Source organism: Leptopilina boulardi, unplaced genomic scaffold, assembly GCF_019393585.1.
Source record: "Leptopilina boulardi isolate dan_hultmark-lab unplaced genomic scaffold, ZJU_Lbou_2.1 LbouV2_392, whole genome shotgun sequence".
Lineage (NCBI taxonomy): Eukaryota > Metazoa > Arthropoda > Insecta > Hymenoptera > Figitidae > Leptopilina > Leptopilina boulardi.
In genome coordinates, this window is record NW_026137965.1 from 197,669 (window position 1) to 341,847 (window position 144,179).

Genomic DNA, 144,179 nt, shown 5'->3' on the forward strand with positions numbered 1-144,179 from the left:
GTTCAGAAAGGAAAATGTTAGAAATTTTTTTTTCTCTGCCTTCCTCCTTTTCGTAAATATATGTGGATGAAAAACTTTAACAGAATTATATAACATTTCAAAAGTATAATTTATGTAATAAAAAAAAAATAAATAAATAAATAATTGAACTCTGTCATCATCAGAATGTAATATATCCGTATGCACTATGTATTGAAAACTTATATCTTATTCTAAATTAACCAATGTGTAAAGAGCAAATAATAATAATACATCCTTAAAATCTTCTATAATACATGGTATGAGTGTCTTTATAAATATAATTAAAATTCCTTTTTATATACTACTTCTACTAATTCTGTGAGCTTTTACGAAAGTATTTCAAATTTGTATATGTTTCTATACATAAGATTCCAATCTCTATGATTAAGTCATTTTTAAATCATGTATGATTATTAAATCAAAAATGATAGTATGCGATATGTGTGAAAAGCTTTGAAATCATTAACAATAATATTCGTATGTATTTTTCAATATATATAAACTTGTATCTTAACTTGGTGTGAATAAGGTGTGAAACTATATTATGTGTATGACGTATTTTCTCTTAGGTCTTTTAAACATTGATGTCTAAAAAACTTTACATAATATAATCAAAATTGTGACATTTCCCTCAAATAACTTAACTCTTCTCAAAAACTGAATTCGTAAATTATTCAATTTCATTTCTAATTTCCGAATTTTAAAGGGGGGAGGTGTCACGTCACCGTAACTTTTACATTCAAAATTATAAGAATTCTTTTTTTTTAATCAATACTAAGTTGAATGTCTCTGCGACTAACACCCGTGTTTTTGTTACGCATCTAAAATACCTTTCACTTAATTGTACACTCCCGCCCCTTTGTCGCGTGGCCAAACATCTTTTCTTTTATGTATAAAGACCCTTGCGTTTTGTATCGTTCTACGTTCACATATTGTATTTCTAAAAATATACAATTAGAAGCAAGAAATTCAGTATTTCCTTAAAAGGGCATAAATGAGTGTCCCTTTCCAACAGCTACGATTCGACACGTAGACTTTCTCTTTCTAAATTCTATAATATAATCAGACCTTTTCTTTCTAATATGCTCATGTACTACCCCTGTATTGTTTCTCGCTTACACCTGCGATTTCGTGACAAAGGTGTGCTCTTACTAAATTCTATAATATAATCAGATGTACTACCACTGTAGTGTTTCTCGCTTACACCTGCGATTTCGTGACAGAGGTTTGCTCTTTCTAAATTCTATAATATAATCAGACAAACCCTCGTTGTGGATAATAAAAAAGAAAGAGATAGTATTAGCAACACAAGACAATGGAATCATATAGACTCCCTTATGAAAAACTTGATATAAAAGGGCTACTTTTTTACGGAGAGTTCAGTTCAAAACTTTTCATCATACACTTTACTTCTACTTCATATTTGGTACCAGTTCACATACGAAATCTAGTACAAGCATTGTTATTCTGCTCGATTTCATACTCAAGTTCGACTTAGAAGAATCTCTGTGTCAAGTGTTAAAATTTTCTACGTCAAGAAGAGCTGATTCAATCAACTGAACTCCGGATCTGTGGTCATCACCAAGGCCCGTCAACCTTCCTGTGAGCTCTTAAACTATATCTGGTACCAGAAGTTCCTATCATAATTAGAACACAGCAGTGGTCCTTTTTCATACATCTTACATCAAAATTTTCAAGGTAAGTTGTAATACTTTTTATCTAAATCCTTTCTAATTCCTTATAAAAATTTGTAGTAACCTTTACATTCCTTGTTACAGTGGAATGCTGACTTCCCCTTATTTCAAGAATGGTTGCTTCAGGATACTCTCTCTCAAAGATCAATTTTATAACTCTAAATGTTTGTCTAAATAATTTTGTAACTTTGTCATTAAAAATCACTATTCTCTTTCTTTCCTGTACCCTTAGCTCAGAGCCTTCCGCTCTGTAAATGAAACAGGAATTCACTGAATCACCGAGCGGCCACAAATAAAATAAAATATTATTTCGTTAGTTATTTCTCTATTTGAGACGTAACACTTTATTTCAGCTTTAAAATAAAGTTTAATACCTTTATTACCAGGTTAAATTTTCGTAGTGAAAAAATTAATTAACTAATTTTTAAGCTCATTATTTAATTAATTTTTTTTACAGAGAAATTTTGACAAAAAAAATTATTTTTTCATCTTGATATTTTATTTGGGCCACAAATAATTTTTTTACTGAGAAAATTTAAAAATAAGTAAATTTCTCATCGTAATATTTTTTTGTGCTACGTATAATTTTTTTGTTAAATTTTTTTACAGAGAAATTTTTACAACAAAATTATTTTTCATCGTAATTTTTTTTAAAAACACGAATTTTTTTTTCAAAGAAAATTTGAAAAAAAATTATTATTTTCTTATTGTGATATTCTTTTGTGCTACGAATAAATTTTTGGTAAATTTTCGTAGTAAAAATAATCAACGATTTATTACGGTATTTAGTGAATTAATTGTTTTGGAGAGAAAATATGACAAAAAAGTTATTTCCTTATTGTGATAATTTTTTTAGGCCACAAAATATTTTTTTGTTACATTTTCGTAGTAAAAAAATGAAGTATAACTAATAATTACCGTAAAACAGGGTTATTTCGCTCAGTGCGGGTAAAGTCGCTCACCCATTTTTTTGCTTTAAATTTGATTTAAACTAAAATTTAGTATTTCTATTAACAAATTTAACATTTTAACCTGGTAATAAAGGTATTAAACTTTATTTTAAAGCTGAAATAAAGCATAAAAGTGGGTGAGCGAATTTACCCGCAATGAGCGAAATAACCCCGTTTTACGGTACGTTATTTAGTTAATTAATTTATTTACAGAGAAAATTTGACAAAAAATTATTTTCTCATCGTGATATTTTTTTTGAACTACCAATAAATTTTTTACAAATAAAATTTAAAAAAAATTATTTTCTCATGGTGAAATTTTTTCTGTGCTACGAGTAATTTTTTTTGTTAATTATATTCTCATCGTGATATTTTTTTAGGTCACAAATAATTGTCTTGAAAAAATTTTTTTACTACAAAAATTTAACAAAAAAATTATTTTTTAATGGTAATATTTTTTTTGGCCAACAATTTTTTTTTGTCAAATTTTCGTTAAAAATAATTAATTAACGAATTATTAAGTATGACATTATGTTATTAATAATTATTTATAACATCAGTTATTTATTAAGTTAATTATTTGTCATATTTAAAATAAAATATCTAATAAAATCAAACGCCATTAACATTTTGACCTTGAATTTCAAGGTCAAATGTTATTTAAAAAAAAATGTTATTAACAGCGTGTAGCTCGTCAAAAAAGCTTTAAAAATCATTATATATATGTTAACTTTTATGCATTCTACTTATAAATATTGTACATTGAAAAAAAATTTTTTTTTCAAAAGTCAAAAATTAAAAACGTTGTAATTCAAAAACTATTTTATTAAATTCAATAATAATTGATTTTTAGACTTTCACCAACAATAACAACATTTTAGAAAAGTATGGATTAAATTCGAGAACTTTTAATTTTTTGTTCGGACATTTCAGGAATTTTGCCTCATATACATCCGGACATTTGTTTAAAACTTCAAATATATGCATGCTAGATAAAAATAAGCCCATATAACCAATTTTTATAAAATCGAAAATCGTCACGAATACAAAGCTTTCTCGTGAGGAGAGGAAGCAAAATATAATAATTTGTGAAACCCATGAAATTACATATTTGACAAAACTATCGCTTGTATCCAAAATTGTATTTAAAGTTTTGTAGAATCTGCAAGAATATTTTTTTCCGTGTGCTTTCTTAAAAAAAACATTATGTTGTTACTCTTTTATTTTACTACTTGTTTGTTCTGTCTTAATTTTTTTTTTCAAATTTTCAGTGAAAATTTCTGAGGAATATTTTGCTACTCAATAAGAAATTTTTCTTGTATTTAATGTATTATTTTATAAATTATCGTTTTAACTTGTATATGTATTTACATTTTATGATAAAAATGATATATTTATCGACTTTCAGAGATAAACTCAAATCCTTTTCCATATGTACATATAAATGTATTGCCATCTCTGAAACAGGAATTTTTTACTTCTTATTTTGACAAAAAAATTCAAATTTTATAAAAATTAAATGTTTACACAATTGATACTAACTCATTACACTCCGATAGAGTAATGCCTTGAACGTCAGAGACGCAAGTAATTATTTCATTTTCTTTTAATAACAATAACGCATCATTTTCCATAGAATATCGATGAATAATTACTTTCTGATCTGTACCAACACTACATAATTTGTTTTCTTGAAAAAATTTGATACCTATGAAAAAATGATATTCAAACATTCAATTTAAAAAAAAAATTACAATTGAAAATTAAAAGTTAAAGAAATAGTAAACTGATAAATAAAGTTAAGAAAATAAAAAAAATGTTAACGATTATATAACAATAAGTGTAACATAACTTTATGATAAAGATAATGAATCACCTGTTATTTGTGTATAATGACAATCGAATGAATTATTATTCATTAAAATTTTTGCTGATAGATCGCCATTTTCAAGAAGATTTATTTGAAATAAAATGAGACTGATAAGATTGTCGTCTCCTCCAGTGGAAAATAAATATTCATGACTATTGATTTGTTTAATATCAAAACTATTAATGCCTGATTGATGAATTTTCCATTGTGTAAAAGGCGTATTCATCTCTTTCCGATTACTGTTAGGAAGCAGATAACTAAACTCCCAAAAATTCACAATTCCATCGGTAGCCATTGTTAAAACAATTAAATTATTTTTATTCATAAACGAATGAACTTTCAAAATGCAACGATTATATTTAAGAGTGTTTTCAACTTTAAATTTTGAATCGGCGCTCCATGAAAGTACCCTGACAAATAAAATGAAGAATTACGTTTTTATTGCTCATGAATTGAAAATTAATTAACCAATTAATATAAATTAAATTACCTGAGGTATCCGTCGGAACAGGCTACAAAAAGTAAAATCGAATTTGAAACGTCAAGAAGTGAGTGGACATTAATATCCATAAATCTAGTTTCAGGATCGACATCGTAATTGTTTTTCAAAGTTTTGCTCAATTTTTTTCTTTCCTTGTCAGTGCCGCGTAACATGAACGAATTGACAAATTTACAACTTAAATTTTCTTTTAAAAATTCTCCATTCTCCAATTTAATACTCAGTTGCCATACTTTGAGTTGGGCTCTTCCACCTCCTGAGAATATTAAATTCTTGCAACACGATTCAGTATTTTCGACATTCAAAATAGCCAAACATTTTACACTAGAAATGTGTCCATTAATAATATTAAGAGTTTGAAAGTCTTCAATTCCCTTGTTTGGCATTAGTTGAATACCTCGACTGACACGAAGAGTACAGTCTTCACCACCAGAAATGAAAATAAATGAATTTCTTAATGTTTTTATCTTTTCGAGACAAAGAATTTCCTTGGAATGATATCCTTCCTGAAATGTAAATAATCAGAAAATTTCTAATTAATTTATATGTAATTTTATATAGCATTTAAATTGCTTTCTTTAACGCCTGCTCTGCAAGTAAAACTTTTCAAGTTAGCAAAGTGTTGTGAAAGGTAAATATTTATTAACTCCTCTGCTAAGAGTAGTGGAACTAAATCAACACATTTAACTCTTCTCCTTATTAATTAAAATTATAAAAAAATGTGCAACACTAGTAACACTAGTATATGTAATATTTATTTACTTTTAAAAAAAATTGATTCAATTTGCCTGAAATTCGTTACTCGGGGGTTTTTGGGGTTGCTGATTACGAATACGATGTCAAATTTTCAAATTTTCAAAATGACGGATCCAAAATGACGGACAACTTACGACCTCAGCGCTCGGGACGCCGGTGAGTTCAATCAAGACGCTGTAGAAACGAAAATATTCTTCGGATCAAACAATCGTTTTACATATTCTACACATATATAGTTTTCAAAAAATGCAATAAAAAAATCGATTTTTTTTACTTCCGCAATGGGAACCTCACTCTAAGTTGAAAGTGCAAATGTGTTTATACTAATTTCAATAGCTTACCACAACAGGACATAGAGCCAGTTTTTGAAATGGAGAAACTCGCAAATGAATTTGTTTGTCTTTAATGAAGAGAAATTTGAGAATATTTTCATCGATAACACAATCCCAAGATCTATGACCACCACCACAAGGAATTCTCACTAATATTCTGCGTAAGGAAATACTATAGACAATAAAATCAATCTGTAACACAAAAATTGTTTATATATAAAATTATTATATGACTCTTTTGGTTTTTGTAACAATTTTTATCATTATTTTCGCAAAAAAATTTTCTACAAATAATCACAAATTGAAAAAAGTGAAAACTTACCTCACTAAAACCAAACACAAATTGATCGTCTTGCAATTCAAAAATTCTACTAATCCAATCCATTGGCATATTTTTTGAACATTCCAATTCCAAAAAATATTCATCATTTTCGTTTCGTATTTCGTAAAATCTTAAATGACCATCACGTCCGGCTGTTATCAACTTATTTGCTCTAATTGAACAGCTTTGAATTCCCAATTTGCCGTGAATTTTATAAAAAGTTTGCAATGGTTTTTGAAAATCTTTATCATTGGGAGATTTTTTGAAGACAAAAACACTTCCTATACGGTCTCCACAGATTATTAGATTTTCATATAAAATTGCAGCAGTCGTCCAACGTTCTCGACTTTCAGGTAAAATATATTCATATAGTATTTTCACTTTCCCTATATTCATAGATTCTTGATTTTACAAATTTCGAATACATATTTTAATTTCAAATTTATTAAAAAAAAAAAAAAAATATTTTATTGATTTAATTGTGGAGCCATTCACGTATTACTTGATATCTGTAGGAGTGGGAGAGGGCAGGTAGACAAAGTATTTGAGCAATTCCATGGGATGTAATCACAAGAATTTTTGATGATTGGAGCAATTTTATTGAAACCTTGTGAATATGTTCCTTTATTTGTACAGAATGAAAGCCCACAAACGATTTTTCAAAATTTCCAAAATTTTTTGAGATATCTCTAATTAAAAATTTATGTCATTTTTTAAAAAAAACCATGTAACTTTTTTTCCTGTTATCCAAATGAGATCAATTTTTTTTCAAATTTCTTACAAAAAGATGCTATTTTAAGAAAAAAATAGTTCATGAAAAAAAAAATTTTTTTGGCCCGGAAAAAATGCAAAAAAATGTTTAATTCATTTTTTGAAAAAACTACCTCTTTGATTTCAAAAAATTTTTTTTTCTACTTATTACCTATGATGTTAAGAATAACTTCTCTAATTTTCATAATGGGACAGCAAGAACTTTGCGAGAAAAAAAATTAAAACGTCCCGTGCGGCGCGACGGGTCGCGCGCATCTTAGTTTTCACGTCCATTATATAGTATGGAAACTTGCAAACATCTCGAAAAGTACGAATTTTCGTAAAAAATGGTCAAGACAAAAGTTGTTCCAAACAAAACGATCTACATCTTTGAAACCAAAAAATTGGGCCCGAGGCCCAATGAAAAAAGTGGTTTTCTTAATTGAGACCACTAATTTTCAGTATCAAATTCGTAATCCCTATGAAATTCTGCGTTCAGACATGTTGTATAAGTGCCCAAAATATTAGTCCCAATGTCTCACATTGGGCCCAACATTTTTTGACAAACAAATAGATTTAAAAAAATCTCATCTTTGGGGGCCCAATGTGAGACATTGGGACTAATATTTAGTTACATGGTTTTTTTTTAAAAAAATGACATAAATTTTTAATTAGAGATATCTCAAAAAATTTTGGATATTTTGAAAAATCGTTTGTGGGCTTTCATTCTGTACAAATAAAGGAACATATTCACAAGGATTCAATAAAATTGCTCCAATCATCAAAAATTCTTGTGATCACATCCCATGGAATTGCTCATTTGTGTCTTAATTACCAGAAATTACATTTACCTAATGTGTGAATGATTCTTGTCGTTGTTAAATTCAATTAATAATACGCTTTAAGTTTGGAAATTTTAAACAAAAGAAATATAATAAATTTGTAATGAATATTAATTGCATACTTTAAAAAATATAAAATTCTCACCATCGGACTTAACATCGACAATAATCAAACGTCCAAGAGAACCGCATAATAACAATGACTCATTACTCAGCCACTGCATGGAAAATATTTTACTGTCCATAATTTTCTCGTTAATTTGATGTGTCAATTCTTGTTCATTATTTATTTCGTAAATCGAAATGAAACCATCTTTTGATGCAAAACAGATTCGCTTTCGATCCGGCGATAACTGAATGACTAAATATGATGATAAATTGGAAACACTGAATGATTTAGTTAAACAGTGTGTAATTGAATTAAAGAAATTTATCTCTCCGTCGTCACGAACAACTAAAATAGTTCCATCTGAAAGGAAGCACGTGAATTTTGGAGTTTTGTTGATTTCAGAGCCCAATGTACAATTTTTTTTCTCTTCATTTATGAATGGAAACGGCCAAACATACACAGAACCATCAGCTGCTCCCGTTATCATTCTCCTGTCGTCAGTTGATATATCCAAGCACCAAATGGGTGAACCGTTATGTGCTTGGATTTTATTTAAAAATTTACCATTTATAGACCAGAGACAAATTTGCGAATCCTGGAAATATATTTTTTTCATGAACAAAATTTTTTCTCGTTTGTAGCGAATTATATGAAATAATGTAGACTTACTTCTCCAATGCTCACAACTGTACTTTGTTTTATAATTGCTCTCCAAACTCGAGCAGTGTGACCGTACATTGTGGCTAAAAGATTTACTTGAACATTGCTCCATTCCACGTTACTGGAATTTATATTTCCCATTTCGTCGTAAATACTCCATAATCTTACTGTTCTATCGTCCGAAGTAGAACACATAATATTTGTGAGTGGATCGTAGAAAACAGAAAATACAACACCCTAATAAAAAAGTAAAATATAAATATATTTTTAAAAAATTTTACAATAATTAATTATCATTAATTTAAAAATACTTACATTGTGTCCCTTTAATCGGTGTAAAATTCTAATATCATTACAATCATTTATATTTACTTGCCATATTAGTATTTCTTGAAATACGGTCCCACTGAAGACAACGGCGTTTTCACAATTTTTAGGAAAAATGCTTCCTCCATATCTATCTTAAATTAAATAGGAAAATATTTAAATTGCTTCTGTCCCAAATGTAATACATTTTTTCTAATAATTTTATTCCGAACATAGAATAAATAATAATTATTGATATAATTGTTATTATTACAATTCTTTTAGGAGCGAGGAGGAAACAACTTCATTATATATAATGATAATTCACGATACTTCAGATAAAGGCTACCCACTTTAAGAAAAAAAACAATCAATTTTTTTATTACATTTTTTAAAAGTATACATATCCAAAAGTGTCATACTAAAATATGATAAAGATTGGAACGCCAATCCACTCTTGTCATACTTTAAACGCATATTCTTTAAGACCACTGCTCTAGCTCATATCAAGGGATTTTCAAAATTTTGATTTCAAATATTTCCCTGGGTCCCAAAACGGTCAAAAGACAACGTTATTTTTACATTTTTTTCGAAAAATGTCCGCCATTTTGTCAATTTTGCATAAAAAAATGGTATGATATGCGCTATAGCTATCAACATGCTGAATCTAATACCGTTTGAATTTTTTGTTTTAGACCATCCATGCCAAAAATTTCATCAATAGCGCACACTCCCTTTTTTAAAAAAATATTTTGCTCAACAATTATTTTTAAATTAAGAAACTTATTGAAAAAATCAAAAATATTTTTTTTCACTTTGATATTTATAAAATAAACCTGAGAAGAAAATTATGAAAATAGCCTTTTTTTAGCCGGTCTAAAGTGGGTAGGCCCCTTATGATAATTCATATAGTAATTCAAGATAGTGCAAAGTAATTCAAGGTAATTCATTATAATTCACAATACTTGAAATAATTCAGGATAATTCAACACAAGTGTACAGCTTAATTTACAAGTTATTTCCTCCTCGCTTGGGAGAAAAAAACATATTCAAAAATATTTACACAATACATTAAATATATATAATTCAGTTTAAAAAATTGAAAATTTAACTTCCAACGAAGGATACAAAATGCATTTTTCCTCACACCATATAATGCGGTGTTGTTCATTAAGTAAATCACAAATATATAAATAATTGTGAGCAAAGAGAATAATCAATTTTATTTCATCTTCAGTTCTAAAAAATTCGACTGCAATTATCCAGTCTGTAAAACAATAAATATCCGAAACATTCTCAATTCTGAAAATCAGTTAAATGCAAATAAATATTAATCATATAACTAATATTATATTATATAAAAACTAATAGGGTAAAGAAACCAATTACGGAGACGGTTTCAATTGTTGAGATATGCCTAATAATATGACTTGAAATATTTTCTATAAACAGCTGATTTACTGAGAAGAATTAGAAAAATAATTAGAAATTAATTAATAATTAATAATAATTAATAATAATTATTATTAAAAATCTAATTAATAATGATTAGAATTATTTATTTAGTTAAAAATATCTTAAAGTCAGAAATAACCTTTAAAATGCGATAAATCTTCTTTGTCAACTGGCTCCTTTACCCGATATAATTAAATTAAATTCTTTAATTAATTATTAATTTCATAAAACGCACTTTATTTGATTGCCGGTAATGATTAATTTGCAAATTCTTAAACTTTTTCCTCCAAAAATAATTAATTTATTGCCTGGTGCTATTTTGATACCGTGTATTTTATGAGGATAAAGGACATTTAATTTTGTTTCCACTTTATAATTAGACTTGTTAATTATGTACAAAATTGTACCCAATCCTAAAAAAATACAAGAAAAATTAATTATGTACAAGAATCGAAAATTCTTACTATTATAGAAAGAAGTTGTTGTCAATAGCAGAATTATAACAATTGTTGTTTTTGTTTATTAACATAAATTTTTTTTAACATTTTCTCATAAAAGTAAAAAGATAATTTATGTAAACTAACCCAGGCAAATAAAATCATCAACGTAGCGAATTGCTAGGACATCTGTTTTCGAGTAAGTTGAATGCATATTAATTTTTTAAAAACTTCACTTTATAATTAAAATAACAAGAAAATATTAAATTTCCTATTGAAATTTATTTTTCATTACTTTTAGACTTTTAAATAATAAAATAAAATATATGCATAGTTTTCAACTAAATTCATGCATGTTTGTCATTTGTTTATGAAAAACTGGAAAACGTGTCAAACATTTAAACATAACCCCAAAATATTTCTTAAGCAGAATGACTCCGGTTAAACAATGCGCGCGCAACAGTTTTCAGTTTCCGAAAATAAATAAATTACTACTTTAATCGAATTCATTCTGCGTTGGCCTTTATTTAATGAACCTCAAAAAATAAAGTTTTGATTTGTCTGTTCGCATCATTCTCTGAACAATCCTTTATTTTAATTCATTTTAATGTCTTCTTGTTATTAAGTAAATAATTATTCATTAATAGATAATTTATTATTAATTAAAATTAATTAATATCACATAATAAATACATAAAGTACAAGCACTTGGAGATTTAAGAGAGGATATTTTTGGCTTATATTTGACAATTGTTGACAAAATCAATTGAAGGAAAGAATTTTTTAATTATAGTGGAAAAAAAATAATTTAAAAGTAAATTTCAAATTTATAAATATATAGTAATTTAATTTAAAAAAAAAATAATAAAAATAGTCAAACATTTTATTCTTATTAGTTAATCAACACATCATTGTATTAAAATTGTATAAACATATTTTATTAACATGAAAATTTAGTGATCAAAGTCAATTAATTTTGTTGTCCTTTTTTTCGGCTTTTCTTCTTTAGGTTTAATATCCTCCTGTGTGGAACTCTCAGTATCATTCAAATTTTCCGAAAGTCTTCCTTTTTTCTTCAATAATTTTTTTTCACGTTTTTTTACATCCTTAACTTCGAAATCTGAAGTGTCTGTCGTAACGATTTCATTCTTTTTGTTTGGTTGGAATTCTCGCAAAATATTTTTTATCTTTTTACCAACTTCCTTCGATTTTTTAAATTTTTTAGAAATTTCTGTCACATCATTTTTTTCATCTTTTACATCGGACATACTCTCAACATTCCAAGTGATTGATTTTTTTCTTTTCACCTGAACATCTTCTTCTTTATTTTTCTTTTTAATTTTTATATCTACTTGTTTATTTTTCTCTTTCACACCTTCGGAAATATTACTTTTTTCCCTTTTCATGGGAGATTTAAAAGTTTTCTCATCTTTCACTTTTTTCGGGGAAATTTTAGTTTTCTTTTTCGTAATAATAAGTGGACTTTTCCTTTGAATCTCGAGTTTTTCCTTTTTCGTTTTTATCTCATCATCGGTAATTTCTACATCCGAGGAAATTATGTTACACTTTGGACTATGAATATTCAAATGCTTCGATGGCAAAGCAGGTGGTTTTTCATCGAGGAGAAAATCATTTATGCTCCACAATTTCTTTTTCTTAATATTTATTTTTGAATCATTTTTATTATCATCATTTTCAGATGAAAAAGAACTAAGTCTTCTTTTCTTAATTTCAGGCGTTTCAGTTTCCACACTTGAGATTTTTGAAGAATGCTTCCTTTTTATTTTTTTAATAATTTCCTCATCTTTCCTGGATTCTGAACTCACTTTTGTAGAATTATCCTCATCAATTGAATTATTTACAGAATTTTTAGATCGGACGTAAATTGAATAAATTGGTTGAAAATGAACTGTAACAGAAAGTATTTTTATTACGATTAATTTTTTATGAAAAAATTAAATAATTATTTCAACTAACGGTACATAATGTATACAAATAAATTAATATAAAATAACAACTATACTTAATTTACCTGCTTTATAGGGTCTCTTGGATTTTTCAGAACTTAAAACACAAGTCATAGATTTTATTTTTTTGCTAGTCGCTTGATAATTATTATTACCTATTTTTAATTCGGTTCCATTAAAAGAAAATTTTTTGCCTATCCAATCATTCGACACTTCCTGCAAAAAATAAATTAATTATGAAATTAATTTAATTATTAAATATGTAAATTATTGTTCGTAAAAATATTTAAATATTTAAAAACCCACATATGAGGCAAAATTCCTGAAATGTCCGAACAAAAAATTAAAAGTTCTCGAATTTAATCCATACTTTTCTAAAATGTTGTTATTGTTGGTGAAAGTCTAAAAATCAATTATTATTGAATTTGATAAAATAGTTTTTAAATTACAACGTTTTTAATTCTTGACTTTTGAAAAAAAAATTTTTTCAATGTACGATATTTATAAGTACAATGCATAAAAGTTAACACATATATAATAATGTTTAAAGCTTTTTTGACAGGTTACACGATGGTGATAAAATTTGCCCTTGAAATTCAAGGTCAAAATGTTAATTTACGTATATCTCAAAATCGGAGTTTTAAAACATTTTTATAACTATCACAATGGAAAGCTTGACTAATTTCCTACAAAACATGTAATTTTAAGATTGGGAAATTTTAAAGTTTTTGAGATATGAATTAATTAATGTTTATAACAAATAAAATATTTTACAAACAAATAAAGTTACCGTAATTCTGAAGTTAGTAATTGAAAGTTAACGTAATTCCGCATCCAACGAGCCCTATATGAAGTTTTTTGGATAAGTAGATTGTTAATAGACAATTAGTTAACATTGCAATTGTTTATTAACAATCTACTTATCCTAAATACTTCATATAGGGCTCGTTGGATGCGGAATTACCTAAACTTTTAATTGGTTAGTTCAGATTTACGATAACTTTATTTGTTTGTAAGATATTTCATTTTTTATTGTTATTTAACTAAAATTGAACCAAAATACTTCATGTAGGGTTTTTGGATGATTGTTGATAGTACAAAATAAAATATTTTACAAACAAATACAGTTATGGTAATTCTGAACTTACCAATTGAAAGTTAAGGTAATTCCGCATCCAACGAGCCCTATATGAAGTATTTTGGATAAGTAGATTGTTAATAAACAATTTCAATGTTAACTAATTGTTTATTAACAATCTACCTACCCAAAATACTTCATATAGGGTTCGTTTGCTCATATTGCTAACTTCAGAATTAGGGTAACTTTATTTGTTTGTAAAATATTTCACTTGTTATAAACACTAATTAATTAATTTATTAATATCTCAAAAACTTTAAAATATACCACTCTGAAAATTACATGTTTTGTAGGAATTTAGTCAAGCTTTCCATTCAGATAGTTGAAAAAATTTTTAAAAATTCGATTTTGAGATATACGTAAATTAACATTTTGACCTTGAATTTCAATGTCAAATTTTATTTAAAAAAGAAAAATGTTATCACCTACGTGTAGCCCGTCAAAAAAGCTTTAAAAATCATTATAAATATGTCAATTTTGATGCATTCTACTTATAAATATTGTGCATTGAAAAATTTTTTTTTTCAAAAGTCAAAAATTAAAAACGTAGTAATTTAAAAACTATTTTATCAAATTCAATAATAATTGATTTTTAGACTTTCATCAACAATGACAACATTTTAGAAAAGTATCGGATTAAATTCGAGAACTTTTAATTTTTTGTTCGGACATTTCAGGAATTTTGCCTCATATGTCAAATTCCCGCTTATATCGCGGATATTGTATGTAACGTTTTCTCGGATATACATATATCAAATATTTTTCTTAGTCCTTTGAAATCTGATATATGTGAGTTTTACTCTGCCTCAGTAATTATCAAAATATACACACCTTCTTTGGAATTTCGAAAACCCAAACTTCTTCATTTTCTGAAATATCGTTTACAGTAAAATGCGAAGGTAAATTACATTCAATTAAATTTTCCTTTTGAATTAAGTCATCCAACTGAAAAAAAATATAAATTTTACGTTTTTTTAAGAAAGTTAAAACTTACATTTAAGGGCATAAGTATTAACTTTTATGTCACTCTGAATAATGTTAACTATGTTTTATTTAATAACTATGTATATGTTGATAAATGCGCTAAAATTAATTTAGAAATTAGGGAAACTCTTTATACTTTTATTAGGTACGTTGCTGTTTACAAGTCTCTAATTGTTGGCAATCGTCAGTCAGTCGACAGAGTCGCTTCAAACTATTAAAAATGTACAATTAATCATCAAATATATATATATATATATATATATATATATATATATTATATTTGCTAATGTTAATGGATTGTACGCAAGCCATCAAAATAAATTTGTTTGAATTTTAAAAATTATTTTTCTATTAGAAAAATTATTACAAATTTTTCGAATTTTTTTCGTACAACTTTGACAGTTTGCATTTTTTCCAAAATCACTTTTAAAACAAGACCAAGAATTAAAATTTTACTAAAACTTTAAAAATAATAATAATAAATAAGGAAAGGTTTTATATGGCTTACCTCATTTATTACTTTAGAGTCAAGAGACCCAATTTCAACATCTGTCTTGGACTTGCTCGATTTTGTGCTATTATCAATCATCGAGATTTGAATGCTTGGTTCAGAAATAATTTGAGAAGGATCAACGATATTTTGAGACTGCGTTTCGTCGATAATTTGACTCGTGCTTAAAGTTTTCTTATTGACAACTTTTTTCAACTCTTGTTGCATTTCATTCTTTTCTTTTTTCGACTTTTTTTGCTTCTTAGACTTGCATGTTTCCTCTTTCTGTTTAAAATAAGAAATCCCGTCTTTTACATAAGATTGAAAATCAGTGTCGTCCTCGCAAGATGAATTTTTCTTCTCCATGTTTTTAATGTTTGTTTGCGACAGATTTGAGGATTCTTGAGATTCTTCAGAAATTTTACCTGAATTTTCTAAATGTGAATTGTTCTTCTTTGGTGTGTTTTCACGAAGATTTTTCTCTTTATTTATTTTTTTTCTTTTTTTGTTGTCCTCTTCCTCCGAATCACTTGAGCTTTGAACAAATTTCTCTTTAAAAATTTTCTTTGTTTTATCAGATTTATGATATTTTTCTTCAATGACTTCATTATCTGCAGAAGCTCTCGATTTCTTCTTCTTTTTTTTGGATTTTTTATTGTCTTCATGACTATCACATTCAGACTTGACTGAATCTTCTGATTTCGATCTTTCTTTTTTGAGTGATTTTTCAATTTTCTTTATCTTCTTTTTCTTATGTGCTATTTTTTTCGAATCTACCTCACTATCTGAATCAGAAGATGTCAGTTTAATGATATGTTTTTTATTTTTAATAATTGTTTTCTTGCTAACTTCTTCGTCAGATGAACTTGTTCCGATCGCAGTAATTAAATTCAATCGTTTTCTTTGATTAACACATTTTAATGATTGAGCAGACATCATTTCTGTATCTTCAGAATGTTCCTCGGGAATTTCAATTTTGTGTTCTTCAATCGTTATTTTATTATCATCTAAATTATGGAAATTGTCTTCATTTTGTTCATTTTCCAGAGTTAGTCGCATTTCTTCATCGTCGGAAATTGAATTTGTACGTTCTCTAAATTGCGTCAATATTTTCCCCTGATCTTCGTCACTTGTATATTGATAAATCATCATATCTTGAGATTGATTATTGTGCAGAAAGTTGTTCTCTTCCTTGTTTTCCTCGTCACTGCTACTTCTTCCCGTTTTATTTTTGTCATTAAATTGAGAATTATCTGTTAAATTAGAATTTTGACTACTTAAATTTGCTGGTGTCTTTTCTAATAATTCGGTATCTTCCATGTCATCCTCGTCGCTTGTTTTATTCTCCTCTTTTTCACTACTTGACATTTCTGATCTTTTTTCAATGGAATTTCGTTTTTCATCCGTTCTACTATGTTTCACGTATTTTTGTGTGAGTTCTTGTTCTTGATGTTCTGTTTCTTTTTCATCTTCGGAAGAATTAGGTTCGAAAAATTCTGCACTTTCATCTTGTACTTCCTGGTCGTTTTGTTCCACTAAACATTGAGATTTTGAAAAATCTTCTGTATCGATTTCAGTTATTTGTCGATTATTGTTGCCACTGTCTTCATCTTTATTTTGTTTTTGAGCCGAACCTTGAAACTCGTCTGACTTTTCTTTACTTGGGGTCTTTTTGATATCATTTTTTGCATTCACTGATTTTCTGATAATAAATTTTTTAATTTTCCCTATATCCTCTCCACTTTCACTTTCTTCTTCTGCGGCAAAATGTTTTTCTTTTTCGTCGTCTATCACTTTTATTTGACTCTCATCATTTTCATTTTTTAGTGCTTCATCATCTTTCGATTCCATTTCTTCCTTATCATCTTTTGTTTCTATTTCCCTTTTATTTTCTATTGATTTCTCTTTCTCATTATTGCTTTGACTTTTAAACTCTTCTAATGCAATTTTATTTTCTTTAGACACGTCACTCTCTGTACTTTTCAACTCTTTTTTATGAAAATTATAAGAAATTTGTTTGTTATCGACAATTTTAACTATATTGTTAAATATTTGAGTATCTGTTATTTTTAAAGATTTCTTTTTTCTTTGGTTAGAATTTTGTTCAATATCAGTGTACCTCAATGTTTCATTTTCACTTGAATACGGATCTGTAATTTTTTCACCGAATGTTTCATCACCACTGGAACCATTACAAACACTATTTGCATTAGAAACGCCTGAATCTTTTGATTGACTATAATAATCTTTGCTCTGACTTTCATCAGAAGAATCGTCTGGATATTGTGTACTTTGTGCCACTGCTAACGCATTTGATAGGCTCAATTCCGAATCGTAATGACTTTCGTTAAGATTGTTCTCTTCAGTCACATCTTTTGTATCCACATTACTTATGATTAATGATAAATTTTTCTTAACATCTTCTCGAGTTTTTAAGGTTTTGGTTTCATGGTTATTTTGCTCTCCTCTACTTTTACAATTACTAGTCGGTGGAGAAATTTGAGTAGAATTCTTTCGAGACTTTCGACTGGAATTGATTGTCACAGTTTCATTTTCATTTGAAATAATTGCTTTCTCTCTCAGTGAACTTTTTTTATCGTGCAAAATACTTTCATCTTTTTTAAGAAATGACGTGAGTTTGCTCTGAGTGGCTGATTTGCGACGTGTAGAAACTCGAGACAATTTGAAAGAATCCTTGACATTTGAAGATGAAGGAGAATCTGATGTTTCTGAAAAATATTACAATTTTATTATTATATATTATTTATATTAATATAAGTATTTATATAAAACAAAATAAAACTGCGACGAAAGTTTCGGATTAAAGATGAGCCTCGGCAAAAAATTACCCTTTTTAGTACCTCGAATTTTGAAATTTTCTTTATGCCAAATGGTAACACATGATGATCCAATAATCCCTGCAAAATTTCAAGATGAGCATACGCCCCCTTTCAGAAATACAGGGGGTCAAAAGGGGTCATGTCAAAAAAAGAACATGCAATATTATCGAATAATAATATTCAAAAAAATCAGGCGAAATGGTTCCTTCAAGATTTTTGTCTGCTGATTACGAATTTGAAGTCCGTTTTCAAAAATTCAAAATGGCGGATCCAATATGGCGGGCATGAAAATAAAAAATCGACTGAATTTGTTTAAAACTCGTTATTCGGGGGTTTTTGGGGTCGCTGATTACGAATCTAAGGTCCGTTCTTAAAAATTCAATATGACGTCCATTTTTTAAAATCCATCCAATTTACTTGAAAACTGTTACTCAGGGGTTTTTGGGATCGCTGATTAAAAATCTAAGGTCCGGTTTTAAACATTCAAAATGGCGTATCCAATATATCCAATAAAGACTAGATGTAATCTCGAATCCAGCTTGCGACAGCAAGATGTAATAATCCATCAACAAAGGTAAGGTGGAATAATCCAACCAACGAAGACAAGATGTAATCTACAACCCGATCAACAAAGATAAGGGATAATAATTCAACGAACAAAAGCAAGATGTAATCGATAATAATAATAATAATAATAATAATAATAATTTTAGGCTTTTAAAACTTCTATTAAGTTTACTTAATCACATTTGCAAACATTCAATGCAAATATCTTGTAGAATGGAATAGAAATAAATGAAATGATGATCTACATTCGTCTTTTGTTTTTAGGTTTTGGAATGTAAGCTGAAATCATATAATAATTTCAGACTTGCAAAACTAAAATTAGTTTTCTTACACTGAAAAAAATGTTGCTGAGAAATTCAACTACCATTGGGTAGTTGACTAGAAAATAGTTAAAATAACTACTTTTTTAGTTAATCTAATCAACTACTATTCACCAGTTATATGAAATGTAGTAAAAGGAATTATTTTCTTTAATTAATATAACTGCTTTTTGAGTAGTAAATTTTTTATTAATTTCTATGATTTTATAGGCTTCAATAAAATTCTTGTTGTAGAATTAACAAGTCGTCTGTAATTAAAACTACTACATTAAGTAGTACATTTTTACTATTTTAATTAATTCGCGATAAACTTAAAGAAGATTTTTTATGTAGAATTTACAAATCGTTTCCAATTAAAACTACTACTTTAAGTAGTAGATTTTACTACTTAAAGTGGTTCAATAGGCTTTAAGAACATTTATGTCGTAGAATTAAAAAATCCTTTGAAATTAAAACTATCACTTTAAGTAGTAGATTTTACTGCACTATGCAATTAAACAACTTATAATATAATTAAAAGATGAAAAATTTACAAGTCAAAACTTAAAAAGGATAGTTATAGCAACTAATAAAAGTATTAAAAAATGACTACTTTAAATAGTTAAATTACCAATTGGACAAGCAGAAAGTAGTCTTCGAGTAGTTTTCAGACTGTCGTAGTGAGCGTGCGTGGTTAGTCGGTTAAGGTATCGGATAGCGAGCGTTAGGGTCGAGGGTTCAATTCCCGTCGGTTAGAAATTTTCTCTGTTAGGTACATAATCGTTAGGGCATAAAATAAGCGTCAGTATAGGAGAGAGGATGAAAAAGTCAATTCTACTGATAATAAACAATAATAAATAAAAAATAATTTTATTTTCCTATTTTAAGTAGTAAAATTTACTACTTAAAGTAGTAGTTTCAATTGCAAAATATTTATTAAATGTACTAAAAAAATGTTCTTAAAGCCGATTGAACCACTTTAAGTAGTAAAATCTTGAGTTGTTTTAACACTTTTAAATTGAGTTAATACAATCACAAAATGTCATTCTACCAATTACATTTTTAATTGGTTTAACTATTTTTATGTAGTTAATACAGCCGTTTAAATTCAGTTGAGGACCTATTGTACTTCTCAGAGTAGTTAAAAAGTAGTAAAACCTACTAGTTTTTTTTTCAGTGTATATTACATTCTTAAGCTCACATTCAAATAATATGTTTTGAAATGATGTTTTAAAGCTATTAATGTTTCTAGATTGCTTTTTGTTTTCTATGTTGAATCAAAAAGAATACTAACAAAAAATGTTTAGTGCTTTTCAATGTCAGTTCACCTTCAGATTTGTGTTCACCGAGCTCGAAAACCCCTAATTAACAATTTTGAAGCCAATTAAAATCGATTTAAAAGATAGTCGTCCGCCATTTTGAATTTTTTAAAACTGATACCAGATTTGTATTCAGCTACCCTAAAATCCCCTGAGTAACGATTTTCAAGTAAACTGGATGGATTTTTAAAATTTTCGTTTGCCATATTGGATCCGCCATTTTGAATTTTTAAAAACGGACTTCAAATTCGTAATCAGCAGACGAAAATCTTAAAGGAACTATTTCGTCTGATTTTTTTTTAACATTATTTTTCGATAATACTTATTGCATGTTCTTTTTTTTACATGGCCCCCTTTGAACCGCTGTATTTCCGAAAGGGGGCAAATGCTCATCTTGAAATTTTGCAGGGATTATTGCGTCATCATATGTTACATATTGGCATAAAGAAAGTTTCAAAATTCGAGATACGAAAAAGGTTTAATTATGAGATATTTTATTTATAAAAATACTTGTTTTTTAACCTTCAAATTCGTATTTTGCGGTGAATTTTTTAAAGTGAATAAAAATAAAAAATAGCTCGTTCTCCATCACCAAATTTTGATAAGATGAATAAAGAAGATTTAACTTAAATTTTAAAACCAAAATGGGATTTTTTCATTAATCGCCTGCGAAGATATAAGTGTTCAAAATCAGATAAAATCCTGTAAAGTTCAACATTCAAGGTAAAATTTCACAAATTTCTATATTATAAAAATAAAAAGCCAACATATCATGTGAAAGTACTTGGAAAGTACTTATTGTTAGGTAGTAATGAATTTTATAATATTTATAAACTTTCTTCGAAAATATAAATAAAATGTGACAAATTTTGACATTTTACAGGTAAGTTTGAATATTAATTTTCACGTAGTATTTTGACCTTTTTTACACAATTATCAATTAACATTGGTAAATTAGACTATTTTCAACAAATATCAATGAAAAAATATTTACTAATTTAATTATTTCTGTTCTTTTATTTAAAATTTCCAAAGCTGTCAAACTAACCTATTTTCCGTTCAACTCAACTTAAAAACTAAATTTTAACGTAAATAAAAAAAATTTCATAAAATAATTGTCAAAAATGAATTGTACGGATATTCAAAGTCATTAATATAAAATACCAAATTTTTCTAAAAAATAGGCCGCAACAACTATAGATGAAATAAAATGGAATGACCCTTAAATTTTTAATAATAAAGATTGAATTTTGACTAACAAAAGTAATTTGATTTTAATCAGTAGGAGAAATAATTATTTAAAAATTGTCTCAAACAAGCAATTGTTTGCTAAAGGGGTCGTTTTGAAATAGAATGTCTCTTTTTTTTGTTAATTATTTAATATGGTCTGTTGCAGTGCAGGTAATTCCTTAATAAAAATAATTGCATAGGAATTTTACCTGAAATTAAGTAATTTAATTTTTGAAGAACAATAATTTAAAATGTATTTTTCTTAAATATATTCTTCCCAAATCATTCCGTTGATTTGGGAATGAAATTAAATTTTTAATTTAATTAATTAAATTTTTAAGTTAATTTTTTCTAAATCTGAATTTGAATTCTTTGCATGATTCAAAAGGATTAAAATTGAGTTTTGAAATAAAAATGGATTAATTTGCAATGATCTGTAAAGAATTTTTTATTGAGTTGAGTTGAAATTTTTGATTCGGATAAAAACTGATTTTCTCGGAATAATACTTAACAAAAGTTGATTGAACATCAATCCGAAAATTTTGCCAGGGAAAAGACTGAAAGATAAAATATTGTCAAACCTAGTCGTTTTTTCCTCGTGATATCAATTGAATTATTTTTCTTAGTCACATCTTTAAGTGTTATCGAAGAATGTCTGTCAGTGATTGAATTTCCACTTTGATTATATTCTTCGTCGTCGGAGCAGGAAGAATCAGAATGAGAATTGCAAGGCAAGTTATGATTATTTTTTGTAGAGTTTAAATTCGAATCACTATCTTTATCTATTGGTAGTTTCTTCAAAATAGCACTTTTAACTTTCACATAATGAGCATAACTTTTGAAACGTGAATATTTACTTAATTCCTTGTTTAGAAATTTAGTACGTTTTAGTAGTTTATTATCGTGAAATGTGTGAGTTACAGAATTATTTATTATACGTTCTGAGATTGTGCTTTTAACAATCGTCCATGAAAAATTGACATTATTTAATGGATCTTCTGTCATTTTTCACATTCATTTAATTGCAAAATATAGATTTCTTAAACATGTGCAAAATGTAAACAACGCATGCAAATTGCAACTAGTAGCCACAGTAGCGGTGAGAAAAGTGAGGTTATTTATAAGGTGTTTCTACAACAACTTGTAATCTATGGAAATAAGGGCTAACGCAGAATAGCTTCGCGGAAGTCGATCGCAAACGAAATACATGCATTAGAAGAGGACAGAGATATATGTGTCCTTTTCTATCTCTTGAACAACGTTCGCGTAGCTATTCTGCTTAGGCCTTTAACTGTATTATTAGTAATAATTGTTTCCAGCACAATGGATAAAAAGGCATACAAAAAAGGACACAGTGGCCGATAACCAAAACCATAACCTACTTTTCAAAAGCTAAAAGTTCAAAGTAATATTTATAAAATCACCTATATAGATATAGAAGAATATTTTCGTTTTATTTATAACCGGTATTTAAATATATATCCTGTGAATTAAAATTTTGAAAATAAAGCAGAAACGGATATTGTTATAAACATTTTCAACGTTAATAAAGGTAAATATTAGAAAAAATAACTGATTATAAAATAATAAAAGAACTTAAATTCGGACAGTAATTAAACAATAATTCAGGTAAGCTTAATAATTATTTAAAAATAGGAAATTTACTAGAACTTGTATTTTGAAGAAAGGTTATGTTTTTTAAATTAAAAATTCCTTGTTTCATATGTTAAAAAAAATTTTTAAACAAGGTTCTACTAAAGGGAAATTTTCTTACTATATGTATAAAACGAATTTTTTAATTAGATTTTTTAATTATATTATATGGTTTTCACTGGAAATACTTAACCTTAATTTTAAACAAAGTTAAACTCATTTCTAAATTTCTTTAAAAATATACTATCTTCACGTTTGATTTTATGTCAGACTCGTTTTTGATGTACATTGGTGCACTGAACACGATTCTGAGGTCGAAAATTGCCTATCACGTCAGAATTTTAAGAAAAGACGGGGTAAAGATACCAAAATACGTGGACTGTAAAAAAATTATTTCGTTCAAATAATCAGTTGCATATTTAGTTAAACCAACTAAACATTATTTGAATCAAATGAAATTTATTCGAACCAATAATTTTTGTATTGCAAACAAATACAATTTAACTGACTCAAATAATAACTATTTAATACAAATAAATCACTTTTCTCAAAATCTTGAGGTGCTAGGTCATTTTCGACCCCAGAATCGTGTTCAGTGCACAAAAATACATTAAAAACGAGTGACATAAAAATAAGTAAATAAAACACATAAATTTTGCAGGTCTGTGTTATTGAAAGACGTTGTGATATTATAAGCAAATGATGTACAGTAATTTACATAATTATAAACTTGAAAACAATGATTTTCATAAAATATAGTTAATTTTTGTAGACATTTGTAGATTTATTCAGACTTAGAATGAAATGAATTAAAATTTGACAAGAGAAAATAAGTCGAGAAAAACTAGGAATAACCCAATAATTTTGATTAAAAGAATATCGCAACTTCATTACATGCATAATAGTAAAATTTTAATTTAACTACTGCAGGTTAGTTTTATATAAATTCGATTAGCAGAAAATTGTATCACTGTTCAGGAATGAAATATAAATATTAAGCACTATGGAAAGGACGTTTTTTCCTCAACCACCACAGCCTACATCATCTGTAAAAGAAAAACCACGATTGTCAGAATGGGATCAGATTATGATAAATCTTATTGGAAATCAGCAAAGATTTCGTGAAAATATCGTCATTCCAAGGATACTTGGACAAGTTCACATAAAATCAGTTGACGAAAAACGAGTTGAAATGGTAATGGAAAGCTGTGTTTTCAAAAGCTTCATGAGCTGTGTTATAGGTAAATTTTTTATATATAAAGGGACAGGGTGGGCGCAAAATTTTATTTTCAAAATTCCCTGACTTTTCCCTGACTAAAAAACTTTTGAATTATTTAATATTCTGCATTGCTGATTGGAATTTTTATAATGCTTTTTAAGTAACAATTTTATTCATAAAGGAAAAAATAAAATAATTAAAAATTGTTTAATAACAAAATTTTATTATATTTAAAAATTTATTATAAAAAAAGTAAATACTTTGAAAAATTAAAATTCTGACGGCACCATTATAATGAGCTATATTACAAAAACATCTAAATAAAAAAAAACTGAATTGACATTTATGTATCAAAGTTTTTTAATTTGTGGTTTCTTTTAATCAAAATTCCCTGATTTTAAAGAATTTTTAAAAATTCCCTGACTTTTCCCTGATTTACAGTTTTTCCCTGACTTGCGGGCACCCTGAGGGAACATGAATTTGTTTGAAACTTGGCACACATCAAGAATACACAATTTGCTGTTAGTGCAAAACTGCATAAATAAAGTTCCATTTATAACGTAATTTTATTACCTTTCAAACCAATTATTTAACAAATTTTTAACTAAAATTCTTCTCTAAATTAATTATTTTCAATAATTTTAATGAAATTATTCACAAATTAAATTATCTTAAACTATTTTTCAATTAAATATTTTATGAAATTCAATAATTGTTTAAAATAAAAAAATCAGTAAATAAAATTACCAAAAATTTTAATTTAAAACTTCGTAAAATTTAATTATTAATTAATTAATTATTTTTTATTTAAACTTTTGAAATACAATTGTTTGTAGTTTCTGATAAATTCTTCAGCAATAGAAATCACCAAAAATTATAATTAATATACACTTTTAGTTAAATTATTTTCAAAAATCACAATCTTTAAAAATTCAATTACTTTTAATACACGTTATCTAAAATTATTTGATAAATTATTTTCAATTCTGTACACTTCGATTATTGTCTGAAATTTAACATCCTTTTAAAATTCTATTGTTCTTAATATTTTAATTTTTTTTTTAAATCCAATTTTTTAAAAAAGTTTCAAATAAAAACTAAAAAAATATAATTTATTGTTAAAAATTTTTTTAACCATTGAAACTAAAAATAATGCAAACATTTTAAATTCGAATGAATTGCCTAAATTAAACTTGAAGAAAATTTAAAAATGGAACTTTAAACAATTTTTTTTAGAAATTTGTCTTGCTTAATTTAAATTTTGAAAAATTTTGTTGGTTCGATTCTGATACATTCGAAATAAATTTTCTTGATAATATTGTTGGGGTAAAATTCCTGTGGCGAACAAAGTGAAAAAAACAGTTGATCGGATCGGGCTGTAACTTGCAAATAGTTTAGCCCTAGGGGTGAGTAATTTAACTACGAAGTATTGTTAGGTTTTTTCAAAAACTGTCGGAGAGAGAGGGGGTTAAATTTTTTTGAAAAATTTAAACAGTGAATTTTTGAAGACTTGTAACTTTTAAACAGAATGAAGAAGAAAAATTTGTCCTATATGTTTTTGAAAGGTTTTTTCCTGCTCTTTCAAATGGTGCAAAAAATTTTTTAAAAATTCAAATTTTGACCCTTTTTTTGAAAATTAAACATTTTTTCGAATTTATTTTTAAGTTCGGTCCTTTTTATTTTTTTATTTATTTATTTTTTTTTTGAAAGCAAAAAATGTGTATTTTCACCACAAAAAATATTGAGATGTCCTTTTTTTGTTATTTTCGAGATATTAATTAATTAATTAATTAATGTTAATAAAAAATGAAATATTTCACAAATAAATAAAGTTTTTGCAATCCTGAAGGTACCCATTGAAAGCTGACTTTATTCCGCATCCAACGAGCCCTATACGGAATATTTTAGATTAGAGGATTTTCTATAAACAATTGCCATGTTAGCCAATTGTTTATTAACAACAACAAAAAAGGACATCTCAATATTTTTTGTGGTGAAAATACACATTTTTTGCTTTCAAAAAAAAAATAAATAAATAAAAAAATAAAAAGAACCGAACTTAAAAAAAAATTCGAAAAAATGTTTAATTTTCAAAAAAAAAGGTTCAAAATTCGAATTTTAAAAAATTTTTTTGCACCATTTGAAAGAGCAGGAAAAAACCTTTTGAAAACATATAGGACAAATTTTTCTTCTTCATTCTGTTTAAAAGTTACAAGTCTTCAAAAATTCACTGTTTAAATTTTTCAAAAAAAATTCAACCCCCTCCCTCTTCGACAGTTTTTGAAAAAACCTAACAATACTTCGTGGTTAAATTACTCACCCCTAGGGCTAAACTATGTGCAAGTTACAGCCCGATCCGATCAACTTTTTTTTCACTTAGTTCGCTACAGGAATTTTACCCCTGTTATAGAATTATTCTTACTAATAAAGTGAATTTAATATCTAATAACATTAGTTATTTAAAGTAAAATATTTATTAACTTATTAAATTTAATATTCTATAATTTCAAAAGTTTCACTCCAGGGATGAAAATTTGTTATGCAAATTCGAGCTTAAGATCCGGAACCTCAATTAAAAAAAGTTTAAGCCTGTAATTCTTTTCGTTTCAATACAATGTTAGTCACATACATACGGATATTTGTAAAAAAAATCATCATTTTTGTACTCCTGAAGTCAATTAAGGGGTTATATATACCTTTATGCGCGTCAAAAAAGAGGAATTTTCAAAAAAAAATGTTAGTAGTTATATAAAAATTTTTTAAAACAAAGTTTATTTTATCTAAAAGTACATACTTCGATGTACTTGTATATAAATTTTTATTAAAAAATATTAATACTTGTGGAAGCTGTAGACCTTGCAATAAAACACCTTTTTTGATAGCTGCTTGCGGTGACTGCGATAAGTCAAACAGAGTTTAGCTAAAATTAAAAAACAATGGAAATTTCGTTAGTATAATATATTACCTCGTGCATGAACAAATGGATTTTGAAAAAAAAAAAAATTTTCTAGAAATGGCGATGATTTTTCCTCAAAAATCGTGATTTTAGGGCTTTAAAATTTGGTTTTTTGACCAAAAAAAATATTAATTTTGGTTCAAATTAAAATTTCTTCGTTCACGCACTAGCTATTGTATATATAAAGAACCCCTGAAAATGTCAGCCCGATCGGTTTAGCGATTTTAAAAAAATCGCAGTCACCGTAACCGTAATTTTCAAAAATCACGATTCCGAGATAATAGCCTTTAAAGTTTCAAGCGTATATACTCTTCTTTGAAAAGTTGCGGATTAAAACAGCCATAACTTTGGTACTAATGTTTCGATTTTGATGAAATTTTGGGAAAACATTCTAGAAAGTATGTACTTTTGATATATGCAATGAAAAAAAATCGATTTTTTGACACATGAAAAGGTATATTAATCCCTTAACATCAACATAAATGTCAAAAAATCAAAAATTTTTACCAACACTAACACAACTGATGATTTTAAATTTAAAAAAATAATTTTAGGATTTGGATTGGGAGCTGCGATAGGTTTATTTACATCCAGCGTAAATCCCAATGTAGCAGCAGTTGAGAAACAACAGACTGTACGTGAGATTTTTCACGAGATGAAAACAACGACTCTTGGTTACGCGAAAAATTTCGCAATGGTTGGTTGTGTATTTTCAGCGGTTGAATGCGCAATTGAATCGGCAAGTATATTCTTAAAATACGTATATTTAATCCTTTCAAATATTGATTTCACATTATACAAAAACTCATGAATAAAAACTAAACAATAACAATATCGCACGTTTGATCCACATATAATATATACGCATAATATTTCCTTATTTCAATTTCAGTATCGAGGTAAATCGGACTGGAAAAATGGCACTTATGCTGGAGGAGTAACTGGAGGTCTCATTGGATTAAGAGGTTTTTTTTTAAATCAGATATCCTAATTTTTTGTGAAATTTCTTTCAATTGTACCTCTTCAAAGAAAATTTATTTAAATGCTGGAAATTGGGAAGATATTGAAAATATTTTATTTTTCGTTTAATAAAAAATTAATTATTATTTATAAAATTACATTGGAAATTTCTTGAAAAATAAAAAAGTAACTAAATTTTTTCGAATTTACTTAAATTATCTTTCCAGTTTTGAGAGTTATTTACTATTAAAGTGTATTTAATTAAATTTACATAAATATTTCAATTGAATTTTTCAACTCTGAGTGTAAGTTAAAATAAAAAATATAATTCCTTTTACTTTGTGCGATCAGAAAGTAAAGATTTTTAGAAAACTTGGAAGCTAATTATTATGATTTTTTCAGCGGGTGTAAAAGCTGGAATAGTTGGAGCTGCAGGTTTTGCCGCCTTCTCAACTGCAATAGATTATTATATGCATTCGTTGTAAATTGAAAAATTTGAATAAGTACATTTCTAAAGGAAGAAAGAAATCAGACCATCAAAATCGATAATGTCTATAATTCTTTGGATTTATCGTATTTCTCCTATCATATACGTAAAAAATGGAAATAGAAAAACGCAGACTTGCCTTCACAGTTATATTGACTATATATGTATATATAAAATATGTAAAAATGATGTATTATAAAAACAAACTATGATAAATTCGTATTAAACGTTTATAATTAGTCACGGTTATTTTGTGCAAAATATATAGTGCGTACAAAATTGATGCGAGTTTATCTTGCGAGATTTTTCAAAAATATATAATATACTCTCGTGTGTTAGTACATTAAAATGTAAAATATTCCTTATTTTTAATAACATTATTCACGAAACTTACAAAAATTACTTACTTGGAAGTAATTGGAAGAATTTAGGCATTTGGAATTGCTTTCTTTTTTGCATCTCAGTCCTGAGAAATCTAATAATATGAAGTTAAATTTTTTATTTACAATCCTACCTGGTTCGCTGGTAGAAACTAATTATTTCAGCATAAGCTTCTTCCAGGTCCTATTGTTTACAGTCTTTAAAAAGAAGTAAGTCGGGTTTGTCTCTTCTTTGCGATAAAAAAATTGTCGTCAGTATACAAAAAACACATAATGATAAATATTATTCTGCCCTTAAAGTTAAAGTAAAATAAAATAAAAAAACAAATGGTGAACAGAAGATTGAAACGACACTAATCGAGAAAAGAGAATAAAATTTGCAAGGCACTTTTCTGATTTTGTTTGTTGAGAAGCTTCCATTAGCCTCTAGCAAGTCGTTTCAATCATCGCTTGTCATGTTTGTTTGCGCGTTTTCTTCTTTGTCGTTTAACAATTACTGAGGTACAAAATTATCACCGACTTCTGCGAGATAACGCCGATTTTCGCAATCGCATTGTGCCCATTACATACTCGCCTCGAAGTCGATGCGAAGAAGAGTTATTGGCACTTGGCAAGGAGAAAGCCTCTTTCGGAAAATTAAGGTTGCTGTTGCTGCATTTGAGCTTGCATGGCAGCAAGCATTTCCTGCATTCTTCGTAATTCTGCTTCCTTCTCCTGCAAGATTCGGTCTTTTTCCGAAATTCCGACCGTTTTTTCATTTTCAACAATGCTATCGGTAAAGAATACAATCCAATTAAAATTAAATTGTCGATAAAAAACGAATCAGAAATTTTTATTTAATAACTTACGTCTGTCTTCGAGGAGGAACAGGAGCGCCTTTTGCTAATCTTTCACTTCGATAGTTTTCATAGTGAACTTCTTGAGTTACTTCTTGTAAATCTTGCATGTGAGTTCTGAAACAATTTTTTAAAAACCATAGTAATTTCTCATTACAAAATAAATGTAACTTACAAGAAAAGATACTCACATAAGCATTGTCCGGAGTTTAATGAAATCGCAGTGGTCCGGATTCTCAACTTCGACAACTCCCCAAGGATACAAGCGACCACGAACTTTCTTGCCTTTGACTTCTAAAAGTGTATTTGCACCGCACACAGCGAATGGTACAGCTTCTTTCAATTGTCTTACTTGCTCCTTATAATCTTCATCCTCATCACTATCGCAATCGGGCAATGGATAAATCTTTATTCCGTTTGCTTCAATTTCCTCCATTACACGTTTCTTTAAACGCAAAACTTCTTTTTTAGTAAGTACGTCAGCTTTCGCAATGACAGGAACAATGTTCACTTTATTATGCAATTGTTTCATAAATTCAATGTCCAGTGGCTTTAATCTAAACAAATAAAAAGGTTTGAATACAAAAAACTTATGTTCTTAGTTTAATTTATAATATGAAATATTGCAAACCCTGTGAGGGGTGCAGTAACACATTTTCAATCATAGTTTGTCCATACTTTGGAGTGTTAAATGTTATTTGCATAGGTCTTGTTTGACACAGAACAAAATTATCTTTCAAGTAAAAAAAGAATTAATTTATCTTCATTCATTCAATTATTTAAATTATTATTATTATTATTATTATTATTAATTATGAATTTAAAGTCTGTTCATCCAAAATAGTTCATATAGGGGTCGTTGGATGTGGATTTTAATAAACATTGGAATAGTCTTTTTAAAATTATTCTAACTAGCGATGTATTCCTCGCTCGCTCGGTTAAAATTGTACTTATTGTTGTTTACTTATTGTAGTTTATGTATATTATATATATATAATTTATGTTTTAAATTAATATCTTATTAATATTGTATAAAATTTATCTTAAAATTGAAAAAAGATGTTACATAAAAATAGTTTGTAAGATTTTCTAAAAGCATATATGCAAAGTATTTTGATTTATTTGAAAATAATTGAAAATAGATTTTTCAAGGACTGTGTCGAGGTCACGGGGTCGGTGTCGTTTTTCGAAATTTGTTAACTTAATATAATAGAAGATTTTATTTGTTTGTAAAATACTTCATTTTATATTGCCAAATTTGGCACATGTCTTTGCCTTTTAAGAAATGTTCATAAATTTTTTCCAGCTTAAACGGAGCTCGATAACAAGATTAAAAATTAAAAATAAATTTTATTTTTTAAAAAAATAAATCAAAAATTTTAATTTTTCAAAATTAATTTCTTTTTCTTAAATTTTAATAGTTTTTGAGCAAAAAACAATTAAGAAACTTTTTTTTTAAGACTAAAAGTGAAAAAGTTATGAGTAATTGAAAAAAAATTGCACTCATTTTTTAATACAACTATCACGAAAAATAATAAATATTTTTTTTTCAAAAATTTATATGCTCAATTAGACCCCGCAATCTCACATAGAATTGCTCATTTTTTTGTTTGGCTGAAAAAAAATTTGTTTCCTACAACGAATTTAATTTTCCAAAACGGAATCGTCGTTTATTATAAAATTAAGAAAAAAAATCTTTTAAGTATTATAACATTTTGTCTAATCTGGATATTTATTTAATTTTTTATTTTTTGACCTGAAAGATCGTCTTTAAAAATCAGATAAAAAAATTAAAAAATATTCAAAAATAACAAAATGGTGGTCTTTTTACTAAAAATCATTGAATTCAAAATATATTTCGCAAAACTTAATTTGAATGGTAACATAATATTTTTGCTACGAATAAACAAATGACTGTTAAAAAAGTGTTCATAGCAAAAATATACTGTTACCATTCAAATTAAATTTTGTGAAATATATCGAAAACAAAGCAAGATAGTTAAAAATGTCAAGAGACATTAAAGAGTAACAACTTTATAATAGAGAAATTTTTATTGCTATTGTATTTCTTTATTATATAAAGGCAATTAAAAGAAAATTGGAACAAAAAAGATGGGCTTTTGAGTATAATTTGAGTTAAAGATCTTTCAGGTCAAGAAAGAAAAAAAGTGAATATCCCGATTAGACAAAAAGTTATAACATTTTAAAGATTTCATTTTCTAATTTCAATATAAAGGACTATTCCGACTTGGAAAATTAAATTCATTGTAACTTCGTAAAAAAACCAACCAAAAAAATACGTGTCATTTAAAAAGCTTTGAAAAACAACATTTCGGAGAAAAAATTGATTTTCAGCTCAGACGATGTTTAGCTCGCCTGATTTGAAATAATTCGGTCTAATTTATTTTTAAGGTGAAGAAAATTTAGCCTTGAAGTATTAACTCACTGTTACAATGAAAATGTATAAAAATTCATATTATTGCAGCAAACAAAAAATTGAATAGGAAAAAATCCAAATCTAACTGAAATTTGTTAGAAAATGATGAAACAAACCCATGTCCAAAAGGAGAGATGAAGTAAAAACAGCAGTGTATTCGATTGTCGACAATGTTTCTTCTATTTAAGCCACTCTCATCACGAAGGAATCTTTCAAACTGATCATCAATGTATTGAATGATTGCTCGAAAACTATCAGTATTATCGATAGCATCTCCATATCCTGGAGTATCGACTACAGTCAAGCGAAGCTTCACTCCTCTTTCTTCAATTTCAACTGTAGAAGCATCTAACTTAACAGTTTGATTGGTTTTTTCTAAGAAGAAAAAAACTTTGTATTAAAGTTCTATATAGTAAATATGTAATTCTTTAGTTTTCGTTCGCGACACAATTTTTATCTTAAAATATTACGATCAAGGAAAATTTTAACTATAAAATAATTTAATAATTCATTTCGTGTTTTATTTACTTTTCATATTATATAAAAATTAAGACAGAGACAGGAACTTTATGCTTTTCATAAAGACCATGCCAAGAAGTTGCAGTTACGCTGCAATTATGCTATTATGCTCATAAAAGTTTATTTTTATGCTATGATTATGCTTTATATCTGAGAAATTTTTTCTGAAATTATTAAATATATCTAACAAATTTAAAATTTCATGATTGAAATAAAAAAATATCTAAAATGTCCACTAATATTAAATCTATTAAGAAAAATAATACAGAGAGTTCAGCAACTTTTGAATAAAAATTAAAGGCTTTACCGAGGGGGAATTTACTAGTTAAAAACGTGTACACTTGACTACCTGTATTACACCTCATATTACCCTTATTACTAAGTATTACACGTTATTACAGAGTATTACAAATTATTACAGAGATATTACAGCACTGTAATAACGCATTATTACACGGTATTACACGTTATTACATAAGTATTACAGGAAGAATGTACACTTGACTACCTGAGTAAATTCCCCCTCGGGCTTTACAAAATTAGCAATAATTTGTTTTAACGTAGTAACTCATAATATTATTAAATCTCAATTTTTTATATTAAAAAATCATGATTACTAATAGGTAAACAATCCAATTATTTACATATTTTTTCATTAAAATTCTTTAAAAGATTTTAATATTTTAAAAATCTGCAATCAAATTTTACAAAATTTAAAATATTTAATATCTTTGTAATTAATTATCTTGAAAAATTAAATTATTTTCAAAATAGCAGTTTTAAAATAAAATAATTCTAAAGAAATTCTTTGGAAATTGCATTACTTTTGAAATTCTTAGTTTCAAATCATTTAAATTAATGTCAAAATTTTTAAATGCATCTATTTCAAAATAAAATTATTTGAGATGCATTTTTCAGAAGCTGATATATCCATTTTTAAAAATTATTTCCAAACATAATTTAACATATGTGACTCTCCACGAGAGAAGGCACCTCATTTACTCTTGAGTTAAGATTTCTTCTCTCATGTAGAGTCACTTATTAATAAAAATCATGTTTAAAAAAAAATTAACTGATAATCTTCTAACATTATTTATCTTCTATATACCTTCTAAATTATTTAAACAAATTTTAATTAAAATTAAGAATCTATTTATTTATTTTCAATAATTATAACAAAATTCTTTGAAAATTAAGTTAGTTAGGAATTTTTTAATTAATTACATATTCTCAAAAACTTAATTATGCTTACATTGAACCTAAATGATCTTTTTAATGCTTTCACAAATTGCAAATTGATGTCTCCATACAATAGTAAATATTTAAAAATGAATTACAAATTAATCCAGGAAAATTTAAAGAATAAAATAATAATTTAATAATTTATTTCGCGTTTTGTTTACTTGTCATATAATTTTAAAGAAAACTTACCGACAGCATCAGGAATTATTCTTTCAGGATATAGGTCCGTGAGAAATAAACTATTGACTAAAGTTGACTTTCCCAGGCCAGATTCACCGACTACCATTAAAGTAAATTCAAATCCTTTTTTAACAGACTTTCGATGGACTTGATTCGGTAAATTGGCAAAGCCCACATATCCAGGTGTTTCAAGACTCGCAAACTGTAAAAAATAATAATTAAGCCAAACTAAATGGGAATAATGAGTTGAAATAATTTTAAAATAAGTGAATTTAACTTAGAAGCACAATTTTAGCAAATTTTACCACATCGGCAATTTCAACCTTTGGGCGGGGTCTATGTACATTGCAAAAATGTAAAGAAAACATTAATAAAAATGTAAAAATCTTCGGATAAACAAATTTAAAGAATATTAAAATAATTAAAATAACAATTAAGTAATTAAGGTATTTTAATTACGATTAAACAGTACATGATAAAGTAAAGTAATAAAATTAATATTAACCAAAAAAATAATTAAATTTTCAAAACAAGAAAAATTTTGATCACAAGTTGTTAAACAATTTTATAGGTTATTCTGTCATTTTATTGTCCATGTGATATATATGCATATAGAGTTGAGAAATAGTATTTATTTTAGATATATAAGAATTCGGATCAATAATAAAAAAATATACGACACAATATTTGACACCCGGAGTTTAGAATTACAAAAAGCCGACTCGGATGTATATTACAAATACTTACTGTTTTGACACTTTCACTCGACATGTTTTAATAAGTTCTCTTGCTCAAGAAAATGAATGAGTTTATCAAAGGAAAATATTTAAACAAAGAAATTCTACAAACTAAGTGTGCAAAAAGCGGAAAATTGCCAGACGCCAAAATTGACAGGCGGAAATACCATAAATGTGAAGTTAGCACAATAACCATATTTCCAAAGGGCCCCGCCCACAGACTATTTTGCTTCTACGCATGTGCTCATGATCAGCAAAGTGTCGGTATGTACACTTGTGGCCAGATATGCCAACACTTTTTTTGTCCTCTTTTAACGCACATGTTTCTATGACAACACGTATGTTAGAAGGATAAAAATGTGTAGGCCACAAGTGGTGACGGCAGCCGCTGGCTCTAGTTACTTTTCTAGGAATATTTTAAATTCTCAAAGTAAATTGAAAATAACTATTAATTTGAATTTGATTCAAACAATAAAATCTACATTATTAAAAAAGATACTGCATTTTAACATGCATCGTGTAAAGTTACTCGTGTCAATGCTCCATCATGGGACGACGCCTTAAGTTGGTTCTATAATAAGCGCGTCGGACGTGAACGTGCGACGTCACAATGTTCTGCAAATGGGTGACGTCAGCACGGACGTATACGTTCACGTCAAACGTGCCCATTGTAGAACCGACTTAAGGCCTTTCTCCAATAGGTTCCTAAATGTTTGCGTTGCGTGAATGACGCGTTGGTTCGCAAGCGCAGTGACGCCATCAAAGCATTGATACCAATCGCGAACAAAAAGTTTGGTTTATGTTTATTTTTGGTTTATGTACAATCAGAGAGGAATTGAGAGTAAGCACGTAATGCAAATCGCGCTTTTCTATTAAAGTCTGCCCCCTCGCGGTCAAAATATCGAAGCATAGGTGGTTAGCTATATATATTCCTTAAATCGGTGAGGCTACACACATACGCATAATGTAATGGCTAAGCCGAATGACGTTCGGAATTGATCGGGCGGGCTCGTGTATCTCTGCGTGAATTAGAGAAACAAACTGAAAACGAACCGTGCGGGCCTCATCCAATGTTTTGACTTTTTTTCAGATAAAGTATATGAGCCGGTTTTTGAAACTATTTACTAACCGATAATATTTTTAAGGTTAAATTTAGAAATTTTAATTTAAATTAGTAATTAAAATACAATTTTAATTTATTATTTAAATTTCATTTTAAATTTTTATAAAATTTAGAATTCTAAATGTTCTCTCTTCGAATGCATAGTTGAATAAGTACGAAATTCGTTTTCAATAAATCTTATCATAATTATTTTAAATTTTTAATTAAAAAATGTTTTTCTTAAACGTATGGGTGATTTCACGTGAGATTTCAGTCGACCCTTTAAATTCAGCCAAATTTAATTTTTTCGTGTTCTGTAGTGAAAAAAAGATACTTTCTTTATGCAAATTTTCGAGTTATAAATTTTCAAAATTTCAGTTTTGTAAATGTAGACAAAAAACTGGATTTTTTCAATTTTTGCCAAGAGAAGAAAAGTTCCAGTTTATTTTTTACTTTTCAATAATGTTAACGAAATTTTTTTTCATTTTTTATTAAAATATAAAAAAAATTTATAAACAAATTAAGTTTTTTTAAATTGGAATATGATTTTTAAAAAAAAATTTTAAACATACCTGAAAATACTAAGAAATACTGGAAATAACTAAGATTATAGGTTTAAATAAACATTTAAACACTGCGCGCAGCATTGTGCATATTTCTGAAAAGTAAAAAAAATTGTTAAATTATTGTTAAAAAATTTTCTTTCATTTTTCATAGTGAAATAAAATTTCAGGTTTCAAAAAAAATTTCTTTAAATAATTTTTAACAATTTATCAATTTTTTTTACTATTCAAAAATGTGCACAATGCTGCAAGTGGTGTTTTTTTTAAATACATAAAAATATAAAACTTATTGACCGACTCTAAATTTCTTCACTAAATCTTCTTATTTCCAGGTATGTTTTAAAAAAATCATATACAAATTAAAAAAAATTTAATTTGTTTATAAAAAATTGTTACTTTTTTAATAAAAAATGAAAAACAAATTTTTTTGATAACACTATTGAAAAGTAAAAAAAACTGACATCATTTTTATAAATATTATCTTTATTTATTTAATTTAGTGAAACATAAATAATAATGTGAAACTAAACACCATAGAATATTCTATACAAATTAATAATGTATTAAATTGTGGGTAATTTTAATAGGTATTGACAACAATGTTTACAATTTAAATTTTAAGAATATTCTCATTTTATTTAAAATTAAATCATTTTTTACTTGGACAAGCCCAAAGAAAAAATAATTAATTAATTTACAAAAACAATTTTTCTGATTTAAAAACCTATAAAATATTTTTTAAAATTGATTATTTTATTTATTTATTTTAAGTTAAAACATTTAATCTCTTGACAAAATGTTTTTAAATTTAATATTTTAAAAAATGTAAGCTACTTATAATGTGTAAGCATTTACAAATCGAAAATTTAAAAGTATAATATAAAAAAAATTATATTTTTTTATAAACTATTAAATAGACATAAAACATTGATTCAATTTTAAATAAAATGAGAACATTCTGAAGAATTAAATTATAAACATTGTTGTCAGTATTAGGTAAAATTTTTAAATTCTAAAATTTTATTATAATATTACAAAAAATATTTTTCAAAAATTTTAACGGCAAAATAATAAAAAGAATTTAATTTTTCTTTTAATATGACTTTGACAAAAGCACATTATTTCACATTACTAATCTATGATTTAACTGAATTAAATAAATAAAGATAATATTGTAATATCGAAATTTTTTTTACTTATTATAAAATAATTATGATAAGATTTATTGAAAACGAATTTCGTACTTATATTCAACTATGCATTCGAAGAGAGAACATTTAGAATTCTAAATTTTATAAAAATTTAAATAATAAATTAAAATTGTATTTTAATTACTAATTTAAATTAAAATTGTATTTTAATTACTAATTTAAATTAAAATTTCTAAATTTAACCTTAAAAATATTATCGGTTAGTGAATTGTTTCAAAAACCGGCTCATATACTTTGTCTGAAAAAAAGTCAAAACATTGGATGAGGCCCGCACGGTTCGTTTTCAGTTTGTTTCTCTAATTCACGCAAAGATACACGAGCCCGCCCGATCAATTCCGAACGTCATTCGGCTTAGCCATTACATTATGCGTATGTGTGCAGCCTCACCGATTTCAGGAATATATATAGGTAACCACCTAAGCTTCGATATTTTGACCGCGAGGGGGCAGACTTTAATAGAAAAGTATGGAAACAACTGTGTTGTTACCCATAAGCGTGGCTTGGAAGCCACTAGTCGTTTCGTCCCGGTCCCCACTACTGGACTCATCAGTAAGGCTGCGTAGTGGGAAACCTGCCTTATACGACCATGGGGAAGTGAGAGTTGGATCGTGTATATATGCTACACGCCAAGCAACATCTACACTTGTGAGAGAGCACATGGGTATTGACCAATGGCAGAGACATCCATTGGCCAACCCCCACAAAAGCGCGATTTGCATTACGTGCTTACTCTCAATTCCTCTCTGGTACAATTTTTAATGTACATGTTTCTCGACTGCTTTCAATACTTTTAATTGAATTAAAAAAAAATTAATGAACAAAATATTTTTTAATTAAAAAGTTCAGTGTCCTAAAATCATAAACCAAACTTTCTGCTCGCGATTGGTATCAATGTTTCGATGACGTCACTGCGCTTGCGAACAAATGCGTCAGTCACGCAACGCAAACATTTAGGACCATATTAAGGCCTTTCTCCAATAGGATCCTAAACTCTTGCGTTGCGTATGCATTGCGTCGGTTGCTATTGGCAACCAATGCTAAAATCAACGCGTCAGTCACGCAACGCAAAAGTTTAGGTTCCTATTGGAGAAAGGCCTTTATGGGCCTGTCCAGAATAGACCAGAAACATGAACGTATACGTAACGTCACAATGTATTTTTAATGGATACGTTACGTTTACTTTCATGTTTTTGTTCTATTGTGGACACAATCAAAAGCAGAGAATCATAAGTGCAAGAGATGCAGACATATATCATTATCCCTCTCACTTTCATGATTTTCTGCTTTACGCCCGTGTGATTTCACCCTTATGGTACGGTCCAAGAAGACTAGAGACAGGAGTAACCATGGAGTAACAATAGGAGCATCATAGTATATATTATGACCGTGGAGGGACTAGACATAGTTTATTTAAAACTCAAAGTTTATTTGAAATATATATGAATATAAAATAAGAAATTGTATATTACAAATTAAGTTACAGTGCTATTTATTATAATGCTTCCCAGTGAGGATAAAATGAAACATAGAATATGGTATTTATTTTCCCTGTATCTATTTAGCCCGCTAGCGGGTGGAATAGTGACAATATATTATTATTTAGCCCACTAGCGGGAGGATTAAAGTCCATAGATTATTATTTACCCTGCTAGCGGGATAAATGCAGAATTTTGGCTATTTAGCCCGCTTATTTTCAAAAATCACGAAAGTGTGTAACAATTTAAATGACAGGTTATGTTATGTTAATAAATATACGCATAGCACAGGTATGTATTTTTATTGCCGTCAGAATATAATAGATTTTAAGAAATCTATGTATTAACAATAACTTGAAGAAACGTCATATAAAATTTAACAATTTTGCACAACGTCTTAATAAAATTACACATATAGGCATTTTACGTGTAATGTCCTGAGTTAAAAATTGATTTCTCGAAAAAAAAGTGAAACTTGGGGAAATTAATGTCCTACCTAATAGTAAAATATCCCCAAAAAAATTTTTGACATTTTTTGAAATTTTGGGGGAGATTGAGGGGGGTCAATTTTATCAGTTTTCCTTGACACCGCCTATTATTTGAATTTTTTCTGTCTATAAATGCAATAAAAAAAATTTTGGCAGGTATGTTTTTTGAAGGTTTTTTCATGCTCTTTCCAATGGTGAATTTCGTTTTTTAAAATTTTTGAATTTTGACCTTGATTTTCTATAATTAAACATAAATTTGCTATTTTCACTAAAATCGGTGCGTTTTTTTTAAAATAAATAATTGCAAACGAAAGCTGAGGTTTTTCCCGATCTGTATATAAATTTTGAGAATGCACATTTTTTTTGTTTTCGAGATATTAAATATAATATAATATAAATAAATATTTTTTCGAGAAATCAATTTTTTAACTCAGGACATTACAAGTAAAATGCCTCATATATTCATTTAAATTTTCAACAGCCTAAGATTTTCTACTTTATAAAAGGTCTTAAAATTTTTTATTTTCTAAAAGATTTTAAAAAATCTCTTTCTCCATGTATATGTAGGGTAAAATTCCTGTAGCGTACTAATTGAAAAAAAAGTTGATCTGATTGGGCTGTAACTTGCACAGCCCAAGGGGTGAGTACTTTAATCAAGAAGTATTGTTAGGTTTTTTCAAAAATTGTTGGAGAGGGAGGGAGTTGAATTTTTTTGAAAAATTTAAACAGTGAATTTTTGAAGACTTGTAACTTTTAAACAGAAAGAACAAAAAAAATTTGTCCTACATGTTTTCGAAAGGTTTTTTCCTGCTCTTTCAAATGGTGCAAAAAATTTTTCAAAAAATTCAAAATTTAACCCTTTTTTTGAAAATGAAAAATTTTTTTGACTTATTTTTAAGTTCGGTCTTTTTTTTATTAATTTTTTTTTTTAAAGTAAAAAATGTTTATTTTCACCACAAAAAATATTGAAATGTCCTTTTTTGTTATTTTCGCACACCAGGCTCCGTGTGTTCGAGATATTAATTAATTAATTAATGTTAATAAAAAATGAAATATTTTACACATAAATAAATTTATTGCAATTCTAAAGCTACCAATTAAAAGCTGACGTATTTCCACATCCAACAAGCCCTATATGAACTATTTTGGATTAGAGGATCTTTTATAAACAATTGCCATGTTAGCCAATTGCTTATTAACAATCCACTAATCCAAAATACTTCATATAGGGCTCGTTGGATGCGGAATTATGTCAACTTTCATTTAGTAACATCAGAATTACGATAACTTTATTTGTTTATAAAATATATGATTTTTTATTAACATTAATTAATTAATTAATAAATATCTCGATGGCAACGAAAAAGGACATTTCCATATTTTATGTGCTGAGAGTTTTAAGCTTTCCAAAAAAAAATTTGAAAAATTTTCATCAAATTTTTTCATTTGTTTAAAACAATTTGTGTAAACAAAATATTTTTTTTAACAATTTTCAACGTTAACGTTAACCACAGTGCATTTTTTGTTTATAAATAATTTATAACAAATAGAGTGAAAATTTTGAAAACGTCATACAAGTTCCTTTAGTAATTTTTCCCGTAGAATCGAATTGCATTGTTAGATTTTTAAAATTCATCAATTTTTTTCATTTATTTATAACAATTTGTTTAAACAAATTATTTTTTAAACAATTTTTAACGTCAATAGTCATTGTTTGGACCGCAGTCCTGTTTCCAATTTTAATATTGCAAATATTTCCATATGTCTAAGCATGGGCGATTTATTAATACATTAATTAATGTTAATAAAAAATGATATATTTTATAAACAAATAAAGTTATCGTAATTCTGATGTTACTAAATGAAAGTTGACATAATTCCGCATCCAACGAGCCCTATATGAAGTACTTTGGATTAGTGAATTGTTAATAAGCAATTGGCTAACATGGCAATTGTTTATAAAAAATCCTCTAATCCAAAATAGTTCATATAGGACTTGTTGAATGCGAAATTACGTCAGCTTTCAATTGGTAGTTTCAGAATTGCAATAACTTTATTTATTTGTAAAATATTTCATTTTTTATTAATATTAATTAATTAATTAATTAATATCTCAAAAATAACAAAAAAGGACATTTCAATATTTTTTGTGGTGAAAATAAACAGTTTTAACTTTCAAAAAAAAAAATAAATTAATAAAAAAAATCGGACAAGTGCGAGTTACACTCCCATTAAAACCGAGGGTTCCGTACCCTTAAACCTAAAATTTAAGGGAGTTAAAGTGTGAAGGCAGGTGGAAAAATTCCAATTTTGCTTAATTTTTCCTGTAATGTGAGCATGAAAACACATAGATAGAAACATAGTCACATATATTGAAAATTATCAGTTTTTCCTTGAAAACGCTATGGTTATCAACTCCAATCATGCTCACTATAATTTTTTTGGAATCTACACGTAAAAATACGTAAAAATGTATAAATTTGAATCCCTTGAGATAAAATTTTCTTCTTTTTTTATTCGAAAAATCAATGATTTTTTCTAAAAATATGAGTTTTCCTTAAAAACAATATGATCATCAATTCCAATCGTGCTCGCTATATTTTTCCTGTAATTTTCACGTAAAAATACATATCTGTACCAAATTTCAGCCTTCTAGATAAATTCGTGTGGCCGCTAGGGGGGGGGGTACATGCCTTGCTTCACTAGTCTCATTAATAGGGTTCCACCTTCGGGTACGGAACCCTAAAAAGACCGAACTTAAAAAAAAGTCAAATAAATTTTTGATTTTCAAAAAAAGGGTCAAATTTTGAATTTTTTGGAAAATTTTTTGCACCATTTGAAAGAGCAGGAAAAAACCTTTCGAAAACATAGGTCAAATTTTTTTCATCTTTCTGTTTAAAAGTTACAAGTCTTCAAAAATTCAACCCCCTCCCACTCCTACAGTTTTTGAAAGAACCTAACAGTACTTCTTGATTGATTACTCACCCCTAGGACTAAGCTATGTGCAAGTTAAAGCCCGATCTGATCAATTTTTTTTTCACATAGTAGGCTACAGGAATTTTACCTCTTGTCTTTAAAACTTTTATGAAACATTGATAATACTTCATTTTTCTGAATAAAATGAACAAAACCGCAATATTTTGTTTTAGGTCCCGTTTTGCGACTTATGCATACTAGATGCGACCAAACCAGGCATGAATATGAATAAATATTTTCCTTCACAAACTCCACAATTATAGCAGTTATTTTTCTTCATTATATTGTGTAGATTTTGAAGGAAATTCCATCTTTCACTTTTATTTTATACGATCCTGTCATGGATTTTTGGACCAGTTCTGATTTAAAAATCTATGCCCAAATAGCAGGTAATATTACAGCAATATTAACCGGTAATATTACAGTAATATTACAAAAAATTTTAAAAAACACTTAAAAATACTTGACTGATTAATTCTTATCTTTTTGTGTTTTATCATAAAAAACTTTGAAATTATTATGTATTTCAAATAAACGTGTAATATTACACTAATATTACCATGAGGCGGACATTTTAATGTTACTGTAGTATTACCATGAGGCGGACATTTTAATATTACTGTAATATTACGTGCTACTTGGGTGACAGTATTTCTTAAATTTTAAATTCTAAATTCAAGTTTATAAAGGCGAGTTTTCTCTTTTTTTTACAGCGTGTGGTCTGTTTTTCTCTTTTTCACTTAGAAAGTCTGATGACAGTAGTCAGTGTAAAATTTTTTGGCCTTCCACTCGATTTTAAAACAGTAGGCATCACTATACCCACATAGCACAGTATTTTGCTGTAAGGCTGTGGTAAGGGTTAATCGTACCCTATCGAAAATTCCGACATCGGAACATAGATTGTAGCCTACATCTGAAACGTTATCTAAATGCATATAGGAAACTATATCGGGAACCATATGGGATGCTATATCGGAAACTATACAGGAATCGATGTTGGAAATTGGAACAGGCAAAGATGTATTTTCCCATATAGTTTCCGATATGGTTTCTACCCAGTTGAAAATTCCGACCTCGTTTACGACGTCGTATTCTAAGTAGTTTGCGACGTAGTAAACGACGTAGAAAACGACATAGTAGCAAACTACGTCGTTTACTACGTCGTTTACGATGTTGCAAAAATTATTTTAATATTATTTATTTAGTAATTTAGTAAGTCCAATATCCAATATTAAAAATTTTAATAATAATTTTAAAAAAATTTATTTTTATTATTTTTTAATAGTTATTATTATTATTTTATTTTTAATATTTAAATTAAAATAAAAAAATGGTCATCAAAATATTAGTGAAACCATTTCTTCCAAAAAAGAATTTGTCTCAAATCCAATAAAGGAGAGACATCGGGCAGAAAAAAATTTCGACAAGAAAAAAATTTTCGATCACTGCTTATATACCAATCTAATGGCACCTCAACTGCGAGAAACAGTTATGATGTTCGCCCTCCCTGTGGCGTTGAGCGAACTTAAGTCCAGAGCTGAGCCATCAGCGCAGCGCGGAAACATTTGAAAAATTTGATTTTATTAGATATTTTATTTTATTTTAAATTTGACAAATAATTAACTTAATAAATAATTAATGTCATAAATAATTATTAATAACATAATGTCATACTTAATAATTCGTTAATTAATTATTTTTAACGAAAATTTGACAAAAAAAAAATTTGTTGGCCAAAAAAATATTACCATTAAAAAATAATTTTTTGGTTTCGGGGTTATTTCGCTCATTGCGGGTAAATTCGCTCACCCACTTTTATGCTTTATTTCAGCTTTAAAATAAAGTTTAATACCTTTATTAGCAGGTAAAAATGTTAAATTTGTTAATAGAAATACTAAATTTTAGTTTTTAATCAAATTTAAAGCAAAAAAATGGGTGAGCGACTTTACCCGCACTGAGCGAAATAACCCTGTTTTACGGTAATTATTAGTTACTTAATTTTTTACTACGAAAATGTAACAAAAAAATATTTGTAGCACAAAAATAATATCAAGATGAGAATTTTAATTATTTTTAAATTTTCTCTGTAAAAAAAATATTTTGTGGCCTAAAAAAATTATCACGATAAGAAAATAACTTTTTTGTCAAATTTTCTCTCCAAAACAATTAATTCACTAAATACCGTAATAAATCGTTGTTTTTTTTACTACGAAAATTTACCAAAAATTTATTCGTAGCACAAAAGAATATCACAATGATAAAATAATAATTTTTTTTCAAATTTTCTTTGAAAAAAAAATTCGTGTTTTTAAAAAAAATCACGATGAAAAATAATTTTGTTGTAAAAATTTCTTTGTAAAAAAATTTAACAAAAAAATTGTACGTAGCACAAAAAAATATTACGATGAGAAATTTACTTATTTTAAAATTTTCTCAGTAAAAAAATTATTTGTGGCCCAAATAAAATATCACGATGAGAAAATAATTTTTTTTGTCAAAATTTCTCTGTAAAAAAAATTAATTAAATAATTATATAATAATAAAATGTTTGGTCTGTCTTTCTGTCCTAACTTGAAGTTGGCCTTTTCTGATTTCACGTGTTTTTTTTGAATAGTAATCTTATGACGTGTCAAATTTTGACAATTCTTTTTCTCATTTTTGCCAAAGTTGTATAATTGTGTTTCCAAATTTCTTTAAAATAAAATAATAAAATAAGTTTCTTTAAAATTCCAAATTCGAAAATTCAATTCACGAAGCTGAAGTACACAACGTTTACCAACGAAATTTTTTTTAAAGTTGTATATTAATTTAAAAATTGTATATTGATTCAAAAATTGTATACAAATACAAAAAATTTATGATGAGAAAAAAGATGCGCCAGGAAATTTCGTACAAGATAGTAATTTGAAAAAAATTTATTTTTAAGGCACCAGGGGCCAACGATTACCTATTAAATATTAATTATAAAAACACAGGCCTCGAATCAACTTAAAGACACAAAACAGTCGTTTTAGTCGATTTATATTCCAAAAAAAGTGGATTTGTTTTTCATTTTAACAAAAATATTTTACAGATTTTTAAATAAAACTTTTTTTTTTTAATAATAATCCTTTTCGAAGGGTTAAAGTTGAAATTTTTAGAAATAATTAAATTTCAAAAGATATTGTTAATTTTCAAACAATTATTAAATTTTACAGAACTAAAAATAATTTATCAAACAATTTTTGGAAAACATTTTTTAAATTTAATTGAATTTTCAAAGATTTAAAATCTAGATTTTTGAAATTAATTGAAACTTTAAGTGTTTTGTAATTAAAATTTTAGATGATTTCACTAAAAATTTATTAGAAAATGCGGACAAAATACAATAATTTGAAAATCATTTTTAATTGAAAAATGGTTTCACATAGTTGAATTTTCAAAGAATATTATTAAAATAGTTAAAAATAATTGAATTTCCTTAGAGTTATAATTAAAATTATTAAATTTCAAAAAAAAAAAAAATTTCGATGGAAAATTTTAGAAATTTTAGATGCTTTTAAATTCAAATTATTGAAAATTCAATTAATTTTGAATTCAAATTTTTGAGAATAATTAAATTTTATTTGATTTTAAATTTGGAAAATAATTGAATTTCAGTTCATTTTGAATTGAAAATTTTGGGAAATAATTGAATTTTAATTGAAATTTTGGATAATAATTTAATTTAAGTTCATTTTTGATTGAAAATTTGGATAATTAATTTTGAATAGAAATTTTAGAAAATAATTGAATTTTATTTCATTTTAAATTGAAAACTTGGTAAATAATTAAATTTTAAATTGAAAATTTTGGATAATTATTGAATTTTAATTGATTTTGAATTAAAATTTCGGGTAATAATTGAATTTTAGTTTATTTTGAATTGAAATTTTTAAAAAATAATTCAATTTTATTGTGATATTTTTTTTTAAATTATAAACAATTGTTAAATTTCATAAAAATTTTAATTGAAAAATAATTTTGATATAATTGAATTTGTGATGTATTTAATTAAAATTATTAAGAATAATTAATTTAGTGAAGAATCATTTTAGTTCATTTGTTAAATAATTGAATTGAAGAAGATCTGAAGAAGATCTACATTTTATACAAAAAAAATGTAGGGGAGAGCGGGGCAAAGCCGCCGATGTAACATTTATTTATAAATATTTTTGTTATTACACCTTCAATTGACGTGATTTTTTTTTATATTTCATCTAAAACTAATTAATAACAAATTTCAATAGTAAATATTTAATTTATTATAAGCTTGATTAATTAATTTAGTTATTTTCAAAGAGATGCAAAAAAACGGCTTTGCCCCGTATGGCGGGGCAGCGACGTTTTTGCTTATATTTTTTAAAGGTAGAAAATTATAGCCGTTAAAACTGTACGAAGTGGCAGTAAATGGCCTAATATCTTTGAAACATAAGTATTTTATACATTTTTTAAAGAATTTTAAGTTATTTTATAAAAAATATCAATACTTGTATTTTTAACCTCACATTTTGAATTCAACTCTTCACTTTTTCGTTGAAAAGTCTACTTTACCGACTGTTCAAATTTAAAAATAATTTAAATAACGGCGCGAAAATATTATGAAATATTAATATTATATTTACATAAAATTTATCATTTTTTTAATGTTAATAATAAATTTGAATACTATAATAAATTAATTTATGTTCTAAATGAAATATTATTTTAAAATTAATACTATTTTGATATATTATATAATAAACACAGATTTTTTACATAAAAATAACTAATTTCCTTTATTTTATTTGATTTTATGAAATAATGTAACATAATAATATAGGTAAAGTATGATAATAACAATAATAATAAAAAATAATTAAATTATAAACAATTTTCGCATACAAAATAAATCAACTTTTTTGGTAAAGAAACACATGTTTCATGAAACCATGCTTCACAAATTTTACATTGAATCCAGACTTCACCTTCGACAGATTCGCTGTATAAATGGTCGCAAACAGAACAGGACGTATCATCATTTTCTACTTCATTTTTCGAAATTTTCTTCTTTTTTGCTATTTCAGCTTTCATGATTTTTTTCCCCTTTACAGTCCTTTTATCATTTTTATTATTTTTCTTTTCATTTTTATTATTATTCTTATCCGTTTTTTTCTCATTTTGCTTTCTAGGAATCTTATTTTCTTTAATATTTTTTTCCTCTTTTGCTTTTTTTAATTTTTCAATATATTCCGGACTTGTTAAAATAGTCGTTTCTCCTTTATTTTTTGATATTTTTCGTACATTTCCCTTATAACTTGCTTTTGGTATCGCCAAAATGTCGTTAAGAATATATTTACAATTTACATTTTCATTGCTTTCTTCCGACTCTTGTACAGAAACAGGTTCAGGATCAGTTACTGTATTTTCTATGGATTCAGATGCTGGCCTATTAGATTTGATTATTATTGATTTTAAATTTTGAATCTCAGCACTCATTTTGGAAACTCGTTCTTCTAATTTTGCCAGTTGTTCACAACAATTATTTTCCCTGGTTTCGTGAAATTCATTGATGTTATGGGCAGATGTGGACGTTGATTCCTGTAAAATTATTTTTGTTAATTTTATTTATTTATTTCGAATTTTATTTTTTATTATATTTTATAGTTATTTATTTATATATTTTATTTACATTTATTTTATTTATTTATATATTTTATTTACATTTATTTTATTTATATATTTTATTTATATTTATTTTATTTATTTATATATTTTTATTTTTTTTTATTATATTATTTTATTTATTACAAGATTTATAATTTCTGCCCTCACCTGAAAATTACTTTCTTGATTAGAATTTTGAGTTTCGCCAGTGTCTATTTCAATGTCAGTGGTTACTGCAGGACTAAACTCCTCTTCAGCGAATACATCGCGATTAAAGGGATATATTCCAGCAACTCTGAATCCACTGATGGCATTGTTTGGTGTTGCTGCTTGTAAATAACTTGGTCCAAATATCGTTGAAATATCTTGAAGTTTTAGCACCTGACCAGGATGCGTTCTCAACCACCCTAAGACAGTTTCGGAATAAAATAAGCTAAATGGTTTCATAAATGTCCTATCCAAGGGTTGGAGCTTATGAGAAGTATGAGGTGGAATGCATAAAATATGCACATTTTGATCTCGAGCTGCCAACAAGAAATCCAAATTTTTTGTATGAGTTACATGTCCATCTAAAATTAAAAGAACTGGCTTCTCTTTACTTGGCTTAGAGTGCTTTACAAAATGATTAAACCAAACAGGGTAAAATATTTCACTTTGCATCCAGCCTGAAGGATGACAAAATACATACGTTCCTGGAGGACTATTGAAAGCATATTTTATATCGTTTTTTTTCGTGGATAAATTATTAAAGGTGGCATAAAGTTTCCAGATGCATTACAACACATTGCTGCAGTAACAGTAGTCCCACGTTCAGCTGATGTAATAATTCCAACTTGCTTTTTTCCCTTCAAGCTAACAACTTTTGGTTGCGATTTCGGTACCACTGAAATTCCAGTTTCATCCTCGTTCCAAATATTTTCCGGTGAAAAGTGATAAGTGTTCATAAGATCCCATAATAAATCAAAAAATTTATTAACAACAACTTTGTTGAATCCTGTTGCTCGGGCGAAGGAAGTATTTTCAGCAGTTCTTAATGAAAGCTGCGGATGTCTCGACATAAATTTTGAGTACCAATCGCTTCCAGCTAAACCTTTGGCCTTGTTAAATTTGTGAGTTAATTTCAATCGTTCTGCATATTGAAATGCAATTTGACGTACTTCTTTACGTGACAATCCAAAAAATTGTTTATCCATTTCTAAAATATAATTCACCAATTCATTTTCTTGTTCCTCCGTGAAAACTGTACGAAATCTACCTAATTTAATATCTGACATTTCATCCCAGGCATCTAGATTTTTTATTTTATTCCATTTTTCTCGTAATGTTGTTACAGGGATTTGATACCGTTGAGCAGCATTATTAATACTCAATTCATTCTTCTTAATACTTTTTAACGCCGAATTTAATGAATTTTTATCCCATGATTGCAAATTCGTTTTCCTTACATAATTCCTCATTTTGATAAAAATGATTTTTACATGTACTAAAAAATAATTGAAATAAGTAATTTTTGAAAATAAATAAAAACAATTATTTAATATTATTTTATTTAATATTAATTTATTAATTTTAATTTAATAAAACTATAGTTATAAAAAATATATATTTATATTCAAAATATAAACAACAATAAGAAATCACGAAAAAATACTTACATGTTTTGGTTAAAAAATCAGGTTAATATTTGTTGACACTTGATTCACGTGAAGTAGAAAAACTTCAAATATGAAGGTAATGCAGATTTTCATTTTCAACTGTTTTTACGAAACAGTTTTTAAACGGCTTTGCCCCCAATGACATACATTTTTTATTTTTAAAATTTAATTTATTTAAATAAAAAATAAAACCTAAATTTCATGCAGATCGTGTAGATAAATGTTTCATTTATTCAAGCAAAAAGTTTTTAAGACCTAAGTGCTTAAAACAATTTTTTAAATTTGAATCTTCGATCAACGAAATTTTCATCTCTTCCTTGCAAAAACTATTTTTATGTTATATTTCTTAATATATTTAATATTTTTTAGCTTTTTCTTTTCCAATCTATTGCTTTAATCGTATTAATAATAAACTGTTAACGAAAATGGTAATAGATTAGAAAGAAAGCAGATATTTCGAAAAACGCCTTTGCCCCGCATAGCGGCTTTGCCCCGCTCTCCCCTATTTTATTTACATTTTTTCAAATGTAAAAAAAATGTCGCATTTTATATAATATAATAACATATAATTTTCATTATTATCATTTAATATGTTATAATATTCTAATAAATTAAATTATTATTAATAATATTAATCTTTAATTTCTTTATAACAAATAATTAAATCCTCAATTTGCCGAGCTTGCGCGTTTAATTTTGCTAGTTAGCTTAATAATTAGTTAATTAATTTTTTTACTACGAAAATTTAACCAGGTAATAAATGTATTAAACTTTATTTTAAAGCTGAAATAAAGCATAAAAGTGGGTGAGCGAATTTACCCGCAATGAGCGAAATAACCCCGTTTTACGGTACGTTATTTAGTTAATTAATTTATTTACAGAGAAAATTTGACAAAAAATTATTTTCTCATCGTGATATTTTTTTTGAGCTACCAATAAATTTTTTACAAATAAAATTTTAAAAAAATTATTTTCTCATGGTGAAATTTTTTCTGTGCTACGAGTAATTTTTTTTGTTAATTATATTCTCATCGTGATATTTTTTTAGGTCACAAATAATTGTCTTAAAAAAATTTTTTTTACTACGAAAATTTAACCAAAAAATTATTTTTTAATGGTAATATTTTTTTTGGCCAACAAATTTTTTTTTGTCAAATTTTCGTTAAAAATAATTAATTAACGAATTATTAAGTATGACATTATGTTATTAATAATTATTTATTAAGTTAATTATTTGTCATATTTAAAATAAAATAAAATATCTAATAAAATCAAATTTTTCAAATGTTTCCGCGCTGCGCTGATGGCTCAGCTCTGGACTTAAGTTCGCTCAACGCCACAGGGAGGGCGAACATCATAACTGTTTCTCGCAGTTGAGGTGCCATTAGATTGGTATATAAGCAGTGATCGAAAATTTTTTTCTTGTCAAAATTTTTTTCTGCCCGATGTCTCTCCTTTATTGGATTTGAGACAAATTCTTTTTTGGAAGAAATGGTTTCACTAATATTTTGATGACCATTTTTTTATTTTAATTAAAATATTAAAAATAAAATAATAATAATAACTATTAAAAAATAATAAAAATAAATTTTTTTTTAAAATATTGATTTTTTAAATTATTATTAAAATTTTTAATATTGGATATTGGACTTACTAAATTACTAAATAAATAATATTAAAATAATTTTTGCAACATCGTAAACGACGTAGTAAACGACGTAGTTTGCTATCCCAAATTCCGCTTTCATTTACGACGTCGTTTACTATGTCGTTTTCTACGTCGTTTACTACGTCGCTTACTACGTCGTTTACTACGTCGCAAACTACTTAGAATACGACGTCGTAAACGATTGCGGAATTTTCAACTGGGTACAGATCGATTCGTTTCAATGTAAGGAATACAATTATTTTATTTATTAACTTGAATTTAAATAAACACAATATTTTTTAGCTAAAATGTGAATTTTTGAGTTTTTAACTTTTTTTTATTTGAAGAAAATTACTGTGTATTTGTGAGTGTGTCTTAATTCATGTGTGTTCTCAGAAAGAAAATTTATTTTTCACTTTTTACTGAAGTCTTAACTTTTTCTCTTTTTAAAATATTTTTTCAAAAATATGAGCGATAAATCTCACCGCTGCCACCATTTTGTTAAAGACGGAAGTTAATTAACAAAAGAAAATTTTAAAAAAATGATAATATTTAAATTGCAAATTTAAATGTTATTATTAACAATTCCGCTTATAGGTAAAGCGTAAATGCTCTTCGCTAAACAATGTTTAGAATAAGGTAGTGGACTACCTCTCAGTAAATTATTAATTCAATTAATCCAGATAGACAGTATTTATAAGAAAATGTCGAAAAGAAACATGAGACAAAAAGTATTTCAAAGTGAATTAAATAAATGGAGTCGAATTAAAATAATACTCAGTTTATTACATAAACCTTAAAAGCATTACAATATATTCCAAATATAATTACTTTAATACATGAAAAGAATATAAAGGTTTATTTTACAATTCAATAATCAAAGCAACTAAGCTACTTGACTTACGTCAAGTCTCACAATTAGAAACAAGAAAGAATCTATTTCCAAAATTACAATTTCTATTTGTTATGAATGATGTTTGTGTGTTTTGTGTAAATGTAGGTTTGATTTCTTTAAGAAGAACTGTTTCATTTAAGAAAATTATTTAAAAAGACTCACCAGAATTATAACACAGAAAAAACCTAAATTCAAATTGAGTATAGATTCTATACTCAATTTGATTCGCAACAAAAATGAAACTGGTTGTTTCATTTCGAGTTCTAAGGTAAAAGTATCAAAATGAAACAGGCAAGTTTCATTTTGAGAAAAAGAAAAATGGAAAAATATTGTGAAATAACGAATAATTTTGCACAAAAACATGAAATATAATAATTACAAAGAAGTATATAACACGCTAGACTTAATATATTTGATTAAAAATTGCTTGTAATCGCGTAATAAAATAATAAAGGAAATATGTTTTTAGGTTAGAAAAATGAAAACATGTGTTTTGACAACAGGAACGGTACTGCCAACTTAAATAATAGCGGTAAATTTAAAAACTTATGAAATTAATTATTATCTACGTAAATAATAATAAATAATTTTTATTTAAAAACTTCTAAATATTCTTACTGGTCAAAATAATCTTTCTGGTGTTGTTGAAATATTAGAAACAATAATTGAAATACAAAATTACTCTGCTTATGATGCCAACTTAGAAATCTGAAATTCCAGCCAATATCATTTTGAATAACATGAAGTTTGTCCCATACTCATTTCGATACGCAAAAGAAAATGAGTTGCAACAAAAATGAGTCCAAGTTTTTTCTGTGAATCGGAACAGAAAAGTATCGTATTACACGTGTTTGTCACTCGATGTTTAGAAATGCGGAAGTCTTCTCTTATTTATTTTATTTATAATGTGAATTACACTCTTGCCGAAAAGACCGACTATTTAAACTTCTTTAAACAATGAAATTAGTGACAATGATCATACCCGATTCATGTAGTGGGAGAGTTGATTTTGCAAGTAACATCTCCTTATTTCCATGCAATTTCAACAAAGTTGCATTTTTAATTGTAGTCGTGATACATTCAATCACCTACTTTACTTATAATTTTCATTAATATTACTTAATCTTCCAAATGAATTTAGTAACTGTTATATATTGAAGACCCACATTTAAAAGATATAATGAAAATTTAGATCATGTTAGTATTTTGTAACTCATTTGCGAATTTACGATTCTTTTTACAAATAAATTATAAGAAAAGACTTGATATAATTATTAAATAATTTCGAAACAATTATTAAAATATTTCCAATCAGAATAATAATGTGTGCGTTGGTATGTGTGTGTTGTGTGTTATATTATAAATATTCGAATAATAATTATTAATAAATAATGATTAAAATAATTATAAAGTGACGATAATTCCGTCCCTAACTTCAAGTATTTCTTAATGACAAAAAATAATGTTTTAAGTAAAGTTTGAATTTTAGTACCCTATTGAAAATCCCCACATGGGAAACCACATGGGAAACCACATGGGATCCTATGTCAAAAACTATGTAAAACCCCATTCCCCATATGGGAAACCACATGGGATCCCATATAAAAACTCATGGGAAATTGGGACAGGAATTGGCATAGGAAAATATCAAAACGAGGTTCCTCCATGTCATTTCCTATGTCAAATCCCATGTCAAATATCATGTTAAATACCATGTTAAATACTAATTGAGATCCTTTATCACTTTTTTGAAAAATTTTCCCATGTCAAACCCCATGTCATTTCCCAAGTAAAAACCTTTATCATTTTTTTGAAAAATTTTCTAATGTCATTTCCCATGTGAAATCTTTTATCATTTTTTTGAAAAATTTTCCCATGTCAAATCCTCTTTCGCCTTATCGAAAATATCCACATAGGAAAGCATATGGGAATCCACATGGGACACCATATGGGAAATGGAATACGATTTCATGTGCATTCTTCCAAATGATAAAACAAATAGATTTAAGCATAGGAAATCATATAAGATTTCATATCGATTCTGAAATTTCAATCTAAGATTACACATGGATTTACATATAGGAAACGATATAGGATTTTATTTGGGAATTTTTTAGTTGGCTGCTTTATGCAGGCGGCAGTTTACAAAAAAAATTAATTATTTGATTAAATATCAAATAATAATACTTCAACTCATCTGAAAATAAAAAAAAGTTTACTTTACTTCTGCCTTAGACTCTCAGCTTTTATAGTATTCCAGACTGATCTCAACTGTGAGAGAAAATATTTTCACCATCTGGTGGTGAAACAATGAAACTATAATGACGATCAACATCTATATTGAAATTTCCTATGTCATTTCCCATGTCATTTCCCATGTGAAATCCTCTTTCATTTATTCGAAAAATTTTCCCATGTCATATCCCATGTGAAATCTTATCATTTGTTCGAAAAATTTTCCCATGTCATTTCCCATGTGAAATCCTTCATCATTTTTTTGACAAATTTTCCAATGACAAATCCTCTTTCGCCCTATCGAAAATACCCACATGGGAAAGCATATGGGAATCCACAGAGGAAATGGAATACGATAAAGGATTTCACATGGCAAATGACATGAGGTTTGACGTGGGAACTGATATGGGAAAATTTTTCCAAAAAATAATAAAAGATTTCACATGGGAAATGACATGGGAAAATTTTTTGAAAAAAATGATAAAGGAATTCACATGGGATATGACATGGGAAAATTTTTCGAATAAATGAAAGAGGATTTCACATGGGAAATGACATGGGAAATGACATAGGAAATTTCAATATAGATGTTGATCGTCATTATAGTTTCATTGTTTCACCACCAGATGGTGAAAATATTTTCTCTCACAGTTGAGATCAGTCTGGAATACTATAAAAGCTGAGAGTCTAAGGCAGAAGTAAAGTAAACTTTTTTTTATTTTCAGATGAGTTGAAGTATTATTATTTGATATTTAATCAAATAATTAATTTTTTTTGTAAACTGCCGCCTGCATAAAGCAGCCAACTAAAAAATTCCCAAATAAAATCCTATATCGTTTCCTATATGTAAATCCATGTGAAATCTTAGATTGAAATTTCAGAATCGATATGAAATCTTATATGATTTCCTCTGCTTAAATCTATTTGTTTTATCATTTGGAAGAATGCACATGAAATCGTATTCCATTTCCCATGTGGATTCCCATATGCTTTCCTATGTGAGTATTTTCGATAAGGCGAAAGAGGATTTGACATGGGAAAATTTTTCAAAAAAATGATAAAGGTTTTTACTTGGGAAATGACATGGGGTTTGACATGGGAAAATTTTTCAAAAAAGTGATAAAGGATCTCAATTAGTATTTAACATGGTATTTAACATGATATTTGACATAGGAAATGACATGGAGGAACCTCGTTTTGATATTTTCCTATGCCAATTCCTGTCCCAATTTCCCATGAGTTTTTATATGGGATCCCATGTGGTTTCCCATATGGGGAATGGGGTTTTACATAGTTTTTTACATAGGATCCCATGTGGTTTCCCATGTGGGGATTTTCAATAGGGTATATTTGTATTATATTGATCAATATCTAAATTTTAGAAAATATTAAATTAAACGAATTTGTCATACGGTATAGTGATGCAAAGTAACCAGTGGAAGTTTAAGGTGTATTTAAAAAAAATGTTTGAGATGTTCTAGATGTAAGTGTAGGTACTTTAAAGAATAGAAATTGTAGAAGGTAAGGCGAGTCAATAAGATTGTTTAAAAGTCCAAATAAAAGTTTACATTTAATAATTATGCGTTGCTCTTACAACGTCAAGACATTAAATTCCCTGCAAAGTTCCAAATAGTCATAGCCTTCAGGAGGATATGTATGATGTTTTTTAAGATAGCAGTACTTTAAAAATCTTTTTTGTATTTTTTCTAAATATTTTGTGTCTTTTGTAAAATATGATTCCCAAATTAATGATGCATATACAAGTTTACACACAAAAAGAGAATTAAATAGTATGATTAAGATATGTATATTTTGAAATTGTTGTGCGTTACGTAAAATCATTCCTAGTGTTTGTGATACAGAATTTGAGATAGATCTATAATGGGGAAAAAAGTTAAGGGGGTGTCCTGAATTAGAAAGCATAAAAAAAGCTGTTTTTTGATAATTTTTTTAGAAGGGAAAAAAAAATCTCAGATTAGTTAAACCTAAGGTACATTTTTATAGATGTTTGAAGAGTGTAAAAAAAATTTAAACCACATGATTCTATGAACTGTTAAGGAGTTATCACCCTATTCCGAGAGCGCCTTCAAAAAGCAGTATGCAATTGGCGGGAAAGATACAGAACGCAGTCCCTCAAGTGAGCCAGCTTTCAGCTGCGCGGGGGACTTGCGCATTAGTGAAGAATCGGTTCTACGATCCGGCTCCTCAATTCTTGACCAAAAAAAAAAATTTTTTTTGCAATTTTTGCATATGCAGTTTCTAGTTCAACCTATAAAAACACGAAAAAGTCGTGAAATAATAATTTTTATTGAAGTTTGAAGAAAAAAATATAATTTTTAGACAAAAAAAATCACTTTAAAGTGTTATAAAATTTTCTAAATATAGATTTTGAACCATGTTTTAGGTTCAACTAGAAGAGAATATTATACTGAAGAGAATAAGCGTTGGACCGATCCAATCCGTCGATAAATTTTTCTGCTATCTTTCCCTCCAATTGCATACTGCTTTTTTGAAGGCGCTCTCGGAATAGGGTGATAACTCCTTAACAGTCCATAGAATCATGTGGTTTAAATTTTTTTACACTCTTCAAACATCTATAAAAATGTACCTTAGGTTTAACTAATGTGAAATTTTTTTTCCCCTTCTAAAAAAATTATCAAAAAACAGCTTTTTTATGCTTTCTAATTCAGGACACCCCCTTAATGTTGTGTGTAGAAATTACACCCAACTCATGTATTTCATTTTTTCTGATGATGTGTGTTTTATTTATCGTATATTTAAAATGAAAAGGGGACTTGGACTTTGTGTAGGAGACCACACTGCACTTTAAAGGATTGAGGGAGAGTTTATTGTTAGAACACCAATTAACGAGGTGATTTAGATTATCCTGAAGAAAATTTCCGTCATTTTCGTTGTTGGATATTGAAAAGAGTTTCAAGCCGTCAACAAAGAGTAAATTGTTCACAGTTAGGTGATCAGTAGCATTATTTATATATAGGCAGAATAAAGCGGAAGACGATTATATTATATATTACCTTAAATTTTTCTATTTAAAAATTTTTTCAATTAAAAAAAAATTTGGAAAAAAGACGATAAAATTTTGTTTGGGCTATTTTTAAAAATCCTCTTGTCATTTTTGAGAGATTAATGTGATAAATAAGCCTACCAAATTTTACCCAAATCCATTAAAACCTGTTAAAGATATCGTGTTCACAAAAACGATCCACACACATACATACATCCGGACAATTGATCAGGATCTCATATAACATGTTTCTATATAGAGTAAAATTTGTTTTCATCATTTTTAAAAATTTTATAAAAGAAAGGACTACAAAGCTTCTTCCACGAGGAAGCAAAATTAATCAATTATTTTTTCAAAACCTTTCAGGTGATAAAATTTCTCGAAAAAAAAAAATTGTATATCAATAGGCGCAGAATTTTATAAGCTTCAAAACAATCCAAGAACCAAGTTTCTCTCTATTTTCAAAATTAAAATATGTTAAATGAATTGCAGCAGCAATTTTTCTTTGCCCGCACGTCGTTCGTATGATAAAAATCATAGGAACAACTTTCAGTGGAAGTTTCCCAAGTTTTATTCAGATATTGAACAATTAATTTTTCGTCTGTTTCTTTGTTGTTTGTTACGTTCTATTTAAATATATCGTTCAACTCATTTTTAACATACTTAAACGAATAAGTAGTTAAAAGATAAGAATAAATCTCTTCCGGTGATCCTGCGATAAAAGGAACAGCTTTATATTTTAAAAACTTGTATCCTAAATTGATATCTTACCGTGTTTCTGGTTGAAATTAAAATAAAAAAGTCTATTAAAAACTGATCCATCGTACTGAATCGTTTGACAGTGCTTTTTATTTTAGCATTTAAATATTTAATTTGATTGTTCCTATAGTATTTAAATAACTTCTAATCAAAAAGTCACCACACATAGATCACTCTGTCCTAATATTGTGCCAATTTGAATCAAAGTAATTTTGTACAGATTTCGTTGACTGAGAATCAAATATCGCATAAAATGGCATACATTCTAATTTAGAATATACCATTTTTTTAATGATTTCCTTTGAATTATCCCACTCACCTTTCATAATTTCTAATTTTTCGCATGATATTTCTCTATTAAACGTTCTTAAAGTATGGAAAAGGCAAATATTAACTTTTGCGTTTGGGAAACTTTCTTTAATAACATCCCGCTCCAACATATATTTCTCTGCCATAACAGTTTTAATAGAGATCCAGGAAGAATGTTCTTTTTTGAAGCAGTTAAATAACCACTTTAAAGTTTCCTTCCTTTCGTGAATTAATATGCATGCCGCAACGAAATTAGTGAATCCTTCACCATCCTCGTTAACAACTAGGTGTGCGAGACATCTCATATCTAGCAATTTAGATGTTCCATCATTATCAACAAATTCAGGATACTGTGACATATCTTTTTTCATGGCGGGTGTATAAAAAAACCTTCGAATATTCCATCCCGCTCCAAATATTCGCAATTTGCATCTGTAAAATTAAAAAAAATTAACAAAATAAAATTTGTTGTTACTTCATTAATTTAATTAAAATTAGTAAACGTACTGTAGTCTTCCTGTAACATTTTCATAATGTATAGATTATTCCCGTCAATCTTTTTCTTGCATGTCTTTACTAAATTAATCAAATCTTTAGAACGAACTTTTTTCCTGTTATCATATTTATATGATGCTTTTTTTATTTATAAAATAAAAAAAAATTTTATAAAATTTTCTTTAACCATTTCGGGCATCTCAAATGTTAATCTCTAATTTTCCGGATAACATTCAAACAAATCCTGTACATTAATTAATAATTTTGAATTATAATATGATAATCTTGCCTTCATAAATATGAATTACAATTCTAATTATTTCGACTCTCAAACTATACCCCGCGCAAATTAATTTTACTTTTTGTGTCCAACTTTCAAAATTTTGACCGGTATCGTCAAAAGTGCTCAACAATTCACTGATGACATTGATTGATATTCGAAAGCTTACCTCTACACCTGGAAATGTTACCGGTTGCTGAGTCACCTCTGGAGCTGCACGGTCGTCCCGAAAATTCGGCGGTGCATGTGGAACCGCGGCACTCGCTGCGCAATTTGACACTGATAACGGGACTTCCTTGCTTAACTGGAAGCTCCTGGTGGTGTACCCTTATTGAACTTTACATCATTCTGCATCAGCACTACATCTGATGACCTTGACAAACAGCCTAACACCTCCGGATGTCCCTATTATAATGCAGCAACCTCCTTTTGCTGCAACTGCAAAGACAGGGCAGCTATTTGAGCCTGCATTGCAGCCAATATTTGTTTCGTATCGTCGAAACAAATTACAAGAGTCCTGCTTTCCTCTGCACCATCTCCAGTCGGTTCTAAAGACTTGTCATTTTTCTCGTCCTGGCTTTGTTTATACTCCTCTATCCAATTCACCTCTGGATTTAGGTGCTCTATCCTTGCTAGCAATGCCGATTAATTTTCCGTTTCTAAACATCCACGAGACCGTAGAATACTCTTCAAATCGGCCAATGTCAACTTCATTGTCATGTTGTTTATTTCGTGTTTACATCAGACAGAAACCTCGACCGTTCAACAGACACACATTCACCGGCAAAGTACAGTATTCAAGTGTGAAACTAATACTAAAGCAAACAACCATAACCACTTCTGATCTGTGATGGATGGCCAAATCAAAAAATTAATTAATAGAATAAATTAACAATTTATTTGTCAGGTACATTTCAAGATATGTTCGCTCGTACGCTCGGTTTAAGACTAAAGAGTTGTCCCTTTATCTCCGTACTCTTAACATTTTCCCCCATTAGTATACAAGGGAACTGAATACACACACTCTCACACACTTTTCTTCTGTTTTCTTCATAGCTGTATAAATTTAAAAAAATAAAATAGCCACTCTGTTCAGTTTTACTATTTTTGAATGTTTTTATGGAGAAATTTTCTTTAAGAAAAATCAAAAAATATGTGGGTTCGAAAATTATTTAAATGGGCACTAAATATACGTACTCTAAAAATTTCGCGTTGGTCCCGAACCTATTTTCGAAAATAGAGTGGAATAAAACTTTCGTATTTTTTAGGCTATATTGACATGGGTTTTAAAGGTTTTAAATCAATGTGAAGATGGTCGACATCTGTGAACCATCTTCACATTGATTTAAAACCTTTAAAACCCATGTCAATATAGCCTAAAAAATACGAAAGTTTTAATCCACTCTATTTTCGAAAATAGGTTCGGGACCAACGCGAAATTTTTAGAGTACGTATTTTTTATTTTTCTCATTTTTCTCCAAGAAAATTATTGACATTAAAAAATAGTAAAAGTGAACAAAGTGGCTATTTTAGTTTTAAAATTTTTTATAGTTATGAAAAAAAGAGAAAAAAATTGCAAAGAAATTCTAAAAGTTTATGACAAGAACTTCATATTTGGTAAGTTTTTATTTAATTTAATGTTTCCTATTTTTTATAATTAATGAATAAAAATCGCAAAATTATAGTTTATTTAACAGATGCACTTGAAAAACATATTTTATATATTATTTCATATATTTAAATAATTATATCAATTGCCGGTAATGATAAATTTATTCATTCTTAGTAAATTCCAATAATTTTTTTTAGTTTTATATTAAATTCTATGTTTTTTTTTGCATATTTTCTAATGGCTAAAAAATTGACAGGTTTCAGCACCTCTTATACTTTTAATTCCTATTTTACAATAAATAATTAAATTTTTAATAAAATTCTTTTCATTTTGTGATCTTGATAACTTCAAAATCATTCCTGCAAAGTATTATTATTTTTAAAAATTAGTCAGCAATTAACAATATTAAATAATCATTCAAAAAATTGACGTCCCTTCTAAAAATCGAAAAAATATTTTTTGACAATACTCACCTTATTTCAACGAATAGTCTAAAATAAACAACTCTACTAAAAAAAAATTTATTTTGGAGTAAATAATCTTTGTATTAAATCACATTAATATATTTAAATAAACGATTGCCTTTCTTTTTAATTGAGCGTCTACATGCAATAATCGGTCGAGCGCTTGGCTGAACGCTGTAATGCTAGTCAGACGGGTCAAAAAGTAAAAAAAAAAAAGAAAATGAAAATTTTGATTTTTAAAAAATAGTACCATGCAGAAAATGAAGAGACGCATCTTTTTTTCCTTTGAGATTTTTTTATAGGACGAAAATTTAATTTAATAAATCCAAAAAACTGAAAATTTTTTTTTCACTATTTTCATTATATTTTTAAACATAAATCGTCGTAACTTCCACAAATATTAATGAAATCGATTAAAATTCGGTATACAAACGCATTAGGGTCTAGAGAATACGATAAATTAATAAAAAAAATTATAATCATTAATCATTCAATAAATTATTATTATTATTAATGACGTGTCGATAATCACGATTTCTTACCTTCGCCGAGAAAAAGTCTGTGAGGAACTTTCGAGTTGAAAGAACTTCCAGTGAGACATTTGTTTATTAATATATAAAGAAGTTTTTTGGAAATTTTCGAGTCAATTCATTCACAATTTTCAAAAATATAAGTGTTTTTTGAAAAAGCGGGTGGCGCGCTAGCGAGTCGCCGCGTGGAGAGTTTCGTCTGCTAGAATAATAGGCGATAGTGTTTTGTTTTCGTACATATTTTTTATTTATTTTCGTATATAAGCAAGCATGTCCGGCAATGTTCTCTAGACCCTAATGCGTTTGTATACCGAATTTTAATCGATTTCATTAATATTTGTGGAAGTTACGACGATTTATGTTTAAAAATATAATGAAAATAGTGAAAAAAAAATTTTCAGTTTTTTGGATTTATTAAATTAAATTTTCGTCCTATAAAAAAATCTCAAAGGAAAAAAAGATGTGTCTCTTCATTTTCTGCATGGTACTATTTTTTAAAAATCAAAATTTCCATTTTCTTTTTTTTTTACTTTTTGACCCGTCTGACTGGCATTACAGCGTTCAGCCGAGTGCTCGACCGATTATTGCATGTAGACGCTCAATTGCACTTAATAAATTTTAAATAATATATTATATTTTATTATTATAGAATGAATAAATAAGATAATTTTTAAAAAATTTAAATTCTTACTGCAAACTTAATACTTTTTATTTTGGTGCCTTTTTAAAATAAGTGGTCTAAATAGCTAAAATCCTGCATTTATGCCGCTAGGGGCTAAATAATCTATCGTGACTATTCCTCTCGCTAGCGGCCTAAATAGACAGCCATTTATTATTTTAAAGTATGTACAAAGTCATAAATATTTTAAGAAGAATTTGATGTAATTTTTCCAGAATATACATTTTTTATAAAAATTAGATAACAACTTTAAAACTTTTGCAAAATTAAAAATTATATAAATGCTCTTAATCAAATAAATTCAGAAAAATGGTATAGGTTAACCCTGTTGGCACTTTTCTTAGTTTTCTTAAAATAGCAAGAAATAAATGATTAGCTTGTTTTACATTGGTCTGTTAAATTTTGCATAATTTTTTTTTGCACAAATTGAGTATGCATATTAATTATTTTAATTATTTAAGATATAAAAAAGCAGTCATTAGCACCTATTGTTTTTGCAGAGAAAAATGAGGATATCATAAAATAATGCTAATTTGAAAAAAAGAAAATTGAGAAAAATGTGAATAAAGAAAACATTTTAAAAAGTACCAATATGATTAATAACGAAACTGAAAAAAGTGGGCTGTTGTTCATACTACATATGAGTGTCCCGATCAAATAACTCGACCGACGCTCGGACGCACGTTCTAATGGTAGTCGGGTAGCAGTGAGCCGCCCCCAGGCTGTCACTGCTACTTGACTGGTAATAGAGCGTTCGTCCGAGCGTCGGTCGAGTTATTTGATCGGGACACTCATATGAGGTATTTCATATGAAAGGCGGCCTGGCTGAAAAAACTTGTACATGTTCATTAATGAACTTGTACATGTTCAAGTAATGTTCTTGAACAATGTCAGCATCCGGAATTGAGACATGTTCTTGTATCAGAACTTGTACAAGATCCTGGACAAGAAAATATACTTGTACAAGAAAATGTACACTTTCTTGTACCAGATGTGGAACATGTTTTTGTACATGTTCATGTATGTTTTTTAAATTAAAAACTTTAAAGACTGCGCAGTAGTTTTCTTAAGCCTTTACAGCTGCGCAATAATTTTTAGCATACCTAAGTTAAGAGTCCTAATAATTATAACTTATTGAAATTCAAATTTTTTTCAAAAACATTTTTTATACAAATGTTCTTGTACAAGAACATAAACGTGTCCATGTAAAAGTACTTGTACATTAAACCTGCACAAGAATAATTTTAAAAACACCATTCCAATGCTTATCGAAATCCGCATCCAACAGTAGAACTATTTTGGATAAACGGGTGTTAAATTAATAATTAATAATAAAAACTATTTAAATAATTAATAACATTTGAAGGAATGAAGATAAACCGTCAATTCTTTTTTTGTTTGTAAGATCATTTAATTCTGTGTCAAATAAGACCAGTGTAAATAGCATTTTTAACATTCCAAATTATTAACAGATGATTATTGAAAATCGCTGTTTCAGCACGCCACGGTACAACTTGGCGGACGTTGCCTATCTACTCGGCTTGGTATTTTTCAGCCTTTTTCTAAATAACATTTTATAATTAATATTTTCATTTCTTTTTTTAACACAGAATTAGATGATCTTCCAAACAAAAAAGAATTGACGGTTTATCTTCATTCCTTCAAATGTTATTAATTATTTAAATAATTTTTATTATTAATTATTATTAATCACTACAATTTACCGAATTTTGAGAAAAATACTAGACATGACCCCGTCTTTTCATATGAAATGCCTCATATGTATGAATGGTTTTGAATTTGTTAATTAGCTATTCCTTATTATTTTCAGTATGGTTTCTGACTTTTTTTATCCAAACATGGGAGGTGTAGAACAACATATTTTTAATTTATCTCAATGTTTAATAGAAAGAGGTCACAAAGTTGTTGTAATGACACATGCGTATGGAGATCGTGTAGGAATTCGTTACATGACAAACGGATTAAAAGTACGTATACAATAGTTATGTTCAACTTTAAAAAAAGGCAACAAATTCTTATTGCAAAGTTCTTTAATTTTAATTTTTTCAATTATTTTACATGTTTATAAAATTTACACAAACGTCTCTTATATTGATAATAATTTTTTACGTGGCACCTTCCTATAAAAGTTTTATATATTTCAGGTTTATTACTTACCTATTAAAGCATTTTACAATCAGTGTGTTCTACCAACAATGATTTGTTCCATTCCATTGATACGATACATTTTTTTACGAGAACAAATACAAATCATTCACGGACATTCTGCATTTTCAGCTTTGGCCCATGAAGGAATGTTAATTGGTCGATTACTGGGACTAAAGGTATCGAATCGAAAATTCTTTAGTTTATTGAAATGGTGAAAATAGAATATATCTTCTCTTTTGGCAAATTTATAAATTTTCTATTTTCCAGACTGTCTTTACTGATCACTCACTGTTCGGTTTCGCAGACGCTTCTGCAATTTTAACGAATAAATGTTTAGAAATTTCTCTAGCGGATTGCAATCATTGCATATGCGTTTCGCATACTGGGAAAGAAAACACTGTTTTGAGAGCGAAAGTTCTGAAAGAAAGAGTTTCAGTTATTCCCAATGCCGTGGACACTGCTCATTTTACTCCTGATATCAGTAAAAGAAGTAAAGACTATAGTGAGTGTTTCATTTTTCCAAGATCAGAGATTTCATTCTATAAACTTTTTTAAAAATATTTTTATAATAAAATGTTTTTGAAACAAATTTTCATAAAAATGTTACAAATTCCAGTGTATTTTTAAAAAATTATTATATTGTATACTTTTTAATTGTTTACAGTTACGATTGTTGTGATTGCTAGATTAGTTTATCGTAAGGGTTTAGATCTTTTGGCACAAGTGATACCGGAAATTTGTGCACGTCATCGAGATGTTCACTTTCTCATTGGAGGTGATGGACCAAAGAGATGGCTTATCGAGGAAATAAGGGAGAGAAATTTATTGCAACATAGAGTTACACTTTTAGGAAGTTTAGAGCACTCTCAAGTGAAACACGTTTTGAATAAAGGACACATATTTTTAAATACAAGTCTCACTGAAGCCTTTTGCATGGCAATTGTCGAAGCCGCTTCCTGTGGGTGAGTTCATTATTTCATAAAAATTTCTACTAAAAATACACAATTTGAAAAATGATATTCAATTTATAATAAAATCTAATTAAAAATATCGAATCCCAGACTACAAGTCGTGTCAACGAAGGTAGGAGGCATTCCGGAAGTTCTACCTCCCGATTTGATTTACCTCGTTGAACCAACAGTACCTGCTTTAGTCGAAGGACTCGAGAAAGCGATAGCAGATTACAAATTGGGAATAAATCTTAGCTCTGAGAAAGTGCATAAAAAAATAGAGTCCTTTTATAACTGGTTCAATGTTACGAAACGAACGGAAGTCGTTTATGATTTAGTTCTTCAAGAAGAATTGAAAAATTTTGGTCAACAACTAGCCAGTAATCTGAAAAGCAATGTGTTTGCTTATCTTCTAGTCATTTCACTCTGCTACATAATATTGCAGGCACTCGAATACTTCGTTCCAAGAACGGTAACAAGCAACATTTTCATTATAAAACTTTTCAAAAAGATAGTCTTTAATTCTAATTAACAAAATAATTAATACAAAATATCTTGAAATTTAAATAATTCTAAAAATCTGAACTATAGCTCTTCTAACAATAAGATTCAATGATTTTTTAATTTTTAAACTTCCATAATTCAATTTCATTAAAATTTCAATTTAAAATCTCTTAAAATTCAATTATTTCTAAAGAAATCTTATATGTGACTCTTCCAAAACTGAATTATTTTTAAAATTATCTAAAGCCAAATTAATAATTTTCAAAATGTAATATTTATTTATTTCTATGATTTTTTAACTATTTCAACTTCAAACTTTGATAAAATTCTGAATTCATAAATAATTTTTAATAAATCAGATTTGAAAATTTGTTTAAAATAGTAACTTTCATATTTCTTTAATAAATCTAAAATTTTTGAAATTCTTGAAAATTTGTCTCAGTTAAATTTTGAAATATTTATTATTTTAAATATCTAATAACTATGATTAACAAAAATAAAATTTTTATTGAATTAAATTGATTAAAATTTAGAAAATGGACTTTCTTTCTTTCTGTTGTTTAAAGTTAGAATATGGTCTAAAACATCTTTTTTTTGCGTTCTAAAGTCGATCCGAAACCTGTGATTACTATTCTATAAAATATTAATATTATCCATATTTTATTATTTATTATTCTTAATCACTTATTTACTATTTCAGTACATCGACATCGCGGAAGATTACAAAAGAAGAAGTTTTAAAATAAAAAAGGCATCCCAATAAACAAATTAGTAGCACAAGAAGACAAATATTTAGTTTCTTGGATAACTAAAAGTATTCTTTTTTATATTATTTATTATGTAGGTACTTTTATATTTGTTTTACAATTTGTACATTGTTGTATAATAATTGTAGAAATGTTACTTACGAAAATATTACAATAATTCAAAGTAACCAAAGAAAAGGTAACTGAAAGTACATCTTTGAAAAAGAAAACTACTTTTAATTAGACATAAATTTAGAACACCGATATTGTACTTTTCATAATTTCACTGGATTAGTGGATAAAAAGGACACGTCAAAAATACCGTAAGACTGGGTTATTTCGCTCATTGCGGGTAAAGTCGCTCATCAAGTTAGCTGCTTTAAATTATATCAGGGTGTCTAACAGTCCTGGAATTTTAAAACAAATTATAAAAAATAGAGCATAAACGGTGCCATTTCTACTCTATTTTTTAAAAAATAGGACAGAAATTAAAATGGCGCCGTTTTTGCTCTGTTTTTTAGTTATGGAAATCTTTTAAGGGTGTCATTGGAAAGTTATGTAAAAGTCAGGGAATTGTACTTTTGTAATTTGTTAGACACCCTATATATAAACTAAATTATGATACTTATATGAACAAATTCAACATTTTAACTTGGTAATAAGTGTATCAAATTTTATTTTAAAGCTATCTTGAAGCAAATAACTTGGTGAGCTCATACTTAAGGGGTTACACCACCTTGAACGCAAAAAATTTTTACGGTTTTAAAGAAATTTTCTTTACGAAACTGTTAAAGATATAACTTTTTCATGCACTAATGACATAAAGTACAAGTATTTAAGTTTTCAAAAAATCAAAGAACATTAAGGGGATACATATCTTTATGCTCGTAAAAAATAAGAAATTTTCAACAAAAAAATTTATCCGTTTTAAAAAATTTTTTTAAAACGAAATTTATTTTATCGAATAGTACATATTTCGATGTACTTTTAAATAATTTTTTATTAAAAAATATTTGTAATTGTGACAACTAGACAACAACAATTGTTTTTTTCCTCAAAAATTGTGATTTTAGGGCTTTTAAATTTGGCTTTTTGACCAAAAAAAATATATAAATTTTGATTCAAATTAAAGTTCCTTCGTTCACGCATTAGCAATTGTATATGTATAAAAAAAACCCCTGAAAATTTCAGCTCGATCGATTTAAGGTATCACATCGGTAAAACCGTTTTCCATAAATTTTCTTGAAAATTTTACCATATGTTCTTATTATCATTCTTGACAAATTTGCAAAATATGAAGAATTTTCGCCATACGAAACCAGAGATATTAGCAATCAAAGTTGCTTATTTTGCATGGGAGACAGGACTAATGTATGGGGGAGAAGTACATTTTCATAAATATCATCAGAAGTTTTCTATAAATTTTTTTCAAAAACTAATGTTGAATTCACGAATAAATTTGGAACTAAAATATACAAAGAAATTTATAATTTACCGTGCCGTTTATTTTTAATTATAAATTAAAAATTCTATTTCATGACGTCATTTGCAATATATAGCACACCCGCCACTTTGATGTGGCAACATCGCAGGATGGTAACATTAGTTAGAGAGAGACAGTAGTCCACAGTAGTCAAAGCGAGACTTATAGCGACGTTGTCAAACTTCCTACTCCTTCCAATCGCTGCTAGTGTGGGGTATACGTGTACGAGTGTATTTGTAGAAGTAGGTACAGTATGGGCTGAGAGTATAGGGAGTTGAGGGCGAAAGTATAGTGCGGGAAGTAGTAATGCGAGCTACAAACTTTTGACTCCGATTAGTGCCGATGTGATACCTTAATGGTTTTGGAAAATTCGTAGTCACCGTAACGGTAGTTATCAAAAAATACGATTCCGAGTTAATAGCATTTAAAGTTTATAGCGTATATACTTTGAGAAGTAGAGGGCTATAAACAGCCTTAACTTTGGTTCTAGTCATGGAGTAGTATAAGTAGACCGAACGACGTACATTGAAAGTGGACCAAATTTTGGTAACCGTTGAGTGTCATGAAAATACGTAATGGAATACGTGGGAAGTATGTAAACAGTGGAAAAAATTATAAGTACGTTGAACATAACCCATAACCCCCCATTGCTCCTTATTTTTAAGGGGAGGCACCACCCCCAATTTTGACCCACATAAATTTAAATTATTAAATGAGGTTATATTTTTTTTCTTGCATCATTTGGGTCCTAAAAACATATACGGTGGTCAAAAAAAGAAAATTTTAATTTTTGACCATTTTAGAATTTTTATTTTTTGAAAATCCATGCGAGAGATTCTGACAAATCATTAAAAAAGTGTGGAAAAAATTTGACGATGAAAAATACTTAAAATTGTGAAAGAAGATACATATTTAATAGAAGAGTGCAATGATGTTTTAACTTATATTTTTCGCTCTTTTTTTGAAAAAATTAAAATTTTTGAAAATCCATGCGAGAGATTCTTAAGAATCATTGAAAAAAGCGTGGAAAAAAATTGGTGATGAAAAATAGTCAAAATTGTAAAAAAAGATAGATATTTAAAATATTAATTTTTTTAAGACTTTAATTTCTAAAATAGTCATAAATTAAAATTTCAGTTTTTGGACCATCCTGTATGTTTTTAAGACCCAAATGATGTAAGAAAAAAAATAGAACCTCGATTAATAATGTAAATTAAAGTGGGTCAAAATTGGGGGTGATGCCTCCCCTTAAAACTTTTACAATGGCTGACTGTCCAGCTGAGTTTAACACAATCAGTGGCGCTAGTGTTCCATTACGTATTTTCATGACACCACGAAGTAGTATAAGGAGACGTAACGCCATGCATTCAAAGCAACCCCAAATGCGTGTCCTAGAGTTACTAAGGTTTTCGAATAATGCTCTTGTAGCGCCTCTACTGAGATAAATCGGAATCAAAATATGTCGTCTGCTATCGCGTAAACAACCGTAGTTGACAGCAAAAGTGTTTTGATCACGAAGTGGTTTTGATAAAATATTGTGTAATAAATAAATAATAAAATAAATATTGTGAAATATTAAATAAAAAAAAAAATTAAATCTGATTCCACAAAGTGCAAATCACATATCTTATCCTTTTTTGTCAATTTTGGTTTTTTTCCAATGCCAACAATAGCACTCGACCAAGTTAACAAACTTTCATTCTATAATACGAAAGCATTAAAAAATAAAAAACACTTCGGAAATAATTAAAACTCTAATGATATAATATTAACAATAATAAAACAATAATAAATAATAAAAATTAAATACTGTTCGAGCCGAAAAAAAACTTCGATTTTCTCCATTTTTTTCTTCTTTTGTAGTTATTTTTGATCCACATCCTTTTATAAAACATGACATTTCACTGATAACATTAACAAAGCACAAAGTGCAAGCGCGAAACACCGGTTCAAGACAATTTGTCAGCACATGCGAGCACGTGATAAATTTTAATTCTCTATTTCTCCACGCGCGGCGTCCTCATCGCATTATTAGAAAAATGCGTAAACTCTAGGACACGATTTTGGGGCTCACTTTCACCACAATCTACTATGGGCGTTACGTCTCCTTATACTACTTCGTGCATGACACTAAGCGGTTACCAAAATTTGGTCCACTTTTAACGCAGATTTAACATGGTCGTTCGGTCTCCTTAGGGAGCGTTCAAAAATTACGTAACATTTTTTAGGGGAGGGGGGGTCAAGCACTTTGTTACGGACAGCAGAAAAAATGGCGCTAATGTATGCAATAACGTGTTACATGGAGAGGGGGGGGGGTCAAAATTAAAAAAAAAACGTTACGTAATTTGTGAACGCTCCCTTATACTACTCCATGGTTCTAGTGCTCCGATTTGATTGAAATTCGGGAAAACATTCTTGAAAGTATACATTTGATATACACTTTTGATACGTGCAATAAACAAAAATCGATTTTTTTACCCATAAAAGGTATGTAATCTCTTAAAAATTGAAACCGGACGTTTGAAATATGTGGTTTTGAGGAAAACGCGTTTAAGGTTATGTGACTGTTAGGTCTGTAATGTTAATTTGTCCGTAACTTTTCTCGTAAAATACTAAGTAGATTAAGTTGAAATTTTATAGAGCAGTTCCAAATATGATAAGAAATGATTATCAAGTGCAAAAATGTTGATATATTGTTGAATAATTATTATAAAACACTTGAAAATAGTTAGAAAATGTGGGGTGAGGAGTATCGGATTTTCCAACAATTTTTATGCCTTTTATTATATTTATTTAACAATATATTAACATTTTCGCACTTCACAACCATTCTTTATCATATTTTAAATATCTCCACAAAATTTCAGCTCAATCCATTCGCATTTTACGAGAAAAGTTACGGATAAATTAACATTACAGACATTAACAGTTACATGACCTTAAAGGTTTCCGTGATATACAGTGCGCTTATAACAGGGCACCACACGGATGTAAAATTTAAGCTTTTAAAAATGTTTTACCTCTATAATGATATTGTATTATTGTATAATGTATATTGTATACGCTAAGGGCATGTAACAAAATTAAATTTTTTTTGTAAATAATTTTAAAAGTCTGAAAATTAACATTGGTTACCAATAATCGCCATATTTATCTCGTTGAACGAACAGTACCTGCTTTAGGCGAATGACTCGAGAAAGCGATAACAGATTACAAATCGGGAATAAATCTTAACTCTGACAAAGTACATAAAAAATAGAATTCTTTTATAACTGATTCAATGTTACGAAACGAACAGAAGTCGTTTATGATTAAAGGTACAGTCCCATGTCGGCGTAAAAGCGTAAATCATGAGAGTGAAAGAGACAAAAAGTATCACTAACTATTGACTAATGTTGTTGCTTATCTTGTAGTCAATTCGTCTATGAAGTATTACAGTACCTAAGTTAAAAATAAATTTATATTTTTATATAAAGTTTTTATCACAAAATGTATTAACTATTTGTATCATAAATTCAGGACTCATTTTTATTAAAATGTTGATAAAATTAGTTTATTATTATTGTTGAAATTTAATTGAATAAATTATGTATGTAAATACACAAATAAATTTGATAATTTAAATTAAATGTTATTTTATTCTACAAATTGTAAAACTAAAATTCACAAGTTTTTTAAGTAAAATTAAAATGAAAGTGAGACCAAAAATGAGCAACGGGTAAGTTGAAAATTCAAGTTGAAAATATAATAAGATTTATTTTACCAAGTTGTACGTTAGATACAATAATAATAATAATAATATTGATACAATATCAATCATTATTCTGTTTGTTTAATCATCACTGTATTAATGTACATTTTTTCCTATTTATACATAAATCTTTCAATTAAGGGAAATAGTTCTTTCTCTGAACAGATGTAAAAACGATTGTTGCAGCGGAAGGACAACATCCCTTAGTTAACAACCTTTACAATATTATGAATGATCAGATCTGACGGAACAAATCCAGTCCTGTATTTTTATCGCATCTATCTGCGCAGTAATACCGATAATTAGCCAAACTCAGAGTGTTTCTAAATTAATATTAATAATAATAAAAAATATCAACGACTCTGATTTATTTTTTTCTCTCATTCGAATCATTTTTGAGCATTCATTAATTTGTCCGAAATAATTCTTGAATAATTATAAAAAATATATTTATGGAACAATAATTTTGAAATTTTTTTTTTTTTCTTAACTTTTAACGATTCTTTGTCTTGATAAACATTAAAATAATCGCAAAGGTATTAAAAATTGTTAAAATTTCCAGAATGTCAATACTCGTTATTCGAGAAATGTTTTGCAATTTTTAAGAACAGCTTTCATCAAAAATTATTTTTCAGTTTCAAAAGGAAAAATTATTTTTGGTAAAATTATTAATTATTCTTTAAAATAGCAATATTTCCAATAAAATAAAATTAACATTCTCGCTTTATGGTAAAATTTTTTTTAATACACTCTTTTCCAAAATAATGCATTCAGTTTTTTTTATCGATTCTTATGCGAAAAAACAAGGTGTCAAGTTTAACAGACGAAAAAAATAACAGAAAAAGACATATAAACTGCGCTATTTTTTGAAATGAACCTATATATATATATATAGGTTCATCATCTATCACTGTACTCGTTTAATTATATAAAATTGAATTAAAATTCATTAAAATCAACTTTTGCGTAAACTATCTGTTAAATATGAAAAATAATAAATTTTTTCTATTAACATTATTTTAAACTATATATAAATAAATTGTTTTTATGAACTAAACCTAATTAAAACTGTTGTGAGATTTTTTCATCAATAGTGCAGTCTAGATATAATTTTCCAAATTCTTTAATATTTTTCTCTTCTTTAAAAAAAAATTAATGCTTCAGGTCACAGATTCAATAATAATATATATATATATATATTTATTTTTCAAAAAAAAGAAAAAAAAACACACATGGCACTCGCAGAATGCGCAAATTGCTAAAGAATGAAATGAAACGAATTTTAATTTCGATCAATTGCTCTATGTGACATTTATAAAAATGATAATATATTGACAAGAAAAAAAATGATCGAAATTTGTATTCTGAATACTGTTCAAGTCGAGGTGCAGTTGGAACAATTTTTATCCTTAAACGAACTAATGTCATAAATATCTAAAAGTTTTAAAATATAAAAATGCTTAAGTTTAAGAAATCATTTTAGAAAAATACAAAAGCTCAAGAAACTTTACACAACAGTTAAGAAATCTTTACAAACTGAAAAATTTTTCGGCATTATTTCTTCAACAGTGTAATAAATTTCTTTTAATAAAAAAAACTGCCAGAAAGCAGTTTTCCTTTTAAACAATATAACAATTAATCTCAATTAGTTCGCGTAAGGATAAAAAACATTTGAAGAGAAATGATAAGAATGATAACTGAAATTCGGTGTTTTGAATTTTCTAATACGTTGGAGGACTGAACCTTTCAAGGTGTTCCTGTCAGAGAGGAAAGACTGCTGCGTCTACGCAGATTTCAAAGGTTCTCGTCGTCTTTAAATATCTCCATGGCAATTTTCATAGAAAATCTTTTAATTAACAAACGCGGAGTATGACCGACGAGTTCCTCTGAATCCAGTTAGCTACAATAAATAAATAAGTAATCAACTGTCAAACTCCGCGTTGCTTCATTTCTTCGTTTAAACAATTATGAAGCATTATGTGTGTTTCCTTTAAAATCCTTCTCCGTAATCGCGATCGCCAACATTGATGCGATCCGGAGCTGATGTCACGCTAAAGCCAAGAATTCTGTTGTCCACTTTGAACATTTTTCCCTTCTTTGGCTTCTTTGATTTGCCCTAAAAAAAACAAAAATATTTTCTTTAATTTTATCATCTATTCATACTAAAAAAAATGGGACAAGTGCAAGTTACACTCGCATTAAAACCGAGGGTTCCGTACCCTTAAACCTAAAATTTGAGGGGGTTAAAGTGTAAAGGCCAATGGAAAAATTCCAATTTTTCTTAAATTTTCCTGAAAGGGAACATGAAAACACATAGATAGACACATATATCGAAAATTATCAGTTTTTCCTTGAAAACGCTAGGATAATCAACTCCAATCGTGCTCACTATACTTTTTTGTAATCTACACGTAAAAATACGTAAAATGGTATAAATTTGAAGCCCTTAAGAAAAAAATTTCCTTCTTTTTTTATTCGAAAAATCCATGATTTTTTCTAAAAATATGAGTTTTCCTTAAAAACAATATGATCATCAACTCCAATCGTGCTCGCTATATTTTTCCTGTAATCTACACGCAAAAATACGCATGTACACAGAAAAAACCTGAATTCAAATTGAGTATAGATTCTATACTCAATTTGATTCGCAACAAAAATGAAACTGGTTGTTTCATTTCGAGTTCTAAGGTAAAAGTATCAAAATGAAACAGGCAAGTTTCATTTTGAGAAAAAGAAAAATGGAAAAATATTGTGAAATAACGAATAATTTTGCACAAAAACATGAAATATAATAATTACAAAGAAGTAAATAACACGCTAGACTTAATATATTTGATTAAAAATTGCTTGTAATCGCGTAATAAAATAATAAAGGAAATATGTTTTTAGGTTAGAAAAATGAAAACATGTGTTTTGACAACAGGAACGGTACTGCCAACTTAAATAATAGCGGTAAATTTAAAAACTTATGAAATTAATTATTATCTACGTAAATAATAATAAATAATTTTTATTTAAAAACTTCTAAATATTCTTACTGGTCAAAATAATCTTTCTGGTGTTGTTGAAATATTAGAAACAATAATTGAAATACAAAATTACTCTGCTTATGATGCCAACTTAGAAATCTGAAATTCCAGCCAATATCATTTTGAATAACATGAAGTTTGTCCCATACTCATTTCGATACCCAAAAGAAAATGAGTTGCAACAAAAATGAATCCAAGTTTTTTCTGTGTATACAAAATATGAACTGTCTTGGTCAAATAGTGTGTGCACTAGGAGGATTAAATACTTTTTTTCAAAATTCATGGTTTTTCCTTGACAACGTTATGATAATGAATTCCTATGAGATTCGCTATATTTTTCCTGTAATCTACACACCAAAATACATATGTGTACCAAATTTCAGCCCTCTAGATAAATTCGTGTGGCCGCTAGGGGGGGGGGTACATGCCTTGCTTCACTAGTCTCATTAATAGGGTTCCCCCTTCGGGTACGGAACCCTAATAATAGGTAGGGTAGACCATCCTACAGTAGATAATTTCAATTTTTCAAAAAGAGAGTTAAAATTTTTAATTCAGTCTCATTGATAGTTTATAGGATTAGTATGAAGTATTTTGACCATGTTTAGTTGATACAATTAACTTATAGAAATGAAAAAAAGCTTATTTACAGCTTCAGCAGAAAATTAGCCTGATATATATTTGTGATTTTTATAAAAAAAAAAATATTTTTGTGGGTCAAAAATCAAAATTTATACTTTGAAAAATAATATATTTCTTTACGAACTGTTAGGTTTCATTATTTATAAATGTGACGCGCTCAGAGGAAAGGTACTTAAGAAGCAAAAAATTGTAGGTTATGTTTATGATTTTTAAAGTAAAAATACACAAAGGGAATCAATCTATCAGGCAGTATAACTTTTAATTAGTTGACAAAAAAAATGTTTCAGACAAAAGTTGTGTTCTTAAAGGGAAATAACCACTTGTGCACTTGAATTTGTCCTAAATGACCTACATTATGTCATTTTAAGGTCAACTCAATTTTTTAAGTGGAACCACCTACTTTCTATGCTAGAAATCGTTAGAGTAGGAGATTCCACGTCCATATCGGGGAAATGAACTTAAGTTAACAAATATGGAAAACCAGAGGGTCGATTATGTAATTCCATTTTCACTTGCAGTTTTTTTAATTTTCATTCCCATTTACACTTTTTTATATTCATTGACACTTTCGCACTTTTTTATTTTCATTACCACTTCTTCTTATTCCCATTTTTTTAAATTTAAATTCACACTTTCATTTTTTCTAATTTCCATCCATTATAATTTAAAGAAGTGGAAATGGATGTGTTAATAGAAATTAGAAAGAATAGAAGTCGAAATGGAAGTGGGAAAGAAAATTTCAAGAATTGATGTAGGAATGAAAATTAAAAAAGTGAAAATGGAAGTGGGAATACAAATTAGAAAAAGTGTAAGTGGGAATGAGAATTAGAAAAAGTTGAAGGGAAAATGGGATTACATAAACGACCCACTAGTTTTCCATCTTTGTTAACTTAAGTTAATTTCCCCGTAGAAATTGACTAAAATTAACCTAGACACCGGTCAGTCAGGTTAATACTGGTATTCCATATTTGTAAGTTGTGGTCAATAATCCCGAAGAAATTGACCAAAAGTGACCTTAACACCTAACACATATTTTGAGAATTCCTGGTTTTCCATCTTCGTTAATTCAGGTTAATTTCCCTCTAGATGTTTGTCAAAACTTACCAAGACACCAGGGGTGCGTTCACGTAACTCTCACTCTCACTCTCACACTCAGTCTCACTCAAATTTGTTACTCTCACATTCACTCAAAATTTTTTAATCTCTTACTATCACTCAAAAATTTTTCAATTTCACTCTCACATTCACTCAAAAACTTTTTACTCTCAATATCATCATTTTAATCCAAAAATATGATAAATTGAAATATATAAAATCTAAATTTCAGGTTTATTAAAAGTATATAGAGTCAATTGAATTTTGTATTATTTATTTAAATTTAAATTTTGTATGAATTATATTTAGTGTGGATTGAAAATTTAATAATTGTATTGTTTTTGAAAAAGTAAAAACTTGAAATTTTGTAGGTATTTAAATGTTGACAAAATGATGCTTAAATTAAAATTTTTTTTAGATTTGTTAACATATATTAACCACTTCACTACGTTCCAATTGTCGTAGAAGGAGAAAGGAGGGGGGATGGGGGTTGGCGCGCGAAGCGCGCAGGGGGCATGGCCCCCTAGTATATATATATATATATATATATATATATATATATTTCTATATTTTAGACATCAGGAAACAAGGATATGACAATAAGAATTCGGTTTTTTGAGGTTATCAATGTTTTTTTGGACGTTGAAGTCGGCAATTTTTAATACGTTTCAACAAATGGCGTTCCACTTTTACTCAATCCTTAGTCAATAAAACTCAGATTATTCATTGAAAAATGTTATTAATATACTTTCTAACTTGTAAAATGTAATAATATAACAACAACAATAATAAAAATATTATTAATATATTACATATTTCATATATGGGTCAAACCACTGAAAATCATCTGAGAGTGGTTGCCGGCTTATTTTTAAAAAATCTAGTTCTAATATTATGTTATTATGTTCTGAGTTTATTGGTGATAATATTATCGTGTAAATTTTATTTTCTTTTAAATTATTATTAATTCAAAGTAGGAGGTTCACGACGTAATTTCGTAACCTTAAATGTGAACTAAGCGTTTCAGTAATTAAGAAATGATCATATCACATTTTGTTATTTGTAAACAAGCTGTTCGTTAATTATCTATTTCATGCCTTGATACTTAATTGATCAATTTTCTGTTATAAGTATGTCAATATCCTCAATGAAATATTTTGTATACTAGGTGCACCGTTCATTTTGCAGATCGATAATGGTCGTGAATTTTTTAATAAAATTATTAAAATTTATCATCCATGTGGCCTAGGATGAAGCTTGTGCACGGTAAACCTCGATATTCTCAGAGTCAAAGTTTGGTGAAAAGATCAAATCAAGATGTTCGTGATATGTTGATGGCATAGATGGATGATAATTCTTTTTTTCAGTGATCAGAAGGACTGCGGTTTATACAAAGTAAAAAACCATTCTCTACATGCAGTGATGAAAACAAGTCCCTACGAGGCCATGTTCGGAACATCACAAAAATAGGACTAACAGATTCTACCCTTCCAGCTGATATATACGCGTCTGTAGAAACAGAAGAAGAACTGAAGCTACTTTTGTCTTCGATAAATATTAATAACGAAGAAAATACCGTAGACGAAAATCGAAATAGGGAAGTTCCACATAATTTAGAAAATGAAGATGGCGATGTAAATTGTAGAAAAAGCGTGATTTGTGAAAAACCTTTGGAGCTCAAAAGAGCTCTGATCGCAATTAATAAGTTCACATCATATGTGGGGTAAAATCTGTGAGAAAAAAAATATCGAAGCTAAAAGTGAATGTGCCAAATTAGGTCAAGAGAAGCAGGCCAAAAAATGATTCAGGGTGCACGGAACAAACAAACTAACTATTTTAGCACCAAACTGCTTATTATCCTTTAATAGTATATAAAAGCATAAAATTGATGCCCACGAAGTACGACATATAGTCTACCTAAAATAGCAAGAGCTTCTTCCTTTTTGGTGGATAAATTCTTGCAACCTGCGTTTTGGCCTATATCGATATATCGATGGTTGGAAAGGGAGGGAGGCGTGGCCAAAACGCAGGTTGCAAGAATTTATCTACCAAAAAGGAAGAAGCTGTTGCTATTTTAGGTAGACTATATGTCGTACTTCGTGGGCATCAATTTTATGCTTTTAAAGTACGTCACTATTACTATAAGAGTATAACCATTATACTTATTTAGTACGGACTTACTTTAAACTAAAAAAACATTATTTCATACTTTAATAGGTAAACGAAATTATATACTATTAAAGGATAAAGCAGTTTGGTGCTAAAATAGTTAGTTTGTTTTTTCCGTGTGGCGAGTGAAAAATGTTTTCGAAATTCCCTGTCTTTTCCATGACCAAAAACAAAATTCCTTGTCTTATAAACCTATACATATTCATTAATCAATTTTCTTTTGAGAATCTTCTAATAATTTGTCTTTCTTTGTCTCTAGTTCTTCCACTTGAAGATTGATGAGTTTTTTTTACACACTAATGTATTTGCCGCTGCCGATTCTTTTCGACGTTTTTTATTGGCTTCCTTAAAACGCGAATATGCGTTTCGAACTGACAGAATCATTTCTTTATTAACATTGAATTCTTCGATTCCGCCGAGACTATTCACTGCATCATAGACGATTCTTCTAGCGACTAAAGTTTCCTCCTTCATATTTTCAATCAAACATTCAACGTTAACAGAAAAGCCGCGTTCGACGTTGGCATTTCCATGAGAAAATACATTTACCATTTGCATCACATTTCTTATGTTTTCACTGGGTGTGAATTCATCAAAAATGATCCAAACGCTGGGTTTTTCTGATAAAATCTTGCAAGTTCTTTTGAACTTTTGGTATCTTACATACATTTTTAAACTCACGTGCAGCTTTTTCAGCGACATTACCGTCAAGCCAATTTTTTCAACCAGAGTTGTTAATAAATCATTTATTCTTTTCTCTCCTAATTTAATGTCAGCCGCTACATTTGGATCGAAACAGGAAATATATTTAGTTAATTTGTACGCTAGAGGAGATCGTTCTTGTAACTTGCTAACGAATTTAATAAGACACTTTCTGCAATCTTGACGAAATTGAAGAATTTCAAGACTAGTGCAACCTTTCACTTTTTTCAAAATAGTTTTAGTGACGATTCCAAGGTTAATCTCTGCAGCTGTTAAAAGATATTTACTGTCACTTAAATCCACGTCGAGTACTGATTTTGCTTTCTTTATGACCTCAGATTTTACAAACCTTTCCATCTGATCACACATAATACTGGTGAGAGCGTTGTACAAAAACGGAGCTAGAGGTAAATCTGTCTGAAACTCAGTCAGAAATGGTTCAAGATCTTGCGACAATGATTTGAAAAATGTTAACTTGGCTGGCAACAAAGAATCGTTGCAGAATTTTATAAGAGTTTTGAAGCTATTACAAGTTGGGGGTTTCGAAGATTTGTTAACTTCACCAGTGTACTTAATAATGTCAGGTAATATTTCTAAAGCCCGCTGTGCGACATTCTCATTATTTAGCCATCGAACTGAACAAAATTTGAGTGGAAAAGAATGACTCTTTGTAATTTCAGTAAACATTTGTCGCCTGGATGGAACATCTTTGAAGAAATTGTAGAGTGCTCTTAAAAATTGTACTAGGTCCCAGCCTGTTTGCTTAAAGCCGCTCTTAAAAGATCCACTTGTAGTGTGAAACCCACAACTACCACTTTCCAACATTTTAGGGTCATTTTTGTCAGGTGCAATATGGCCTTTTACATCTCTAAGGAACTTTAAATTGACATATGGGCCGTCCAAGGAAATTTGTAATATCTTTTTTGTTGTGAGAGGAGATACACCATTTAAAAATGCAATTATTAAATCAGAGGCTCTACAACGCTCCAAAAATACTGAAGTGAGAAATCGCGGTCTAACTTCATCATACTATTTTTTTCCAATAGCGAACATTTATATCCATTTGCTGCTTTTGAGCAATTTTATTGAGCGCTTCATCAAATCCAATTGTAAAAAAATCACATTCCATTACCTCAGTAATCAATTCATTTTTAAAATATGGTGCCAAGCCGAACACAATCGAATAACCAATTTTATCTTGCTGTAATTGCATTTTTCGCGTTATCAAACTATCAGTAAACATCCGAGAGAAAAGTCTAACATCTCGCCCTCCTGAGCGTAATGATTTGTGCGTCATGACACATTCAATGACCCACAATATTTCTGCTTTCGTGATATCATCTTTAATTACAAATCCATCGAGTAGTTTGGCACTATTGACAGTTTTTTCACCTTGCCCTGCAACTATCGCGGAAGACTGAGAAAAAGACGGTAAATTTCCAATTTGTATAATTTGATCTGGAGAATTTATTAAAGCAGAGTTGTTAATTGTCGATGTTAAATTCCTTGAGGAAGCACTGTCAGATTCTTGGTGTTTTTCGAAAAAAAAATTAGACAGCGAAATCACATTAGCTTCAGCATTTATAGATTTTCTGTGCTTGTCATTTTTCATATGACTGGTCAGAGCTCTTCTTCCCATATTACTCAAATTAATTATTTTCGGACACTTGATACATTTTGCTTCAAAAACATTACTTTCAACTTTTGTCAGCCAAGGTTTAAACTCTGGATCAATTAGCTATTGAATTTGAAATGATGTTAATTTACCTTGAGTCATATTTCAAACACTTTAATCCTATAAAATAAGGTAATTTAACTATAGATTTTATTGTAATAGTAAAGTAAGATAAAAATTTCTAATTTTCAAAAAGTAGTTTTTACATCGAACACTATAAATTTTTTTTAAATATTACCTATAAACGATTCATATTTGTATCAAAATCTATAAAATTGACATATTTTCTGGCGTTATGTACCACTTCTAAACTAGGTTATATAATTTCACACACCATATTAACCAATTATTACCTCACTTTAAAAGTAGTAAATTTACCGAAAATGGAAAATTGTTAGATACATTTCCACTTAACATAACCTCATTGAATATTCCAATTTTACAGACTTTGATACAAAATAAACAAAATGTTAGTGAAGTATATTTTTAACCTTTACTTCATTTACCGATTTCTTTAAATATAAAATAAATATATAAACTGCATTTCACTTCACGCTTCACAAATAAAGTTAATAAATATGTAAACACATAAGTGGCAACTAAATTATAATATCTCTATTATCATGTTATTGCTTCAGGTTGTTTAAACTAAAGAACCCATATTGCATAGCACTAAGATTGGAAAACACTGAGTAAAAATTTACATAAAGGCGCTATTGCATGTTTAAGTTTCACATGTTTCGATTTGCATTCGTTGTTTCCTCTCTGATGAAAAAAGAAAAGTGCAACGCACCCTGCGGACGATTTTAGAATCAATGTTTTCTTCAAAGCATGAGTATTTAATCCAATCCCACTACCACTAAAGTTGCTTATTTCATAGCAAATGCAAAATTGTCAAAAAATAGGTTAGCAACGACATTTTAATCACAGTCGCGTAAAAATTCCCTGTCTTTTCCCTGATCATTAAATTTCCCTGTCTATTCCCGGTTTTCCCGGACGCTCGACACCCTGTAATTAGTTTTGTTTTTAGTATAACTCAAAAACAAGAGCAAGTCTGACTATTCTGACTTCGGATTCAGCAGCGAAAAATACTTGGGAATACACTAGTGTAGTGTCTCGGCCAAAATACTTTTTTGTGTTCCTGTGTTATTTCTTCGCTGAATTGAATACTTTGAAGCTATGGAGGTGTCGAGAAGTGAACTTACAATCAGTAGGTAATATGGGTGGATTAATGGATCGATACAGATTCGTAATTTTTAAATTTGTTACTTGGGGGTCGTGCACATAATGCAATTTACACTTGGTTCCATACATTAGCGCCATTTTTTCTATGGATCGTCACAAATCTTTAGACCCCCCCTCCCCCTGTTCGCGTGACGTATTATGTGCACGACCCCTTGGAAGTTATGTACAAAAAAAATTATTTCTTTTTTTGTTTAAATAAAGTCTTTGACATCAAGATGATGTCAAATTAAGCGTCCCAAACTTTGTGAAAAATGTAAAATTTTTAGTGTTTCATTTAAATTACCTTAACTTCCTGGAATTCAGCTGATGTATTTGGATTGACGGCAGGAGCAGGTTTACAAAGATCATCTGCTTGTGCCTGAGGACGCTGTGCCGATCGCCATTTGCTTCGTTTTTCTAAAAACTGTCTCGCGAAATCCATGCAGCATCTATCGTCGCCCAAATAAAGACGCACATATTCTTTAACCTCATATGCAGATTCAATGTCCCGCAGAAATCCAATGAACGTTGGAACTGTAAATAAAAATTATCATTAAATGAATATACCAGAAAAGTTGTTGGTGAGAATAAGACAATTTCGACAGCGAAATTAGAATAATAAATTGAAATGTTGCTTACTATCTACAGAAACTTGTAGTCCACCGAGTGCTTTGTTACACCACTGCGTAAAGTCATCAGGCTTGGCAGTGTTTTGCTCAAAGAGCTTTTTCACGAGTTCCTCCTCCCGTTTATTCTTATTCTTGGTAGCCTTGTTATTAAGCTGTTGAACTTGAGGTTGTGGAACGGGAATCACTTTAATGGGTGCAGCTTTAACAGACTGCTTTGGCGGAGCATTCGACTTGGCGGGAGCGATATCGTCCCAGAAACCGCCTGTATTACTGGCACTGGCCCAAGCTTGACTCCCGGAACTCGTCGAATTGGCCCAAGTCAACGATTGCGAAGCAGTTCCCCAAATGCCAGCATTTTGCAGAGAAATAGTCGGCTCTTTTGGGACAGTTTTCTCCTGCCTCTCGCGCTCTTTGGCGATGCGTTCCTGTTCCTCCTGTTGTATTTGCGCCAAGCTCTTCACCTGTGGCTGCTTATTGGAAGCGGCCGTTTTCTCCGCCCACTTGAACTGCAGACGCTTTGAAGAATCCATTGGCACTGCTTCTTGTGCAGCTTCGAGTGCTTTCTGTTGTGCCACTTGCATTTGCAAAATTTGCTGGAATCGTTGTTGTTCCGCCTTCTTTTCCCGTTCATGTTTTTGAATTTCGGCGAGAGACGAGGCTTGAGCGACTGGCGTCGCCGCTTGAGCCCACGGTGCTTTGCTGCGCTCTTGCAATTTGCGCAGTGCCTCCTGTTCTCGTCGTCTTTGCTCAGCTTTTCGCGCCTGTTCTTCCGCCTCGGCTTTGCGTTGCAATGCCTCTTCCTTCTTTCGTGCTTCCTCTTCTAATCGCCTTTGCTCCTCTTCCAATTTCTTGCGTTTCTCTTCTTCCTTCCTCAATTTCTCTTCTTGTCTTCGAACCTCTTCCTTTCGCTTTTTCTCCTCCTCCAGTCTTTTTTTAATTAATTCCTCTTCTTGCCTTCGTTTCTCCTCTTTCTTTCGCTCTTCTTCTTTACGTTTCTTTTCCTCTCTCTTTCTTAATTCTTCCTCTTTCAACTTTTCCTCTTCAATGCGCTTCCTCTCTTCCTCGATCCTCCTCTCCTCCTCGATTCGCTTCTTTTCTTCCTCGAGTCGTTTAGCCTCTTCTGCTTTTTTCGCTCTCTCTTCTATATGTTGTTTCAGGACCTCATCATTGTGTCGTTTTATCTCTTCTAATAATTTCTTCATATCCTCTTTCTTATCATCTTGTTGTCTAAGTTTTTGCTCTTCCTGTAAATATTTATTAAATTTGGTTATTATTAATTATGTAATTATTCAAAAGACACGTGCAATATATTAGCAACACTATTTTGTTTTTTCAAAAAAATAATTTTTGTGCTAATTTGTATTGCAAACAAGACAATAACAAAACAAAATTCTCTCAACTTGCATAATTTAACACAAATTATTTATTGAAAAATAATAATGTTCCCATACACTAAAACGTCAATCGAGAACAGACGAATATGCAGTGCTGTTCTCGATTGACGTGATTTTTATCGCTCGAAAATAAAAACACTCAGGGCCGTATGAAGTGCCTTACGCAACAATGTGAATTTTATCTAGGGGATTTTCACTAGTGGGGCACTGAATCCACCTTAAATTTAAAAATCACAAGTACGACTTTGGCGTCAGTCATAACCTAAATTCTACCCGCTTCCCCACTTCCCCTCCAGTGTTCCTTTGCTCTGTTTTCGACTGACGTGTTCTCGATTGACGTTTTAGTGTATTTCTAGATCAAAAAATTAGTTCTTAAATTGAATTATTTTGAATAATTCATTGTTAAAAATTTTGAAAATTTGTGTTAGAATTTCTTTTTGTACTATCTAAATTTAAATCAGTTGTATACTTATAGCTGAGAATCAGCGAAATTTCGCTGATTCAAATGTACAGAGTACTTTTTTTTGGACAATTTTATAATTTTAATTTCATGTAAGTTGCATTTTTGTGAGATTAAAAATGTTTTTTAAGTCCTCATTATTATTTTTTCAAAAAAAATTTAACTGCATTAATTAGCACAAAATTAGTAGAGATGGACACAAAAATAATTTTTTTAAAAAGCAAATTCGCATTGCGAATTTCTTGCACTTTCAAAAGATAGGATAAATTTATTGGTTACCTAATTAATTCTCAAAATTTTTTAAACCAAATAGAAGTAAAATAATTTTTTGAATGTGAAACATTTTTTCATAAATTTAATAAGTTTTATAATTTATTTAAATTACTTATTAGGGTCCACCCATAAACTACGATACCAATTTTTCATTATTTTTAGACCCCCTCGTTAAATGTATTTTTATAGACTTTTTGACCCCCTACCCCCCTAAAATAAGTAACGTAGTTTATAAATGGCCCCTTACTTAAAATGTTTGCTTTTTAATTGTTTTCTGCTTAAGCAGTCTTTTCTTTTTCATATGAATTCGCTTATTAATTATTTATCACTGTACTAGAATCGGAAACTTTTTTTTAAATAAACTGCACACCTATCAGATAAACCTAATTCGAGTACGCTGAAAAAATTCAGTAGTATGAGCCGTTTTACTTGATTGATTCAGTTGAAAATGTGAACTAGGAGTTTTTTGTGGTTAGTTATTAAAAATTTGACGTCAGTTAAGAGAAATAAGAAATTATGGATTCAATATAGAGAAGGAATTTTTAAAAATTTATAGGATGCACTTGATAGGTTTACTTGATAGGTTTCAAGATTGTTCAAATTTTCAACTAGCATTATGTGACGTTGATGTCACTTTATTTTATAGTTTACTTTCTAATTAATTCAGTAAAACTCACTAAATTATATCAAAGAACAAACATAGTCACACTTACTAATATTTGTTGCTCAGTCTTAATGTCTTTGCCGTGCATATCCCACAATGAATTGGGCATATGTCCAGGTGGCATTGCAGGTATTGGCCCAACCTAGATAATAAAATTAAAAATTACAAAACTAATTTAGAAAAAAAATTCAAATTAAATTAAAGTCTAGAGTGGGCACAGCAAAATTGTAAACATTAGATTGTATACTTTAAAACTGGTATTAAAGTATATGCCGTTAAATTCTACACAGACTAAATATCGTACAATCAATTAATTATGAAATTGACTTGTTCCGTTTTTAAAAAAATTTGAAAAATTAAAAATAGTTTTCATAACAAAACGAAAAATAATCAAATTAATAATTAATATTAAAAATAAAAAGCATAATTTAAAAAGAGAAGAAAAACAATTAAAAGAATTATAAAAATAAAGTAACCTGTGTCAGCCAATTTTGTGCATTGAATGGAGTGGCAATATGAGGTGGTGGCTGGGGCCAAACGGAATCAACCGGAACTTGCGGATGTCCATTCGCGTGAACGTTCATTTGTTGGTTGTTTCTTTCCTGCATCATCTGCAAAAACCCAAGTGGCGCTGAATGTGCTGAATTTGTCTGATGACCGCTTGCCGCCATGTGATTCTCCAATTGCGTCTTTGTCTAAAAACGAAAAGCGAATATTTTTTTCCCTTATGAAACAACAGCTGAACAAATTTTGGTTTCATTTCCGGAATTCGACTCGAATTACCGACCTGCATTTGATTGAACAATTGCATCACAGGATTTGGCGTTTGCGTTGTCAACGGCGTGACAAATGGATTGTGATTCATTTGCATGTCCGACAATTCCGATTCTTGAATGACATACTGTAGTATTAATTGATTCTGCTCAACTGGGCTCAACGATGCCCAATGTTCCGACTGCGAAAGTTTCGCGATCGCCATTTGCCGAAGAAACACTTGATTTTGCATTACTTGAAGCCTCTGATATTGAAGTAACAACATCGAATCGTCAATCGCTGGTTTTGGTAAATTGCTGCCAGGCATTCCCGGTAATACTGGATTCGGGACGCCAGGAATTTGACCCGATAACTGAAAAATTTCATTTTTTCATCATAATTTTTGAGAAGAAGTATTCAATAAAAATAATTTATACAGAAATCCAGGCATCGGATCGACTTTAGGGCGTTGAAAAAGTCATTTTAGTTGATTTTTTAAATTTTAATAAATTTCATATAATACATATTTTATTTTTATTAACCATTGTTATTAGGTATTAAAAATAAATTTAAATAATTCCTTAATAAGAATAATTACATGGGAATTTATCAAGCAATATTATGCAGGTGATATTTCAAAATTGAACTGAGAAAAATTTTCAAGAATTTCAAAATTTTTTTATTTATAACAAATATGAAAGTAACTTTTTTAAAAAATATTTCAAGCTATGATTTATTTAAATTTCCTATTTATGAATTCGGAATTTTGTCAAAGTATGAAGTTCAAATGGTTTTAAAAAATTACTTTTTTTAAAAATTAGATAGTTTATGAGAAATAGAAGAATTTTTATCTAAAAATTTCTTAAATAATTAAATTTTAGAAAAACTTGATAAACTTAATTGATTAATATTATTGAAAATGATTAATTTAGCGAAGAATTTTAATGTCTTTAAAAATAATTATATTTTGTAAGATTAGCATATTTACTTTTAAAATAATTGAATTACAAGAGATTTTAAATTGAAATTTCTATAAAATTGAATAACTCAAGATTTTTTTTTTACAAATCGCCAACAATAATTGAATATAACCAAATTTTTGATTATATAATTGAATTTTAGAAGAATCACATTAAAATTATCAAAAATAATAATTAACTTGATGAAGAATTTTAAATGATAATTGAGTTTCAAAAGAGCTACAGACCTGATTTTTAGAATTACAAATCAAATTTCAGGAGATTTTGAAATGAAAATTTTGTAAATTTTAATTGATGAAGATTTTTTAAAAATATTTTTAGGTAATAATATTGAATATAGGAAATCATAAGTAAAGTGATTAAAAGAGAAAAAAAAATTTTCTCCATCGCGCTCAAACTTGGGTGATTTGTTACTACAAATGAAATTTAAATTTTGATAAAAATATTTTTTCATTTAGTCCAATATTTTTCGAGGAGGAGGGGGTGAAAGTTTTTCAGTTTTACGGTACACCGCATATTTTTAATACTTTTTTCTTAAGGAGGAATCGGACAGATAGTCTGAACAAAAGTTAGTCCAAATGCGTTATTTCGATTATTGAAATAGAAAACACATATTTTAGTATAATTTTTTTCAGACAAAGTGTGCAGAATTATATTTTAAATAAAATGAGTCATTGAAAATTCAAATTGGATGAAAATTTAAAAAACTTGACATTTCAAAACGATTTTATAATTTGAATTCAAACAGACAATCGTTTCGAAATGTCAATTTTTTAAAATTTTCATCTAATTTCAATTTTCAATGACTCATTTTGTTTAAAATATAATTCTGCACACTTCGTCTGAAAAAAATTATACTCAAATATGTTTTCTATTTCAATAATCGAAATAATGCATTTGGACTAACTTTTGTTCAGACTGTCTGTCCGATTCCTCCTTAAACATTAAAATAAAAAAATTTTCTAAATATCAGTTTTGAAAGTTTTTTTTGATGCTCTTTCGATTGGCAATATGCATTTTTGAAAAACATTTTTTTTTGTAATCGATAGCTGAGGTTTTTCCCTACAAAAATATATAGTTGAAAAAATAGGAATAGAATGTTTAAATATTGAAAAATAGTAAAAAAAATCATTAAAAATAGCCAAAAATGGTAAAAAAAAGCAAAAAATGTTAATCATCAATATTTAAATATTCTAGTTCCACTTTTTTTAAAAACAATTATTTTAATATTTAAGAAAAAAATAAATAATTAGAGAAAAAAGCCATTTTTTCCTCTTTGACCACTTGACGTGATATCCCCCATATTAGAGAATATGTATTTAATTAAAGAATGTTTTAAATAATTAACTTTTAATTTTATTTTGTAGAATAAGTCGAATAACTCATAATGATACATTTTTCAGCGAATTAAAAAAATGTAGATAAATTTGAATTTTAAAATATTGAAAGCAAAAAAATTTCGATAAACTTACTTTTAGTGGGGGAAATAGAGGTCCGGGCTTAAATGGAACTCGACCGCACATATTCATCAAATCTCCGAGTGAAGCGTATCTTTCATCGCAAGTTCTCCTCACGAGTAAACTTGCCGAGAAGTAACCTTGCTTCCACCATTCGGCCATTTCATTGGCCAAAAATGGACCCTGAACTTCACCCTGTGGATCACGGTAAAACCATTTTTCTAAAACACTGGAATTATCCAAATTTGGAATTGAATTTGAATCCGAAGGATTGACGTGTTCGCCTCTGTGGCCACCGTCTTCCGACATCAACTTGGCAACCAGAGCATCCGCTTCCTCATCCATTCTATCCAAATGCTCGTCCATTTTCTGGTTCATTTGATTCAAGACATTTGGAGAATTAATAAAGCCCGTCATTTTTTGGGGAGGCTGTCGACTCATTAGTATCACAGCAGGATCCATATTTAAATTCTCCTCATTGTTCTCCTGGAACTTGTTTTCAATGGGTTTCATGTCCAGTGCTGGATTTCTATCGCCATCGCTTAGTTTTTCACTAGGTGCCTCGGTAGGTAGTGCTTTTCTGGACGGGAAGTTCTCAAGATGAGCTTTAGATTCGGGCGTGGGTGGTGGAGCTTTCAACGTCGCACTGCTATTCCTGGATCTCGGCGGCGAGAGACTTGGTCTCTCTTGACTAACAGGCACGCCGCCTTTATCCTCGAACGGATGCAGCGACTTGGGTCGTTCTTTAGTTACTGCATTGGTGGTCGTTGCCGTTGTTATCGTCGTCGTTGACGTGTACGTTTGGCGAGTGGTCGATTGATCCTGCGTTGTATTTTTATTATTCTGCTTCGACGCATTTCCTTCGGACACTTTGCGCGATTTCGGCTCGTGAGAACCATCTCCAGTTGTACCCCCATCTTCGTCATCGTCGGAATACATTCCTCCATGGAACGCGCCCGAAGCATCGAAACTTCCTCCACTTTCACTTGGATTTTCAGTCGCCCTGTAAAAAGAAACGTTTTCATTTCGCTTTATACAATCGCTAGGAATGTATGATTTTATCGAATTTCTTTTTACAATCTCTGACAAATATTCGCTCTCGGTTCAGGTTTCGTCATCGCACTCGAGGTAAAAAATCCTGCGATCAACAGAGTCGCATTTTTCCACCGAATGCTAAACTATAGCTAAGGTTCTTCATTGATTGCGTTCATTGACTCAAAGTGTTGTCAAATATTGTATTTTCTGAGATTAAGCAATTTGAAATTTACCATTCCGGGAGGTTGTCGTGGTTGTCATGGTGATTAGGATCCCAAGGTCTGCGAGATGGAGGATGATGGGATGCATCATAAGGACCTCTATGATTTCCTCTGTGCTCCCAACGTCCCGTATTTCGATTTTCCTCACCTTCCCCATCAGCTTTGTCCTTATCCAAATATCCACCATCTCGCCAATTACCTTTGCCTAGGAAATGAACTTCAAATTAAATTCATTAAATCAACACGCTAAAATTATTTTAGAAAAATGAATAAAAAAAATAATAAAAATTTAAAAATTAAATTAAAAATTTTCTTATCCAGTCGATAGAGTTACAGATAATTTTAGTTAGTTATTTGAATGAAATACAGATTGGAACAATTTGTTTAATTACTTCAAAAGAAATTAATTTAAATATTCTTTACAATTAAATTGAAAAATTACTTTTATTTACCATGCGTGTGAAGTTGGCCCCCCACTTTTGAAAACTTGAATTTATTTATGCATTTATTTACCTCCCCATTTTTCTCCACGACTATTGGAAGTAACCCTCCAGCCGTCGTCATCCTCACTGCCACCTCGATGACGACGCCAATTACTTTCCATGAGGGAACCTCCACTAGGTCCACGACCTAATTCTTTTCGTGGACTTGTAGAACCATTCCACTCGCCTGGATCCGCAATCCCATTTCTTTCTGACCATCCTCGTTCACTTTGTGATCTTTCGAATGGTCTGCTTCTTGCCTAAATTTTCCATCAAATAGTTTCAATTTTTTTCATAGTCGTAATTTTCAAATTTTTATAAATAAAATACAATAGAAATACAAGGAACAGAATTATAATAATAATTTTAACTTTCATTTCTTTGAGTTTAAATTATTAAACTAGATGTAAGCATTTTGGTCGATTTCATCCACTTTAATGGGTATCAAAGCTTTACACAAATTAATTTATAAGTTATATCTTATATCAATATTAATTTTTCATAAGTTACTTGTAATTATAATGTTAATCAACTAACGTTAATTGACTTTGAAGTGTAGTTAAAGAATAAAATTTAATAATACAAAAAAGTCATTTTAGACCATTTACATTCCAAAAAATTGCAATTTTTAAAGAAATATTACAATTATAAAAATAATTATATTTTAGAAGAGTTAAATGTTTAAAAGTAATTTCAAGTTTTAGCTGGAAAATCTTAAAAATAATTAAATTTTATAAGATTTTTTTGGTAATTTTATTTGTTGATTTTTAAAAAAAATTTAAACAATTATTGAATTTCATAAAATTTTAAATTGAAAAATAGTTTAAGATAATTGAATTTGTGAAGAATTTAATTAAAATTATTGAAAATAATTAATTTCAAAAAGAATTTAAGTTAAAAATTGGTTAAATAATTAAAATAAAGAAGATCTGAAGAAGATCTACTTTGTATACTAAAAAGACGTAGTTTGTTAAAAAATTTTGTAAAAAAAAATGTAGAAAAAAGTCAAGAAAGTCGCATAATTCCAGGCCTATAATATTTGATAAAATGATAAAATTTAACGACAAAGTATAAATAGTCTCACAGAAAAAGGTTGTGTCTCGCTTCTAGTTCCGTCTCCTGATTCCTCGTAACCACGTGAATAGGAAGAAGAGTATAGACCACCTCTTCCGATTCTTCCACGCCCCCCACGATCAACACTACCACCTCTTCCTCGACCAGGCGTGCTTGTTATTCCACCATTCCACAGTCGCTAAAAATACAATTTCAGATTAAAGCAACTTTTTTGTAAGTAAAGTCAAATGATGTGTTGGATATTTCACATACAAGTAATGCGTAATTTGGTAAATAAAACTATCATGTTGGCTTTACTTAAAAATTATAAAAGAAATTTTAATATTATGAAAAAAAAATGAAAGGAAATATATTGCTGCATTGAAAGCCTGGCACAAGGGCTCCAGAATGATGTATTTTTAGACTGCAACCAAGTATGACACACTTCTAAGAGTTTTAAATACAATACGGACACAATTATCAGAAATTAAAATTAAAAATTTTAATTACATTATTAAAAATAAAAATTTATTCAACCCGAACTTTTTTCAATTGACTTACTTTACCAGGGTTACCACAAGAATAAATATTTCCATTTCCTGACATTAAAAAATTTTCCCCGACAAACATTTTTTATTAAATGTAATAAATTATAAAAGAAATCTAATAATTTGAAAATACAAAATCGCCAATTAACATGTAAATTGTATCTATTCAAATTTTTAATCAATGATTAATATTTACACTTTAATAGTTTAAAATTTGAGTGAATTGAACTTTGGTTAATTTGAAACTTAAATCAATAAAAATTTAGGCAAATTAATTTAAATTTAGATAAATAACACAGGTCTACAAAATAAGACTTTTTTTTAGTTGTTGAAGTGGTTTCCAATGTATTTTTGTGTTCTAAACATGCTCCCGGGTTCCAAAGTTGCGTATCACGTCAGGATTTTGAGTAAAGAGGGGATAGAGTCTCCGAAAACAGTGTTTTTAAGACCCATATACATAATATTAAAAAAAAAATTTGAAATTTTAAAAAAGCTGGGGGTTAATACCCCAAAAACCGTGTTTTTAAGGTAAGTGTTTTCAGTATTTTTTTCTCCTTAACCAGATGTGATAGTCTTCTATATAGGCTTAAATTAAAGTTTAAAACGTATATTTTAAGTCCCATATGCGCATAATAAAATTTTGTTTGAAATTTTGAAAAGATGGAGGTAATGACCCGAATAATCTTTTTGGGTTATTTGAATCTAATTTTTTTTTATCTTGCGCATATGAGTCTTAAAGTTTAAGATATAAGCTTTAATTTAAGCCTATATAGAAGTGTCTATCACGTCAGGTTAAGGAGAAAAAAAATACTAAAAACCCTCAAAAACACGGTTTTTAAAGACTTTACCCCCACTTTACTCAAAATCCTGACGTGATACACAATTTTGGAACCCGGGATCGTGTTCAGCACACAGAAATACATTGGAAACCACTTTGATATTTCCAAAAAAAAAAAAAAAAAAAAAAAAATACCTTGTAGACTTGTGTAATTTGAAACTTAAATCAATTAGTCTTTAGATAACTGAGAAAAATAATAATGTAATGTTAACAAAATAATTTGGTGGAGCACTTTTAGTTAAGATTACAAAAATTTAGTTGACATAACAGTAACGAAAGAAGCAATCAATCGAGAAATTTAGTTGGCTGTACCAAAAATTTCGTTCAAGCTTTTGCGTCTGTTAACTGAATAATTTGGTTCTCCAAACCAAACCGTCTGAATGCTCAATTGCGCATGCGCTGTTCTCGTAAATATGGCTTATTTCTCTGTTTACGGATGTCACACGTTAACCATGCTTCGCTCTTCGTGTCGTCCAGTTTTATTCAAGTGTTTTCGGGATTTTTATGTGTTTCAGAAATTCGGTAAAAAAGTGTGTGTAGTGATGCATATCGAACAGAGAGAATAAAGCTTGTTAAAAGAACGGAAGTTTTTCTCCAGCCTGTATACTTTATGAAAATAATTTACACTCTCATTGTCACTAGGATTCTTAGTGTAGTGGTCAGCCTTCTTGATTTGCGTTGCGTAGTCTGAGAGTTCGATCCCCAGCAGTGTTAGGTTTTTCCGCAATAGAAATTAATTTAAGTAGACATTGGGTGGTAGGTAATATAAAGCGAAAAGAATAAAAGAGGATAACAAAAGTGATAAAATTAAGTGAAAAATAAAAAATATAAGTGTGAGCCAAAAAATAATTTGGTTGAGAAAAGAAAAAATTTTTTTTCATTTAACTAAATTTTTTGTTTGCTTAAAAACAATAAGTTAGTTGAGCAAAACAAAAAATTTGGCAGACCGAACAAAATGATTCAACGAAAAAATTTAGTAGCCCGAACCAAACGGATTAGTTGCACATATATCAAATAAAAAATTTGGTTTGGAGAACCAAACTTCAGTAGATGATACCAAACAGTTTTCTCAGTGATAGATTAAAATTTAGTTAATTTTAAATTTCTGTCAATTGAATTAGCATTTGACGTAAAAATTGGTTTTGATCAATAAACATTATAATTAATTAAAAATTGGAAAAATTTAAATTAAAATTGAATCGAAATTTGGATTGATAAAAATTTAAACAAATTTAAATTTGGATAAATTGAATTTTGGATTGATGATTGATTAGAATAAAAATAAATTTAAATTTACATCGTGTACAATTTTAATGAATAAATGAAATGAAATAAAAATTGTCCTAAATAATTTTTAAATCGATGAAAAATTTTGATAAATGCGAACTTGGGTCAATGGAATCTTTTATGGAAATGATTAAAATCTGTATTTTTGTATTCTCTAAATTAATATAATATCAAGAATTTTACGGAAGGAGAATAAAATCAATTAAAAATTCAGTTATATATTACAATCAAGTATATATTGTAGTAAACAAAAAATACTTTTTTTGTATAAAAAATTAAAAAGGGTGTTGTTGATGATTGATGATGAGATATACAAGTGTACTACCCGAAAAAACTTGAGTTTTTGAGCTAGATCAAAAAATTAAACAACATTTTGGTAAAGAAAAAAAATTAATTTTTTTAAAGGTCTAAAGTGGCCTAACCACTTAAATTAATATTTTCACATTATAAATTTAATTATTTTTTGAATATTACAATCGCAAATTAATCGATCTACAGAAAGGTGAAAAAAGTAACAAATTATTAAAATAAATGAAATAGGTGACAAAATTTTAAGTAGGTGATGATAGCCTGTGATTCGTTTTAGAGGCAAAAATTGTTAAAACTTTTTACGTATACAGAAAATATATAATTGAATTTTTCTGTAAATTAGTTCAATTTCCTAACTTTTCCTAACAAAAATGTTTTTCCCTGACTTGTGGCTTCTCTGTTTAATTCACCCTATTCTCATTCTTGTATGTACACATTTTTATTTCTATTTTACTTTTATTTAGTTTATATTTCTCCCTTGTTTCACAAGCAAGCACAAAAATACCGCGAATTTGTTTCTGATTTCACAAATTCCAATTTATTTAAATTTTGTCATACTTAAATGTAAAAATTTTAAGTATGAAAAATAATTTTAAAAAATTGCTTACCAACTCATCCTCTGTCATTTGAATTAAAGCCAATGGTAGTTGGACTTTGTCGGCAAATATAGCTCCGAAACTTGATAATGTTTCAGGCGGTTTATAAGTACGGTCGAAAAGAGCTAACATTTCTTCTCGACCATATCTATGATCAGCTAGCTGATACCGAGGAGCAGTTAGGCTTGTCAAACCACCACCACCACCCCCACCGGCACTGCAATTGTCTCCTGCTAGATTGCGCAACCTGAACACGTAGAACATATATTGCATTGTTTTCATTTTTCAATTCAAATACCCGAGAACTGCCTTTTCAAATTTCTACATTCCTATTATCACGCAAATTTAAATATTTACACTTATTATTTATTTCCATTCAAAAATTTTTATTTTATTCTTTCATGTTTAAAGTTGTCATGTTTTTATATTAATTTGTATTTATTTAAATGGTTAAAAATAAAGTTATTCAATTTCGTTTCATTATTTTTTCAACATTTAAATATATTATAAAAACACTTTCAAATTATCTAAACAAAATTTGTAATTATTTCATTAGTAAGTTTTAGAATTAATTTGTGATTCCTTTTTTGTTATCTATATTCAAATAAGATTATTAGATAAGTTATAACCGATTTAGATAAACAATGGTAAAAAATCAAATATACTATTTAGGTATAAAAATAAATTTCAGCTAAAAATAATTTTTTTTTTCATTTTTGTGTAAACTTTCCTTTCGTATTTTTTTTTTTAAATTTCCTTATCATTTCAAAACTATTTCATTAAAACATTGGTTATATAATCATTCAGTCAAAAATCTTTTAAAGGCTCGTGTGTTGACGATCCTATTACATTAAATTAAATAATAGGATTGAAGACAGCTTTACTCGAAATAAACCGAGCAAATACATGAATTCCCAAGCTACATATAAACAAATTTGACCAAAAATGAAATTAACAAATATATTAGTTTGAATTATTCCGTTAGAAAAAAATACATATTACAATAACCTACCATTCTGGGCCAAACTTCAGGGAATCCGTCATGATGCTCTACTTCTACAACAAAATTATAATTTAAAGTATTATTTAATAATTTTTAAACAATTGGAGTAAGGAAAAAAATTATTTTTACGTTATTACAAAACGCAATTTCATTGGAATCATAAAAAAAAATTTTAAATGATTAACAAAGTAAATAATTTTTCAATCTCTTTCTTTTATTTTTATTATAAATAATTTCGGATATAAAACTCATTTTTAGTTATTAAAAATTATTTTATTACACAAACAGTTTATTTATTTAGCAAATCTGATAAATCTAAATATTATAAAATCGCAATAAACTTTATTCAATACCGACTAAGATTGTGGTTAAATAATGTGATACCATCTGTTAAAATAATGTAAATGCCATAAAATACACTAAAAAGGATTGTTTATTGTTGGGAAAAAATCAATAAAACATGATTTACTTCATACCGAAAAAAGTAAATACAAAAAAAGTGTAACTGAGAAAGAAAATTTTTTTGTAAATATTGTCTGAAACAGTATTACTAAAATGAACATTTTCCATAGAATGGTAAATGGCCATGAAGCAGAAAATTTATCTGCTACAATTTTTAATGGCGAAATGCATATTGTTTGTGAGTAATTAGAAGAACTCCTAAAGAAAGAATAAACAAAAACCCCAACTTTTCTAGACTGTAATTGTGATGATAACTAAAAGCTTTTATTTACGACATGTTTTTTATTAAAGCAATTCCCGTGAGCCAAGGTGGCAGCGTTAACCACACTTTTTTTCGGCAAAAAAACCAAGTTAATTACCTGAACACGATGTATTAAACGACAAAAGAAGTTGATCCAAAAACACTTTGGTTTTAAATAATTTGCGAGCGTAGATACAACGTGAATAAAGTGCAAGAAATATCTTATTTCACTTCAAAATCACTCTACGAACAATACAATACACCAATATGGCTGACAGCTTTTTGGGACAGTCCAGGACAAGCTGGGACATTCACAGAGATGAGATACTATGAGATCGTATAAACAAGTCCGGAATCTTGTAATAGTTCGCGGGGTCTCCGTGTGATACCCGAGGGCGTATATTGGCGAATCAAACCGACAATGGCGCCGTCCTGGTGCATAGCGGAAGGACTAGATTTAGTGGAAACAAAATTTTTAAAATGCATGGAAAAGCGAAAAATTATTTTAATAATTAATTTACTAATAGTTATTTCACTCCATTAGTGAATTAATTATTAAAATAATTTTTCGCTTTTCCATGGATTTTAAAAATTTTGTTCCCACTAAATCTAGTTCTCTTGCTATACACCAGGACGGCACCACTGTCGGTTTGATTCGCCAATACCGAAAACTTGTGAGCGTTTGATGAGAATTTAAAATATTTTTAAAAAATATAAAGAATAAATTAATTTTAAATATATTATATTAAATAATTATAATTTGCAAGCGTGACACATGAGTTAGAAAAGGACAGAGATATATTCGTGTCCTTTTCTATCTCATGCATCTCGTTCGCGAACGACTTTCCTGAATCTATTGTGCGTTGGCCTTATTGCTGAAGAATCTATAAGGCCGTTTCCGAATTGGGATTTTTAGCACATTTTTGATAAAGTGTATACTCGGGATGTATGCAGTGTCCTTGTTTTTCCGTGCGAAAAAAAGGACACTGCATACTTCCCAAGTATACACTTTATCAAAAATGTGCTAAAAATTCCATTTCGGAAACGGCCAAGGTCATAAGTGTAAAGGCGGTTCCAGAATAGGTGCAAAAGCCAAGTATTGGGATCTGAAATACTGCGATACGCCATCTGGTGACGACCCCGTTGTGTCAGCCATTTTTCGTTTCATCCTTTTTAAAATATATGTAGAAGAAAGAGATAAAAAATCAAGACTACTGACGCAACGGGGTCAGTTTCCCCATAATTCCCTATGATTTCAGATCCCTATAAGTGCAAGTCCAAATGCAAATCCCATGAATGCAAGAGAGATACATAGACTACCTAACTCTTTCGCACTCATGGGATTTTCTTTTGGACTTGCACTTGTACTTGGCTTTTGTACCTGTTCAGGAACCACCTTTAAAGCTCCAATGGGGCCCTAAGGCCTAAGCAGAATAGATTCTTGAACGGGAACGCAATCGTAAACGGAAACGTAAGAATGTGTAAGAAAAGGATATCAAATATCTTTATTCTTCTTTCACTCATTCTTACGTTTCCGTTCACGATTGCGTTCCCGTTCAATAATCTATTCTGCTTAAGCCTTAAGGCCTTTCTCCAATATGTTCCTAAATGTTTGCGTAAAAATGTTCTTTAATTCAATTAAAATTATTAAAGGCCGTCGAGAAACATTTGCATTAAAAATTTTAAAGTTGGAAAACAGGGATAAGAGGAACATAAACCAAACTTTTTGTTCGTGATTGGTATCAATGCTTTGATGACTTCACTGCACTTGCGAACCAACGCGTCAGTTCCGCAACGCAAACATTTAGGAACATATTGGAGAAAGGCCTTAAAGGCGTTTTTCCAATAAGATCCTAAACTCTTGCGTTGCGTATGCGTTGCGTCGGTTGCTATTGGCAACCTATGCTAAAATCAACGCGTCAGTCACGCAACGCAAGAGTTTAGGATCATATTGGAGAAACGCCTTAAAGAGTATACTCGGGAAGTATTGGCCTAAGCACAACTGAGTCGGGTACGCAAGTCGGATACAGGATATGTAAGTTTCGCGCTTAGGTCTTTTGCCGAGGGGGAATTTACTCAGGTAGTCAAGTGTATACACTTCCTGTAATACTTGTGTAATACCGTGTAATAATGCGTTATTACGGTGCTGTAATAACGCAAAAAAGTCTGTAATATCTCTGTAATAATGTGTAATACTATGTAATAAATGTGTAATACTTTGTAATAACGTGTAATACTTGGTAATAAGGGTAATTATGAGGTGTATTACCGGTAGTCAAGTGTACACGTTTTTAACTAGTAAATTCCCCCTCGCCTTTTGCAGTGTCCTTTTTTGCACGGTATAACAAAGACACGGCCGTTTCTGAATTGGGATTTTTGTCGAAGTGGTATTTTTAGCGCACTTTTGATAAAGTGTATACTCGGGAAGTATGAAGTGTCCTTGTTTTTCCGTGCGAAAAAAAGGTCACTGCATACTTCCCAAGTATACACTTTATCAAAAGTGCGACAAAAATCACAATTCGGAAACGGCCTCGCACTTTTGAGAAAGTGTATACTCGAGAAGTATGCAATGTCCTTGTTTTGATTTTGATTAGGAAACTAATCAAAATTGCTACAAAAGTCCTAATTTGGAACGGCCCACTGCATGCTTCCCGAGTAAACACTTTATCAAAAATTTGCTAAAAATCCCAATTCAGAAACGACCCTTCTCTTTTGATGGAAAGAAGAAAAAGTGGACTTTTCGACATGTAGCCACCTGTAGGCGAGTTTCACCGCGAGACCCCTACTCAACATTATAAGATTCAGGACCTGTCTATCGACCGTGGACTTAATAGATTTAAATAAGCAAGATGTAAATAAAGATTGATTTTAATTCTTTTTCCATTTAAATAACGGCAAGAATCGGATAAATACTATCAAAAAGGTTTTGTTTGCTATTTCTTAATAATCCTACAAAATGTTTTTCGATGTTTAATTTGATGAATGTGTTATAATGTTTGTTCTAAAAGAGTGATATATATTTACGTCTGTAGGTTATGTTTTAAAATTTTTAAGTGAAAATTCACAAAGGGTATGAATTCTATACAAATCATTAATTATTAAGTTTTCGTTACATCTAAAATATTGAATAAAAACTTATTTCTATTTCATGAAAATAAAAAGGAACATGGTAAAACTGTCGTAAACATAACCTATAATTTGAATCACTCTGATCAGGATCACGGTTTAAATTGAGCTGCCGGATCAAAGAAGGGCACATAACTAATGTAATTCAAATGGGTTATGTGCCCTTCTTTGATCCGACAGCTCAATTGATGTGATCGGTATCTTTATATTTTATATTGTATTTAAAATTTTGTTTGTGAGAAAGAAAATAATCTTCAATATGTATTTCTTTTTATTTTGTTTATTGATTTTGCTATTACTCAAGTGGTTCATAGTTAAAAATTTTAAGGGGAGTCACAACTTTCATTTTGAATCCTTTACATTTTAATGATCGTAGGAAGATATATTTTTTTTCTTGCATCATTTGGGTTCTAAAAACATACACGATGGTAAGAAAAATAAAATTTTAATTTTTTACCATTTTAGAAATTATATTCTTAAAAAATTTAATATTTTAAATATCTATCTTCTTTTTCAATTTTGACTATTTTTCTTCGTCAATTTTTTCCACGCTTTTTTAATGATTCTTAAGAATCTCTAGCATGGATTTTCAAAAATTTTAATTTTTTCAAGAAAAGAATGTAAAATATCAGTTAAAACATCATTGCACTCTTCTATTAAATATGTATCTTCTTTAACAATTTTAAATATTTTTCATCGTCAAATTTTTTCCACACTTTTTTAATGATTCTTTAGAATCTCTCGCATGGATTTTCAAAAATATTAATTTTTTCAAAAAATAAAAATTCTAAAATGGTCAAAAATTAAAATTTTCTTTTTTTGACCACCTTATATGTTTTTTGGACCCAAATGATGCAAGAAAAAAAAATATAACCTCTTTTAATAATTTAAATTTAAGTGGGTCAAAATAAAGATTGTTATCTCTGACAGTAATATTTCTGCTTATTTCAAATTTTATCTATCTATGAAAACAAAAAATTTTGTTTATTTATTTAAAATATGAAACGAAATGTAATCAATGTGATTGTTTTGCAGGAAAATATGTCAGGAAACTTAAAGAAAAACTGGATTGAACACAATGCAAAGCACAAAGAAAAGCGAAAAAATCGAATGGAACAAAAGTTAGAGAAAAAATGCAAACGGAATGTAGTTAGTGATGAAGATGAGGTAAAAGGTGGTGTAAACAAGAATGGTGTATCAACAGTTAGCATTGCTGTGCCAGGATCAATTTTAGACAATGCTCAGACTCCTGAATTACGAACTTATCTTGCGGGTCAAATTGCGCGTGCCGCTTGCATATATAAAGTGGACGAAATTGTTGTTTTTGACGACAAAGGCGACACGAAAGTAAACGAAAAATCGACTTATAGTGAAGAGAGTACTTCTTGTCTACAATTGGCTAGAATATTACAGTACCTTGAATGTCCTCAATATTTACGTAAATATTTTTTTCCATTACATAAAGACCTTCAATTTGCTGGTTTATTAAATCCTCTTGATGCTCCTCATCATTTGAGACAACAAGACATTTCTCTTTTCCGTGAAGGTGTCGTAAAGAATAAGCCAAATAAAGTTGGTAAGGGTTCTCAAGTAAATGTAGGACTCTTTAATGACGTTTATGTTGACAAGGTTCTGACTCCTGGGATAAGAGTGACAGTTAAACTTTGTCAAGAAGATGTGAATTTAAAAAAATTAAACGGCATTGTTGTATCTCCTAAGTTGCCTAGGTCGGAAACTGGGATTTACTGGGGTTATTCAGTTCGTTTAGCAAATTGTATAAGTGAAATTTTCACAAAGTGCCCCTATACAGCAGGTTATGATTTATCTATTGGTACATCGGATAAAGGCTCATGTATTGATGATATCCCTTCTCATAGCTTGAAATATCATCATTCTTTAATCGTTTTTGGAGGACTTTCTGGATTAGAATCAGCTATTGAACAAGATCCTGTTTTAAATACCCATGATCCTGCTTTGTTATTCAACAAATATTTTAATACTTGTCCCGAGCAAGCTTCGCGGATTATTCGAACTGAGGAAGCTATTCTCATCTCACTTGCTGAATTAAGGCACAAGTTATCTCCAATACATTGTCCAGTTGATAATCAACAATTTTCGGACAATAATTTTATAAACAATTCATAAATTTTAATTTTATGGATTAATTACTGTTAAAATCTGGACATTTAATCTTTTTCACATTATTCATAATATACTATTGTTGAAAAATAAAAAAATCTAAGAGCGACCCCATTAACAATTATTCTGTGTTTTGAATATTATTTATTTTCTCATAAACCTCCTTTCTTTAAAAACACATTGCATGAAGATATCTCGATGACTATCGAACAAAAGTCGAATTTTTAAATTAGAAAAAGAAAAATAAGATTTTTGCTTACAAAAGTATCTAAATTAATGTTCATTTTATGAAAATCACCTTATATTATTGTTCCTCATGTTTTGCATAATTTATTTTCTGACAATATAAACTTGCAAAGAATTTATTTATTGTAAATGAAATTTAATAAAGTAATTGTAATAAATTATGAAACAAATTGAATTGAAATACTTAATAGCCTACCCTATAAAACAGGACAGTTCTTGCCGATTCCCAGCGCGTGTACCCTATAGTAAAATGCATGTTTTTAAGTTGGTTCCAACTTTAGGGTCGCTGAATTCGAATCTGAGGCTCAATTCAAATATGCACATTATTTCTCCATTTTCAACAAATACTGCATTTTGAAATTCCCGCTAAGAAACATGTTTTTATTATTACGGTGAAATCACATGGATAGATCTTATTAAAATACATTTTTTTTAATTTTGCATATTTTACCAAATAAACGAAAAAAAACCATTAATTTTGGGACTTTTTTATGGTTATGGATGAGAAAATGAGAAAAATGACTTTTTATCATTAAAACTAAAAAATTTGATAGTAATATCGTTTAAAAAAAAATCGATTTTTTTTGAAAAGTACGTTTAAGGTGCTTATATACCTCAAATTTCGATCAGATGAACATTATTTCTGGACCGTGAAAATGCGTGAAAAGTCATTTTCACGGCGGGTATTTTTGAATTGTTTTAAACAAAAAATGTTTTTTTTAAGAAATATAATATTAAATAATTGTTTTAGTATGTAAGAACACTTTAAAATAATGATAGAGAGATGATTTGATTAAAAAATTTAGCAAATTTTGCTTTAAAACGTTTTCTGCTACAAGAAAGTGTAAAATGACGATGTTTGTGAAATGGTTTGTACAGTGCTTCTTCCTTGTTAGTGTCTCTCAGAGTTTTGTTTATGTTATGTCGGTTCTTTTTAACTTGTAATAAATAATGAGTGCTGAAAATAAATCGTTAAGTTGAAATGTTTATCAAATAAATTTAAATTCAACTAATTGTTTCGAATAACTGAAAGGCACATGTACACATGTACACTGTACGAACCATTTCACAAACATCGTCATTTTACACTTTCTTGTAGCAGAAACGTTTTAAAGCAATATTTGCTAAATTTTTCAATCAAATCATCTTTTTATCACTATTTTAAAGTGTTCTTACATATTAAAACAATTATTTAATATTATATTTCTTAAAAAAAACATTTTTTGTTTAAAACAATTCAAAAATACCCGCCGTGAAAATGACTTTTCACGCATTTTCACGGTCCAGAAATAATGTTCATCTGATCGAAATTTGAGGTATATAAGCACCTTTAAAAACACACATTTTGAAAGAAAAACTTTTAAAATTGATGCATTTTTAAGGAAGTTATGAGCATTCAAAAATTAAGTCATGAAAATTCTTCAATTTTCAAAATTCCATAACTCGAAAACGGCTTGCTAAAAAAATTTGAAAAAATTCATGGAAGCTAGTCTCAATTAGTACTAATAAAAGAAAAAAAATCGGAGATGCAATTGAAAATGGACTTTCACTTTGAGTGGAATACATCATATATATTATATATATGCTAGAGTGAGTCTATTCTGGATCCAACCTGAGGGCCTGTCCAGAATATACCAAAAACATGAACGTTTACGTAACGTCACAATGTATTTTAAATGGATACGTTACTTATATGTTCATGTTTTTGGTCTATTCTGGACAGGCCCTAAAGTCGGTTCTACAGTTGGCTCTACATTGAACGTGTACGTGAACGCGTACCATGGATTGTAGAGCCGACTTAAGGGGCAATTCATTAATTACGTAAGGGTCCTTAGGGGGAGGGGGGGTTTATAAAATCTCTACATGGTTTTACGTGGGGGGTGGGGGGTAGAAGCTAATCTTACGTAAGATTTTGCCTAGTATTTTCCATTTGTATTGATGTAATTAATTTTTTAATTACATTAATATTGTTAAAAACTTACGTAAGAAGGGGGAGGGGGGGTCTGAAAAATCTTATGTATCCTTACATGGGGGTAGGGGGGGTCAAAATTAGCCAAAATCGTCCTTACGTAATTAATGAATGGCCCCTAATGCGTTTCTCCAATATGATCCTAAACTCTTGCGTTGCGTGACTGACGCGTTGATTTTAGCATAGGTTGCCAATAGCAACCGACGCAACGCATACGCAACGCAAGAGTTTAGGATCTTATTGGAGAAACGCCTTTAGAGAACCGACTTTATGGTGCGTCTTCAATATAACTTAAGAGCATTCGTAAGCGTAATGTATGACGTCACCAATGCTAAACTGTAAGCTGAGGGTGCAGTCCTTTGACGGCGAGAATGCAGAATGCAAAGTTGAAAACCATGAGTTCAAAGAGATGGAAAGATATCGCTATCCTTTTCACTCTCATAATTTTCAACTGTGCATTCTGCATTCACGCCGTCATGGGACTGCACACTGAGTCTACATTGAGAACGTTAGGACGCGACGTGAACGTGAACGTGCTGACGTCACCCACATGCATAAAATTGTGACGTAAGCACGTACATGTTCACGTACTAACTTGCCCAATGTAGACTCAGCTTAAAGGGGACCTCTCGGCTGCCTGCCTGCCTGCTGTAGTTACCATGGCAACATGATAAGAGTGAGTAAAGCAGAAAATTTAAATTTTTCGTCTGTTTCACTCACTCCCATTAAGTTACCATGGCAACTGCAGCAGGCAGGCAGCCGAGAGGTCTGAATGCGCCTTTATCCCTGTTTTCAAACTTTACAATTTTTAAAGGTGCTTTTATACCTCAAATTTCGATCAGATGAACATTATTTCTGGACCGTGAAAATGCGTGAAAAGTCATTTTCACGGCGGGTATTTTTGAATTGTTTTAAACAAAAAATGTTTTTTTAAGTAATATAATATTAAATAATTGTTTTAATATGTAAGAACACTTTAAAATAGTGATAGAAAAATTATTTGATTAAAAAATATAGCAAATTTTGCTTTAAAACGTTTCTGCTACAAGAAAGTGTAAAATGACGATGTTTGTGAAATGGTTTGTACAGTGTACATGTGTACATGTTTCTTTCAGTTATTCGAAACGATTAGTAGAATTTAAATTTATTTGATAAACATTTCAACTTACCGATTTATTTTCAGCACTCATTATTTATTACAAGTTAAAAAGAAACGACATAACATAAACAAAACTCTGAGAGACACTCACAAGGAAGAAGCACTGTACAAACCATTTCACAAACATCGTCATTTTATACTTTCTTGTAGCAGAAAACGTTTTAAAGCAAAATTTGTTAAATTTTTCAATCAAATCATCTTCCTATCACTATTTTAAAGTGTTCTTACATATTTAATATTATATTTCTTAAAAAAACATTTTTTGTTTAAAACAATTCAAAAATACCCGCCGTGAAAATGACTTTTCACGCATTTTCACGGTCCAGAAATAATGTTCATCTGATCGAAATTTGAGGTATAAAAGCACCTTTATACGCATGTTTCTCGACGGCTTTTAATAATTTCAATTGAATTAAAGAAAAATTAATGAACAACATATTTATAATGGCTTAAGCACAACTGAGTCAGGTACGCAAGTCGGATACGGGATATATAAGTTCCCGCAACCGTCTTTAATTGTGCGTTGAAAAACGGTTTCGCGAAACATTGGCGGAACCGTTTTTTCAACTGACAATTAAAGACGGTTGCGGGAACTTACATATCCCGTATCCGACCAGTTGTGCTGAGGCCATAATTAAAAAAATCAGTGTCTTAAAATCATAAACCAACTTTTTGTTCGCGAATGGTATTAATGCTTTGATGACGTCACTTGCGTCGTGCGTATCATTAGAGTAAAAGAGACAGAAATATCTTTTGTCTCTTTTACTCCAATCGTACACGACAGAAGTATTCTCGGGATTGGTGAGGTATACAAGCGCCTTTAGGTTGAAAATTTTTATTTAATCGAGATATTTAAAAATTAATTTTTTCTGTCATATAAAGGTGCTTTTATACTTTCTTAGTTTTCGACGAGTGAAAATCATGTGAGTAAAAGAGATAAGCAGATAACATTCTCTCTTTCACTCACATATGTTATACACCTGTCGCCGAAGCTTTTAAGCCTACATGGGACGGGCCCTTTTTTTTAAGATGGCAGAAATGGAATGTTTTCCAAAGCCAATCAAATTCAGTGATTCGTCCATGAAAATTCATTGTTCGCAAAAAACCAAGGTATAAAAGCACCTTAATTCCAATGTGAACGCTCCTTAAAGATGTCGTTCGGCTTTCGTCCATCTTTAATTCCCCCCCCCCCAACTTGAACTACCTAATTAACTAACCCACGCATGCGCAGTATGTCAGATAATTGTTACAGAATTGGCAACACTGTTGATGCATTTCAATTGCATTTGCATTATTGCATTCCTGGGACGAGAAGAACGCAGCCAACTTCCGGTGACTCGGTGATTGTGCTGTTTTCAAACATGGAGAGGTTATCTTTTTGAAATAATATGTGGGAAATAGGCAACCGCGGTGCAGTCGGTTTGTTAAGTGTGTTTATCGGGTCAGTGGTCCTCTACAACGCCTGGGGACTGATTCTCGTCCTCGCGATTTTACTTTTTTTAGTAGTGAACACGTGTTACTCCCTCCTTGTGAACGACAGTCTTGTGTCCCCTTATAATTTGTTAGTATTCCGTTTCGCGAGAAGAGTTATACTAGACATCAGTAGCATCATTGAACAAGTCAGCGTTCTTCTCACGCGGTACATTCGTGATTTCGTAAACGCCGGAAAACGTTACTATCGCCAACGATTCAACTCGAGTCACAGTTCCAACATGAACCGTTCTCGAAGAAGCTCTTATCATCTCAGCAGTGAGTCACTCGTCAAAGCTAGGGATCCATCATCATCATCGTTTTCAAGTACAAATGTTAATCAATTGAGTCCAATTCCAAAGGAAAAGTTCCAGCAAATCGACGACTGGAACGAACATACCAGATACGTCGAAAGTAATGAATCTTTGGTAAAGTACACATCAACACCTCTAGTCCCTTGGAGAAAGGAGAATGTGCCGAATGGTGAACCGCAGAATGTCTCGATTCGAAATTCACCGACCAAGGTTTCACCGCTGCAAGGTCGAAATCACACATTGTCCCGTGATGAGACATTTTTCAGTCCAGAAGGATCACCCTGGGGAACAAGCATCAGTCCGAAAATGCGTGCAAAAGCTGCCGGAGTCAAGACTGTTCAGACTGTAGCTGGACCACTTTTGGCATCAACAAGATACAATATTGACACTAAGTAAGTTTTTCCACTTGATATTTTTCTTGTAACATTTTTATTTTTCTTTATAACAATTTACAAGTTGTTAATCCCTAAAATGTCTATTTTACCGTCTAGACTTTTGAATTGGCATCAAAGTGGGACGACACGTTCGTCTAGACATTCATTAATTAACGATTAAGCTGTAATTTTAAAGTCATTAGTTTACACTGACAATCATTATGTATTGTTCACCTCATTTCATTCAATTTGAAAATTCATGTGCCAAAAATTAAATTTCTCAATTTCAATTATTTTTTCTTTATAAAAAAAAATTCTGAATACCTGGAAAAATCAGGGAATTTTATTTGGCATTAAAAATTTGGGGAAAAAATATTTAAAAAATGAAAAGAAATCATAAAATTGATGATGTGCATATATTTCTAAAGTTTCAGAGATGATTTTATAAAGTCAATTTTTAGAGATGAAAGTGTGAAGAGGAAAAAGAGACCAAAATATTTAAAAAATTGACAGAAAATATTTTAAAGTAATATAAAAAGATTACACAAATAAAAAACTATCAGTATGATGAGAATTTAAAAACAAAAGTAAATTTTTGTATTTTCAATATTTAATTATTTTTATTATTTTTCTTTTTTAATAAAAATTGATAGTATTTTTAATAAACAATAATAAATAAATGTATTATTTATTTTTTAATAAATATTACAGCCATTGAATATACTTTAAATAATCTTGTCAAAGAAATTAAAAGTGCTGTTAAAAAAGTTTAAATTTTAATGAATTTATTGTTATTAATAAAAGAATATTAAAAGTACATTAATTTTTAAAAAATATTTAATATAATAATAAATTTTTTTGTATTTTAATGAATTGAGATTCTAAAAACATACAAGGTGGTCCAAAAAAGGAATTTTTTTAATTTTTGACCATTTTAGAATTTGTGTTTTTTAAAAAAATAATTTTTTTCGAAACCCATATGAGAGAATAATTAAAAACCCGTGTAAAAAAATTGTCGATGAAAAATAGTCAAAATTTTGAACGTAGTTCAATATTTAAGAGAAAAGATTAATGAAATTTCAATTCATTTTTTCCTTTCTTTTTTTAGAAATTAAAATTTTTGAAAACCCATCAGAGAGATTCTAAAAAATCATTAAGAAAGATTGTAAAAAAAATTTCAATGATAAGTAATCAAAATTATTCAAGTATTTTTATTTTGAAAAATGTTATGTGGTGCCTTACATTAAAATTAATTTATAAAAACAATGTTTGAATCAAAAGCAATTTTGTTCAGGCAATTTGTCTGCAATTTGATAAATATTTATTTTAATCAATATTTCAGAGTTTATACGGACGTGACATCGCCAGGTTTAACTACAAGATTATCAAAATATGCCTCGGAAATAAGCAGTAAATTACTTCAACAACCACAATATGGAATGGGCCATTTTCCAAAAGTCAATCTCAATGCTTCTCCGACTCCATTAATAAATACAAAAACCGCTAAAATGCGAATGCCAGTTACAGTTAGAATCGCACAACCGGAAGCAATAAGATATTCACCTTCGGAGAGACGCAAAATGTTGAGCATGACGTGCCATTCTGATAGTCAAATATCATCTCCCAATGTTGTTCAAGCGCTTAGAGAGATTTCTCTAAAACGACACGCTTCCAGGGAGGACGTTACATCCGATTTTGTGAAAAAGCAACGCACGGATGTTATTTATAGCGATGAATTGGAAAATTTGGAAGAAATGACACAGAAACGTGCTAGGGATGAATCTTCTAAGTCAGACGAGGAACTCTCGCCATCTCATTCAGGTTCAAGGCCACTGAAACGTACCAAGGGCCAGTCCTGTAATGATATTTTAAATTCATTCAGCTCCAGTGTTCACGTCTTTTCCGGAGTTAAGAGAAAAGCCAGTAAGTTTAATTAAACGACTCATTTTAAAAGTATTCTTTCTCAATTTTCAGTTATTTTTAAATGAAAAAAAAATTAAAACTTTTACTCTATTAATGAAATAATATATTTTGCAGTAAAATAATAGAAAATATTTAATTAAAGTTTTCGTTTTCAGCTGATATATCGCGCAGTAACACTCCAGACATCGAGAAGCATTTCAAGTCATTGAAAAAATATCCCAGTGAAGGCTTTACCACCGTTTCGCAGGAAGCGCCAAAATTTATTGAACGACACACAAGTGAACCGTTGACGGTCGTTAATGTTCCCATGAATTTTGAGGCGAAATCAAAAAAAGAGGTCTTACCGAAAGAAATTGTCAGTATCAATGTATCGCAAGCTGAGGAGCAAAATAAATCACCAGATGCTTGGGAAATTAAGAGACCGACTATTTTGAAAAAGCCGAAATCACCCACCAGTCCAGTGAAACTGTCCGATAAGTTGTTCATGCGACCAGCACCGCAGAATAATGATAAATTGCGAACTATTATCGAGCAACAAAGTAATGTGAAAGACAAATTTTCCATGGCTGACCAGGATGAAATTAAGAAGATGGATATTGTTAATATGCGACAAACTAGCATGCGAGCCAGGCTTCAGAGTATGTTTGACGCCATTTCCGGAAAAGGTAATTTCTGTTTTGCACTTAATTTTATTTATTTTCTTAGGTCCATTGAATTTCGTCTCAGAGCTATTGAGGTCAAATTTAAAAAATCTAATTTTGAAATGTTAAACTTCAACATTTTCTTAGTTCATTAATCGTAAAATTATGGATTAAATTTTCTTTCTTCTTTACATGAAAAAAATATAATCAAAAATTGAACGTTCGGGACCTTATTCAGGCTTCGAATCGTACGACTTTTTCAACTCATTTTACAAAATCAAAGTAAAAATTAATTAATTCATTAAATTAAAAACAAAATACTTATGACTTTTTTTTAGTACAAATTGCAGCTCTTCCAAACTTTAATTATTTTAAAAATTTGATTCTAAAAAGTCTAAAATTAATTATTTTCAATAATTGTAATGAAATTCTTGGAAAATTAAATTATTTAAAACACTAGTCAATTAAAAATACTCAAATTCAATTATTGCCTAAAATTATTTTAAAAAAAAATTTCAGCAATTTAAATTTATAAAAATTGTCAATTTAAAATCTCTTGAAATTTGATTAATTCTAAAAATCTATAACGTAGCCCTTCTGAAATTTATTATCGCAGTGTCCGGTAATAATTGAACTTTAATACAAAACTTTTTTCAGAAAAATGAAAAAGTGCGAAACTTAGGGAACATCTAAATTTTCACTTTTCTTTTTATGTTAATACATGTAATTTTTTAAAGTTGAAGTTAATCGAACAAGATTAAGCCTGAAGGACGAACTTCAATTTATAAAAATTACGTGTATTAACTTGAAAAGAAAAGTGAAATTTTTACAACAGCACGAAACTTTTGGAGTGTGTAATTTTGATGGTATTTAGCGAAATTATTATTTTCTCTTAAGCGAACATAACATAACTATTTGCTTTTTGTTAAAATCATTTTTTACATAATATATTTTATATATATTTTTTTAAGTTCATATTACTTTTTCCGTTTCACTATTTCTAGGTACTACTTTTGTAAGATAAACAAAAAAAAACGTTAATTGTCTTAAAGTTTTAAAGAAGTTAATTATTTTAATAAAGAAATTAAATTTGTATATAGTTTTAGTAATTTTCGTTTCAATATTTATTTCAGGTGCAAGTAAAATTAATCCCGATGTTGTTATTCAAGCTGGAGAGGAGAAGAATAATGTTTGTGACCCAACATCAACGCCTTTTACCACTTTGAGTTCAACGACAGTAACGACAAACGTCAATACTTCCCCGATTTCCTCGCCTGTTGTGCCAATCCTGAAGAAAGGTGTAACTAAGAAGTCACCGAACAAACGAGTGACATTCAATCTCCCTAGTTCCGTATCATCGTCATCTTTATCCACAGAAAATGTTGTCTCTAAACCTCAAGCGATTGAAACACCAGACACTCCAGCGGTTGGTTTTTTGCCCAGTACCGCTTCTAGTGGGACTGCCTCTACTTTTACATTGGAAACCAGTACCTCTACAATTCCAATATTGGCTCCTACTTCCAATATCGTGGATAGTTCGAAAGAGGATATTTCGTGTGCTTCTAATTTCATGGCATCCAAAACAGAAAATACGACTTCAATATTCTCCAGTAAAACTCCTCAAGATTTAAAGACGAATCTAAGTTTACCCGTCACTCAGAATTCAGTTGTTTCTGCTCCTTCTCAAAATGTGAATTTTTCTTCTTTACAAAATACGAATCTGGCTACGTCTCAGAATTTGAATACCACTCAGAGTGTTACGACACCGTCTTTCACTTTTGGTGCCGTGGCGAAATCCCCAGAACCCGCGCAAACTTTTGGTCAAAATACAGCAGTGAATAGTGAAAATACCCCAATCTCCCTTCCAAGTTCAACCTTTTCTGCACCTAATTTCAATTCGACAAGTACGACTTCGTTGACGCCAACTTTCTCCTTTGGAGCAAGCAAACCGATGGAAAATATACCGAAAACCCAACCCACCGCACCGTTTGGATTAGCTACCACGAGCTTTTCCTTTCCCACAAACGCGACTCCAACTTCGAGTGCTTCAAACTTGAATAAAGTGGAGACAACATCCACAGAAAGTAAAACGTCGACCTTCTCATTTGGCAATACATCCGTCAGCAAACCGGGATTTTCTTTTTCGACGACTACAGGCTCAGCGCCAATTTTTGGAGCAAACAACTCATCATCATCAACTTTGATCGCTGGAAATCCAATAAACCCAACAACAGCTGCGCCAGCTTTCGGATTGGCCACGAAAAGCACTCCAAGTTTCACAAGTCCTTCCTTCGGAGCAGGAAGTAATTGCAGTTTAAACTTCGGCACTTCAAATGCGAATGAAGTGAAATCTTTCGGCATACCGACAACGACATCATCGTTGTTTGGTACTACAACTTCGACAACTGCAGTGTCATTTAAATCGATCAACAGTCAACCAATTTTCGGTAACGCATCTTCCGCGACACCGAGTGCTTTCAGAACACCGAAAACAACAGCCTCGTCTATTTTTGTGTCCAATTCGACGCCAACTTTTGGCACATCAACAACAAGCACTCCGAGTTTGTTCACCAACAGTAATGTCAATACTACAACTTCAAACTTGTTCAGTCAGGGTAATCAAGGTGCAAATGCAGATTCGGCATCGACACCATTTGGCACCAATGTTGCCACAAATGTAACTTCCTCCAATCCAATGTTGGGAGGTACTTCCAATATATTCAGTCAGACAAAACCTCCTGCTTTTGGTTCGACATCGTCGACTTTTGCTAATACCGGAACGTCTCTTTTTGGAACGGCTTCGACGAATCCTGGCGGATTTAATGCAACGAGTCCGGGAAACAGTGCTACATCAGCTTTTGGCAGTGCAACATCAACGACACTGTTTGGAGCACAAAACACAGGAACAACACCTGCTGTCAGTCAAAACTCCAGTTTTGGATTTAGTACAACAATCGCAAACACTCCTGCTTTCGGAACGACCGCAACATCTTCTGCATTTGGCAGCGGTGCAAATAACAGTTTTCAGACACAAAATAATAATAATAATAATAATAATAATGCAAGTACAGGAATTAGTTTCGGTGCGGGAAGTAATAACAATAATACACCATCTTTTGGAAGTAGTTCTACAACGGGTTTTGGCACGCAGGCTGGAAGTGTCTTTGGAACAAGCACACCAGGTCCGGCGTTTGGAGCTGCTGCCAATAGTAACACTAATGGAAATAGCACTAATGCAAACGCGAGTGGAGCATTCACATTTGGAACGAGTCAGAATCAAACACAGCCAGGGTCAACGTTCTCCTTTGGTGGAGCGAGTACCAATACCAGTAATAACAATAATGCCGCAACTCCCTTCCAATTTGGATCACCTGTTGCTAAACCAGGTAAATAATTTTTAGATAATTTCAATTTTAAGTGTAGTTTCAAATAGGGCGTATGAAAATACTCTAAAACTTACTTGTCAAAATTTCCATTTGACCAAAATTTTATATAATCTTCAATTTTATATTTCCCATTAGCCTTTACCATAATTTCCTTTTAAACAAATGAATACGTATTTGAAAAATTTGAGAAAAAATGAACAAATTAAAAAATGTTCCAAAAACACACTTTCTTCGTTGTCGTTAAATTTCAAAAAATCATAACTTTCTTCATTTTCATCAAATAAAAAAATAAAAAATACGTATTTCCTTATTTTTCATATAGATTTCGAAAAAAAATGTTTCGGATAAAAAAAAATTTTCAATGAAAATTTCCCATACAATGCCCCAATAGTATTTTTACACCTACTGAGATCAAAAAAAGTTTCTGAAATTATTAGAACAAAAAAATTACTTGTTAAAGATATAAACAAGTGCAATTTTTGGCTGTCTTAAACAAAAAAAATTATCTCGAAATCCAGTTGACAAATTTAAAAACAAAAAAAAATAGGTTTTTCTCGTCTTGGAACATAGTACTTAAAAATTATTTTTGTCTTAAAAAATTAAAAAAATTTTTTTTTTTTTGTTCATAAAAAACTGATATTGAAAAAAAAATTTATTTCATTATTTTAGGAACAAAATTTCTAAGGTAAACGGTTTTATCTTATTAAGATTTTCATTAAAATATCAATTATATGGTCCCTTTAATTATTAAAGGGAAAAAAATAATAATAATTGAATTTACTATTAATTTTAAAAAAATATTCATTATTAAAATTCCTATTAACCGATGTTAATTAATAGTTAATTCAATTATCACAAACTTCATAATAATTGTTTTTTGAAATTTCACAAATTTTTAAAATAATTTTGCAAAATTTTAATATGTTTTTGGTTCCTTATAGAAAGTTTTATATTTGTGACGATTTCCGAATTTCTTAAAATCAATTGTTTTAACAAATTTTTAACTAGGATGAATATATTTTGACAAAAGGAAGGAATAAATTGAAAATTCAAACGGCATTCTCTTCATAAGGGTTTATTATAAATAATAAATCTAAAAAACAATTTTTTAATAATGATTTTTAATTTTTATACACATTTTTCTCAAAAATTACCCCCGTATAAAAAGACAGCGGGTAGAAATATGAAATTCGAAAGATTTATTGTCTAGAATGAAGTAAATATACTCCAAAAAATTGTTTTAAACAATGACCCTCCTCTTATTTTTGCAAATTCTCGGTAACCTAATTATTGTTTTTATTTTTAATACTTTCTTACTTCTAAATTAATTTTCTTAAGGGAAATTTAATAAGTATCTTGTTGAATTTTTCAGCTTCAGGTTTTAATTTCACGGCACCTTCAGCAGGACCAAGTATTAATTTTGGCGCATCAACGACAACAACTTTTAATGCACCGGCACCAGGAACAAGTAATTTCACAGCTCCTGCTGGTGGAATGTTTAGTATTGGAACGGGTTCTACTGCTCCAAGATCGAGAACTGCACGATCTAGAAGACAAAGATGATGGAGAATGTAAATTTAATTTTTTATTGTTATTTTTTTCATGCTGAAGCCAGTCTTTAATTTTTTTCCTATTTAAGTTTAGTGCCGAAAATGCTCAAACGTATGTTGTATATAATAATTTTTATGTAATTCGAAATTATACGCAATGACGCAACTAAATTCTAGTTGCTGATTAAATTAATATATATTGGAATATATATCAGAAAGAGGTCAGAGAGAAAGAGGAAAAGAGTATGATTTTTATGTTGTATTTTTATCACATATAAACAACTCTTCTCGAAAGTTTTAATAGTCAAACGAATTTATATATATCCAAAACATTTCACTAATTATTAAGTGATAAAAGAAAATTCTTTTATAAAGATTGTTGCTTTAATATTTGACTTTTAAGTGTTTTTTTCAAGTTTTTTTCTCTTTAGTAATTTTCTTCAATGCACGTATCTTTCTATTATGAGAATTCATTATTTCCTTGACACATACAATATTCTGAGTACCCAAATAATAGTGAATTACTTATACGCACTTGTTACTTAAAACAAATATACAATTATTTTTTTTATTATTGAAAAAGAGTGTGTAAGCGTAAATTTAAGAATACCCTTTTTGATTGCGATTTTTTGCTTACAAAGAAGAAGAAAATACTAACGAAATAAAAAGTTGGTTTGATATTAGACAATTAAATAAATCACAGAATATTACCGTGAAATATTAGGCAGTGAATTCAAACAAAAACATTAGAGAATTAATTTTTCTTTGTATAATTGTAAATATTGAGGCAAGATTGTGTTTCAATTTATAAAATAAAATTGTTTTCTCCTTCATTAGTAGTTGCGTCCTTGCGATATCAGCATTTGTTTGTTATATTGGTTGCAATGTAGTTAATGGTATTTAGTAGAAGAAATAAACGCATACGTTTGACGATAATATCATGTATAGAATTGAATTCACCAATTATTTTTAGTTAATTACATTGAATTTTGTTTTATATTTCAGATAAGCTATATAAAAGATTAAATTTGCAGATTCAAATGCAAATTAACACTGAAATATTGCAAAAAAAATTATATGAGCAGATGTAAAACATCGAAAAAAATATAATAGGGTAACAAAAAGCTTTCTTCTTCGGAATGAAAATGTGTCTTGAATTTTCCAATCGTGGATTAAAATATTTTTCACTGCTGCGAGATAGAAAGAGGTGGTTGTTTATTTTTTAAAATTGTTAACGTAATAGAAACAAATGTAAATATGTGCGAGTATTTAGCGAATGAATCGTTAGTTTAAAAAGAAAAAAAACCAACGAAAATATGATTGTATAGTTGATGAGTTACATATGATTAGATTGAATCAAGGAAATCGCCTGTTTCATTCTCAAAGAGAAAACAAAGTTGTCTGATTTTAGAATCACGAAGAAGAAAGAATTTATATGCGGCACTCTTAGAGTATAAGTTGAATTTCAAGACCACATGCGATAAAAAATGCATACATTAATTTTGTTAGTTTAATTTGCGTATGATTTATATCATAAATAGAAGAAAGAAAGGGAAACTGGAATTTACGTAAGGAAATTTTTTCAGTTTTTCAAAGCTGTATGATATTAGAATTAAGGAAAGAGTAATTTAGCTCCGTTTATATTTTGTCAGCTCGTGTGAGGAATAATAATTTTTAACATATATTGTAATATGGCGATTAGTAATATATTATTATTAATATTACAAATGATTATCGTATGTAAGCGGAGAAATAAATCATATTCTCATATTAATACTGAATTTTTAAAATGTTTTTCATGGTTTTTTTTATTAAATAAAAACTTATGGCTATAAAAATATAACAGTGTAAAAGTCGATTTTTAAGAATTTCTTACTGATGATTTCACTATTTTAACGTCGTCGATCGGTCTATCATTTTTATCAGTTTCTACAAGTCCAATTCTTTTTACAATTGCCATTCCACTGTGAATTCGTCCTGAAAATCGAAAAATATTTCAATTTCATGTCTACATTTATTTTTTAATTCATTTTCTCTTTTATATTCATTCTGTACTTTATTAATTATATTATATACAACAAATAAATTTAAATTTCTCACTAAAAAATTGAAATATTAAATAATTTCAAGTACAAATTGAGTATTTTTTAAATGCGTGCCATTTTTCACAAATTGATTTTATATTAATAAAATTATGTTTTTCATGTTTTTGAGAACATTTCCTACGGATAGAAAAAAATTTAATAAATTTCATCGAGATTTTTTATTTTTAATTCGAAACTAAAAATTTTACATTAAATTTTAAATCATACTCTTGCTATATTACTTAATTGAAAAATTCGCATTGAACTTACCAAAAATGGCATGTTTTCCATCTAACCATTGAGTTGGAGCCAGTGTAATAAAAAATTGAGATCCATTTGAATCTGGACCAGAATTAGCCATCGACAAAATTCCAGCTCCTACAATCAAATCAATTTGGTTCTATTTAAAATTATGATTCATTTTTACTAATTAATGTTAATTTATAATTTATAAACTCAATTCGAAACTGAGGCTGAAAATTGATTTCTGAAATATATTTATATATTTTATGCAAAATTATTTTGCCAAAGGTTAAAAATATATAAATCAATAAGTCACGAAATGTGAAAAGTTTTTTTTGTCTCTTTATGTTCAGGTCATTTCCACTAATATGTTCAAAATGATCACAATATTTAACGCATAAAAATTATCTGTAATTAATAACTTTTCGACGTACAAAAAAAAAAACGCATAAACATTCGATATATTAATTATTCTATGACTATTTTGAAAATGTAGAAAATGGGGAGTTGTGCCTCACATCATATTTAAGTTTTTAATTCTAATATACACTCTATTTTTATTTTGCTTTATGTATGAAGAATTAGAATGTCTTCTGCAATTTGAATATTGTTCTTCAGTGAAATGAGACTTTTTTCACCTGTATTCACTATAAATGAAATTAATTACCTAGCTTAATTCAATTATTTTTAAAATAATTTTATTTTATGTAATTGTCTAAAATTAATATTTTATTATCTTATCTATTACTTTATTTTATGTAAATTATCTTACTTTTTCACATTTCATAATTTAAATAAAGAATATTCTAAAAAAATAGGTTTCTTTCTTCAATTTTCAACGCTGGAGCATAATGGGGACAAAATCCCTATTTTTCACAAATTATGTAAGTTTCTTCCTTTAAAAGGAATGTACAAAATGTTTGCGGTTTTTTTTAAGTTGTTATTTACATTCCCAGGATTAATTTTATGTAGCAGAAAAAAAATTTAGATAAGCTTTAAACGCATGAAACTGACTGTCCCCATTTACCCCAAGATTTAGAAAATTTCCTAAAATTTGGGGTAAATGGGGTCAGCATAGTTTCTAAGAAAGGTGTAAGAAAAAAGTTTCCTTAAGTATATTATTGTATTAAGGGATAAAAACTTGAAAAAAATTTGTGATATGGCGGACGAACTTAAAAATGTTCTGATAAATTGATTAAATTTGTTTGGTTTATGTCTTTTATTTATTTTTTTTTATTTCTGTATTTTGTCTCGCATTTGAAAATAAAACAGATTTAAAAATCATACAAAATTTTTTTTTATTCCTTATGATTTCCATAACAGAAATTCACTTGAATTTTTGTCAATTTGGTTAATAATAACAAGCTGTCCCCATTTACCCAAAAAATTTGAAAACTCAGAGTAAATGGGGACAGCTTATTATTATTAACCAAATTGACAAAAATTAAAAATTCAAGTGAATTTTTATTATGGGAGTCATAAGGAAGAAGAAAAAATTTTTCTATAATTTTTAAGTCTGTTTTCTTTGAAATGCGAGACAAAATACTGATACAGTTTCACTTTGATTATCAAGTTTTTACGCATTGAGCGATAACTTTTTTTATCTTGCTGCCAATTGTCAAGATAAAAGCTTGTCAATACTCAAAACCTCTTGTATATGATCTGAGGTTAAAATATTGACGTTGAATTTAATTTTATAACTGAAAATTAAGCTCCAATACCTCTTGTCCCCATTTACCCCAACTGACTCTGTTTTGAACGAAAAACAAAACCCGGAGCACAACTTCCCACTCTCCCCTATATTGTGCAACTAGTCACGAAAAAGAGTGGTTTTAAGAATTTGTCAATAGCAACCTATTTTCAAAAACTTCTAAAACATCCACCGAAGTAAATTTTAATATACAAAATAAAAAATTACTTTAATTACCAGCGTGTTTCAAATCATCATGAATTTCATCATCAAAACATTCTCCATAAATGGACACTCCTCCTTTTCCTGTCCCGGTTGGATCCCCTCCTAGATATAAAAATTATTTTTGTTGAACAGAATTGACAAAAATTTGAAAAACAAAAAGAAAGGTATTTTAAAAGGAAATATTTATTACCTTGAATCATAAAATCTCTAATTATCCTATGGAATTTTGTGCCATTGTAATATCCACGTCTAGCAAGTTCTGCAAAATTTCTACAAGTAATTGGTGCATGTTTCCAATAGAGTTCAATAATTATTTCTCCCATTCTGCAAGGATAAATAAAATTTTGAATTTTGAACTTCGATACAAAATGAAGTTTTTGGCCTATATGTGAAACTCGAAGATATCAGTCAATTCGCGAAATGCCTATGATTTTATAAAATATCTAAACTATTAGTCATTCGTAGACATTTCTCGCTTTCGACACCGTTTTTTTTAACTTCATATTTTGTGATAAGTATATTCTTAGCATCAGTATCGGATAGTTTTTGAAAAGAGATTTTTGGCAACCGCTTGTAATAGAGACGAGTGCACGTCGAGCGGATAAATGATATAATTCAGGAAAGTATGTCATTAGTTTATAATATTTATATTTTCTTTAAATTATTTCCTTTTTATTTCTATTTATTATTATTTATTTTGTTGTTCTTAGTAGATTTATTTAAAATTAATACATAGTTTTCAATGATTTTGATTGGCAACATTTGGAGGTTATGGGATGAAAAGTACAATTACGTTAATGTAAAAACAATTTAATAGTTAATTTTTATCTTCAATGACAAATAATTAAAAATTATTAATACATTAAATTTATTTGTAATGTTGTTAACTTACGATGTTTCAAGGGAAACAAATGGTGGTTGCCAATGTTTGTCAGGAATTCCAGAAGCTGTTGTTACTGCCATAATTAAATCAATTAATGCGATACCACTTAATACATTTTTCACTAATTAAGAATCTTAATTTTATTATTGTGGTTTTCCACCAGTAAAGCAGAAAGCTTCTTCTTCTTCTTTAAAAAAAATTATTTAAATTTTACTTTAATTCAATGTATAAATGAGTCTACTTCTCAGAGCCATGTGTTGTTACGTAGTAGTAGTAGTATTATTTTATAACGAGCGTCTCTCGCTCGACTTTACTTTCGATATCTCGAATTGGGAATATCAACGCGCTAAATTTTAATATCAAAACTAGCAAAATTACACGCGCGTAAGCGCGCGTCCAACTTTCACTGCAATGGTTGTTTTAAAATAATAATAATAATAATTCTGCATCAGTGGAGTAATAAATTAATAATAGGTATATTTCTAATTTTCACATTATCATTTATTTATACACAGAAAAAAATGAGTTTGATGTTATATAAGTAGTGATTTTTTAGTTAAGCCAGCTCATAATTAGTTAATACAGCAAAAATAATTTAGCTAAGTTAATTTTTAAATTTAATAAACTTGTAAAACTATTAGTTCGATTGTTGACGGTAATAACAACGAAAACCCAAGAAAAAACCTATCGAAAAAGTGATAATAAGAAAAACATAAATTAAAACCAATAGTTACAATTGGCGGTGTAAATGTTGATAAATCAATTCTATATCCCCAACATAACCGCCGCCACTTGAAAAGCCGAAAAAATTTAATTATGTTGTGTCAATTATGATTAAAATATTCTTTGTCACTTATGTATACCAATGGATTTTCTTATAACGAGTAACATCATTTTTTTGTGAATTGTTTTGAAATGTAAAATTTTACAACAAAAAAGTTATTCAAATTTAGAATTTTGAAAAAATTCAAATTTTTAAATTTTTCTTTTTTTAAATTTTCTACTCTTTTTCCCTAAAAATACTCCTAAAATGACAAATTTTTTTTAAACACTTTTCAATAGAGGCTACAATAAAAAAGTTACGAATTTTTTAAGATCAAAAATACAAAAAATTGAATTTATAGTGGATGAAGCAATGGCAAATAGAAGAAAATATTCAAAAATACAAATCGAATATATTTTTTTCTGACTTAGATACTTATTAGAATAACATCTAAATAACATAAAATAATAAAAATTAACTCAAAATTTTTTTTCTTATAAGTCCTGACATTTCTTTCCATTTCTTGACGTAAAATGAATTTTGATTTACTTCATTAAATTTTATGATTGTAGGTAGTTTTTTTATGTATCATTTGGGTTTTATAACATTGAAAGTAACAATAGTTTTAAATTATTTTCATTCTGTCAGTTCCGTAAAAAACGAGATTAAAGTGTCAAAAAATCCCTTTTTAGCACTTTTTGAAGCACTGTAAATTGGAAACTTTATATAATAAAAATCTCTACGCGGGCTTGAATGAAAGCTTAAATCTTTATCTTTAATTTTTATTACTGAATGATAATTGCGCGGAAACTTATTTTTCATGTAATCGCTATTTCAAACAGTCAAAATAGCTAGGATAGAGAGCACTTGGTAAAAATCGATTTCTGTAACCGGATATATTTGGATTTTGTCACTTGGAAGTTCATTACGTTTTTATTGACGTATCGAAAGTTGGATTTAAAAAAAATCAAAATGGTGTTCTAAATATTCGAAATTAGATTGAATTTTTTTGCTTCTTGTCCTCAGGAGTTTTCGGTAACACTAGAATTTTTCAGATATACGTCAATAGATACGTTATGAACTTCCAAGTGTCAAGTTCCAAATAAATCCAGTTACGGAAATCGGTTTGTACCAAGTGCTCTCTATCCCAGCTATTTTGACTATTTGAGATAGCGAATACATGATAAACAAGTTTCCGCGCGATTATCATTTCGTTTTCAGTTTTGGATCTTAAAGTTAAATGTTTAAGCTTTCATTTAAGCCCTCGTGAAGATTTTTATCATGTTGCGATTCCATTTTACAGTTCTTCAAAATATGCTAAAAAAGATATTTTTTGACACTTTAATGTCGTTTTTTACGGAACTGACCGAATGAAATTTTTTTTTCGTATATTCTTGTTCAGTGACACTTTAACTTTCAATAAGCACAAAAATTTTAATAAACGCGACTTGACCATTTTTTGTAACCCAGTGTTATCCATGCAACATTTTTTCTACTATAAAGAAATCATTGCGAAGTGAAACAAAAATGGTTATAATAATAGACATGATGATGATTATAAATGTTTCAGGCAAAATTATAAACAATTATAAATTAACAAAGTATAAAATTTGATATTTTTAAAGAGAAAATTCATTTTTCAACAATCTTTTTAACAAATTTAAATAAATCTTTCTACTCCTTGGTTTTTTAGGTCGCTCATTACGATTCTGAAGTCAGTTTTTAAAAATTCAAAATGGCGTATTGAAACATTTTTGACGCGAGATTTTTAGCATTTAAAGGTATTCTAAAGGGATAAGATTTGAAAAAATTATAAAAACTGAACAAAATTTCTAAAAAAATCTTTTTTTTAATGCTTGTAAATTGTTTATTTAAAATTTTTCGGTTCTTTTAGTACACTATTTGATAGAGCCTCAACGTACCTGTAAAAATTTCGTTAATGGGTTAATGCACGCCTCCTTTTCCTATTGTATCTTTCTAATTTTCGAGCGTGAAACGCGAGTGCCGTGATGAGAATGTTATCCTTAAAGTCAAAGTACTTTAAGAAGATGAAATTTAATTTATAAAAACCAAAAATTTCACTTATATAAATTGTACAAAAAAATTTTTATGAATATGAATAAAAACATGAGAGCGAAACCTCATATAATAAATTTGTCGCTTTAAAAAATGTATTTACTTTATAGTTCTTTTTTTAGTGTTTTTAAATTTTCAATTAATTTTTTCTTTTACTCAATTGAAATTAGCTCAAAGCGGAATATCTTATTTTAGTAAATAATTTGGTTTGTCGATTTTCGTTAACTACAAAGACCTGGCCAATCCACGGCGCAATATTAAGGAACTAAGTTTGAACAGCTACAGTGCCGTCATTCTCTTTTTTTTGCCCGATAAAAAATTTATTCTAATACCTTTAAACCTTACCTATTTCTATAATTTAATTTAACGTATTTTAATAAAGACTATGAGTTGTTTCTAATAAATTTTTCAAAACAAGTCGATTATTTGAAGATCCCCTTTTAAAATAACTACTTTTTTACTTATTTTAACTCTGTGTGTAATTAATTTTACTCTTTTTAATAAAATTAATAAAGATAACTTCTTTCTTCTTGACATTTTACTTCAAAATTAATTAAATCAACCACAAAGTCTGAAACAACTACAAAATCTCATTCTACCAAATAGATTCTTGGGTAATTCAACTACTTTCTGGTAGTATAATTAATACAATTTTTAAATTTAATATGAAAATTTTTGTTTTACAGAGTGTAGTTAAAAAGTAATTAATGCTAATAGGTTTTAAATTGTAATAAACAAACAAAGCGCGCGAAGCGCGTAATAATATCGGACCGCGAAGCGGGACGATCATCCTTCGCGCGCCCCGGGGCGCGCTCAAGGAGCTTCTACAATAGCTCCGTTTGGCAACTCCAACTCCAAGTCCAAGTTCAAGTCGGTTGGAGTTGGTTGCGCACGCATGGTGTTGCCAACTGTCGCCGAGTTGAAAATGAAAAAAAAATTGTGCGTGATCTCGTGCTCACGAAATAGTTGAGATTATGTACTTTTGAAGCTGTAAACACGCTGTAAAGTTTAATAAATTATTTGTTGTTGTTGCTGTTGATGTTGCCGCCGTCTCATCGTTTTTTAAAGAGAAGAAAAATAAAAATTAAATTAAATTTTTCTTTTATAAACAACAAAATTTTTTTCCCCGAATAATACACACATGCAATGAATTTTATATTTGTAATATATAAATATAAAGAAATATACAATAAATGAGATGAACTGTCAATACAAAATTTTTTTTATGTTTTTATTGACATTATGATAAAAGTTTTTCATCATTTTGATTTCACAATATATTAAAAAGGTATTTTCATGAACATAACCTTACAATATTTTTTGCTTATTTTAATATTAGAGAATGCAGATAATTTTCAAAGTTTAATATTTTATGAATTAATTTTTTCGTCTAAAATTCATTCAATATAATTACTATATGTGATAATAATTCTTTAAAAAGTTAATTTCTTCATGCGTTGCCATAATATTTTTGTAATCCAATTTCCTGAATTCTCCATTTTTCCATGTAAATAATAACTTTTTCCCTGACAAACAGATTTCTTATTAGAAGGAAAAAAACATTTAAGACTCTACAAACATTTTAAACACTATAATCTAAATACTCTAATCTAAATTTAATTCTGAAAATAACATTAAAATAATATAGTAAAATAATCTGTTAATGAGAATAATGTAATCTTAAGTTAAGTTATTTTTAAAAATCGTATTTAATTAAAAATATAATAAATATGTCAACGCACGTTTTCGATTTTTTATTTAAATATTTTTAAATTTAATACCATTTTATGATTACGCCCTTCTCATGTAATGAAATGTAAAAATATTGTAAGGTTATGTTCATGAAAATACCTTTTTAATATATTGTGAAATCAAAATGATGAAAAACTTTTATTATAATGTCAATAAAAAACATTAAAAAAAATTTGTATTGACAGTTCATCTTATTAATTGTATATTTTTTTATTACTATATTTATATAATTATATATATTACTATATATATCACGCACAATTTTTTTTTCATTTTCAACTCGGCGACAGTTGGCAACACCATGCGTGCGCAACCAACTCCAACCGACTTGGACTTGGAGTTGCCAAACGGAGATATTGTAGAAGCTCCTTCAAACTAGCGAGCGAAGCGAGCCCCTACGCGCGAAGCGCGTGATGAGAATGTGGCCGCCCCCGCGGGGGGCTGCCAGATTTTTTTTAATATTTGCAAAATAAAAAAATGAAATATATGTTACAAATTTTTAAGTGAAATATTTTGAAAAGATTATTCATTAAAATTCTAGAAATATCGAAAGGAAATATTTCTAAATTGCTAAAAATACATCTTTAGGCAATATCATCTGGATATATTTGTGAAAAATAAAAAAAATGAATTACAGAAATAAATTGCGAAAGTGATTGTGAAAATATGTGTCAAAATTTGTGTATTTAGTTAAATAGTGACAATTTATTTATTATAAAGAAATTATTACACGTAAGATGCAACAAGCGAAACATGATTACACAGAAAAAACCTGAATTCAAATTGAGTATAGATTCTATACTCAATTTGATTCGCAACAAAAATGAAACTGGTTGTTTCATTTCGAGTTCTAAGGTAAAAGTATCAAAATGAAACAGGCAAGTTTCATTTTAAGAAACAGAAAAATGGAAAAATATTGTGAAATAACGAATAATTTTGCACAAAAACATGAAATATAATAATTACAAAGAAGTAAATAACACGCTAGACTTAATATATTTGATTAAAAATTGCTTGTAATCGCGTAATAAAATAATAAAGGAAATATGTTTTTAGGTTAGAAAAATGAAAACATGTGTTTTGACAACAGGAACGGTACTGCCAACTTAAATAATAGCGGTAAATTTAAAAACTTATGAAATTAATTATTATCTACGTAAATAATAATAAATAATTTTTATTTAAAAACTTCTAAATATTCGTACTGGTCAAAATAATCTTTCTGGTGTTGTTGAAATATTAGAAACAATAATTGAAATACAAAATTACTCTGCTTATGATGCCAACTTAGAAATCTGAAATTCCAGCCAATATCATTTTGAATAACATGAAGTTTGTCCCATATTCATTTCGATACCCAAAAGAAAATGAGTTGCAACAAAAATGAGTCCAAGTTTTTTCTGTGTAATATATATGAACAGTAAGTATAAAAATAGAATACTTAAAATAAATAAGATCCGCTCAGGTACGCAAGAATATACTTCTTCTTTTTCTTCTTCTTTTTAAGGCCTTTCTCCAATAGGATCCTAAACTCTTGCGTTGCGTATGCATTGCGTCGGTTGCTATTGGCAACCAATGCTAAAATCAACGCGTCAGTCACGCAACGCAAAAGTTTAGGTTCCTATTGGAGAAAGGCCTTTAGTGGCTACGAAATTTCAGGCCAATTCTAGATATATATTCACAGAGGTTTTCTCTGATGTTCACTTTTTCTCTCTCTCATGGTGCGTGCACATGGAAATTTATGTGCTGGAAGTGCATAAGCGAAGCTGATGATATGCTGTTTAAGCGTGCGCAGAACCTAGGATAGGATAGTGCTAGGTTGTGTTGGAGATGGAATGCAATTTCAGAGCAATTTCCAAGTCAAGCCGAACCCACCTTTAGCTTGCGCGCGCTAGTTTAATTCAAATTATCTTTTCGTATAAAAACATGATTTAATTACCTTTATTATTGAAATTACTATTTATACTCTTTCCTTCCCTTTTAAACATAGTTCCATAGTTACTGATACTCAACCAAAATCATATGTTCAGATTGTTTAAATAATTAATATTTATTTTATTTGTTCATTTCTAACAATTTTCTTGCTTGAACTCCCTTCCCATTCTTCCGCCGACACAACTCCTTCATTCTTACTTATTTGTTTTAGTTACTTTTTAAGTTTCTATGTGAGCTTCCTGGGACTCTGTAAATCAGAGCCACAGGAGCCTAAACTTTTATGAACCGTAAAGAGGTCGGAGTGTGGATTCAGAAGATCGCTGCTCTAAGATCTTGCCTAGAGGCTTCTTGCTCTCCCATCTTCTCCGTACCGCCCATAATGATTGTCCCATATCTTTACTCGATTTAGAGACAACTTAACACCAGACCATATTTAAGTCTGCCTTAAACATTAGATAAACAATTTATTAAAACGTGCAACGTTATATAACTATGCTTAACCAGATAAATTTCCGTGATAATAATAACAAAATTATAACTCTTTACTACTAATTGTAATTTTTATTGATTTCCCAATTTATTATTTTGATCCCTTATTTATGTATTTTATATTTTATTTACTTATTTTATTATTTCTAAATTTATTTTACTATCAACAGTCCAAATTTTTTTTTTACTAGATTGTTAATTCCTTTTGGCTTCTTCTTACTTGTTATGTAAATCAGCGCTTGATCAATTTGCCTTTATCTCCTTTTATATTTTAATTAAGAGATGGTCAGTTTAATTATTTTCCGCTCGAGACTAGACTTTTCTTGCACGCATATATACATATGCATATATACACATATACATATAGTTTCTTAATATTAATATATTTTCTAAGTTCCAAACATAACAACTTTTAATTCTAGTTACAGTTCACAGACTTACCGCTTTCTTGTCTATATCATAAATCAACCTTTCCTAATTTTCTTTCCCTTCAATTTATTTTATTTAATTAATTTTGTTTAATTACTAAATTATTATATCTTCCACACAGAAAAATTCTCCTATCTCTTGAACACTCCGCATGTCCGGCTGATACAAGAGAGTATTCCAATTCTCTTCACTAAATTCTTCCCCCCCGAACCTGGATCGCAAGTATGCATGAAATTTTTCTCTTCCCTCCCCAAAATCTTGTACATTCAAATAAATAGTGATGGATTGAACTGACCTCCGCTCCACATCTACATTGAGGTGAGATGTCCCAATTCATTCTGAGGAAATGCTCCCCCACGCAGATATGGCCCGTCCTCAGTCTCGTAATTAATTTAATATTTCTTCTTGAAAGATCATATCCCCTGAACCACGGTCTTTCCGATTTACTTGAAATATATCGGAAATACTTTTGTTGTGTACGTGAAGTTTCAAAGTGTGTCCAGTAAGTTTTGTTTGTTGTTTGTGAATCATTATTGAGAGTGTTCTTTATGTCTTCCCTAAGGGGTTCTATTCTTGAGCCAATTTCAAAAAAGGAAGCCGCCTTAGCAAGCTGATTCGCTATCTCGTTTCCCTCAATATCCGAATGTGCGGGAATCCCCATAAACTTGATTTTACCCCCTTTGTCAGTGTATTTCGTTATTTTCTCTATAATATCGTAAATAATCGCGTCAGGAGAGAAGTTCCTCATGGCATCCCGAATCTCTTTGATTGCTCTCATAGAGTCCGTGCAAATTATTACGTTTTTGACCTGATCTAAAGAGATCCATTTTATTGCCTGAAAAATCGCCTGCAACTCTGCTGACAAAGAGGAAAAGCAATTTATTAGATTTGTGCCCTGTCTGACATTGTAAAAAGGGATGTAAAAAGCTGAACCCGCCCTATTTCTATCCTCAAAGTACGAACCATCAGTGAAAATTGACATATAGTCTGGGTAGTCTTTTAATAAACAATCTTCCAGAGCTCTATTGCAATCCCCCTCCATTTTAATAGAGTACCCCTCCTCTAGGTCACATAAACCTGTCAAGTCAAAAGAAACAACTTCCCACGTGCGATCATAGTACCCGGCGCTGTGGGGTTTAAATCTATGCTCAAGCATTTCCATAACCGGACTCATGAATTTCAAAAGAGCATAGTTCTTACCATATGCAGGAAATTTTTTATTTTCAGATAGATGCTTGAAATTTTTAAGTCTGGACTGTACCGGGTTATTTTTCCAACTAAATATTCTGAGGGAGTTTCTATGTAGCAATAGGGAACGTCTATTTCCAAGTGGTTGCTCGTTTGCTTCTGAAAGCAAGATAGGGATCGGGGTGGTTTTTATGCATCCCAACGCCACCCTGAGAGCGCTATATTGTATAGTGTTCAGTTTTTTAGGACTCTCTGAGATGCATCCGCGAACAGAACCGCCGCCCATTCCAAGTGTGCCCTACACAGACCCTTGTACACAGTAATCAGACACACCGGATTCGCACCCCATGACACCCTGGCCAAAATCCTAAGAACATTCACTGACAATATTGCTTAACCAACTATAATCTCCACATGTGCATCCCAAGTTAATTTTTTGTCCAACATTACTCCCAAATAGTAAAGGGTGGAATCAATCGGGATCTGCACGTCTCCAACCCTAATGTTAGATATAAGAGGGTCCACCTCCTGTCTGCTGAAAATGCAACAGTTTGATTTCTTTGGTGCTAGTTCCATCCTCAAGGAACGGAACCATAGGATTAATCTATCTACAGCATCCTCTAGACACGCCAAGGCCTCATTAGGATCGGAGAATCGGATATATAGAAGAATATCATCGGCGAATTTCAATATTTTTACAACTGGTGGCAAATGGCGCGTAATTTCTCTGAGTGATAAATTAAAAAGGATAGGGGAGAGCACCCCTCCCTGTGGGACCCCTACTCCACAAGTATGAGATGTGTTTGAAGTCTCCTGGAAAAACAGCTCCCTGTTAGTGACCATGTAAGAGATAAAGTTAACTAATCGGGCTGGAACATTGTACCTTTTTAGGTGGTCAATTATTGCCTCTGTCAGCGAGGCACTAAAAGCTCCCTTTAAGTCCAAAGCAAGGACTGCTGTACCTTTGCCCTTTACAAAACCTGTTTTTATATCCGTGACCAATGCAGAGACGCAATCAATAGCCGACCTCCCTTTTCTAAAGCCAAACTGATGACTTGGGATTAAATCAGCATGCTCCAGAAAATGTTCCAAACGATGATGTACCATTTTTTCCACAAACTTGCCAGGATTCGAGGTTAAGGGAACAGGTCTTTTCCCTTTTCCTCCTGGTTTAGGGATAAATTTTATCAAAGCAGTGCGCCATGAGTCTGGAAACTTCGAAGTCAAGTAACACTTATTAATCGTCTTTCTAAACATTTCTAAACAATCCGATGGAAGTTTTTTTATTGCCTCGTACGAAATCTGGTCTATACCAGGAGCCGTGTCAGTTTTACAAGAATCTAGAGCCGAATAAAACTCACTTTTGGAAAAAGATTTATTATAAGGATCACTTTCATCGATTCTATCATATTGAAACAAAGGGATTGGAGGTATGTATTCCGCTACTAGATCTTTCTGCAATTTTGAAAATTCCCTAGATTGTTGATTGTTAGACACATTGGTCTTCGGGGGCGATTTACCTGAGAAGGCTCGGATCAGACCCCAGATTCTGTTTGTCCCCATTTTGGGAGAAATCGAATTGCAAAGCTCTTTGAAAGAAGATTTGCGTTGAGTTTGAAGAGTTTTCATTGTCTCTGATTCAATTTTTATATATATTTCAAGATTTTCCTTGCTAGGAACCCTTAGGTACGCTTGCCTTGCCTCTTTTTTATTTTTAACCCCATTATCACATTCTGCAGACCACCAGGAAGGTTTTGTGGGTGATGTTGATCACCTTGACCGGGGCACATAAGCACCCGAAGATTTCAAAGAACTAACTATTGAATTTGTGAACTTATTGTAATTAAAAAGACAATCATCTGACCTATCGACTTCTGATGTAACCTTTCTCATTTCAGCCCTGTATTTAGACCAATCCACGTGTTTCAATCTTAAACGATTTGAGCTATCACATAGTTTATTTACCTTAAGATTGATAGATAGTGTGACTGGAAAGTGGTCACTGCCAAAAGAATCACTAAGCGTTTCCGAGTGTGAAACAAGTGCCACATCTGGTGAGATAAGTATTAGATCTAACACGCTCCTATGCTGATTCGGTCTCGTGCCGAATGTGGGCTCACCATCGTTAACAATGACTAAGTTATTACAGTCCTGTAAATGCAAAATTATTTTCCCTTTTCTATCTGTTTTATGATTATCGAAACATGAAATATGAGCGTTGAAATCTCCCATTATAATTAATTGATTATCCGGGGGAATCAGACCTAGCAATTCCGTGAAATGGTTGATTGTAATTTTGGAGGTGGGAGGAATATAAATTGACAGAATGTATAGCGAACCATTTGTTGTATTTAACCTGACTCCCACCACGTCCATGTCCCGGGACCAATCCCCTTTTAGATTTAGATTTTCGAATAAAAGGTCGCTTTTGGCAAAAATTACAGTGCCCCCCCCCCCGCCGTAGGCGTAGGACGATCGCATCGAAAAGAGTGATAACCTGGTAGGTTCCATTTGGCTATTTTTGGCGAGAGCCAAGTCTCCGATATCGCAAGGAGATCAAGATTCTGTTGGGAAATCAGTAATTCGGTTTGAATTCTTTTTTTAATTATACTTCTTGCGTTCCAGGTTGCGCATCTAAAGTGTGGATTTTCGCTCATCTTTATATATTCAAGTAAATTAATAGTATTGTGTAAGTTAAGAGTAGGGTAAAAACAACTTAATTAATTAAAGTAAACAATTTCTAACTAACAAATTGAACCTAACAATATTTTGATTTGATTTATGTAGTTTCTAATTAGAGTATACACTTAAACCTTTTGCGTTTTTGCTTTTTATTGTCAGCAAGGTGCAATTCTGTAGGAGTGGGGATTGTAATTTATGCAACAGTAGGAACCGTGTTTAATTATTTGCTGCCTAGCTTTTTTCAGTTAATTCTTGGTCTGGGTCATCTTTCATTGTCAAGTCCATATATGTGTGTGTCATTTCTGATCTTTGCTCAATGGAAAAATGTTTATCTGTATTTTCCTCAGATTGATCGTTTGAGTCTATTGGATGGTTGATTAGTTGCGGGGAATCTTTCGGAGACATAGGATGTAGGAAAGGTGAGGTACGGGTAGAAGTCGTAAGACTGTTTAAATTTTCGAAATCATCTGTCGGGGTGATTTTATAAATACCTTTTTGTTTTAGTTTATTTATTGCCTCGTCTTTGGACACGTTATAAAGGTAACGTTTCTTCATTATCTCAAACTCGTAAGCAAAAACCGGACATTCGCTCGAAGATGATTTGTGTTCACCTGAGCAATTTATACAGAAATTTCGAGCTAAAGTATTTGAACAGTTCTCCGTCAAATGCGACCCGCCACAGAACGCACATTTCGGGGAAGAGGCCCTGCATTGATTCGTGACATGGCCGTAAGCTTGGCACTTAAAACACCTCTTTGGGATAGGTATTGTTGGTGTTATAGAATGTGCTACCCTCCAAATGAATACCGTTCTTGGAAGACGGTTAGTTTTAAGTTGTAAGTCGATTATATTCTGCGAGATTCCTTCGCTTCTTTGTATCCTCCTTTTCCCGTAACTGAGTATGGATTTTATTTCTGGGTTCATATTATTTACAATGTCCGATACCGAGTGTTCTGCTTTAACCCGAATAAAACCTTTTTTGTAAAATAACGAGTCCGGAATGAATGCTACATAACCCATTTTACTAAGCTCGTCTGAATATAGAAGATTATTCGCATCGGCCATTTCCGAACAGAAGATCTTAATTTGATTTCGACCACTAGGGTAAATTTTTCTTTCTCCCTCAATAAATCGAGCCATTAGCTTTCCCACAGCTATTGGGTCTAATTTTCCTATATTAGTATTTGAAGTGGTCCCTTCTATGAGAACAAGAAATGGAGGATCAAATGCTTGATTGTACTGGAATACCAAGGGTATCGAAGCGATATCCGGATTTGTCCAGTGTATGTTCGCATCGGGAAAATTTTTGCCGACTGAATCTGAAGATTGATTCGTTTTTGACAAGTTTTGTGAATTGAATGTGGAAGGTTGCTGGTTATCATAGGCATTGGGATTGGGTTGAGTTTCAGAGTTTTCTGCTTGGTTATTGTCTGATGCCTGAGACAAATTCTGCTGGTTTATGTGAGGACGGTTAACTGATAACTGAGAGGTACCCCTGATAACGCTTCTAAATTTTTTAACAATTGGAATCACTGAAGAGTTATTATAATTTGTGTTTGGCGAAAGGATAGAATTTCCCGATTGATCAGAAAGTGGCCTTTTATTTGAATTTGACATCTGTGGGTCGCTTGGAGATTTTGTTGGTGTTGCGGAGCCTAGTCTGCTTTCTAGTCTTTGTGTTATTTCGTGTAAGTGTTCTGTGGTATTTTGTATAGTTTTTGACGTATTTTTGATTTTACTTGTTCTATTGCCCCCCAATGTCGGAGAACTGCTTCACGATTGGCTTTGACTATATGGGACGAAACCTCGTCTTCTCATTCTGGATTTGTTTCTGTTTGTGTTGTCTGCAGATCCAGTACGGTAGTATTGGTGATCCATTTCCCCAGAATGACCGGAACCCTCCGCAGACATGGTCTCTAAAAATTCATTTGATTTATTATTTACTATACATTTCCAGATAACGTGACTATTTAAATATTATTTTATTGCCGACTTATCACAATCTCATCAGTTCCAAAGTGTATACTCCTTAATTTAATTACTCCGATTCTGGAATATCAATCGTCATGGGACAATCATATACGTGTACACCGATTATCTTTCAAATTTTCACCATTTGCATTTTAATTTCTCTACAGTTAGTTCTTTTAGACGAGCAGTGTCAACTAATAAGAAAAGTAAAAGATTATTTCGTTTTTAGTTTTCTATTGTCTAATATTTAATTAAATGATTACTTTTTAGTTCAATTTATATTTAGTTTGTTTACTGAAAAAAGGGAAGGAGATTTCCTTTATTATTATCCCTTCTTAGATCATTTTGAGGTTATGTTACTTTGTGATAATTAATTAGAATATCAAAACCTGGAAATAACTACTGATTAGTGTAGATTAGAGGGATAAGTAATAAGAGGTTGAATTGTAAGTTAAGGGAGCCAAGCTACGCTTTTCTGACCTGTTATTTGTTATCCAGATCGTCCTTGTTTATTTTCATGACCTTGTGTATACTTTCTGTTTGGAAGTTGTTGTAAGTTACTGACTTTTCGCTTTCGTATATTATTTTAAATGTAGTAATCTTTATTCCTTGTTCCTTTTATACTTGACTATCCACTGACGAATTGCTTAATTAACTAATCCTCTTGCAGTTTATTAATTAATCCAGTTCTTTGCCGGTTTTATTGATGCCGGCTATTTGGTGAATGGCTTTGAAGACTTTTGAAAACACAATTAAACCGTCTTTAGTAAATTATTTATTACTTTTGATATGTAGACTTATACTAATTTTCACTAGTGAACTAATTATATAGTTTTCTTGCACTTATAACATATTAATTGTTTTTATGTGTACATGGTATAGGCGTATTTCAACACGCCTGAACAAAATTACAAAGAAACCTCTGACACACAGCGCAGTTCAGCGCCGAATCCCAAGAATATACTATAAAAGTCAATTTGTTACAAATTTTACTTGACTGGACTTTCAATATTCGTAACTTTTTAATTGAATTCTTAATTTACTGCATAATTAGTGTGGCGGTAGGCTTAAGGTTCTAGTCGCCTAGTGTGATTTAGGCTTAATCTCCTCCTCTCGTGAGTGTGAGTGTGTGTGTAATCTCGCCCTTACGCATGTCATTCAATTTTTGTTCTCCGAAATAGTCGGTCAAGTAAATTGTATAAAGATCCATGGATTATAATTAAAGTCAATAGTTAATTAAATAAATGTTGTTCTTATTTTTGGGTTTTTGGGAAATTACCTATATTAATATCAATTATTAATAAAATTCCCACATTATTATTGAACAAAAAATTTGTTTCGCAGAATTGTCATTTGGCAGCATTTCTATTTTTCAGAGTATTCAAATGTTTAAAATTTAATTTGTCTAAAATTGCAAATGACAAAAGGTACATACATATATGAACTGATCGCCGGAAAGACGGCATACGTCGATTTAAGACATTTTGAGATATATTAAATTTAAGATTCATTTGTAACTTATAATTTAAGGCATTATTATCGAAAAATTTTTTCTTTTACAAAGGTTTACTATTGGTCAACTAATTTTGTAACATATTTTCACAATCACTACCGCAACTTATTTCTGTAATTCATTTTTTTTATTTTTCACAAATATATCCGGATCTTATTGTCTAAATATGTATTTTTAACAATTTAGAAATATTTCCTTTCGATATTTCTAGAATTTTAATGAATAATCTTCTCAAAATATTTCACTTAATTTGTAACATATTTGATTTTTTTAATTTGCAAATATTAAAAAATAATATGTCAGTAATTTTTTATTATCACATTTCCTGAACATTTCGCTGAAATTTTTAGTACAATCGGAACTGCAATATTTCTTATAGGCGGACATTTCATTGCTTGCATCAAAACTTCCTGGACCTTTAATTGAAATATTTCGAATCTTTCAATGAAATATTCAGGACAAATTCAGGAAATTTTATGTGCTGTGTGGGAATAATTCAAATAATTTATGAAATTTCAATTCTGATTTATCAAAAACAGACCTTAATATTCTTAGCTATTGCTTTAGTTTATGTACTGCCAGTACCTTACGGTTTCCCGAACTGAATTTGAGACACTAATATATGTGTTATAATATTTTATGCTTTTTGCATTACAGTTTTTGTGAAATTCATTTTACTGTACTAATTCTTAAAAAATTACCGTTTTGCTGTTATATCCCAATTTTACCGAACAAAGTTCAGTAAAACTCTCGGAACAAATTTTCTCCGTGTACATAAGAATTTTCAGTAGGGATTCTTATATCTGAATTTTTAAGTCGAATGCTGACTTTCCTTATTTCAAGAATGGTTGCTTCAGCATACTCTCTCTCACAGATCAATTTTATAACTCTAAATTTTTGTCTAAATAAACTTGTAACTTTGACATTAAAGATCAATATTCCCTTTCTTCTCTGTACCCTTAGCTCAGAGCCTTCTGCTCTATAAATAAAACAGGAATAATAATCATTGAATCCTCGAGCGGACATAAAAAAATATAAAATATTATATTGTTTGTTATTTCTCTATTTGAGACGTAACAATTTATATCAGCAGAAAACTTAAATTAAAAAGGTTATAAAAATGACATAGTTTGTTGAGGCGTATTCGATTTTTAACGCTTCTGTTAGACGCCAAATTAATATTGTGTAACTAATTTGAGTCCCTTTTTTATGATAGCGTCCAACTTATCGTATTGGTACCCCAATTAATATATAAAGTGTTCAAGTTTATTGTCATAATCACTTGCTTCATTAAAACTTTCTTAAAAATACCTATTTTCAAACTTTCTTAATTTTTACAATCTCCAACTATTACACGGGAAAAAATTTTGCGAATGAGCTGCCCACCAGTGGTCACGCTTTGTACAAAAGTGAAAGTAGCTGCTGCCTGCGTATCTGTGGACACGTGCTATCCATGATTAGTGCACGCGCTGTCCAGGACTGCACAGTCCATGCCCAGCTGTGGTTAGCTGCTGTCAAATCATGGTCCTGAGATTATCCAACCAAATTTTGGTTTTTTGTAGTCGAGCTAATTGATTATCAATTTTTATTTGTCCTAGGCATAAGATCTCATAGAAAATTTCTGCACTTATAAGAGCATCGATTTCAGAAGATCGATAAAAAGTTGGATCGGCCAAGGATAAATTGGCTGGTATTGTTAATTGAGTTGAATCAATTTGTTAGGAAGGTAGTGGTTTTGTAATAACAGGTACAACTAACAATGAAATGTTAGATTCATAATTTTCGCGTATTGAAGAAATTTTAATATTGATAGAATATTTAATACTTGTTTCTAATTGATTCAAAGCTACTATTGGAATATTAATTTTTGTACGCTTTAAATTAAGAAATTTCGCAAACTTTTCTGTAATAAAGTGCGCTTGAGACCCGCTATCAAGAAGAACGCGAGCTATGTGTTTTTTGTTGTTATTATCAAAAAATGCAACTTGTGCAGTGGCTAGTAAGACTTGATTAGAATGATTTGCTTGTAAACTATTTCCAATTAGTAAAGGTTCTTTATTTAAATCTTGTTTATCACTGTGTAAAAGTGTATGATGCTTATTATTGCACTTTTTGCAAGAGCTACAAATGCCTTTTTGAACCGTATGACGTTTGCGAAGACAATTAAAACACAGTTTTTCGTCCTTAGCAAATTTTAGTCTTTCAATTTCAGAAAGTTTTAAAAACTGTTCGCAATTATAAATTTTGTGAGTACCCTTACAAAAGATGCAATAATCTGCCTTTTGAGTTGCCGTGAAAGTTCCTTTTTTTGAATTAGATTAAGATTGTTTATTATTATTACCCTTGCTATTATTAGAATTATTAAATTGTGAATTATTTTTTCCGTTAGAATTTTCTGTGTTAGTAGCTTGAAGAATTTGACACGGCGTTTGCAAAAATTCTAGGAATTGCTGTAAGTTTGGCAGTTCCTTTGTTGTAATAGATTTTTCCCACTTTTCATGAGTAGATTTATTATTTAGTTTACATGTCATAAAATGAATAATTATGGCATCTCACGAATCGACTAGTAAACCCAATGCTTTTAAAGCCCGAGCATGAGTATTTATGTTATCTAACATCTGTCTAATACTAGACGCATTATGACGAGTGGAAATTGTGTGATCAAAGAGTAATTTTATGTGATTTTGAATAATGACGCGTTTATGATCGTATCGATCAGTTAATAATGTCCATGCAATGTCATAGTTTGTTTCAGAAGTTTCTAATGATTGAATGATAGTTGCGGCTTCGTTTTTAAGGCAAGATCGCAAATAATGTAGTTTTTCAATATTTGAAATATTGGTTTTCTTTTGAACCATTGATTTGAACGAATCATAAAAACACATCCATGTTTTATATGTTCCGTTAAAAGAAGGCAAGTTAATTTTTGGAAATCGCACGTTTGTATGTGGATTTTCGAGATTGTAATTACACAGGCCTGCGAAATTTGAACTTTTTTCAGTTACAAGAACCTGTGGTACTAATTCTCGTAGGTTTTTGCGCGCTGAACACGAATCTGATGTCCAAAATGGCCCATCACGTCAGGATTTTGAGTAATTCAAGGTCAAATGTCCCAAAAATGGCTATTTTGGACACTTTTGGGAATTTTTTCTGGGAGAAAAAAATTTTTTCTTTAATTTTCGAAAGCGCTATCATATAGTGCGTAGTCTCAGCTTCAAAACCCATTTTTGAAAATTAATTTACGATTATTTTTAAAGAAGTCATGAACATTTAAATGTATGACCTTGAGTCATTTTTTAAGACTATTAACCCTTAAACGCCCGACTTTAATTGTAGAAATGCGATTTTCGTCATGCTCTGTATACAAGGGTTTTTGAGGTCGCTGATTACGAATCCGAAGTCGGTTTTTAAAAATTCAAAATGGCGGATACAATATGGCGAACAACTTTTTTAAAAAACCATTTAATTCGTCTGAAAATCGTTACTCGGGGGTTTTTGGGGTCGCTGATTACGAATCCGAAGTCGGTTTTTAAAAATTCAAAATGGCGGATCCAATATGGCGGACAACTTTTTTAAAAAACCATTTAATTCGTCTGAAAATCGTTACTCGGGGGTTTTTGGGGTCGCTGATTACGAATTCGAAGACGGTTTTTAAAAATTCAAAATGGCGGATCCAATTTCTTCAGTGGTGGAGGAATGAGAGCTTTGAAGCAGAATATGAGCCAATAAAGGTAGTAAGTCGTTTGCGCAGTAGACCAAATTATGTTTCTGCGCATACTTACACGTTTCTGCTAGTTTGGGACACGTTCATACCTTACCTTTATTGGTTGGGAACTCTTCTTACCTGGCCTTCATTGGTTGGGTCCGATGATAGTTTTTCAAGATTCGAAATGGCAGATCCAAGATTATGGACAAAAACTAAAATACAGACACAGCCATAAAAAGGACTACTAGGAGATTTTTCAATTTTGAAAACTATCATCGGATTTTTACTTAGGAATTTTTAAAAACCGACTTCGGATTCGTAATCAGCGACCTCAAAAACCCCCGAGTAACGATTTTCAGACGAATTAAATGGTTTTTTAATAAAGTTGTCCGCCATATTGGATCCGCCATTTTGAATTTTTAAAAACCGACTTCGGATTCGTAATCAGCGACCCCAAAAACCCCCGAGTAACGATTTTCAGACGAATTAAATGGTTTTTTAAAAAAGTTGTTCGCCATATTGTATCCGCCATTTTGAATTTTTAAAAACCGACTTCGGATTCGTAATCAGCGACCTCAAAAACCCTTGAATACAGAGCATGACGAAAATCGCATTTCTACAATTAAAGTTGGGCGTTTAAGGGTTAATAGTCTTAAAAAATGACTCAAGATCATACATTTAAATGTTCATGACTTCTTTAAAAATAATCGTAAATTAATTTTCAAAAATGGGTTTTGAAGCTGAGAGTACGCATTATATGATAGCGCTTTCGAAAATTAAAGAAAAAATTTTTTTCTCCCAGAAAAAATTCCCAAAAGTGTCCAAAATAGCCATTTTTGGGACATTTGACCTTGAATTACTCAAAATCCTGACGTGATGGGCCATTTTGGACATCAGATTCGTGTTCAGCGCGCAAAAACCTACGAGAATTAGTACCACAGGTTCTTGTAACTAAATCTCGCAGGCCTGTGTTATTTAATGGAGCAGTTGTTGGAGTGCTAATTCTGAAAGAAGGATCATTATCTCGAATGAATATTCGCGCCTTTTGCATTCACTCGAGATTTGTATTTTCAAATTCATCCCGGTATGATTCATTTCCTGGATCATCTTCAAGTGACACAATTTCAAAATGAATTTCTTCGAACAATTGTAAAATGTTATCTAATTTTTCTATTTTTGTTCGCACTTCATATACATTGTCAATAGTTATATCAGTCTCTTTTGACGTTAAGTATTTTGAGAAAACGGTCAATTGTCGCGTCAGTGACCCGTGGTTATATTTCAATTTAGTTAAGGTACTCATATTGCTAATATTACCTGATTATAGTTCACGGTCAAATATTAACTTAAGCATTTATCAGTGATTCATTAAAATAAACTTACTTACTTGTTATCTAGACGTGTACATGATTTTAACGTTGAAAAGTACATAAATAAGTTCGACGATGTTGAGAATCAGCAACAGCAGGTTATCAGACACAGGAATATTGACAGCAACAGAAGTTTAATCAGGAACAGAAAATGTCTTAGCAAGACACAAGGTTTGACAGTCACAAAAAATTCGTCGGCATCAGGTAATTTTATACGTAATTGAAAATGTTTCAGCAAAGAATGACAGCTACACTATCTTCTTTATGGAATGTTGATTTATATTGTTTTACTGAAAATAAATCTCTTTGATCAATAAGAATTATTGTCAACTTGTTGCAAATATAGTGTTCTTATCAATGAGTAGATATTGAACACAGCACTTAAACTTAAACAGTATTATGTCGATGAACACACGACATAATTTACAAGAAAATGTTCAATAACACATTACTATAGAACGTCAAAGTTTGTGTATCATAGATACGAATAACGTCACGAACGTTGTCACTTGTTTGCACCTTTGTAATGTAATATATATATAAATATATATATATTAGTTTTGCATTTTGTTATCACAAATATTTATCACTTGTTAATTTTCACTAGAGAAATCCGGCTCGAAGGACCAAATGTTGAGGCGTATTCGATTTTTAACGCTTCTGTTAGACGCCAAATTAATATTGTGTAACTAATTTGAGGATAGCTTGTTAGGATGAAAAGTAACGTGAAACAAATTTTTAATATTAACAATGATGCATTTATTTTAATTGTACAGATTTATCTGTTTATAAACTTCACTTATTTATGATATATGTATGAAAAGTTCGCGACAGAGTTTTCAACAAGAAGTTTGGTTTGAATCTGAATATTTCATCTTGTACATTCAATCGCCGTGGTGGAGGAAATTTTGAAAAATATTTGGAAAGGGAAAAAAGGGTGTTCTTGTCATATCAGGGTGTTTTGATTGGTTTTTAAACATTCTATTGAAATTTGAAGGGAAGGTAGAGTGGAGGTGGAAAGATGCTTGGTAGATGGTTATCTGTCTGCACGTAGCCTTGGGGTAATTACTACATTCCCTGTGGGCAAAAAACCATGTTTGTTCTAAAAACGTTTTAAGAACGTTGTTAGAACGTTTCATGTCCACCAAATAATGTTCTGGAACATTATTTGAACATCCATGTTCTAAAAATGTTCCAGAACATTATTTGGCGGACATGAAACGTTCTAAGAACGTCCTTAAAACGTTTTTAGAACGAACATGATTTTTTGCCCACTGGGTTTGCTAAAATTTGGTTTTTATGAATTCTGTCCCTTTTTTATGATAGGGTCCAACTTATCGTATTGGTACCCCGATTAAAATATAAAATGTGCAAGTTTTTTGTCATAATCACTTGCTTCATTCAAACTTTCTTAAAAATACCTATTTTCAAACTTTCTTAAATTTACAATCTCCAACTATTAGATTTAAAAACATCTGCAGATCTATTGTTACGCCGTAACATACTTACCTAATATTTTCTAAGTTGACTTTTTTTCCCAGTAAAAAAAGTTGTATAGCAGAAACCTGGCTTCCGTATATCAAGTCCTAAGCTGGCATAATGAATCTTGACTTTTCCGTATTACAGCCTAGGTATATGGGCAACTTTTGCATGACTTCTAATGATGAAATACCTGTTTTAAGATAAAATGAATTATTGAATATTAATAAGGAATATTTAAAAAGACTAAATTGTAAGGGAAATGAAAATTTAAAGACAAAAGTGTTATTTTATTCACTGAATATGTCAGCTGTGACAAGAGTGAATTGATGGTAATGATTTACTCGATAAAATTGTTCTTAGTTACAGACAAAAGATATTAATTGAACGCGGTTTATATGAATTTTATTGTTTTATTTGAATTACCTGCTTTCTCTAATGTATAAATGGTTTTTTTATTTACAAATTTTTAAAATTAAAACAAAAATTTCACTCTTGTTACAGCTGACATATTATTTAGTGAATAAAATAACACTTTTGTCTTTAAATTGACAGTTCCCTTACAATTCAGTCTTTTTAAATATTCCTTATTAATATTCAATAATTCATTTTATCTTAAAACAGGTATTTCATCATTAAAAGTCATGCAAAACTTCTGTTCTACAACATTTTTTACTGAATTGTTATCTTGGGACACTTTTAGTTAGTAATCTTAGTAAAATTTATTGATTGTATAAAAAGTAAATAAAGTTTTCAGTGATGATATTTTGACGTTATGTTTTGACATTGAACGGAAAATGAGAATGTTTACACTAAAAGAAAATGCATGACTAATATTATGTTGTTTTGACAATAATTAATTTTATAACATTTTTCACGAAAAGATTTCTTATTGTTAACCTATTTAAATAGACAAAATTTATCAAATTTTTTTGCACTTAAGTGAAATTTCTTTACCTGCACATGCTGTATATACAAACTAATTTATATAAAACAACTTTCACAAATGTTTATATGTTATTTTACGTAGTCACATAATATCTTTACACGTTCAAGAACACACTGGTATGAATGA

General features: G+C 29.4%; 9 protein-coding genes across 15 annotated transcripts; 4 read left to right on the forward strand and 5 right to left on the reverse strand.

The window, feature by feature from the left end:
- Positions 1 to 3,473: 3,473 nt before the first annotated feature.
- Positions 3,474 to 11,451, reverse strand: LOC127288658 (WD repeat-containing protein 6). Of its 2 annotated transcripts, none has more exons than XM_051316258.1 (12): positions 11,151 to 11,451; positions 10,802 to 10,979; positions 10,240 to 10,413; positions 9,121 to 9,262; positions 8,815 to 9,042; positions 8,182 to 8,740; positions 6,445 to 6,830; positions 6,132 to 6,314; positions 5,026 to 5,540; positions 4,542 to 4,945; positions 4,208 to 4,373; positions 3,474 to 4,142 (listed from the first exon to the last, which is right to left on the reverse strand). In XM_051316258.1, the coding sequence occupies exons 1-12, from the start codon at positions 11,215 to 11,217 to the stop codon at positions 4,082 to 4,084; spliced, it is 3,063 nt and encodes a 1,020-aa protein (XP_051172215.1). In that variant the 5' UTR covers positions 11,218 to 11,451; the 3' UTR covers positions 3,474 to 4,081. The 2 variants fall into 2 exon arrangements, with proteins under 2 accessions (XP_051172215.1, XP_051172214.1); XM_051316257.1 differs by having other exon boundaries at positions 3,474 to 4,123; positions 11,151 to 11,450.
- Positions 11,452 to 11,872: 421 nt separating this feature from the next.
- LOC127288657 (uncharacterized protein DDB_G0283697-like) lies at positions 11,873 to 22,935 on the reverse strand. Its single transcript, XM_051316256.1, has 5 exons — positions 22,419 to 22,935; positions 15,601 to 18,311; positions 14,940 to 15,053; positions 13,036 to 13,186; positions 11,873 to 12,912 (listed from the first exon to the last, which is right to left on the reverse strand). Exons 1-5 carry the CDS (start codon positions 22,840 to 22,842, stop codon positions 11,957 to 11,959), a joined length of 4,356 nt encoding a protein of 1,451 aa, XP_051172213.1. The 5' UTR covers positions 22,843 to 22,935; the 3' UTR covers positions 11,873 to 11,956.
- A 221-nt stretch (positions 22,936 to 23,156) lies between these two features.
- On the forward strand, positions 23,157 to 29,351 carry LOC127288660 (mitochondrial import inner membrane translocase subunit Tim22). 2 transcript variants are annotated; one of them, XM_051316260.1, is made up of 5 exons: positions 23,157 to 23,389; positions 24,421 to 24,731; positions 28,220 to 28,404; positions 28,558 to 28,630; positions 29,028 to 29,351. In XM_051316260.1, exons 2-5 carry the CDS (start codon positions 24,494 to 24,496, stop codon positions 29,108 to 29,110), a joined length of 579 nt encoding a protein of 192 aa, XP_051172217.1. In that variant the 5' UTR covers positions 23,157 to 23,389; positions 24,421 to 24,493; the 3' UTR covers positions 29,111 to 29,351. The 2 variants fall into 2 exon arrangements, with proteins under 2 accessions (XP_051172217.1, XP_051172219.1); XM_051316262.1 differs by having other exon boundaries at positions 24,469 to 24,731.
- Positions 29,232 to 35,641, reverse strand: LOC127288659 (septin-1). Its single transcript, XM_051316259.1, has 6 exons — positions 35,454 to 35,641; positions 34,716 to 34,908; positions 32,882 to 33,140; positions 30,520 to 30,885; positions 30,341 to 30,445; positions 29,232 to 30,261 (listed from the first exon to the last, which is right to left on the reverse strand). The coding sequence occupies exons 1-6, from the start codon at positions 35,475 to 35,477 to the stop codon at positions 30,129 to 30,131; spliced, it is 1,080 nt and encodes a 359-aa protein (XP_051172216.1). The 5' UTR covers positions 35,478 to 35,641; the 3' UTR covers positions 29,232 to 30,128.
- A 4,040-nt stretch (positions 35,642 to 39,681) lies between these two features.
- LOC127288617 (phosphatidylinositol N-acetylglucosaminyltransferase subunit A) lies at positions 39,682 to 69,135 on the forward strand. 2 transcript variants are annotated; one of them, XM_051316180.1, is made up of 7 exons: positions 39,682 to 39,854; positions 65,340 to 65,496; positions 65,674 to 65,853; positions 65,945 to 66,179; positions 66,342 to 66,639; positions 66,739 to 67,099; positions 67,832 to 69,135. In XM_051316180.1, the coding sequence occupies exons 1-7, from the start codon at positions 39,817 to 39,819 to the stop codon at positions 67,892 to 67,894; spliced, it is 1,332 nt and encodes a 443-aa protein (XP_051172137.1). In that variant the 5' UTR covers positions 39,682 to 39,816; the 3' UTR covers positions 67,895 to 69,135. The 2 variants fall into 2 exon arrangements, with proteins under 2 accessions (XP_051172137.1, XP_051172138.1); XM_051316181.1 differs by lacking the exon at positions 39,682 to 39,854 and adding an exon at positions 39,888 to 40,085.
- A 3,961-nt stretch (positions 69,136 to 73,096) lies between these two features.
- LOC127288616 (GRB10-interacting GYF protein 2) lies at positions 73,097 to 98,638 on the reverse strand. Of its 2 annotated transcripts, none has more exons than XM_051316179.1 (13): positions 98,448 to 98,638; positions 97,636 to 97,679; positions 96,636 to 96,870; positions 93,077 to 93,244; positions 92,024 to 92,252; positions 91,523 to 91,715; positions 90,270 to 91,257; positions 87,852 to 88,190; positions 87,541 to 87,759; positions 87,114 to 87,206; positions 84,284 to 85,517; positions 83,949 to 84,178; positions 73,097 to 75,227 (listed from the first exon to the last, which is right to left on the reverse strand). In XM_051316179.1, exons 2-13 carry the CDS (start codon positions 97,665 to 97,667, stop codon positions 75,102 to 75,104), a joined length of 4,086 nt encoding a protein of 1,361 aa, XP_051172136.1. In that variant the 5' UTR covers positions 97,668 to 97,679; positions 98,448 to 98,638; the 3' UTR covers positions 73,097 to 75,101. The 2 variants fall into 2 exon arrangements, with proteins under 2 accessions (XP_051172136.1, XP_051172135.1); XM_051316178.1 differs by having other exon boundaries at positions 91,523 to 91,727.
- Positions 98,639 to 101,090: 2,452 nt separating this feature from the next.
- LOC127288618 (putative methyltransferase C9orf114 homolog) lies at positions 101,091 to 104,010 on the forward strand. 2 transcript variants are annotated; one of them, XM_051316182.1, is made up of 2 exons: positions 101,091 to 101,252; positions 102,491 to 104,010. In XM_051316182.1, exon 2 carries the CDS (start codon positions 102,497 to 102,499, stop codon positions 103,598 to 103,600), a length of 1,104 nt encoding a protein of 367 aa, XP_051172139.1. In that variant the 5' UTR covers positions 101,091 to 101,252; positions 102,491 to 102,496; the 3' UTR covers positions 103,601 to 104,010. The 2 variants fall into 2 exon arrangements, with proteins under 2 accessions (XP_051172139.1, XP_051172140.1); XM_051316183.1 differs by having other exon boundaries at positions 101,251 to 101,399.
- A 4,204-nt stretch (positions 104,011 to 108,214) lies between these two features.
- LOC127288625 (nuclear pore complex protein DDB_G0274915-like) lies at positions 108,215 to 118,400 on the forward strand. Of its 2 annotated transcripts, XM_051316203.1 has the most exons (6): positions 108,215 to 109,144; positions 110,469 to 111,049; positions 111,205 to 111,714; positions 112,824 to 115,076; positions 116,449 to 116,647; positions 117,632 to 118,400. In XM_051316203.1, exons 1-5 carry the CDS (start codon positions 108,357 to 108,359, stop codon positions 116,637 to 116,639), a joined length of 4,323 nt encoding a protein of 1,440 aa, XP_051172160.1. In that variant the 5' UTR covers positions 108,215 to 108,356; the 3' UTR covers positions 116,640 to 116,647; positions 117,632 to 118,400. The 2 variants fall into 2 exon arrangements, with proteins under 2 accessions (XP_051172160.1, XP_051172159.1); XM_051316202.1 differs by having other exon boundaries at positions 116,449 to 118,400.
- On the reverse strand, positions 116,477 to 122,038 carry LOC127288627 (peptidyl-prolyl cis-trans isomerase-like 1). Its single transcript, XM_051316206.1, has 6 exons — positions 121,761 to 122,038; positions 121,059 to 121,192; positions 120,881 to 120,970; positions 118,981 to 119,088; positions 118,503 to 118,603; positions 116,477 to 116,622 (listed from the first exon to the last, which is right to left on the reverse strand). The coding sequence occupies exons 1-6, from the start codon at positions 121,829 to 121,831 to the stop codon at positions 116,593 to 116,595; spliced, it is 534 nt and encodes a 177-aa protein (XP_051172163.1). The 5' UTR covers positions 121,832 to 122,038; the 3' UTR covers positions 116,477 to 116,592.
- Positions 122,039 to 144,179: the final 22,141 nt, after the last annotated feature.

What these genes read in the sequence shown, in the direction of transcription:
- LOC127288658 (XM_051316257.1), bottom strand. Translation starts at nt 11,217, where the DNA reads ATGCATTCAACTTACTCGAAAACAGATGTCCTAGCAATTCGCTACGTT. An exon ending in TGTCGATGTTAAGTCCGATG is followed by an intron (nt 6,831 to 8,181) that starts GTGAGAATTTTA and finishes CTATGAATATAG; the next exon opens with GGAAAGTGAAAATACTATAT. An exon ending in TCATTATACACAAATAACAG is followed by an intron (nt 4,374 to 4,541) that starts GTGATTCATTAT and finishes ATTTTTTCATAG; the next exon opens with GTATCAAATTTTTTCAAGAA.
- LOC127288657 (XM_051316256.1), bottom strand. Translation starts at nt 22,842, where the DNA reads ATGACAGAAGATCCATTAAATAATGTCAATTTTTCATGGACGATTGTT. An exon ending in TTTTCGAAATTCCAAAGAAG is followed by an intron (nt 13,187 to 14,939) that starts GTGTGTATATTT and finishes TATTTTTTGCAG; the next exon opens with GAAGTGTCGAATGATTGGAT. An exon ending in CAAGAGACCCTATAAAGCAG is followed by an intron (nt 12,913 to 13,035) that starts GTAAATTAAGTA and finishes TTTCTGTTACAG; the next exon opens with TTCATTTTCAACCAATTTAT.
- LOC127288660 (XM_051316260.1), top strand. Translation starts at nt 24,494, where the DNA reads ATGGAAAGGACGTTTTTTCCTCAACCACCACAGCCTACATCATCTGTA. An exon ending in CTTCATGAGCTGTGTTATAG is followed by an intron (nt 24,732 to 28,219) that starts GTAAATTTTTTA and finishes AAATAATTTTAG; the next exon opens with GATTTGGATTGGGAGCTGCG. An exon ending in TTGAATGCGCAATTGAATCG is followed by an intron (nt 28,405 to 28,557) that starts GCAAGTATATTC and finishes TTTCAATTTCAG; the next exon opens with TATCGAGGTAAATCGGACTG.
- LOC127288659 (XM_051316259.1), bottom strand. Translation starts at nt 35,477, where the DNA reads ATGTCGAGTGAAAGTGTCAAAACA. An exon ending in CGAGTGAAAGTGTCAAAACA is followed by an intron (nt 34,909 to 35,453) that starts GTAAGTATTTGT and finishes TATTTTTTACAG; the next exon opens with TTTGCGAGTCTTGAAACACC. An exon ending in GTTCCTCCTCGAAGACAGAC is followed by an intron (nt 30,262 to 30,340) that starts GTAAGTTATTAA and finishes CTTTACCGATAG; the next exon opens with CATTGTTGAAAATGAAAAAA.
- LOC127288617 (XM_051316180.1), top strand. Translation starts at nt 39,817, where the DNA reads ATGCTTCCCAGTGAGGATAAAATGAAACATAGAATATG. An exon ending in ACATGACAAACGGATTAAAA is followed by an intron (nt 65,497 to 65,673) that starts GTACGTATACAA and finishes TATATATTTCAG; the next exon opens with GTTTATTACTTACCTATTAA. An exon ending in GTCGAAGCCGCTTCCTGTGG is followed by an intron (nt 66,640 to 66,738) that starts GTGAGTTCATTA and finishes ATCGAATCCCAG; the next exon opens with ACTACAAGTCGTGTCAACGA.
- LOC127288616 (XM_051316178.1), bottom strand. Translation starts at nt 97,667, where the DNA reads ATGACGGATTCCCTGAAGTTTGGCCCAGAATG. An exon ending in AAATGACAGAGGATGAGTTG is followed by an intron (nt 93,245 to 96,635) that starts GTAAGCAATTTT and finishes TTGTATTTTTAG; the next exon opens with CGACTGTGGAATGGTGGAAT. An exon ending in CACAAAATTGGCTGACACAG is followed by an intron (nt 87,207 to 87,540) that starts GTTACTTTATTT and finishes TTTATTATCTAG; the next exon opens with GTTGGGCCAATACCTGCAAT.
- LOC127288618 (XM_051316182.1), top strand. Translation starts at nt 102,497, where the DNA reads ATGTCAGGAAACTTAAAGAAAAACTGGATTGAACACAATGCAAAGCAC.
- LOC127288625 (XM_051316202.1), top strand. Translation starts at nt 108,357, where the DNA reads ATGTGGGAAATAGGCAACCGCGGTGCAGTCGGTTTGTTAAGTGTGTTT. An exon ending in AGATACAATATTGACACTAA is followed by an intron (nt 109,145 to 110,468) that starts GTAAGTTTTTCC and finishes TCAATATTTCAG; the next exon opens with AGTTTATACGGACGTGACAT. An exon ending in TGACGCCATTTCCGGAAAAG is followed by an intron (nt 111,715 to 112,823) that starts GTAATTTCTGTT and finishes TATTTATTTCAG; the next exon opens with GTGCAAGTAAAATTAATCCC.
- LOC127288627 (XM_051316206.1), bottom strand. Translation starts at nt 121,831, where the DNA reads ATGGCAGTAACAACAGCTTCTGGAATTCCTGACAAACATTGGCAACCA. An exon ending in TAGAGATTTTATGATTCAAG is followed by an intron (nt 120,971 to 121,058) that starts GTAATAAATATT and finishes TTTTATATCTAG; the next exon opens with GAGGGGATCCAACCGGGACA. An exon ending in TGATGATTTGAAACACGCTG is followed by an intron (nt 119,089 to 120,880) that starts GTAATTAAAGTA and finishes ATTTGATTGTAG; the next exon opens with GAGCTGGAATTTTGTCGATG.